The 144,179-nt window shown below is 37.6% G+C and overlaps 3 protein-coding genes and 1 long non-coding RNA gene across 9 annotated transcripts; 2 read left to right on the forward strand and 2 right to left on the reverse strand.

Annotated features, from left to right (window-relative positions):
• Positions 1-1,247: 1,247 nt before the first annotated feature.
• Positions 1,248-2,302, reverse strand: LOC127091174 (transcription factor TGAL1). The gene has a single exon (XM_051029731.1). The coding sequence runs from the start codon at positions 2,296-2,298 to the stop codon at positions 1,675-1,677; it is 624 nt and encodes a 207-aa protein (XP_050885688.1). The 5' UTR covers positions 2,299-2,302; the 3' UTR covers positions 1,248-1,674.
• A 14,782-nt stretch (positions 2,303-17,084) lies between these two features.
• LOC127091175 (uncharacterized) lies at positions 17,085-22,131 on the forward strand. The gene is made up of 5 exons (XM_051029732.1): positions 17,085-18,026; positions 18,758-18,810; positions 20,050-20,216; positions 20,426-20,577; positions 21,382-22,131. Exons 1-5 carry the CDS (start codon positions 17,252-17,254, stop codon positions 21,750-21,752), a joined length of 1,518 nt encoding a protein of 505 aa, XP_050885689.1. The 5' UTR covers positions 17,085-17,251; the 3' UTR covers positions 21,753-22,131.
• A 28,047-nt stretch (positions 22,132-50,178) lies between these two features.
• Positions 50,179-116,939, forward strand: LOC127091176 (uncharacterized). Of its 2 annotated transcripts, XM_051029733.1 has the most exons (12): positions 50,179-50,278; positions 50,353-50,417; positions 110,344-110,408; positions 110,561-110,715; positions 111,607-111,894; positions 112,533-112,662; positions 113,806-113,913; positions 114,025-114,127; positions 114,263-114,388; positions 115,865-116,052; positions 116,171-116,298; positions 116,550-116,939. In XM_051029733.1, exons 1-11 carry the CDS (start codon positions 50,236-50,238, stop codon positions 116,265-116,267), a joined length of 1,368 nt encoding a protein of 455 aa, XP_050885690.1. In that variant the 5' UTR covers positions 50,179-50,235; the 3' UTR covers positions 116,268-116,298; positions 116,550-116,939. The 2 variants fall into 2 exon arrangements, with proteins under 2 accessions (XP_050885690.1, XP_050885691.1); XM_051029734.1 differs by lacking the exons at positions 50,179-50,278; positions 50,353-50,417 and adding an exon at positions 109,125-109,284.
• Positions 103,094-108,873, reverse strand: LOC127091177 (uncharacterized). Of its 5 annotated transcripts, none has more exons than XR_007791885.1 (7): positions 108,498-108,873; positions 108,008-108,100; positions 107,564-107,729; positions 107,436-107,482; positions 107,294-107,347; positions 104,108-107,211; positions 103,094-103,354 (listed from the first exon to the last, which is right to left on the reverse strand). It is a non-coding gene; the product is annotated as an uncharacterized LOC127091177 (long non-coding RNA). The 5 variants fall into 5 exon arrangements; XR_007791884.1 differs by having other exon boundaries at positions 107,847-108,100; XR_007791881.1 differs by having other exon boundaries at positions 107,564-108,100.
• Positions 116,940-144,179: the final 27,240 nt, after the last annotated feature.

A 144,179-nucleotide genomic window follows, 5' to 3' on the forward strand; every position in this document is an offset into this window, starting at 1 on the left:
AGCAAACAAGAAATCTAGATAATGTGCTCAAAGCCGGTTTGTACATATTAACAACAATCGAAATGCCATATGTGATTAATCAAAACGCGGCGAAATACCATCAATGTATCGATAAAAATAATCATGGATAAACAACATGGGAATTGTTGAATCCATAAATTAAAATCGATGTTTAACAATTAAAATAAAATAAAAGGGGTAAACATTATGAGGGGATTAAAACAAAATGTGAAATAAAAATTAAAGTGTTGCAAAAATCAAATATGGCACACATGGGAATTGAACCCAAGACTAGGAGCTTACCAAACCATCCCTTTTACCAACTCCGTCGGATAGGCATCCTTGTCATATGGTCTCAAGCGCTAATACATAACATAAAAAAAATGCACCAAGCCTTTTAAATAAAATACAAAGTTGAAAACAGTAGCAGAACTTAAACGAATTCATCTTAACGCACAAAGATCCTTTTTCTTTCCATTTTGAACATCAAAAATTTAAAGCAAGACAAACAAACAAATGCAAGCTTCAAGGAAGCTAAAATGGAGAAATGAAAATAGAAACTCGAAAAGGAAACTAACCGGTTGCGGCGAGATTGACCGACGGATGCAGGTAAGGTTTCTTCTGAACCGGTCTTTGATCTTCTTGTTCGTTCTTCACCACCAAGAAAAACTATGGTTTTCTTTTCTCCTTGTCGTCGACCACTTTTTTTGTTGGTGAACAGTAGCGGCTCCTCTCTGAAATTAGGGTTCTTTGGCTGCTCCTTATATATCACTCATCTCATCTCTGTTGTGTTGCTGTGTTTCCTCAAAGTAGTGGAAAATGTCTGTACGGAAGACGTTTTGAATTTTGTCCATATTCAACTTGTGGTCCCCTTCTCAATTCTCTTCATTTCCAAAACTTCATTGCTGGTAAGAAACAATTCACCATTGTAACTCACTTGAATATGTGTTTTCTTTTTTTTTGGGAATTGGACTGATTTTTGTGTGTTTGTGTCGCAGTAGCTTCGATGTGGATTTGGTTTGATCTTTGCAGGGCTACGGTTGTTTTGCTGCAATGACAGTCGTGTGATAGCACTTGCCGTTTGTGTTTCAAGACCACCATTCTGAGATCCAAACTGCCTTCGAACATCACAATATCTGGTAGCAATGGTAAACGGAATAGCATCAGGAGCTGCAAGGCAACAACACCACCCACCGGCATTGACGAAAATGCCGACAGCAGCAGCAACTCTGGCCTTCATAAATGCGGTCATGCTTTGAGACAACGCGTCTTCTGCTTGTTGGGAAGATTGTTGCAAGTTGGTAATACCCATCAACTACTGCTCTGTGAGAGGTCCCAATTGACTTACCAGAAGCTTGAGAAGTTCGGACGAACGAAAACCACCAAGCCATAAAAAACACCTCTCAGCAGGTGTTTTCCAGACAACAAATGGAAAACATCAACCTTAGCTGCAACACCTTTTAGTCTAAAAATCTCATCATAATGTGCCAATATACCATCAACAATCATGCGAAGTTCGGTATCACTTGCATGAGAATTTACAGCTGCTCTTAGCTCATTGATTTGTCGATTATGTTCTTCTAGCCACCTTGCATATTCTGCATCAAATTGCATTGCCCCATTTCCGCTTAGCGAATGTGTTTGTTCACCCGAGCTTGATATGAAGACTCCCTGTTATCTGGCTCGTTGAATCTCTTGCTCTAGTTGAGTCAGCTTCAAACGACTACTTTCCAACTGTTGGACATAGGCTTTCTTTCTCAATCGGTTTTTTCTTGCTGCCTCACGATTTTGAGTGAGCCTGCAGAGAGTCTTTTGATCTGACTTATCCTTTGATCTGTCACTGGAGTCGGAACCCACAACAGCAAGGGATTGATTTGTATCAAACCGTTGATTCTTGTCATCGGTGTCAACATCAGTAGAAATATCAGTCCTATGACTGGCATCGGCCATGGCAAACTCTTCCTGGTTTTCTATATGAACACTTAATATCGTACTGCTGCTAGGATTTGATGATTGAAGCTTTGTTAATTGCAACCTAGGTGGCTCCGTTTGATTCTCCAAGGGGCTTTTATCAAGTGAAGTTGGAAACTTTCCAAGAGTACTGAAGTGAACAGGGCCAGGAGAAATTGTTTTGCCACTTACTTTTAGTGAGTTAAAAACCGAGTTTGAATTTCCACTCAGAGCAACGACATCCTCTAGGCGATACGGCTGACCAAATGCTCCGAAGTCAGAAACATGAAAACCATCAATTGTGTTCCCTTCTGTATAGCATGCATCGTCGGAATTGAAGCTCGACATCCATGTTTCTCACCTTGTTGCTTAGCCCATTTTGACATCACATAAGCAAAGGAGTTATTATGTCCCTCGGCTGGAACTGAAATTAGCAGATCAATAAATTGTCCAACATTAGGAACACTCACGTGAACCAATCTGGCAAAAACAACTAGCAAGGAGCTTCTCAGGGAAGCAATTTGAGCAGATTGCATACGTCTGACAAGAGCAGCAACCAGGTCACGTATATGTACAGCCATTTGTGATGGTAAATGCAATATGAGTTGAAGAATATAACTCCCAACAAAAAGAGACCCAAAGCTTTCCAAATTTGGGTCTAGTAGTCTTGAAGCTACATCAAGTAAGCTTCTCATAGTAGATCCAGAATCAGGTCTCCAGAAAAGATAAGCTTGAGCAAAATGATTTGTAAAAATTAGCCACCGGAGAGGCTCGTAACTCTGTTGAACAATATTCCACACATGATGGCTTTGCTCGATGTTTGGATAAGAGAACAGATGTTGTAGATTATAGAAATATAAGTGTTAACATGGATGTCAATAAGACAATAAAAGAAATACAAAGTGTTATCCTTGTTGATTCTGTTAAGGCCACCAACCTTATGCAAACCATACATGTCGTTAATCCTCCAACATCAGCTGAACCGTAAAGGCAAGGCATCCAAAAAAACCGAGCAAAATAATACATTGTAACTCTAACTGTCCAAACCTTCCATAATAGAACCAAAACTGCATCACACCACCAACTCATGAAAGTAATAAAGTACTTTAAAGCAGCCTGCAACATTGTTTGAACCTTTCAACCACACCCCCCAAACATCATGACAGTTGAGCCATTTAGGGGCCCTCATTAGCAGATTTGGGGTAGGATATATAGTATGATAAGCTTGCCTCTTCTTTGTGGTATGCATCTCTACTAAGCACCTGAGGTCATGCAGAATCAGAAGCAAGTAAAAAACAATGCATAACAATGCTAGCAATTCGATAATCGAACCTCACTCCAGCTCCATTCCCGTCTCTCACTTCATACCTATGAAAAACCCAATTGTTCCAACTTATAGGACAGAATGCAAACCCCTGCATAAATTAATGGTGGTCGTGTAAGTTTTGTAGAAAGTTGAGGTGATTTTGGAAGGCCTCGTTTTCAAAATGAACCACGGGCGAGGCAGATAATTCTAAGATAGAGCAAGCTTTCTGCAACTTTTTCAGCACGACTGACTCTCTGTTCAATTGTCGAGTATGCAAAGTAATAGATGGATATAATTCAATAAGGACTTTGATGTTGTCTACTGATAAGGATTGCTGGTGTTTTCTGTATAGATCAGTTGTAACCTGAAAAATAAGTAGCTGTATAGCAATATGATTCTTTGTTCTTGGGACAACATATGTGGCCGTTTGCAGATTGTCGTCATCATACTCGTCATTTATCAAATCATGGTCAGGAGAGTGTGAAAATTTAAGTACTTCAACATTACTCATGGTTCTCAAAACCTTTAGGAATCCAGGCATTGTTGATATAGTTGCATAATCTCTTTCCATTCTTCTTCTGAAAGCCTGTTACCAAGGTCACCGGTGAGACATACTAGTCCAGCAACTCTAGTACTAGTTGGACCCTGAACATGACTTCTAATGAACCCTGTCAGTACGGACACAACACCCGGTAGCTGAGACCTCACCATATCAAAGAAGGTGACAAATAAAACTATTAAACATTCTGCTGCTACCGGAGAAGTCTCAGAATCCCATGTGCCTCCTTCAGTATGCACAGATACTGAAGATGAACAATGACCCTCTGGTATGTCTCGTTTTCCACATACTGAGTTATATACAGGGAAAAAAATAGAACAGAAAATTCTATTCCAAAATGTGCGTGAGAATAAGATGGCCATGATCCTTCAAAATGTTAAAAAGAACCTCCAACAAACTCTTTTTGATCGCTGATCTTGGATCAGAAGTTAATTTTGACAACCCTGATAACAAGGGAATCCAAAAGTACACGTGATCATCGTTATCGGTAAGATCTTATACATCAGAAACACCATTTGATAATACAATTGATGAGCCATCAGCACTGCTCTTCTTATTGCATACAAGTCCTCTATCAGCAAGTCTGACTGCACAGAAACGAAGAAATGCAATTGCATTAAGGCTAACATCACTATTGAACCAACTATTTGTAAATGTCAAAAGGCACCCAACACAATCAGTGAAGGTCGTTGTTTCTGCGGTTGATGTCTATCTTGAGAGAACCATTCCATCAGGTTCTTTCTCTTCATCAAATTCCTCTCTGTGTTTTATATTGATATTGCATTTCAATTCCTGTTGAAAAACCTCTACTATAAGCATTGTACCACCAGTTACAGGAGAAGGAAGCTCAACTAGGACCTTTTCAAGATTGGCATCATAAATTGCAACCATGTCGTCCTCAATATCACCAGCCTTATAGAGAAGGTTTGAAGCATTCATAATAAGTGGAAGGTTCATCCCAAGCTTAGCCTTGATGATCTTTTCAACAACGTCCTTCAACTTTGAGCGGTTTGTGTTTATTTCAAGCAATACAGGACTCTTAGAGCAAACATAACATGATTTGTTTGATTCAAATGGCTCCACTGGCATAAGCAGCAGGTTTTGTTTTTCCTTCTGCTGCTAATTTCTGCTGCTAATTTCTGCTATTGCTCTAAGAGTAATTTTAGTAACATGGTTGGATTTCCGGCTATATTTTTTAATAACTCAGGTAGGGAAGTTGCAGCGCTGCCACTTTGGATCATCCAGTGTCCCAACTATGGAGGTGTCAATTGCATCTTGACTCTCAAGTCTTGAAGCTCGAGTCGTCATCAAAACAACAGTTTCAGCATCCACTCCTTTTGCAAAAACCTCAACAAGCTTTTTGTCAACCGTTAAGTTTCAGTCTTATCATTGCAAATCATATCCATGTCTGCCATCTCTTCCATGATGTCCCCGACTGAGGTACTTTCTTCTTTGTATGGAAGTAAAAGGACTTCCGAATTTTAAACTTGTATAGGAGCCTCGTCTTAATTCCACCTTCTAATATCTTGTCAAGCTCTCTTGACACAGTGGTTATCTGAATAATAGATTCTCGCTGGGCATGGAGCTCACTAGCACTAGTAAAACCCATAAGCACCAGCTTAGAAGCTGCTTCAATGATCTTGTTAACCTTGGCTTCACTGATACCTTTGATTTGCAACAGACTCGACAGTGCAAATACCCGTATCTTTAAGCTTCTTAACATCAATTATAACTATACCAGATGTCTGAAGTTGTTCGACGGGTAAAGGACCATGTTGAATCTCTTCGGTTTCTTGGTCCTGTTGTTATTGTTGTGATGTTTCTCAAGATGCTGCTGCTCCGTTTTTGACATAACAACGAGACCTTGGTGGAGAAGAAAATAGTGGAAAAATTGGGGAATTGAGTGAGGAGAGGGAGCTTTACAATTTCAGCATTTGAGTTTAATTCAGTTTGTTGAGCTATAAATAGTATAAATGAATCAACCATTTGTTGGAGTGTCAAAAACCCACTGAAGTTGTATTGCATTGTTGGTATAGCACTAAACACTAAGTTCCAAGTCATTGAGAAAAAGGCCATTTGTATCCATTATTATTGTAACATTCGGAAAACCGGAGAAAGCCCATGTATGATTGAGGTGCATACTATAATCAAATGACTGAGGACCTTGTTCATAAAATACAATTGCCCCTTTAATTTTAGGATTTGAACAATTCCTTACGTTATTGCAAGTACTATAAGCATCTGACCGGATGTGCGTTTCCAGCTCAAACTCATCTTGGTACACCATACTAACAAGCTTAAAAAAATCGGAAATTTGATCAACAACAAATCTATCATCATCCTTGTTTCACTGGTGTCTGGTGTAAAAACTAAATATTCTATCTTATCCAACAAGGACTCCAAAATTTATGGATAATTAGGGGATATGCCTTTCCCCACTTCTATAAACATATCCATTTGAATGTGCGATTGAGCTGGATGAATCTGTGTATCCACTCTTGTTCTCACGGTTGTTAATAGTAACAACACAATCGCAGGGAGTAAAATCTCAATAGCATCAATCTCATCATCCGCCCTTCCATCAATGATCTGAACCCATGATATCTATATGTCTTGACATGATTGTTTATGAGAATCTTCTCAATATTTCCTCTTTGATGGTCCACTACTAAGTTTTCCTTTAGCAAGCCACCATTCCAATCGTTAACATCCTTTACAGATGGGTGAATTTTATTGTCTTCGTTTTGAACAAATGCAAAAACATGTTGACTCTCTGAAATTGACAGGGCATTGCTAAAAATGCCGCATTATCAATTTTGTCCACCAGCACCAACTCACCTTCATTTGTAATTTTAGTGAAAAGAAACATTGGAATTGATTTTAATGTGAACAGTGGAGTTGATTTTTAATTAAAAGAGCAATGAAATTGGTTTTTAATTAAAAGAACATTGGAATTGATTTTTAATGTGAACCATTTTGGAAGCCTTGATGGTAGTATTACTGTCTGTCCAAACCAATCTTTATCGAGGTCTGGAATTTGTTTATACCGCAAACTTATCACCTGAGACCGATAATGATTCCCCAAAAGTTCCAAAGGGAAGCGCTATGCGATTAATAACTCTCCATTCTTAACATTCAATTCATACATGTAAAATGTTGAAGAGCCAACAAGGCAGCTACAAAAATCACTTCAAGAGGCTGAACAATATGGTTAAATTCAATGCTGGCAAGATCTTTTCTCCAGAGAATTTCACCGTCTATGCTAGAAATATCACGGAGGTGCCCTTTACCATAAACAAAAATCAAATCATCTTTTCCAGCTTTCAAATTTTTTGGAATGTTTAATATTAACTTTGATTCCTTTGATCCCTGAAGGTTAAAGAACCCTAATCGTTGTGCCAATGGCGATTCAGCCGCATGGAAGGATTTGAAGAGTGAGTGAGTGATTGGGAAAAGCTTTTCAGGGCCAAAATCGGGGTATGACACATCCAAACAAGAGTCAGAATCAGTTAACGTCTACACACTTCTAGGATATTATCGTAATTATTCCCTAAAAAGAAACCAACAAATTCGTATTTTCTACCATGAACTACGAAACTCTAATTTTCTTATTGCACTATGAGAATATGTATGCACGAGGGTTCGAATCCTTAGCGAGCATATTAATTAATAAACTTATTTTTTCCCTTTTATCAATAGCAAGTAACCTTTAGATAATAACACCCGTTCGCACAAATAACAATCAAAATGGTTCCCATTGAGTACAACGTATGTGAGGGGTGTTAATACATTCCCTTTGCATAACCGACTTCCTTACCCTATTTCTCTTCCCCTTGGGGTTTTATCGATATTTTCCATTTCCTTTGGAATAAATAAAGTTCGGTGGCGACTCTGTTGTAACTTCGAGCATGCGATGCATTCAGGTATTTTTCACAGCGCGACACTAACCACTAACCAATAACAGTCATCAAGTAACATCAATTCAACCAAAATAGTTGACCTTTTTCATTACATATATCACATTTCAAACACAGTCAAGCTAACTCAATTAATTGCATAACTATCATGCTATTGTAACAGTTCGGTTCCAACAATTAACCACAAACTAACAGTTAATTCATTAACAGTTTAACACACATTGATTAACATTTTCTCTAACAGATAGAAACATTAACTTAACAACTAATTGCTTTCAACCGATAGTTCAAACAAATTCACTAATATGCTAACTATTTCCTAACTTTCCCTAACAATTAACCTAGCTTATAATAGTTTGAATTAACTAATTTCTAAATTCAATTAATTTTTCTAACCACTTTTCAACAAAATCCTTTATAATCACTAACATTTAATGCACTAACTGTTTTCCTAAATTTCTAACATAACAACCCAAATTTTCATTTAGCTCATAACTGAACCAATTAGCTAATAGCGTAAACCACTAACCATAATCTCCTAACTTCCAATTGATTAAAGCTAGCAATTGACTAACTCAATTAACAATCACAATTCAAATATTTTCACTAATAGTTCCAACCAATAACAATAGCTAACTGTTTTTCAAAACCTCTAACTGTCAAATTCAAATGCAAACTGACAATGTTAACTCCCTTTAACTAACTTTGCTCATTGAATCAATTAACCTCCATCCATTTTAATAAATGACCTAAACCTCTAACTTCTATTGCTCTAGCTGGCCCTGTTTAGTTAGTCTTCATCCTTCTATATAAACGACATTCTCTTATACAATCATCTTCAACCACAATTCACTCATTCATTCTGAATTCATTTAACATTCTGCAAATTCTCCCCAGCCACTCTCACAATCTAATTTCACTCAAAGCTTAAAACTCCATTGTTGAGCAAAACTTCACCTTGAAGTTTTATACAATAAGAGCTCACCGCATTGTACTCTCTTCATTCAACCACAACGTCAACAATACTCAATCAGAACCTACAAACTAAGCATAAAATAAGAAGAAGGAAGCAAGATTGCAAGAATTGAAGAATAGAAGTATACCCGATTGCGTCCTTTGGTTTTCTCAACATCATCTTCTTCAACCTGCAACAACTTCCAGGCCACCTCAATGCCTTGTAGGTAGGATTTTCTTTTGCTACCTTATTTCGCTTCAACTAATTTACCAGTATGTAGAAGAGGTTAAGGGTAATCAAAGCCCCAAGGTCTCTGGATTTGATTCCCCTTCTATGTGATTTAATTTCTGTTTAGGTGTTTTAGGGTTCTTTGAGTTTTCGTGGATAATGGAGTTCTTCAGTAGGTTTTATGTGAAAAGAGTGTGGGAAATAGAGAAAGGACAAAAATGTGAGTCTATTAGTGGTGGTTGTGGCTGGTTCTAGGTTGCTTATCCGCCTCCTGCGCAATAGATTAATTTTCGATGAGGTACGATTACAAGAGAGGGATAGAGGGTTTATAGGTTAAAGCTGAAGTGAATGGAATCTAACTCCCTTCCACTCTTTTCCCCTACATGCATTGGGCTTCCATTCCAAGCCCAAAAGCTTCTGCTGCCTGCACCCTCCAATGTTATTGATTCACCTCTCCTCACTCTGAATTCAACAAGGATATAGAGCTTGAGCTTAATAACCATGGGCCTAACGCCCTTTGCTGGTCTAAACACCTTTTCCATCTTCATACCCCCGTGAAGAGTGAATACATCATTTATTTAATTATTGTTCATTCTTTTTCTTTTAATTTTTTTCATAGACATGAAAATACATAAAAAACACATATTAAAAACATTTAATTCTTCCATTAGATTTTAATTAGGCTAGGTTAATTGATTTTGATTATAGATTTAAAATTCTAAATTCAATTAGAATTAGTTAGAGATCAGGGTTAACATGATTAATTTCAATTGATCACACCTTTCAACTTTCTTCATGTCTCCACGTGCTTACTGAATAATTCTTAGCATGATCATCTTCTTGGTTAATTAGTTTATCAAAGTCATTTTGATAAATTAATTACATGTTGTGAGTTAGACTTTTGTGTGACTTTTTATGAACATTTGTGTGCTACTCTTAGGATTCATATTCATTCAAGTGATCATAAGTTCCTTAATCACTTGATTGAATTAGATTTTGAGACTTGCACTACACTTGATCCATCAAGTCAATCTCAAGTCAAATTCCATTCAAGACCCTGGAGATAAGAGAGCATCAAGAGCTGATCATGTTGGGCTTCATCCCTTAAAGCACACCTTGCCTCATCCTTTTAAAAAAACTCTTTTCAACTTCAAACACTTGTTAATTATGATGCGAATTATGCGCCACGAGCCTTAAGAAACGGAGAAGAAGGAGAGGGATTATTCCTACCCTTGTTAAATATATTTGAACACGGGACGTAGGCCCAAGTTATTCAAAGTATTAATCTCCGTTCCTTGACTTTAGTGCAATTCAAATCAAACAACTTCTCAACTTTCATCCCCATACTTACACTTCAATAATCCCCATCAACAATGCCTTTCTTTTTGGACCAAACACAATAATTTTTGGATACTCATATAGTCTTGAGGTTAATCTCCTTCCCTCGGTTAATCACCTCCTTCTTGGGTTAATCACCTTCTCATGGTTAAACACCCATTTATGAACCATATAACTCTCTTTGGGTTAATCACCTTCTCATGGTTAAAACCTCATTCATGCATGTTTCCTTGTTAGTCTAATGCTTAGGCAAACCCTTTCATGCATGTTTTCCTTGTTAGTATAATGCTTAGGCAAACCCCTTCATGCATGTTTGCCTTGTTAGTCACTGCTTAGGCAAACCCCTAATTCTCATGCATATTTTCCTTGTTAGTCTCATGCTTAGGAAGATCCTCTTTTATTTTTATGTTTGCCTTGTGAGATCCGTTCTTAGGCAAACCCATTTTCATGCATGTCTATCTTGTTAGCCCCATGCTTAGAAATACCATTGCATGCATGCCTTGTTAGATCCATGCTTAGGTAAACCCTCATCTCTTGCATGTTTACCTTGTTAGACCCAGTGCTCGGGTAAACCACCTCTTGCATGTTTACCTTGTGAAACACCCTTTTATTGTAGGTCTTGATCCCCCAGATCTAGGGAAAACCCTACAACTCCGCATTGGCTAATCACCATTTATTGGTTAAAAGCCATAGTCCTTGGTTCAGATATACACTCTATGGGTTCAAACAACACACTCTTGGTCTAAACAATACTTTCACCATACTAAACAACACCTTCACCATTTCACGAATCTTTTCTATTGCACAAACTTTTTTTCAGTTCAATTCAATCATAAACTTTTTTCAAACAACAACTTTCTTTTCATAAAAGAAATGTTATAATTCGTTTCTTAGCAGTCAGACTAACAACTTAAAGCACCCAAATGAGGACCAGAATCAACTAACATCGAAACACTTCTAGGATATGATTATAACACTGTTCCCTAAAAACAACCAACAAATACGTAGTTTTATGCCACGAACTACAAAGCTTTTATTTTCTCATTGCACCATAAAATACGTAGGCATGCGAGTTTGAATCCTTGGCGAGCACATTAAATGATAACCTTTATTTTCCCCTTTATTAAAATCAATCGTAGGTAACATTTAGATAATAACACCCATCCACACAAAGAACAATCAAAATGGTTCTCGTTGAGTACAACGGGTGTGAGGGGTGGTAATACCTTCCCCTTTACATAACCGACTTCCTTACCCTGTTTCTCTTTGTCGTGCCGCGAAAAATACCTGAGCGCATCACACGCTTGAAGATACAACAGAGTCGCCACTGGATTTTATTTATTCCCGAAGAAAAGGGAAAATATCGACAAAACCCAGGGGAAGAGAAACGGGTAAGGAAGTCGGTTATGCAAGGTGAATATATTAGCACCCCTCACATCTATTATACTCAACGAGAACCATTATGATTGTTCTTTGCTCATGAGTGTTATTATCTAAACATTACTTGCAATTGGTAAGGGGATAAATAATTTTATTAATTAGTGTGCTCACCAAGGATTCAAACCCTTGTGCATACATATTCCTATAGTGCAGTGAGAAAATCAGAGATTCGTAGTTCATGTTAGAAAATACGAATTTGTTGGTTGATTTTAGGGAATAGTTATAATTATATCCTAAATGTGTGTAGATGTTAGTTGACTCTGATCCTTGTTCGGATGCTCTAAGCTTATAATCTGACTTCTAAGGAACGAATTATAATATTTATTTTATGAAAAGAAATAAAATTGTTTTGAAAAGAGTTTGTGTGATAAAAGGAAAAAGACAGTTCCTTGCATTGAATTAAAAAGAAAGAGTTACTTAAATTGAAAAAGAGTTTGTGTAGTGAGAAAAGTTTTGTTTGACTGTTGTGAAAATATTGTTTGAACTAAGATTGTATGTTGTTTGAACCCATACAATGGTGTGTCTAAACCAAAGAGGGTGGCTTTTAACCAAAAGATGGTGACTAGCCAATGCAAAGTTGTAGGGTTTTGCCTAGATCCAAAGATCAAGAACTACTAGAAAAAGGGGTTGCCCAAGCACAAGGCTTATAGGGAATGAATAATTTGCCTAAGTATGAAGCTTACAAGGCATGAATGAGTTGCATAAGCATGGAGCTTACAAGGCATGAATGCGAGTTGTTTGAGTATGGAACTCACATGGAAATGCATAAGAGTTTCTAGAGCACAGGGCTCTACAGGGCAACACACGAGGTTTCAAGAGCATAGGGCTCTATAGGATAATGCGTGAAAAAGGTTTTAACCGTGAGAGCTGATTAACCTAAAGAGAAGAGTTTGGTTCAGAGATGAGTGTTTAACCATGAGGTGATTCATCCATGAAGTGCATGAATGTTAAAGATAATTGTGTTTGATCTAGAGAGAAAAATGTTGTGGATGCTTAATTACTGAAATATTTAGGTGGGGAAGACAATTTGAAAGTTATTTGATTTGAATTGCACTAAAGTTTATGAACCGAGGCACATACGTTGAGTATCTAAGGCCTACGTCCAGTACTTAAAAGATACTCATAACAAGGATAGGAATAATTCCTCTCATTCTTATCCATTGCTTAAGGTTGTGGCGCAAAATTCGCATCATAACTGACAAGTGTCTGAAGAAATAGAAAAGTCTTTTTTTTATGAGACAAAGCGTGCTTGAAGTAAGGTGCTTAAATTATGAAGCTCAATATTGGTCAAGGTCTTGATGTCCACAGTCTTCAAAGTCTTCAGGTAGAGTCTTGAGCTTGAGTGATCCAGTGCAGTGCAATTACAAAGGTCTAACCCAATCAAGTGATCAAAGGACTTATGATCAAGTGACTGGATAAGGGAAGAAAGCAAGTTATCAAGACAATTCTAAGACAAGTGCAATCAATTAATCAAGAATGAACTTGATCAACTAATCAAGAGACAAAGATCATGCTAAGGATATTTGAGCTCAAGGATTCATACAAAGAAGAAACATGGCATGAAGATAAGAAGTTAATCAAAATTAATACTAATTATAACATGCTAAGAAAATGGAGTTAAAGTGGCAATTAGTACTTAAACGTAAAATAAAAGATTAATCATAATAAAATCCTAATCCAAAGACTATTTTATTCTTAGTATTTTCAAGTATTTTGAAGAGTTCACATGTGTATTTTTTCATGAATTAAAAACAATTAAAAAAAGAAAAAGAAAAAGAAAATAATACTAGCTAATTAAGAAGGGGGTGCGCCTGGCCCAAGGGTGTGTGGCTTGGAAAACCCAGGCGCCGAGCTCAATAGAAGGCCCATAGTACATTTTTGCTTGTAGCCTGGTTCCGGAGGGTGTGTGTTAGGCAAAAAAGGGGTGCATGGATGCAATTTCACGAGCCTACTATAGTGAAGCCCCAAACCGAAATGCAAGGGGAGCCATCAGTTATATTCAATCTCACTTTCACGTTGCTTCACATCTCTCTCATAAATGCCTTCCTCGCCGGACCTCTACTCCGTTGCGCCAGAGGCGGCGAAGTTGATCATAAATGCTTCAAAATACCCTCAACATCTCCCTCTCAAACTCATCTCTCAAATCATAAATGGTAAGGAGAGATTGTTGATGAATGTAGTTGCAGAAAGAGTTCAAAGAGTGGAATTGAGAGAGTGATTTGTGTATTATGCATAAATGATTGATGTTTTTGATTGAGGGAGAATAAGTTATATATAGTGAGTGATGTAACATAATCAAACAGACTTTTAGGGCAGTTAGTTGAGAGTTTGGGCACTATTAAAGTTAATCAGACTTGTGAAGGAATTAATTTAGAAGCTAACTCTGTTAGTGCTCTGTTATAAGTTATTAGAATGAATTAGTCAGTTATGCAGTTAGTGGTGATTGTGAGGTCTGTTAGAATTAGATAAAGAAATTGATTAGTAGGAAGTTATGTGAATTATTGTTAATAAAAAAGTTTGCATGATGTTGAACTGTTACCTGATGTTAGTTAATTAGGTTATGATAGTTAGAATTCAAATGTTAATGAATTTAAAAGAAAAAAGTTAGTGAATCCATTTAGTTAGTAAGTGTTACTAATTTTCAGTTTGATAAAACAATTAGTGTAGGTTGAATTAAAATAATGAATATGGTGGTAGGCTGTGTATGCTAACCGTTAAAAAGAAGATTGAGCTAATTATTGTTAATATGTTATGTTATGTTTTTAAATGGAATCAAATTGGTTGCATGTTGAACTCATTATGAAATATGCATAGAACTTGTTGAATTGTCTTTTTAAAATGTGCATGGAACTTGTTGAAAGGGCTTATAAGTTAATAGTTATGAATATAGGTTGATATTTGTTTATGCTTGACTTTGAATTGAACTAGTGTGACATCAAGTTTTTTTATTGATCCTAGTTGTTATATGATGCAATATGTGGAAAAATTGGAAAACACTTTATGAAAGTTAGTTGGTCGTGAAGAAAAGCAATGTTAGAACAATGATGTAAAGAGGTTAAATGTGATGACTTGTGTTATATATGTATGCATGTGTGAATGAATGTTAGTTGTATATGTATTTTAAGTTGATCGTGCGTATATGTATGATTTTGCAGGGCTGGTAGGTATTTGAACAAGACATGGTATTGATCAAAATGACATGTAACACAAGGTTCATGAAGAAGCTTGAAGACTTGGATGCACAAAGATGATATGGCTTGTAAATAAAGAAAAAATGGGGACTATGGTTTAGAATTAGGTAGTTTGACCAAAAAGATGCATTTTTGTATGAATTTGTTTTGGACTTCTTTTGTAATGAAAATGATGACTTTGAAATGAAAATGACCTTTGAAATGAAGTATGTATGTAACTTTTGTTTCAAGAATAAACTTCTTTCCCTCTAATTGTTTATTTATGAATTTGAATGATCTTGAATGTTGAAGTGATCTCTTGAATGAATCTTGAATCTTGACTCGAACTTTAGATACTCTTGACTAGAAATGCTATGTCATGAATCAAACAACAATCAATAATAATCACTAAGTAAAGCTTTATATGAAAATGATCACTTAAAGTTAAATTTAGAAATGACCTTCAAAATAAACTGTTCCATGATGCAATCCAATCATAATCAAAGATCATATAGAGGATTAGGGTTTCAAAGGGACTTGATCCATAAAGAATGAACCAACCACCATTGTTGTGCCAAAATATTCAAGACATAACATAATGATATTCACAAGCTTGATCCACATCTTTGTATCATAATTAGCAAAATCACTTAATCAATTAAGCTTATTTAAAAAATGCAATTGTAAATGAATGACATGAATGAATATGAGTGTGTAGACGAATGCAACAATAAGCCATATAAGAAGTGAAAAAGAAGTAGGAAATTTTTTGTGGTATGACACTCTTCCACTGGGTTTTATCGATATTTTTCCTTTCCTTTAGAATAAATAAAGTTCGGTGACGACTCTGTTGTATTTCGAGCGTGCGATGGGCTTAGGCATTTTTTGTAGCGGATCACAACAAAAGGAATATAAACACACATGAAACAACAACACAAACAATAAATAAAAAGACTTAACACCAAAACATATCTAAGAGCAGGCAACAATTAAAACAATATCATCTGGTGCAGACATCATATCCCTAACATCATTGTAATCTTTAACTGACACCAACATACACTGTATCTCATCATTGTCGTCCATATTAGAGATGTACGAAACAAGTATCTAAATACTTCTAACTCATTCGCTATCATTAATCTCTCAGTCTAACTAAACGATACGTTCCTCTCAAGTTGTTCGAAGCTCCAAATGTTCCAAAAACTCATCTGCACCGGAGGCTTGGTTCTCGAAAAAAAAACATGTCCATGTCTTTTACTACTCATGTAAGTGAAGAAAAATTTAAGAAGAAAATAAGAAGAGGTTTGAAAAAAATGATCGAAACACACATATCTATTTATACTAAATGATACATATTAAAATATAATATTTTACAAAAAAAATTGCAACATTTAGGCGCTAGACGAATTAGCGTCTCCCATGAACACCGATACATAACACCAATTGAATTGGTTTGACCTATATAAAATGCCAATTCAATTCACTTGAATTCTTTCAATTTGTCTAACACATACACCTATTCAATTGATTTGTACTATACGCTGCAATTTTTTTATTTGAAACATGGATATTCTGAAAAATAGTGTGTAAACATGGTTATTTGAACAATTTTATCGAAAACATAAGACATAATTAGTCACCAAGTCCCTTAATTTATTTTAAAGTTTCGCTTTACTCCTTTAACTAAAAAACATGACAAGTTAGTCCTTTAACTTCACTTATGTTATCCTATTTGATAATTTCGATCAATTTGTAACAAAAAAACATTAAGTTTGGTGACATGGCGTGACAACAGGACCATTGATATCAATTTGACTCAACATATCTAGTTAAAAATTGATTTATTATTTAAATGTAGAGGTTTTATTTTCGGGGAACCCCACAATTTAAATATTGTATCCATTTTGAACTACATATATTAATTCTGATTTGTACCAATGACCTTCCCGTCACGCCACGTCACCAAAATTTAATATTTAATTTTCTAAAAATTGATTTAAAAGATCAAATAAAATAATAGAAATGAAGTTAATAGACTAAATATATTAGTTAACGGACTAAAACGAAATATTCAATAGACTATTAAACAAAAACATAATTATTTTTAAAAAATATGGTTAGAAGATAAAAAGTGATATATGTGGTGTGCATTTAATAATTTCGTCCTCTTTAAATATTTTCTATAAAAGGAAGAAAAAAAAGCACCAAATTCAAAAAAGTTGGCCGTTATAAAAAGTGCATATTCCTTCCCTCTCGTTTCCTTGTACTTGCTCCATTCACAACCACTCCCAAAAACCTAGGGTTTCTCTCTCTCCTCTCTCTCTCACCGTACACTACTCAAATTTCCGGTGACTCTGCAACCGTTACAATTTCTCAGTTTCAGAAATGAACCAAAACCAGTTGAAACAACTTCCACCTCACTACCAACCAATGCTCAAAGAATCAATCAACCGTTTCCTAACTGAATACCGAAAAGGTGCTACCAATTTCACCGACTTCACTTCAATCTTTTCCCGCACGCTTCACACTACACCAAACCCTCCTATTCCACTCGTGTGGTTTTATACAGCTCTCGAATTTCACGCTTATAGGTTGGGAGTGGGAAAAGAATGTTCTAGAACTTCAATAGCTTCGGTGGACGCGGTTAAGGATTTGTTTCAGCTGCTGGTTTCGTGTTCTGATGGATGTGTGTCTATGAAGAGGATTGGTGTTCTCGCACCTTTGGTTTTTGAGCTTTGGCGTTTGGGGGTTTATGAGAAAGAAGTGAAGAGTGAAATTGAGGTTTTGGTGGAAGGGGTTGTTAGTTATTGTAGCATTTATTGTTTGAAGAGCGAGGTTGAGGTTCGAGGAGGTGACGGGGTAGTGGTTTTGGAAGAGGGTTTTGTGGATTTGATACCGGTTTGGATGATTGGTTGTGATGGTGAGTTTGGGGTTGGTGGTGGTTTGAAAGAGTTTTTCCCTTTTGTTAGTGATCAGATTCGAAAGGGAATTGAGATGGGTTGTGAGGTTGGTTATTTGGCCGGGGTTGTCATGTTTGAAGCTCTTTTGTTGAAAATGTGTTTGATTTTTGATGCGGGCATCACAAGAGGGGAGAAGGAGAAGAAGTTGCAGGCTTCCGCAGCTCAGATCATGACTGGGTTTCGTAATTTTTACTTTTTGGGTAAGAACTCTTTACTTTTCTTATTTTCGTTGATAATAATTACAAGCAAGGTTTTATATGGTAGTCGTAGTCTTTGATATTTCAGCAAATCACAGCCAACTATCTATAATGTTAGTCTCAATTGCAGTTACCTTGTTGCTTCTTACTGCAAATACAATATTCATCGAATAACACAATCAAAACCCTGATTACAACTACTTAGACGTTTTTCAAGCAGTTTCATTTATGTATATGATTGACTAAGGGTGTTTAGATAAATGCAACAAAAAAAAATTCATATAGACTCTGTCCATTATCAAACTATTATACATTCTCTTTCTTTTCCTTAGCAACCTTAATAACAATTCCGGTGTAATGAATAGCATTTTCTGTTTTTAGCAAATGTTTCAATCTAGTTAAGTACTTTCATTATGGAGTTTGGAGTAATGTAGGTTCTACAACATTTTAGGAAGCTGGATCTTGATGAAATTTATTTTTCATTGTTTATTTATATTTGTGTGGACTCAGGTTGGTTTTGATTTTAATGCATGAACCATCCATTCAGAGTTGTCTCCTGTCTTTTTGTATGGGTCAATCTGATCATACATAGTTGTAAATTTTCTTAGTTCAAATTTTACCTTGATTTTTTATTATTTGTCAGCTTGACATTGGTCGAAACCTTGTGCTTTTTGGGGTGACTTCATTACAGTTTTCGTGTATGTACTTCCTGACTGCTTATTGGTGCATACCAGATACCCTTTTCAGGATGATGTTGGAGCCAGTTTTACCAGTGATCTCCTTACTGGTCAGTACAATTATACCATCTCTTTTCTTTAGCATTACTTGATTATAATTTGGAAGGTATTGTAAACTTGTAGACAAAACACCTATTTTTTTTTCTTTCAGGAAACTATGTTTTGTTAAGACTAATTTCAAACAGAATGAATGAGTTAGATCAACCTGTTTTGTCCCTTTTTCCCACCCTTTTAGATAGAACAAAAAATATCACTTATCTACCAAACACTATATTAGGATGATTTTTGTTGGCACGTAAAATCTATTTTACAGAATAGAGTACAACAGGTGAGATATGTTGGCTCATTAGTCACATAATTCGTGGTTCACCAAAATTTATGCCTAATTTGCGAAGAATTAAGAAAAACCGGTTTGAGTAAGAGCATGGAAACCCCCCACAAAAACCAGTCATAAACTGTTTGAACAAAAATAAAGGGATCGAAGCTTATCAACACCTGTTGTTTTAAAGCAGCAGATTATTGGATCCCACGTTTGTGTTGTTCATAGTCATTGAATGTTATTTTATAGGTAATTCTCCTCTCGGTTGGTTTTGATACATCTGATGTGGGACTATTGAAATGTTAAACTACAGGGTGGTCCTAATGTTAAATGTGGGACTGTTCTTTTCTTATTATCCTATTATTACTATTATCATTATTATCATTACTATGTACTTTATTGTTTTTAAGCGGACTATAAAAAATCAATTATAGCATACCAGTTAAAATATTATAATGTACCATGAACCCTAACAACATATCAACTATGTACACCCCCAAGTACCTAATACTTCAAAAGTTGCGTACCGTGTACTCAAACCTGTACCACGTACCACAGCGAATTGGGAATCAGCCCCAGGTGACTATAGTTTGGTACTTGAGGTAAGACCAGAAGTTTAAATGTTGATTCTGTTTAGCGATGTTGGAATCTATGATTTAGATTTTGGAATTTTAAAACTTATCTGAATCTTTCCAGAGAAATTGTTCATTTCATCAATTATTCATGTATAGTTCCCATAAATTGTCTTTGGAAAGGGCTAGTACTTGGTTTAGCTGCATTGATTATTCATTGCCATAATCTTCTCAACAATGACTCCAATATTGAGCAACCTTCTTCCGTTGGTAATCTTAGCTCTTTAGTTTATGAAATGACCTATTTCATTTCTCTTCAAGAAGTGTATGATGCATTTTATTGCTCATTTCTAATTTTGTTATATTCAGCAATTTACTGGTTGTTTTTTGCTCTATAGGGTTCTGAAAATGAAGTTCTTTTAAAAGAAGTCCTGTACAATTCTGTCGTGATGATGGATTATTCATTCATAAATCGTCAACCCGGAGTTTCGCTGTATGCCAACGGCCTGAAAGATTTTGCAATTAATTGGTTGTTTGTTGCTGAGTTAGCTATACAGTCTGCTAGGTATGAGAAAACTCTATTGTAGCTATAGTCTGCTAGGTATGAGAAAACTCTATTGTAGCTATACAGTCTGCTACATATCAGAAAACTCTATTGTAGCTATAAAGTCTGCTAGGTATGAGCAAACTCTATTGTAGCTGTGAAGGATGAGTTATGAACGGGTTTCTTGAATGTCTCAGCTAATAAGTCTCATAATCTGCTTGGTCACACAGGGAAAATGGTGATCATGGGAAAACTACTTCTTATATCCTTGCCTTCTGTAGATCCTGCATTCCCATTCAATTGATCAACTGGGTTATTAGTCAAAGTGGAATAGACAGAAAGATCGGCAGACCAAGTGTTTCCACTCCCATAGATCTTATAAGTGAGTTCCTCCAATTACCCCTCCCCTTTAATTTTTTGTTATATTTTTACTTCTCTTTGATCGGGACGGGGCATTTATATTTTCAAAAAGTTCAGCAAGCTGTATAGTTTTTTTTAAGAGATAGTGCAAAATGCATCAATGTTCAAAAGCAGTGATCACAACTAGGTTGGCACCAAAGGCAGAACCATTCACTTGCAGTACCCCCGAAAATTTATTAAAAAAGGAAGAAAGAAAATACAGAAAAAACTTGAAGGGACCAAATTGGTAAAAAAAAAGTCTCATTAGTACAAATTGGTAAAAATTCCCAAATAACCTATCATCACAAACATTTCCTTCCTTAAGCATATGAGAAACTCTAAAGCTCGTAAGCTTGGTAAGATAGACAAAAATTTTCTATTGATTGAGAAATTTTGGAGGAACAATAGCTAAGTTAGAAAATGCTTGAAACTCAAGCTGAGAATCACATTCAAGCCAAAGGTTGAACCACCTATTCTTGAAAGCTATCTCAATAGAATGCTGTATAGTTGAATGTGTCTGCACACAATTTCAAGTGGTATTAGTGTTTTAGTGAATAGATTCCGACTATGGTTAAGTGAGAAGAGCTGCCCATTTTGCGTAGTCTCTTTCCTTTTAGTTGAATGTGCCTGCACCCAATTTGAAGTGGTATCAATGTTGTTTGGTGAATGGATTTTCCCTATGGTTAACTGAAAAGAGCTGACCATTTTCCGTAGTCTCTTTCCTTTTGTCTGGCAGTTTTGTTTTGTTTTGTTTAGCTAATGATTAGTGATTTCATTTGATATTCAGAATGGCTTCTAGTTGTTGAGGAACAAGGATCGGCGATATTTGGTTGTGGAATTGCTAAGCATCGTGCAAAGGCTTTCCTATTCACTTCAAGAGCCGAGCGTATACATCCAGTGGTCAAACATCCCTTTTTAAATTTGATACATGGAGGGTCAGTGATAGATAGAGTTGGTGGTGGTGATGTAGAGATGCATGATACTGTGGACGCCATGAGTTTGTCTGGGGATGATAAAATGAACACAACCACCATTGATGGAACTAGAAAACGCAAAGAAGGAATTGAGGATGATACAAAAGCACAGCTAAAGTATATGAGATGTCAGTTTCATGAGAATTCTGGGAAAGAAAACTCCTTTATATTCAGGCAACAATGATAGTTTGAGTATAAAGTGGGAGTGTGGCGAGGTATTTTGGTTTCTCAAAGCTTAGGACTTAATGACTCAATATTGTTGATGAAAACTTATGATAGGAGGCAGAGGTAGCAACTTTTTATGACTATCATTTTGGTTACTTCTGCTGCAAGTTAATATAGCAAACGTTAGCACAGTATCTTATGGCATAGGGTGCATATTTGGAAATTCATTCAACCTGGGTTTTCATTTTTATTTTAGTTGGCATAATGCCATATGACAGTTGACATGATGTACTTTGAAGCTTTATATTGCCAAACTGTGCTCATTAGGCACCTATCTTGTTTACGAAGCAAAATTTAGTATTATATGTAAGAAAAATATAATTACATGCAATTGCAAATTGTGTGATGGTTTAGTGGTAACTTTAGCATCAATAATGCCTATATGCGCTACCGTGTGGGCTAAAGTTTCGATCTTGAATAGCTAGCTTATTAAAGTGGCTTTTGCAAAACCTTTTAATGATTTTTTTGTTTGTTTTTGGTTTTGGTAAAAATGATTTTTCGGATTTAACCGTTTTAAAAACACATTCTGATTATAGAATAAGAACAATCCACATCATTATAAAATAGGATTTTAATATATTAAAAGTTGTAATTATAATGTTGAAATAATCTTTCTTAAATATAGAGAAGAATAAACTTAATAGACTTTGTTTAAGGTTTCTCTAACTAATATTACAAATAACTATTAATATTTAATATTTGTAAACTGTTGAATGAATATCGATAATTTCAAATTTGAAGATAAATTGGTTCAGTCACATTATATTGGTAAATGTAAATCTTTGTTAACACACATGGAAGCTAAATACTTAATACCCAGAAGAAATGTAGGTTATAATTATCAACTCACTATTTAATTTTTCTCTGATGAAATGTCGGTCAATCTCAATGTATTTGTCATGTCATGTTTAACATGATTATGTGCAATATTGATGGTTAATTTATTATCGATTTTTTTCATATGACCTTCACACAGTATCTTCAAATCTTCTGACATTTAATGTTGGTGTAAGCCCTAGAAGCCAATACTTTTGGTGCTTGTATCGAATTATTTATTAATAATAAAAGGTTTTTTCTTTATTATGTTTGTTTAATAAAGTCCCTATAATAGCTAGTCCGTTTAATGTATCAAGTATGACTTAATCATGAGATCACATTAAACATAAGGACACTAAAGTATCCGTAGTCGAGCTTTATTGTGAAGTGGGATAACATTAAAGCATTAAGACTATTATGTATATAGACTGATGATCACATCTCATGGATCATGGATAAGGAGTTATCAAGTCTTAAACATAGATATGAATATTAAGAGTAATATTTATACTAGATTGACCCGCTATGAGAATACTATATAGAATGTTATGCTAAGCGTCATAAGTTATTCTCATGGTGATAATGGTGTATACCACCCTTCGACCTGAAACCACTATGGACCCTAGATGTAGAGTCGAGTGCCTTGTTGCTGATCAAACGTTGTCCGTAACTGGATGACCATAAAGACAGTTGATGGGTACTCCACGAAGCATGCTAAGGGACATGAGTGACCTAGATGGAATTTGCTCATCCTGCGTAACAGGATAAATGTCTATGGGCCCAATATTGAACTGGACAAGGATGACACGGTCTATGCCTTGTGTTCAATATAGACATAAGGGCAAAAGGGTAATTGTACACATTAGTTTTATCACAAAAGGATTTGTCAGATCACATGACATTTTCGTGTCTTTGGTAGCAGTGATGTGTTGCTAGATACCGCTCACTATTTATTATGTTAAATACGTGATTTAATATAATTGTCAATGTCGCGAAAACCTATAGGGTCACACACAAAGGACGGATTGATGAGAGATAGAGTAACTAAGGAACACCGTAAGGTACGGTGCAGTTAAGTGAATTGTAGAACATCATAAGGTACGGTGTACTTAAGTAGAATACGAAATATGGTAAGGTACCACACGCTTAAGTGAATTTTGGCATATTATAAAATATGGGCCACATACACTTAAGTTGGTTTTTTTGCTTGAAGCCCACACAAGTGGTTCTATAAATAGAACCCTTGTGCAGAAGCATTAATTCCAGTTGCATTTTTTCGTTTCTCTCTCTCTCTCTCTCTCTCTCTCTCTCTCTCACACACACACACACACACACACACACACTCAAAGCCTTCATTCGTAGCAGCTAGCACTGAGATTGAAGGAATCCGTTCGTGTGGACTGAGTAGAGGCGTTGTCATCGTTCAACGTTCGTGATCGTTCCGTAGATCTGCATCAAAGGTTTCAAACGTCACAAGAGGTAACTATTCTATCACTGATCATTCTCATTCGTAAGGATCACTAAAGGAGAAATTTTAAATTCCGTTGCATTTTGGATCACCCTTCTCCTTCACTTAATTCATCCATAATATTTCATAAATTTCTTGTCTCTAGTTCTAAATTTTGCTTTAATATTTTATCGAGCAACTACACATTATTTTTCACTCCTATAATATCATAAAGCAGGTCTTCTATCTGTCATGAATTTGCATAATCAACATTAATGTAAACTTCAATAGTTAGACTTTCACCTCTTTAAAACAAGAGCCTTCTCCCTATAGTGACTTTAAGATATCGTAGAATACGTTCTATAACTTGCAAGTTTCTCTTCCTTAGATCATGCATAATTGACTAACCACATCGACTGCATATGCCAAATCAGGCCTAGTATGTGCCAAGTAAATAGACTTTTTCATTAACCTTTGATACTGAACTTGTAAACTTTGACATTTTTCTCCTTAAAGACTTACTTATCTTATGATTTTGCTCAGCAGGAGCATTTGCTAGTTTGGATTCAAGTTTTTCTGTTTTTGATAAAAGATCAAACACGTATTCCCTTTAAGAGATAAAAATGTATTGTTTTGAGTAGGTTACATCAATTTTCAAGAAAACTTAAGTTATCCAAGGTCTTTCATCTCAAACTTTACTAATAGTTTTTCTTTTAGTAGTTGTCTCTCAATTAAATCATCACATGTAACACTTGTTAGTTTGCCTCCAAGTTCTATCTTATCTTGCAAAAGATCAAGCACATATATTCTCAAAGAGATAAATGTGCTTGTTTTGAATAAACTACCTTCATTTCCAAGAAATCTTGAGTTATCCAAGATCATTCATCTAAAACTCTACTAATAATTTTTTTTCTTAAGTAGTCGTCTCTCAATCAAACTATTAACATAAAAAATAAGTACAATTAGTTTTACTTATGAATGTTTGAAGAACAAAGTGTGGTCTCATTAACTTTTCTTATAACTCAACCGCACTATGGCCTTTGTGAATCTTTCATATCAGACCCAAGATAATTGATTTAATTCATATAAGGTCTCTTCATTAGACAAATCTTGTTGGTTCCACCAGTGAGGACAAAGGCAATTGAAATCTCTGTATACACCCCTTTATGTTTTTATGTCCGAAAGGATTTTTGATATCATATTGATACAATTCATAATCAGTGTGAGTAACAAAAAAAATATATTTGAATAATATTCATTTTTGTCACTAGAGCAAATATCTCCTCATATATTTCAGGACTATATTCTTTTACCACAAATCTGACCTTAAAACGGATGCCACGTGACTTGTATTTCATGATATATATATATATATATATATATATATATATATATATATATATATATATATATATATATATATATATATATATATATATATATATATATATATATATATATATATATATATATATATATATATATATATATATATATATATATATATATCCAATTGCATCCAAGTGATTTCTTACATCTTTATATCTTCACAATCTCCCAAGTCCCATATTTTTAAGTACTTGCATTTTCTCATCCATAACTTTTTATTTTTCAATTTCGCTTGAACGAATGATGAGATTCTCACGTAGTCAACAATTACAATAAAATTCTTGATACATTCTTGATACAGTAGAAAAAGGTGTTTAAAAGGGACAAATTTATAAATAATATATTTATATATGGAGGATCATGATAATTTCTGCTTCTCAAAGCAACAAATAAATCATATAAGTCAGTTCCACAAGTATGTAAATTATTTGGGTCAGTATCACAAGTATAAAAAAATATGTGAATCACTAGTAAAAAGTATTTTGTAGTACTTTGATTCATACGATTGACTCAACATAGGTAACAACTCAAGTTTAGAAGTGGGAACAATGATAGGTGCTCTATGGAGACTAAGGGTTAGAAACTCGGAGTCTGACTCCAGATCATTTATGTTCTCCCCATGATACCAAGCACAAGTGAAATATGACACGTTTTCATGAAAGGTGACATATTTGGAGACAAAAAAAAAATCTGACTAGAATGATGATAACACGTGTACCCTCTTTTATTAGGTGCATAACCTGAAAAAATACACTTTACTGCATGAGGATCCAACTTGTTGTGATATTGTTTATGAACACGACCAAAAACAAAACAACCAAACACACGAGACTCTAAATTTTGTAAGATGGGAGCAAGGAAAACATGAGAGCATAGATTCAACAAGATCAACGTTACATAAGGCTCAAGATGAGACTTGATTAATCATATATGCAACAGTAAGAACTACCTCTCTCTAATAAGAGTTGAGAACAAATATTTAAAATATGAGAGATTGAGCAACTTCATATAAATGAGATTTTTTATTTATTTATTTCTGCAACATCATTTGTTGATGGGTGTCGAAACATGTAAATTTATTTATAATTCCATTTTTAGTAGTGAAGTTGGAACATGCATAATTGATATATTTTTATACCATTTTTTAAAACAAAATTACCTTTCCCAAATTGTGTATGTATTATATTATAAAATTTTAGAAATAATTGTGGTACTTTTGATTTAGTATTTATTTGAATAAAATCATCAATAAATGAAACAAACCATTTTACCAAATATATTAGAGGTAGTGGTGTGTCCTCAAACATCAAAATGAATAATATAAAATGGTTCAACATTTTTGTGAAAATTAGAAGGAAAAAAAATATGATTGTGATTTTGCTTACTGACCAACATCACACGTAAAAGACTCAACAAAATGTGGTAAGAATAAAGAAAAAACATATAATTAATTATATAAAATGAAGGATGTCTAAGATGTTTGTGCTGAAGTCAAATTTGTGAAACATAAGAGAAAGACTCACAATAAAGACGGGAGAATAATACCTTTGAATCATATGACTTCTGAGAGAGGTATTATAACTCTTCTTTTTCTCTTAAAATTCCAATTGTCCCCCCTTTGGCAAGGTCATGAAAAATACACCGAGAAGCAACACAATTTACTTTACAATTTCGTACACAAGTAAGCTCATAGATTAAAATTAAATTGTTATAAAGTGTATGAACATGGAGTACAACATATTGCAACTTGAATGAAGGTTCTAAGTCAATATTTACAATGCCAACAACGTGAGCATGAGAGTCCTCGACAATAGGGATATAAGGAATACAATAATGTAAAATATAAAATGATAGTAACATGGAATCAAATGTCACGTGATTAGTAGCATTCGAGCTAAAAATCCAAAAATTGTAGGAATGTTATCACAAATAGTAAAATATTAAGAATGCAATTTCTGACCAGTAATTGTTGAAGGTGTACTAGTAATTGTTGAAGGTGCACTATAGTTAATAACCTCTTCCATTAAAGAGATAACATCATAGAATGTGTGAACAAATAACCGTATCTAAATCATCCATGACAAAAAATAACTAAAAATGAAGTATGTTGGAATTTAATTTAGACCACACATATATGGAAAGAAGAGGGATATAGGAGTCAGTTGACGTCTGGATCATAAATAACGAAGTTCGAGTGATGAAACTTATATCACATGTACGAGTGGATGAGGCACTTTTGAGACACACGCATCGTGATGAATCTGGCGTGTGAGAGCATATACGGTGAACCTTAGTGGTGTCCTATTGGGGTTTAGCCTATGTAAGGGCGGCCGCCACAACGGTGTTATTTTTGGTGGAAAAAGGCCTCTAAGTGGGTCAAGTTGAGATGAAAAGTGATAAAAGTTAAGCAGTGACTACGAACTAAAGGAATAATGTCAAATAATGACTATTCAAACAAGTAACACAAATTTATTGTAAAAAATAATAATAATCCACAATAAAAGGCAAAACAAATATTTAGAGTTATGGCTGGAGTTTATGTGGATGTGCGTCTCAAAAACTATGAGCTCTAATACCATGTTGTAAAATAAGATGTTGATTAATATTAATATTACAAATAAGATTAAGATTAAGATTAATATTATAAATTATTATTTACATTTAATATTCACAACACTTATAAAATATAAGCTTTTTATCTTCGTTTTCTTCTTCTTAAGTTATCCATTTTTCAATTCAACAATCTGATCCAAATACAACTCTTACAACACACAAAACATTCTTCTTCTCCTTTACATTTTCTCACTCATTTTCCTTATAAGTTAACAATAAGAATAATCAAACAACTATGTTAAAATAAGATTAAACCTTAAGCATTATTACTCTTCAAAACTTTCTCTGCACAAGTCTTATTCTCATAAAACTTTGAATCATTCTTTAATGATTGAAACTTATTTATATCATAAAATTATCATTGTCTCTCGCTTCTCTCTCACTCATTCTTCTAGAAACACTTGAGCTTTCACCACTACCACTACTCTTTACCTCTTTCATCTTTGATAGCTCTTTAAACCTTATAGTCTATTGGACCTCCATCAAGGGTGATAATGGATTCTTTACCACAAATAAATATATCATTGAAATGCTTAAACAATATGGGTAATGAGATAAATAAGAGCAGAATATTGTCCTCGTCATCAAATTTCACCTAAATATTTTGCAAGTTACGAATGATCTTGTTGAATTCTTCCAATTTTCCTATAATGAATTTATTCTCTATCATTTGAAATGACTAAAATTATTGTTTCCAATATAAACTCTGATCCAAGGACTTAATCATATATAATTATTTGAGCTTGACCCACATTTTCCCGATTATCTTCTCCTTTGCGACCCTTATGAATTTATCTTTGAGGCATAAGATAATGAAACTCTTGATCTTATCCATAATTTTGGTATTATCAGTTTGTTTTATGTTTGTAGACATCAACTTCTCATATTTTAGTACTTCTACACACCTTTGTGGAGTTAATGCTGCTTGTATTTTATCTTTCCACAATCCAAAACCGTTGTCTAAAAAAAAACTTCTTGAAGCCCCATTTAGATTCCATGGTGAACACTTGTAAATTTAACCCTTTTCCCCAATGATGTGCACCACTTGTTATGAAAATTGATAATATGAATCACACCAAGATTGTTGGTGTATGAGACAAAGAACAATGACAATCAAAATAAATGACCTCAAACAAAATTAGTCAATCTACCACATAATATTAACAAATCCACACAAGCAAGAATAAAGTAAAAGACGAGAATATAAAAAAATTGTGTTATTGAATAAGATTTAACCGATCTATTATGACAAAGAGAACATCTCTATAATCCACTATACTTTAAGAGTTTTTACAAGATATTAGAAGAAAAGTTAAAGTAAAATACCCTTCAAAGTTCATAAGAACATCTCATATTTTCTAGTCAAGTGTTTCTTAATCTTCCATTCTCTTAATATATGAATCACACAAACTAAAGGTGTTTAGAAGTGTCTTAGAACAATAAATCCTAAGAACCTCTTTATTTTTCTCTCTAAGCTTCTCTCACTAAGATTTCAGCACCTCTTTTATCATCTCACAGAAGTGATAGAGAACTACATTTATAAAGGCTTAAAATCATGATTGATCAGATATCAATACCTAACCCACCGACTTAAGTCGCAGCCGATCCATCCTCAACTCACATTCGTCAATCTCCTCCACCCGGCCAACCAATGTTAGACCGCAGCCACTGCAGCTCTGCTGCTTCTGACAATCGATAGTGCTGAAAATTAAAATGTATAAAATAACTTGTTTTTATAATAGCCCTAATCAAATAAAGTATAACATACATACTAATTTTATCTTTAAAATTGCATAAAACGTTTATTAGTAATTGATACAATAACATGAAAAAAGTTAAACTAGTGAAAAAATTGTATAGCCATATAAATATTATATTAAACTAGACTTTTATTTTTTCTAAAATAGAAAATGATTAATAGTTAAATCAATTGGCACACTTCTCACCTTATATTAGATTATGTTAAGCCAAATTAATCAAATATCATTTAAGTTTAACAATTTAATCTATTATTTATTTAAACATAATGACTTAACTAAAACTAATAAGTTTATTAATTTTTAATATGTTATTGTAAAATTAAATTTAAAGACTATATTTCATTAAAAAAATCAAAGTCGTACGCATATTGTAGGCCTTAAAGAGTTCCTATTTGTGAATACAAGAAAATAAAACAGAAACATAAAATGTATTGCCTTTGTTTTAAACTGACGACTTTGTCTTAAAATAAAATTCAGTAATCCATTGCATTTTTAGATTGTTAAGATATCTCACTAAACTGAGTTATACTATCTTAAATATATATAGTTTTATTTTGAGCCTACTACAAATTTTAGGCCATGTATTATGTGCATGGTTCCACAAGCACATGGACGACTTTGAAAATGAATATTTTTGCTATTTAATCACTTGGAAAATTTAAGACATACTTCTATCTTAATATTGAATTTTGCTATCTCATTAAATTCATATTGCCAATTTGAGATATCTATTTTTTTCAATCGGACACATGCTCTTAAAATTGAGATTATTTATATGTTTTTAAGATAGTTTCAGGACCGTCTTTTAGAATATATAAGATGAACTACCATGATTCTTTGTGTTGTACAGATAACTATGAAATTGAATATGATTTTGATGAAGACAAAATAATAAAGCAAGACAATCACGAGCATCAACAAGGAAGAAAAATAATTTTAAAAAATTGAAGTTATAATGTTCCGATATTTGGTGCAAAAAAAAGTCAAATACAAAGATCAACATCAAAGAAACTAAAGTTTTTAAAAGTTCACATAATCGTTTGCTTTAACTTGTTTTTATATGTTTAGAATAAAAAATGTGTAATAAAAGTGAGCAATTCTCAAAATACTAACGTAATACAGTGACACACACACTTAAAATGATTTTACAAACTTCATATATTTCAAAATTATCTTAAAAATTCTTTTGACCTTATATTAATCGATTAGGAAGCATATCTAACCAATTAGAAAGCAAATATTTGCTCTCTAATCGATTATAACTTATTCCTAATTGATTATGGTGCGAGCTTGGTTACTTTCTTTTCAAAATAATTAGGTCTAATCGATTAGCGCCACAAGCTAATCGGTTAGAGAGCGACTTCAACCCATGGTTCTTTCGGTTTTTCACTAAATTTTTTCTCTTATATAAAGGAGACATTGTGTTCACCTCTAAGCACAAGAAAATTGATTTCTACTATTCTTTTTTTATTCACTATTTTCTTTTTTATACACTTTTTTATTATTTTAGTGTTGAGAGAGCTAAAGGCTTAAATAAGAGTTATGTAATAGTTGTTTGAATTAGATGGTATTGTAATGATAAAATTTAGAGTCTCATTCTCTCTCGTAATATTGTAATTACTGTAAAGATTGCAAATTGGACATGAATTACATCTCGGTATAAGAAGATTATTGGTTGATTATGTGATGAAATTTCAAGTTGACGGTGGAACTCTAAGAGAAAATTTGTATTACCGGGAATAAGCTACATTATTTAAGGTCAAAATAATATAAATTTTAGTGTGAATTTTTCCAACTCTTTTCTTTTACTTTCTTGCAATTTATCTTTCACACTTAAATTCTGCTTCACCTATACACTTAAAATTGATCAAGTTAAAATTATTATTTTTTTGAAAAAATTTCAAAAATCATATAACATAATTTACCCTCTCTTTTATATTATATTTGAAGACTCAAAAGTTATAATGTTAAACAATAAATAAATAAATTTGTCATCGTAATTAAATAGAACTCTTATTTATTCGTAAAATATCCAAATACTTGTTATCACTATCATTTTCCATTTGGCATTTTTTTATTATATGAAGCTATGCGTCTAGGTTGCAGATTTGCAATACTAAGATTTGGAGCTAATGAAATTTATGTTCAAAATTCATACAAGACAGTGTTTCCATACTCTTTTATTAAAGCTTTTGTGGGTCAACTTTGAAGATGCATTTGAAACTCATTCTCTTCACTATGGTAATTATTGAAGGGACCCTCCTCCTCAAACTCTAGGATTCCCAAATAGTTTCGTATCTAAAGCTCACCACCGACATCTTTATAGTGTGAACAACGTGAAATTGGCCTTGTATTTAATGGCCCATAATGTCATTGTTACTTACTTTATAGTGTGAATTAAAGAATTTTTATTAAATTTTAATCTTAATAACGAGGGTGTTGTTGGACAAACATTTTGAAGATTTCTTAATGCGCTCATCCTGATTCCATCAAGTTGTCCAACACGTTTTCTATTGTGCTCATCATTGATTCAACGTATAAGACCAACAAGTACAAACTTCCACTATTGGAAATTGTTGGCGTTACCTCTACTGAGAAGATTTATTCTATCGGATTTGCATTTCTAGAGAGTGAAAAAGAGGAGAATGTTACTTAGGCTTTAGAGGTGTGTCGTGCAATGTTGAAGGACCAAGAAGACATGCCGAAAGTAATTGTTACTGACCGCGATACCACTTTTATGCATTCGATTACAAAGATATTTCCTACTTCTTATGCATTACTTTATAGGTACCATATAACAAAGAAGGAGAGAAGTCGAGTTAAAACCGCGGTAGAGATGAAACAAATAATATCCAAAGATGGGAAAATGGTCAAGGCGGACATGATAGTGAAAAAAATAACTGATGCATGGAATGTTATAATAAATTCTTCTATAAAAGAGTTATATGTTGATGTTGTTATACATTTCAGGAAGGTGTGTGAGAAATATCCAGATTTGTTGAAATATGTTGAAAGCACAATTTTGGATTAGGTGAATGAGAAGATTGTATGTGCATGAACCGATCAGGTTAGACACTTCGGAAATACAACAAAAAACTGAGTTGATTTTGTCCACGCTACACTGAAGAATTGATTGCAAAGTAGTAAGAGAGATTTGGACTCTATGAACCACATGATCCAAAGTTAGCATAATAAGATACATACATAATTTAGTCGTAGTATCACAGTGTTGGAACACAGATTCAAAGACAACAATCTTTATTCTCAGTTGGTCGGCAACATATCTCGAGCAGGTATGAAATATATTTTTCACGAAGGCAAACGAGTTGATAATATAAGCTCCAATAGCTCAAAGTGTGGTTGCACAATTGTGAAAACCTATGTTTTCCATGTGCTTGTCTTATATCTAAGAAGGTGAAACTTTATAGCCCGTTGTGAATGGATGAAGTTTGCACTCACTGGAAAAGGCTTAGGTTTGATGATGATGGTGTCATGAAAGATAGTAAATCTAATATCTTTATCTTGATCAAATGAGAAGTGATACAAGAGAGATTTTTGAAAGCTTATGACAATATGAAACTCCACACCAAAGAGCAAGTGAGGAAGAATGCTTATATGGAAACCACTGACTTGAAACCACCCTCTCAATCGGTAAAAATGAAAGGTGCTCAAAAGAAGGTCAACCTTACACAAAGTGACAGTTCAACGGTGAAATCTCCTTCGTTTTTGAACATGTTAACAAACTTTTTCCGGACTCACCAACTCCAAAATCTCAAAAAAGTGTTTTCAAAGGAGCACACATTAGCAAACTACCTCTTTCACCGCCTCCACAGAAAGTTCCATTCATTAAAGATATACCGTTTTTTATGCACAAATACATCGAATGGATTATCAATGTTAAGGGTGACGGTGAGTGTGATTTTCGAGTTGTTTCTGTTTTGCTCGGTAAAGGAGAACATGATCACACATTTGTCTGCCATCAACTTATCCAAGAGTTGAGGACCCATAAAGAATCATACACACGACTATACGGGAAAAAAGAAATTTTTGATGAAATTTATGAATCTCTTGATGCAATTTAAGAATCATGCACCGGATAAATGAATGTGCTTCCCTAAAATGGGCCATCTCATAACAAGTGTGTATGATAGGGTTTGTATTGATCTTACAAGATACGGTTTTTAAGAAATATTTTTTCACTGCGCACCGCCCTAACTCAAAGTCCAAATGAACATATTATGTGTATTGGGTAGCTTTCAAAATCATGACACTTTGTTCAAGTTCATTTGAAATCGGGATACCATATACAACTTACATAAGTGGAGTGGACAACTCATTCAACAAAAAAAGTTGTGACTTGGCCGAACCATTTTGTGAAAAGGATGAAAGAGTTCACCAAATTTAATGACATTGAAAGAGAATCAAATCAACAAAAGTCAAAGGGGGAACCACTCATACATATAGACTTAGTCGGCGACAAATATTTCAATTCGTTTTAGTTTTTCGTCATTAAATAATCATATGTAATCATGTATTCATATTAATGAAGTGTATATAAATTTTCAAATATTTAAATATAGTTTGTTGTTTGCCAAAAAATATCTCCATTTAACACAAGTTATGTTTCTGTCTAAACCAAAATTTGATTTTGTCCTAAGAGATTTCAAAGATACATCTCCGGATTCAGAGAATATGGTGGTACCAGAGATGAATCTCCTAGTACAAGATAAAATTTATGAGGTCTATATTTATCTAAAACTACTATAAATATAGGCTCTTGTCTCACGTTTCATGCAAAAACACATTACACCAGAATGAACATCAACTTGCATGTCGCAAATGTCTATTTAACAGTGCGACACCCGAGCGAGAATTTAAGATCGATGAGTACACCCCTTTTTCAGATATGCAATACGTAATGTAAAATCTCCTACGTTATGGAGACAATCAAAAAATTGTGAAGCTTGAGCACCGTTCATCGCCAATTGACAACAAATGCAAGATTGAGTTCAACATCTATGAGTTGAAGACAAATGCAAATGTAAGGGCTACGTGGAATACTTTTTTCTATTTCGAATCAAAAGTTCCAATCAAGGTGGATGTGAAGATTTCGAGATCGGTCCAAGATATTATGAAGATGTTGAAACGTCCACTTGGATATTGAAATGTAATGTTTGATTTTATGTTAACATCACATATGTAATGCTGCTTTTATGTTAGCAATGGTAATTTTATTTTTTTAACATACAACATTTTCATTTTCTAATTTTCTCTTTCTGTTTTAGTACACTACGAAATACATCTACTGACTAGTTACGAAGATGCATCTCTGTATGCAAAAAAAGCACAGTCCTACGGCATGACTCAAAATCAGCTTTAGTTGGATGTGTTTGAGGTACGTCCGGAGATGCATCTTCAAAATCTGAAAGTATTATTGTTTTTTCACGAGATGCCCTAGTAAATTATAGGATGCACTAAAATATCCCCTTCCAAATAACCATTCAAATATCTTCAAGATACTCTTGTAACATGTATTTTTCTTATTATTTATTTGCATATGACAAATGTTCCATAGTTGCTACTAATTATTAATATTAAAAAATAGAAACTATTAATAAAAATAAATAATTTCCTACTAGCCACGTTAAGTTCTCCCTTTCCTCTTAACAATACTCTTCCCCTTAAGAGAATCACTTTGTTCTCAAGGTGAAGTGAAGGAAATCGTTTTTGAATAACTTATATTGACCTATGTGTTATTTCAAATTTTGGATGATCTTTCCATTGAATGAGGATTTAAGAAGAACCATAGGAATTATTACAAATAACTTTGACTTCAGTACGGACAATTTGGAGCTCTGAATTTTCATATAACATAAGAATTCTACTTGTAAGGGTAACTCTAATTCAAAAGCAACTGAACCAATTTGTTTTTTGATTTGATATGGATTATAAAACCTTGGCCTCAACTTCTCATATCTCTTCTTAGTAAAAGATCTCTGCCATATAATATGCCTTGAATGGAGTCAATTTCAAGGAGTTATTATAATTAGTATGGAACCAAAATTTTGCCTAGCCTAAACCATTTAGTCCACTACTTGGGTTTAGTCTCTATTAAGCATCTCAAATATGTTTCCAAACATCTATTAACCACTTTTGTTTGACCATTAGTCTGGTGTGAGAGGTTGAATTGAACTTCAATTTTGTTCCTATCATTTTAAAAAATTTAGACCATAGATGACTTAAGGAAATCTTTTCCCTGTCAGACATAATGGTTGGCGATGTTGAATTGTAATTCATGGTGTCGAAGCATGTTGTTGTCGAACACCTAGTTGTCGAAGTGTCGAGGAGTTATCCCCGACATGGATTTTTTACTAAGGCCCAATTTTGTAGTGTTAGCGGAATTAGGTATTTTGGTCTTTACTTGAGGAGTAAGCAAATCCAAAATCTATAAATAGGGAGTAACCCTTATTGATTGTAAGATAACACAACAGAAGTGCAATTGTACAAGATGAATAAATCTCAGTTTGAGAGCAGAGAGTTACTCTGCAGAAACTCTTCTTCTTCTTCCCTTACTTTGATAAAACTCTAATTCCCTTTCTTCCGCAATATTCCATATTTTATTTCTTTCTTCAATTATCAATTGTGCAACAGAATTCTCCATAGATTTTGGTGAATTTCCAACATCTGGTATCTAGAGCATTGGCTGAGCGATTCTTGGAAGCATAACATGATGAATGATCCGAACGGAAATTTTTCGACAAGTCTCCTAATTCTGAAGAACCAAAATTACGAGAATTGGTGCAAGGAGATAAATGTTGTATTTTGCTATCAAGATCTTTGGGATCTTGTGAAGGAGAGAGTGACACCGCTTGCATAAATGCGACAGATGAAGAAAAAGTTGCACACAAAGAATTAAAGAAGAAAGGTTATAAAGATCTCTTTATAATCCATCAATGTGTTGATTCTGATAATTTTGAAAAGGTTAGTGATGTTGAATCAGCGAAAGAAGCATGAGAAATTCTTGAAAAATCGTTTTGAGGAGGAGAGATGGTGAAAGAGGTCGGGTTACAAACTCACAAAAGAATGTATGAATTGCTTCAGATGGAAGACAATGGAAGCATAACTGATTTTTTCACCAGGGTTACAAAACTGGTGAATCAAATCAAGGTATGTGGAGAAGTGTTGACATCAAGATCAGTTGTTTCAAAGATCTTGAGGTCATTGGCTCCAAAGTTCGACCACGTGGTAGTAGCCATAGAAGAGTCGAAATATTTGTCAGCATTGACAAAGGAAGAGCTTCAACGGACGTTTGAATATCATGAACAAAGAATGGTTGAAAGAGATACAAGCAAGTCGAAAAGTGATGTGGCTTTACAAGCGCAATCGACAAGAAAAAAGAAAGGCAAATGGGAGTGGCTTGACAACAAATGTAGAAGAGGCTACAACAATTCGATTGATCAAAATTAGGAATAAGGAGGTTGGTCGAATCAGAGAAGACCCTCATACCAAAGTAACCGAAGAAGTGGTCATGCAGATAGAGGAAGAGGTGGTGGTCGAAAACCTGACAAAAGTCACATTCAGTGTTTCAATTGTCAGAAGTATGATCATTACGCAAGTGATTATCCTAAAAAATAGAAGAATCAGGAAATTGATGCAAAATTTGCAAAACATGAAGAAGAAGAGACGTTATAGATGGTCACAACAAGAGATGAAGAAATATTCCAGGACCAATGATACTTGGACTCAGGATGCTCATCACACATGACAGGTAGGAAATATTGGTTTATCAACTTGAAACCCTCAATGAAGAACATGGTAAAAATTGCAAATGATAATACTCTAGAAGTTGAAGGTACTGATGATGTTCTGATTATGAGGAAAGATGGAAAAAGGTCAGTAATTTCCAACGTACTGTACATACCAGGCATGAAAAGCAATTTTCTCAGCACAGGGCAATTGGTCGAAAAAAACTACAAAGTGTCGATCAAAGACAAGATGATGAGAGTTCTCGACTCAAATGGAAGGTTAATCTTGAAGGCACCTATGTATTAGAAAGAACCTTCAGGATTGAACTTAATGTGATGGAGCACAAGTGCCTTGCAACTGCGACTAGCAGGGATGAATGGATATGGCACTATAGACTTGGCCATCTCAATTTCAAAGACATCAGAGATATGAAGAGGAGGAATATGGTTTTAGGGTTACCATAAATCGACATTCCAAATGAAGTGTGTGAAGAATGTGTGCAGGCGAAGCAGCACAAGAACAACTTCAGCAAGGACGCAGGAAGCAAGTTGATGGCAATTCTTGAAATTATGTACTATGATCTGTGTGGTCATATCCAGGTGGATTCGATTGGAGGTAACATATTGTCATACGGTGAACTGACTTGGGGTGTTTTGCTTTTTATCGCAATGTCGCGGATAGCAAGAGTCGCCACCGACTTTTCTTTTATCCAATAAGGAAAGGTGGAAAAGAACAGGAAAGACCTCAATAGATTTTGGGTTCGGGAGGTACATTATACAAAGGGAAGGTGTTAGCACCCTTTGTATCCATGGTTATCCATGGGCTCTTAATTGCTGGATCACTTATATTTTTGTCTAAAAAGTGTTCGTGAATTGTTTAAAAAATGTTTCGAAAAGAGAGTTTAGCTTTGTAATGATTCTCGTATGAATGTATACAAAGTATTTATCTCGTTTGATTTTGAAAACGGTTTAGAAAAATGTAACTTGGTAATGATTCTAGTATGAATGTATACCAAGTGGTGATTTTCTAGGATTTGCAAAGTGTGAGGGGTGGGAAATGTTTTAGGTTATGATCCAGCAATTGAGAGTTATACCTTCCTAAGGTCGTTATGAACGTTTCCTATCCTTATGAGGGTAAAACTGTCCTTACTATTGAGAAGTAAGTAATTTTACCCTTTGGATGTTTAAGGGTCATCGTAGGGTCATCGATAGGTCATTGAAGGCAACAGTTGTAAGGATACCTTAGCATTCGAAGGGACGATCATCATTTAACCGTAGGCTACACCGAAGGGTCATCGAGGGACGAAATCATATATTCGAAGGCAAAATCCGAGGGACTATGATTTATTTTATGATGATTTAATCGAAGGGCCATTGCTAAGTGTATCCCCACATTCGCGGGACATGACCGTGGTACCGTAATATCGTAAGGCAAGAGAGAGGTTCAAGATCACATATTTAGAGGCCGTATTTTACAATCGATTAGGTAATTAGGATGAATCTCCACATTAAAATTAATACATTAAAATTAATACATTAAAATTAATTAGGTAATTTAGGGTGAAACTCCACAAGGGTATCCCACAAATAAAGTGGAAGACCTAGACAGCAATCTTTTCCTGGGAAAGGTGGACCTTTACAAAATTCAGCAAACGGGTTAGAGTACCAAGTCAGGATGCAATCAAGGATTGCACCGCAAAAGAAACCAGAACAGCAGCAGGGTCAGATAAACAATGCATGGCTATGATAAAAACATGACTGGTTAGCAAAGGACAGAACAGAAAAATCAGCGACTGTCCCGGTCGCCGCTGCCTCGCCTAGCGAAGGCTTAGCGAATACTCGATGCATGCTCGCTTAGCGATGTGCTAGCGAGCGGCTGCGGATTCTGGTTTTGATAACAGCATAATGTCAGCAAGCTTCACACCTGTTTGTAATCGAATTGTAACCTTGAATTGGCCGATCGGATCAAATTGAACGGAAGTAACCTTGCTGCCGCCGGCTTTTCCTTCAGGGTTTTCCGTCTGTGAGCGCTAGGGTTTGCTTGCTAGGGTTCTCCTTTCGTCCTTTTTCGTCCCCCTTTTCATTACTGAAGTGCTGGTATTTATAATGCTCTTTTTTGTGACCTAATGGGCTCAGAGTGAAGCCCAAAATTTTCTATTATCTGTCAGCTTCGCTAGGCGAGCTTGTAGCGAACGTTCGCTAGGCGAGCGTGTAGCGAACGTTCGCTAGGCGAAGGATTTGCTCGCCTAGAGAGCAGGCCAGTTTGGGCCATTTTCTGGATTGGGCCACTCGTGAGCTGGGCCTTTGTTCCTTTAAGATCAGTGTCATAAAAATGAGTCGGAGTGCCCTGAAAAATGTCTTAAAATATTAATGGGCAAATTTTGGGGTATGACAGCTGCCCCTGTTCAATATTCTTGAACCGAGAGAGTCAGAATGGTATGTACGCCATTCGTGGTCTGGAGGTGGAAGATTATTGAACACTTAGGATGCCCCAAAAATTTGCACTTGTCAATTAGTTAGTCTTGATGGAGATGGGTTTAAAGATGCCATCTAGGAAGTTTGATGATGAGAGCTTTAGAGTACGTCGTACGTTAGAAGATATCTGAAGTCATGGGTGTCACTGGGTCATACGCTAGACCGTATAGTGAGTCATTCATTAGGCCGTCGACTTCACTGGGGAGTTAGAATGGGTCATACGCCGCTGGGGATAACAGATCAGAATGGATCATACGCTAGATCGTATCTGAGTTGCAGAATGGGCCGTCTGTTAGGCTGTATCTGACGAAAAGTAGTCGTACGCTAGACTACACCTCGGGATGTACCGTACGCTAGGTAGTATCTGAGGAATGAAGATCCGAATGGGTCGTACGCTGTTAGATGCCCAAAAGTGCTTATTTGAGCTATCATATGTGGGCATCTTTCACTCTTTTGCCTTGCTAAAATTGCCAAAACCACATTCATTTTTACATGGAATGCATTACATTGATAAACAAGCTTGGTGCCTTTGATGTGTGTGTTATTGTGCAGGAAAGGCATGAATTAATTGATAATGAAGACACAACAAAATTGGCAAAGGAACCAAAGCAAACAAGCATTTTATCTGCCAGCTCGCTAGGCGAGGATGTGGCGAAGCAAAACCTTCGCTAGGCGAGCTCCTGGCGAAAGGCTCCAGTAAATTGGTTAATTAATTCGCTAGGCGAACTGAAGGCGAAGTGGCAGCGAATTCAGTCTGTTTTGGTGAAATGAGCAGCCAGCACTAGCTCGCTAGGCGAGGCTCTAGCGAGTCCCCAGCGAGCATTCCAGTAGCAAAACCTCTCAACCTCGCTGGGGCGAAGGTTGAAGCGAGTTCTTCGCTAGGCGAAGGTCTGTTCGCTAGGCGAACATGACAGTTCCACAGGCCCAGTTTTCTCTGGGCGCAGGGGCATTTTGTGCCCATTTTTGGCCTTCGCTAGGCGAGCCATTCTGTTCGCTAGCGAACGTGACAGTTCTGCACTTGTCTATAAGTAGCAGGTGCCACAATACCACTTTTGACCAACTTTTCCATTTTTTGTACTTTCTCTTAGATATTTTACAGCATTGCTTTGTGGGGGATTTTATGCCCTAATTTCATTTCTCTTCATCTAGCAACCATCTTCCACAAAAAGAAGGTGGATTCCCATCCAACTTCGATCATTCGACTTGGATGTTGATCAACCCTCTTTTCTTACTTGCCGACCAAGCTACCATGAAAATGAGTAGCTAAGTCTCCATTTGTCAAGGTTAGATGTAGGTGATTTCCAAGCTTTGTGTGTAAATGTAAGGATCCTCATATGTAAACTCTTTAACGGTAAATATATGATGAAAACTTTGTTTCTATTTAAAACTCTTTGTGTTGGTATTTGATCGAGAGATGTTTACCGATTCTTGACCTAGGTTTTCATCCAAACTTGTTTGTTAGCTAGAGATAGTAACGAATGATTTTGTTCACCATAAGGTTGAACCAAAACGTTGTCTTTTTGATAGATTGTGTTCGAGAGAAACAATGGATCAAAATGACAAAACTCACAATGGGTGTTCGAGAGAAACGCATTGAGAGGACTTTGTGAAATTATTTATCATCCAAAGGAGTTTATAATATTGTTGACCGTGCAAAAACATGCAAAGCAAATGTAATCATTGAAACCTAACTTTGACAATATTTCTCATATTAATCAAAACGTAACTTTTACCGCAATTAATTACTTTGTATGCAATATAACTTGATTAAAACCCAAAACCCTAGTGTTACTTCAAGTTAAGATTAATTCAACCATTGAACGGCAGTGATATCTTACAATCTCTGTGGATACGATAACAAAAACCCGACACCTAAAAACTGTCCTTTTTCAACATACGCTAGACCGTATTGTTGGAGGAGTAATATGTTGTGCCGAATCAAAATGAGATAAGAATCCGAATGAGTCATACACTACTGGGGATAAAGGATCAGAATGGATCGTACGCTAGATCGTATCTGAGTTGCGGAACGAGCCGTCCGTTAGGCTGTATCGTTACTGGGGGTGAAGGATCAGAATGGATCGTAAGCTAGATCGTATCTGAGTTGTAGACTGAGCCGTCCGTTAGGCTGTGCCTGATGATGAAGGGGGTAGTCGTACGCCAGACTACACTTCAGAATGTACCGTACACTAGGTAGCATCTGAGGAGATGAAGGTCTAAATGGGTCGTATGCTAGACCGTATTGGAGTTGTTGAAGGTCGGAATGGATCGTACGTTAGATTGCATCTGAGCTGAAAGAGTCATATGTTGAGCTGAATCAGAATGAACCGTATGCTAGGCTATATCTGATAGTATTTGTATATGTTGTATTTGCAATAAATGTCTGGGATGGGCTTATAGATGCCATCGTTAGGAGAATGTCAGAGTTTGTCACATGGATTATATCCGAGAGCTGTATTCGAATCTTGAATGTGATCAGGAGGATAATTAACCTGAAAGATCAAGTTAGTTTCATGCAGTGTCATGGTGCATGAGATGCTTTATGCCTGCGAACATGGTATGCATGTGCATGCTATGAAACGGTGTAATGTATATGATGCGGAATGAAATAAATGTGAACATTGTATGCAGGTATGTGACGTGAAATGATGTAATGAATGCACTATGCGTCTGAAACGTTCTTCCAGGGGACTCTACTGAGGAAATAAATCTCAGTCTTTTGGTTGGAGATATTTGTATTGATGACCCTGTCTCAGCTGGGGTATGTGATTTCTGTCTGATGGTAGAAACATTCGACAGAGCCTGGCTGGGGGTGGAAGAGACGACCAATTTGTCTAGTAATGCCAATTGCTTTTGGGGAATAACTGGCTTTTGTTGGGGAATAGAACTAGCAACGGGATTCATCGGAAAGCATGGTTAGACCTTATCCTCGATCCTGAAGCCTAGTAGTAATCGCTATTTCTATTTTATGCACGCATTTTTTGGTAAACATCGATCATATCCAAATGCATATATTAATTCGAATTAAATCAATGGACGTTTATGCAAACAAAACAGAGGAAGTAAAACAAGAGCATTTTTTTTTTTTGAAACTAAAATTATATTAATTTCGAAAGAGGGCCTATAAACAGGCAATTTATGTACAAGGAGACAAAAATCCTAGTAAGAGGAAATTGTCAAGAAAACAAAGAGAAAGCTATGCCGAAAACGTCCTATTGACTTTAATTCCACTACTGCCATTATGTCTTCAAGCCTCTCATCTCCTGCTGTCGGATAGAAGTGATTAGCTTGTTCAGTCCTTTGAACTTGGATGAAGCTGTCTGAGAACGGGACATAGTCATACGCTTTGATCCCTAATTTTTGCCTGGACCGCCTTTTCAGGTTTTCAATCCACCAGGATACCCCTTTTTGCCCAAGCCGCCTTTTCAGGTTTTCGACTTGCCGGGTGCACATTTTTTTATGTTTATCCCTAATTTTTGCCCGAACCTTTTTGGTTTGCCGGGATGCCCTTACTTTTGCCTAGGTACGTCGACCTAGCAGGTCTCTTTTATGCGTAGTATTTTTTGACTATGTCTGCGTTCACGGGATGCGGGAAGTCTTCGCCGTCCATTGTAGCTAGTATCATGGCTCCACCGGAGAATACCTTCTTAACTACAAACGGCCCTTCGTACGTGGGAATCCATTTGCCTCTGGGATCACCCTGTGGTAGAATGATACGCTTTATTACCAAATCGCCAATTCGATATACCTGTCTCTTGACTCTTTTGTTAAATGCCTGGGTCATGCGCTTCTGATATATCTGTCCATGACAAACAGCCGCAAGTCTCTTTTCATCAATCAGATTTATCTGATCGAGTCGAGTTTGAATCCATTCATCCTCATCTAAGCCTGCATCTTTCACAATTCTTAGAGAGGGAATCTGGACTTCCACTGGTAAAACGGCTTCCATTCCATAGACTAAAGAGAAAGGGGTTGCCCCTGTCGAAGTGCGGTAACCATGAAGAGCAAAAGGTAACATCTCATGCCAGTCTTTGTATGTTACTGTTATATTCTTGATATTGTTAGCAGCCTCCACGGCGCCGTTCGTCTTTGGCCGGTACGGAGAAGAGTTATGGTGTTTTATTTTGAACTGCATGCAGAGTTCAGTTTAGTACCATTATCAGTGATAACTCTTTCAGGAGGCAGCAGGTTTCTCGAATGTATATTTGATAAGATCCATCTTAGAAATCAATAAAGTGGTATGATTCAACATATACTGTCTTAGTCGGCGAGCAGCCCAAGCCAAAGCGCAGCAAGCTTTCTCGAGTTGTGAGTATCTTGTTTCACAGTCGGTACCTTTTGCTAAGGCAGTGTATGACATGCTCTTTTCGACCAGACTCGTCATGTTGCCCCAGCACACCCTATTGAATTTTCTAACACGGTCAAATACATGATTAGAGGTCTTCCTTCAACTGGTGGCATCAGAATTGGAGGTTCTTGGAGATACTTCTTTATTTTGTCAAAAGCTTCTTGACATTCATCATTCCATAATATCTCTTGATTTTTCCTCAGTAATGTTCTTGTCTACTTCAGTACCTAGATTCAGTTGATTCCTCATACGGCTGTATAGTCTTTTCTTCTTGCAGTACCAGTCTGGCAAGTTCTCCAGGGACTTCACAATCTTCCTCACTCCCATCGTCGGTTTGGTAGATCGGATTTTCAAAGTCATAATGAACAGTAGCAGAGTTATTACCAACAGGATCCAGAGTGGATATGGATCGGCAAATTGTTACGTGAGTGTGTGCAAGAAAACATAACTTGTTTGAAAAAAATGACAGGAAAGATAAAGAGCGCAATATTTGAATGCAAAAAGTCCATTGATTTATTGAATATGAATATGCTTATGAAAATGACAAGACATTTAACCAAATTTGATACACTAAATAAGCAATAACAATTATTCCTGACTAAAGGAAATCGGGATAGTGTCTTCAGCCTTCCAATTATTGAGTCCGTCACCAATTGTTGGGAAAATCCGGCTATCCCAGTCACAATTGTTATCAGCATCTTCCACAGCATTGACAGTCTTGTCATGATTAGGCAGAGGAGTAGAGATGACATTAGGAGTCTCCGGAGGATCAGAGGTAGCCGCCTGTATTTTTCCACTTCGAATGCCGCGTTCAACATGCTCACCTGTTAATATAAGTTCAGTGAAACCCGATGAGGAACTTCTCAATAGATGGCTGTAGAATGGGCCAGTCAGTGTGCTCATGAACATGTCCACTAATTCTCGATCAGTCATAGGGGGTTTGACTCTGCTAGCCAAATCTCTCCATTTTTGAGCATATTCTTTGAAGCTTTCTTTAGATCCCATAGTCATATTCTGCAACTGTAACCGAGTAGGTGCTAATTCAGAATTATACTGGTAATGCTTGTAGAAAGTCGTCGCTAAGTCAGTCCAGGTGCGGATGTCAGAGCTCTCGAGCTGATAATACCATTCCAACTGTGTGCCAGACAGACTCTCTTGGAAGAAATGGATCCATAGCTTCCTATCAGTGGTATGCGGCTGAATCTTTCTCACATAAGCTCTCAGATGCATTTGAGGACAAGATGCCCCATCATACTTAGTGAAAGTGGGGACTTTGAATTTGCGGGGAATGACCACATCAGAGACCAGACCCAAGCTTTCGAAATCCAGACTGGGCGCCTTCTGACCCTCCATAGCTAGCATACGTTCTTCCAGCGACTTATACTTATCACCTTTTGGAGAGTACTGCTCATTCTCATAATCTTCATCGTCGTCCTCCTGGCTGAAGAGATCAGCATTCTTCTCTTCTTGATCCTTCGGCGTTCTGATCTTGACTCCTGTGGCCTGTCCTCTAAGCCTTCTTCCCAGGTTAATGTAACTCACAGGTTTCTTATCTTTCTTCTTTTCGAGCAAGAGAGCCTTCAGTTCCTCCTGCCCCCTGGATAAGTTCAAGATCATCTTCTGGAGTTGAGCATTCTGAGCCTGGAGATCTTTGACAATTTGTTCGAGGTCCATTTTTCTGTTTGGAGGAAAACCGTGAGAACATTGATCCCTTTAGAGTACCTGTTATGCAATGTTATGTTATGCTATGCAATGTATGAAATGTTTTCAAGGACTTTTGGAATTTAACTTTGCATAAACTACTAAAAAAGGAAACTTTTTTTTTTTTTTTTTTTTTTTTTTTACAAAATAGAGCAAGGTTAAATCCCTAAGTCCTCGAAATGGTTAGTTCAATGCCATGATGTTATGATGATGTTATGATGTTATGATGTTATGATGTTAAGTAAATAACAAGCACAAGCAAGTCACACAACCATCATTCCTAGGTTTTAAGGCTTGCATGAATTCCATAGGTAAGTACCCTCCCCACTGAAGTTTGGTTGGTTCAACCTGTCCTAGAATAGTAACCGGGTTCTAGAAGGATCTCAGATCATCGACCTTTCTTTAAGTCCACTTCAGTGCAACACCAAGTGGTTGACCGAAGCTTCCCTAAAGTCCAATCTCAAAGAGTGTAGTATCGAGTCTCAACCAACCCTAGTCGGAACCGAAGTCAGTTATCTCACTACTTTCTAATGGCCAGGATGAGTCAATTGGGGTTCTAAAGGTCTGGTTAATGCTTTGATGACACCACGCGGAAGCCAAATTTTTCCTCAAGTAAACATGAGGAACATCAGGACATCCAAAGCGTCACATTAACCGTAGCCATCATTTTGACCATTTCGGTATACGCCGGATAGTCGCGATGATCTATTGCTACTTACCTAAGGTACACTAGACCCGGGTGTAGGATCTTTCACTCAAGAATACCCAAGCAATCCCTTAAAAGTAAATCAGACAATTTGAATAAGTGATCTTGTTTTTAAGGTAACCTCTCTTTAATATTTATGTCCCCAGCAGAGTCGCCAGTTCTGTCATACGGTGAACTGACTTGGGGTGTTTTGCTTTTTATCGCAATGTCGCGGATAGCAAGAGTCGCCACCGACTTTTCTTTTATCCAATAAGGAAAGGTGGAAAAGAACAGGAAAGACCTCAATAGATTTTGGGTTCGGGAGGTACATTATACAAAGGGAAGGTGTTAGCACCCTTTGTATCCATGGTTATCCATGGGCTCTTAATTGCTGGATCACTTATATTTTTGTCTAAAAAGTGTTCGTGAATTGTTTAAAAAATGTTTCGAAAAGAGAGTTTAGCTTTGTAATGATTCTCGTATGAATGTATACAAAGTATTTATCTCGTTTGATTTTGAAAACGGTTTAGAAAAATGTAACTTGGTAATGATTCTAGTATGAATGTATACCAAGTGGTGATTTTCTAGGATTTGCAAAGTGTGAGGGGTGGGAAATGTTTTAGGTTATGATCCAGTAATTGAGAGTTATACCTTCCTAAGGTCGTTATGAACGTTTCCTATCCTTATGAGGGTAAAACTGTCCTTACTATTGAGAAGTAAGTAATTTTACCCTTTGGATGTTTAAGGGTCATCGTAGGGTCATCGATAGGTCATTGAAGGCAACAGTTGTAAGGATACCTTAGCATTCGAAGGGACGATCATCATTTAACCGTAGGCTACACCGAAGGGTCATCGAGGGACGAAATCATATATTCGAAGGCAAAATCCGAGGGACTATGATTTATTTTATGATGATTTAATCGAAGGGCCACTGCTAAGTGTATCCCCACATTCGCGGGACATGACCGTGGTACCGTAATATCGTAAGGCAAGAGAGAGGTTCAAGATCACATATTTAGAGGCCGTATTTTACAATCGATTAGGTAATTAGGATGAATCTCCACATTAAAATTAATACATTAAAATTAATACATTAAAATTAATTAGGTAATTTAGGGTGAAACTCCACAAGGGTATCCCACAAATAAAGTGGAAGACCTAGACAGCAATCTTTTCCTGGGAAAGGTGGACCTTTACAAAATTCAGCAAACGGGTTAGAGTACCAAGTCAGGATGCAATCAAGGATTGCACCGCAAAAGAAACCAGAACAGCAGCAGGGTCAGATAAACAATGCATGGCTATGATAAAAACATGACTGGTTAGCAAAGGACAGAACAGAAAAATCAGCGACTGTCCCGGTCGCCGCTGCCTCGCCTAGCGAAGGCTTAGCGAATACTCGCTGCATGCTCGCTTAGCGATGTGCTAGCGAGCGGCTGCGGATTCTGGTTTTGATAACAGCATAATGTCAGCAAGCTTCACACCTGTTTGTAATCGAATTGTAACCTTGAATTGGCCGATCGGATCAAATTGAACGGAAGTAACCTTGCTGCCGCCGGCTTTTCCTTCAGGGTTTTCCGTCTGTGAGCGCTAGGGTTTGCTTGCTAGGGTTCTCCTTTCGTCCTTTTTCGTCCCCCTTTTCATTACTGAAGTGCTGGTATTTATAATGCTCTTTTTTGTGACCTAATGGGCTCAGAGTGAAGCCCAGAATTTTCTGTTATCTGTCAGCTTCGCTAGGCGAGCGTGTAGCGAACGTTCGCTAGGCGAGCGTGTAGCGAACGTTCGCTAGCGAGCAGGCCAGTTTGGGCCATTTTCTGGATTGGGCCACTCGTGAGCTGGGCCTTTGTTCCTTTAAGATCAGTGTCATAAAAATGAGTCGGAGTGCCCTGAAAAATGTCTTAAAATATTAATGGGCAAATTTTGGGGTATGACACATATATTTTGTCATATTCATAGATGATTTCAATCAAAAACCATGGATTTACATGATCAAGAAGAAAAGTGAAGTGATTGAGGTATTTACCAAGTTTAAATCTACGGTCAAAAGATAAAATGGTCGAAAGCTCAAGAGTTTGAGGACTGATGGCGGTGGAGAATATATGTCGAAATACTTCAATGTATTATATGAGAAAGAATGGATTATGCATGAGGTGATGCCACCCTACACTCCACAGTAGAATGGAATGACAAAAAGGAAGAATAAACCCATCATGAACATGGTGAGAAGTATGTTGAAAGGCAAGCATCTACACAAAAAATTATGGGGAGAAGTTGTGTCGACTGTAACACACATATTGAACAGATGTCCGATGGAGAAGCTAGAAGGAGTTACGACAGAAGAATGTTGGTCTAGTGTCAAGCCTAACTTGAGTCATCTGAAGGTGTTTGGATCTATAGCACATAGACATGTTGTCATACCCCAATTTTGTCCAGGCCATTTTAAAAATTCTATTAATACGATTTTATTTTCAATTTGCATCATCTTTATAGCATAACATGCATTTCATCATAAATAATACTTAAAATATCAACCAGAATAAATTTTCGAACATACAGACAAATTGGTTTAATCATTTCTCAAATACATGTAAAATCAACTGGTAAAAAGTTTCGAAATTGAGCTCGTAGACGCCAGTATTATTAATCTATGATTCACGTAGTTTAACCTAGTGTGCTCGTAATATTTTTCGACTACTTTTTCAATTGCATTTTGATCCGTCCGAACCTTTTAACTGGTCAAAATTTATTTTAAAATCCGATCAAAAACTGTATTTTTCTGAGAGGTTTATTTTACGCTGATGGTTTTAACGCATTCAATTTAATTTTTCGAGCATACTTACCTCCGACTTTTATTTATCTTTGGTTCGTTTATTTTTATTTTTTAATCAAGATAATCATTTAAATAAATTAGAATTAATTAAATAATCAGTTTGAATTTATTTTAATTAATTGATTTTACTTTCAATGTAATTACTAACTCTTTATAGTTTCCAAAATTAAAAAAATAAATAACAGAAATGCTCACACCGGATTCTCTTCGCAATTGTACTACTTACCATATTACTCACAATTCTCCACTCACCATTGCCAGCATGCATAATCCACTTACCATATTACTCACAATTCTCCACTCACTATTGCCTCAAAATGACTCCATACATCCAATGAGCAGGCGACACGTAGCCCACCAAAGTTGAAAAGCGGTTTGATTTGGCTCATTGTCCACCAGGCAAAGGGGTGGGATACTAAAAATTGATCCTTCCTGATACATAGGCCACGCGGCCTTTCATTATTGGGTATCTCTCCCCCCCACTTAACAAGGCCCACGCGTCCCACATGGGGGAAATCTCTCATTTTTCTCTCTCTCTCTTTTCATAAACGGACAAAAGGCCACATTACTGATTTTTTTTAAAAAGGAGGAAAAAAGAGAAGTCTTCTTCTTTGCTGGGAGGAGCCTCCTCTTCTTATGCTTCACTCCCCACCCACCGAAAATCCTTTAATATTGTCTTCAAACAACCTCCATTATTATCCACATCCACTCAAACTCAACTCTCCCTCTTCTCCGATCTACTTCCACTAACTCCACCGCCGAAAACCCATTATCGGCGACCCCAACAACAAAATCGTCTCCTCCGCCTCAACTCAACCGTATGCACCACTCCTCAACCTCCATAACCATGTGACGCCACCAAATCACCGGTCAAACATGAAAACTTGTCATAACGAAAATCTCAAATCTCACTCCAAGCTCCAACTCGATTTCAACAAAAAAATCAACTCATTGGGAAGATCTGAAGGTTAAAGAAGAAATACTGAGACGTTTAACAAAATCGAACTCCGGTGATGTTGCCATAAACGATGACGAAACCATCAACAAACCCTCACGAATCATTACTCCCAGATTTCTGTTTCGGTTCACACTAAGACCTCACAATGTCGATGCCGCAGCAACCAACATAACAACAACTTCATTTATTTATGGGTATCATTTTTATTATGGGATTGTGTTGTTTATCTGCTTTTGTGTTGCAGTGAAATTTGGTTTCCACATATTAGTTCAGGTTGCAATACATATAACAAATAAATAGTGATTGAATCTATTTTTGTGTGTGCCCTTTACTACATAGTGTTAGTTATTATCTTGGATTTATACATTAAAATTTTGTGACTTTTATGTAAAACGTTTGATATTATGACTTGTGTATGTGATGTAGGTAAGTATTTTCTTTTGATCCAAAATTATTTTAAGTTTATGAGTCAAAATTATTTAATAGGATAGTTTACTCTACAAATCACTTCATTAAAAATTTTAACCCTAAAATCCCCCATGTTATCTCATTAATTGCATTGGCTTTGGGATCACACATGTCATCCTCCTTATCCCTCCTTCCTTGGGTTTGAATTGGGAGAGATCACCAAGTACATTTGATTGTATCATACTTTATTTTATTTTGTTTACTACAAAAATACCAAAAATATGTCTAGTGTAGCTTTGTTTCTTTTGTAGGGAGTGTGTGTGTCCACCCGTGCCTCATCAAGCCCACAACTAGGGTTTAAGCTCACAACTAGGGTTTGAGACCCTCAATGCAAGGAATCAATCAAGGAAAGTTTCACAATGGTTCTAAGTATCCTATATAGATCCTAGTGTTCTTTATTTGTCATTTTGATTAAGAATCCATCAAGAGTTTGAAGCTTGTTTGCCTTGGAAACCCTAATTCATCTAAGTATCTTGTGTGACTTTCTCAGCAAATTTCTTCAACAATTGGTCAAAATATCAAGGGATACTCCATTTAAAATCATCTCAAGCATATATGATCCTCCATGAGCCCCAAAGATCAAGAGAACTTCAAGTTTGCAAGTTGGTTCAAAGAGGTTGATCAGAGAAAGTTAACTGGTCAAAACTGGGGTTCCCTAGACCCTATCTCCTAAATATTTTGTCATATGAAAATGATTCCAAAAGAAAAGTTACTTTTTATGACATTCCAAACAACTTTCATGTTGACATAAAGAGCTAGTTTTGCTTTTAAAGTCATTTTTTATGGTGAAATAGTATAGGTTATTTTGTCTGTGCCCTTGTTAGGAGGTTAACTTCCATGAACCATAACTTGCTAAATACTTATTATATCCAATCCATTCAAGTTTCATGATCAATTTCAAGATGTCTTCTACAACTTTTATTCTTTGATAAATGTGAAATTCAAATTGAAAGGGCGTGTGCCAAGAGGAAACATTATAGGTCATTTTGGGCCATTACCATTGAACAAGCAATTTTCCTCAACTTCTAAAATCCATAAATTCCTCATGCCAAATCCAAATGATGTAAAATTTATAACCAAATTGAATAGGAATGAAAGATATACAACTTTGGTGAAGACACCATTTTCATTTGGAGCTCATAGCAAAAGTTATTCAAGGTGGAAGAAGTGGTTATTTGACTTTGTACTTAGAAAATTTTCAACCATGTTTGATTTCTCCAACTTCCATCTCAAAATTCATCATGATCCAAGCCCCAAATGGAAACGTCTTCAACATCAAAGTTGTCCCCCTTGATTTCACCTTTCAAAGAGTCTAAGATCATGGGATTTGGAGCATTTTACAAGGACTTGCACATGGTTATATTTCATGGTTCCATTTGGATAAATCACATGACCAATTCTCAAGTACAATTGCATGGCCTTATGTTAAGATTTCAACATCATTCCTACATAATTTTGGACCTTTTTCCAACCATGCACTAACATTTCTATCTTTGACATTTTTTGGATTGGTGTAGAAATTAATCATGAAGCCTATATATACATGCTCTCTTGCTCAGAAGAAGGGGACCCTTGACCAAGCTTTGAAATGCAAACACCCTCACCTCCATTAAAGGATAAACTTGAAGGTTTTCAATTGAAAATCGAGTTTCAATTTGACTTTTATTTTGAAGTTGAAACTACAAGAATCCAAGCCATTTGAGCTTCCATTTCACCTTCTGCAAACAAGTAGAAGCAAGCCCAAGCCAATTGAGATCGAGATCAAGCATCTTCACTACAAACAAAAGGTGAATTTTGTGAAACTTTCTCTCTTCGATTCTATCTCAATTCTCCATTATTTCAAGTCATTTTTGGTTGACTGAAGTCCTACCAACGTAAGCAACAAGATTAAGTTGCTTTGAGGTCAAATCGAAGCAACTCAAATCATGCACCTCAAACTTCAAGTCCACATATCTTTCAATATACTTGGAATTGGGTGAAATTGAGGCCAGATTCGAGCTCCTGAGCATTTTTTCTTTAAAATAGTGTATGCACTTTTTATTTTGGTGGTGGTTAGCGGTGGACCAGTCCGGTGAGGTCCACCGGAGAAGACAATCGGAGTTAGGGCTCTAGTGATGTGTTGGTACGCTTCCTGGCCATCTGATCTCCTTGAAATGTTCTAATATTAGCCTTCCATTTTGAATACCATCCTTGCGCATTTGTTGACTAAGGCACATGGTGGATGATACGTGTTTGGTCATCAAATCTGCCACCTCAATTAATGAGGGAGATCTCATGGTCCTTATTTTTTCTAATTTCTTTTTAATTTATGATTTTACTTTTAATCCTTTTATTTTATTTTATTCATAGAAATTTCATTTTTAATCCAAAAAATATGAGGCTTTCACAAAAAATCTTCAAATATTTTCCTCTTCCATATTTTGACTTAAAATTATTTTTTGGATTAATTTTGATATTTTTCATGAATTAAATAATTTTTGACTTGTTTTTTTTATAATATTTTAAAATACTTCTGACTTTTCAAAAATTATGATATTTTTTGTCTAAGGTCCTTTGACCTTGTTTGACCTAGGATAAATCCCTTGGCCATTTATTTGGTGTTTTGAAGGGATTTGAGGTTTTGTCCATTTTAAAATGCATTTTAATTCATTTTTAATTTGATTTTTAATTGAATAATTGTTTGAAAATTATGTTGAGCCATTTTTATGGTCTTGTGATGTTTGAATATCTATTTGGCCTTGATCATGCTTGATATTACTTTCATTTGACAAATACTATTGAATTTAGGGGATTTGTAAAATGTAAATTTCATCTCCCAAAATGAATGAATAGTATTGATCAGATGAAATTCCTCATATGATCATTTTGGGTTTCTATTTCCCCTTCCCTCTTCATCTTCATCTTTATTCTTCCCCAATCCATCATTGACCAATGATTTCTCTAATGTCTAAACACTAGTTGATTCATCAATGACATTGTGTCAGATGAATCAACATGAGTCTGACTGAGATAGGTCTTCCCTTTTTTTAGTGTGTGGTATGTTTTAGGAGTTTGGTTCCTTGTACAAAATCTCTAACATGCATTAACACCTATATTTTTATTGTCCAGCCTCAGATAGTTATCTTCTACATAAGTCCAATTACGATTGCTTAATATAGAGCTAAATTTGTCCTGCAAGGCATATCATTCTAGTAAGTGAGATTGTGAAGGAGAATTGCGATCCAAAACGCAGCGGAAATTAAAATTTTCTCCTTTAGAGATCCTTACGAATGGTCATGATCAGTGATAGAATATTTACCTCTTGTGACGATTGAAACCTTTGGTGCAGATCTCTTGTGACGATCAGAACCTTTGATGCAGATCCACGTAGCGATCACGAACGTTGAACGATGACAACGTCTCTACTCAGTCCACACGAACGGATTCCTTCAATCTCAGTGCTAGCTGGTACGAATGAAGGCTTTGAGTGAGAGAGAGAGAGAGAGAGAGAGAGAGAGAGAGAGAGAGAGAGAGAGAGAGAAACGAAAATAATGCAACTGCAATCAATGTTTATGCACAAGGGTTCTATTTATAGAACCACTTGTGTGGGCTTCAAGCTAAAAAGTCCACTTAAGTGTATTTTGGCCCATATCTTATAATATGCCCAAAATCACTTAAGCTCATGGTACCTTACCATATTTCGTATTCTACTTAAGTACACCGTACCTTTACGATGTTCTACAATTCACTTAAGGGCATCGTACCTTACGGTGTTCCTTAGTTACTCTATCTCTCATCAATCCGTCATTTGTGTGTGACCCTGTAGGTTTTCGCGACATTGACAATTATATTAAATCATGTATTTAACATAATAAACAGTGAGCGGTATCTAGCAACACATCACTGCTACCCAAGACACGAAAATGTCATGTGATCTGACAATTCCTTCTGTGATAATACTTATGTGTATAATTACTCTTTTGCCCTTATGTCTATATTGAACACAAGGCATAGACCGTGTCATCCTTGTCCAGTTCAATATTGGGCCCATAAACATTTATCCTGTTATGCAGGATGGGCAAATTCCATCTAGGTCACTCATGTCCCTCAGCATGCTTCGTGGAGTACCCATCAACTGTCTTTATGGTTATCCAGTTACGGACAATGTTTGATCAGCAATAAAGCACTCGACTCTATATCTAGGGTCCATAGTGGTTTCAGGTCGAAGAGTGGTATACACCATTATCACAATGAGAATAACTTATGACACTTTGCATAACTTTCTATATAGTATTCTCATAGCGGGTCAATTCGGTATAAATATTACTCTTAATATTCATACCTATGTTTAAGACTTGATAACTCCTTATCCATGATTCATGAGATGTGATCATCAGTCTATATACATAATAGTCTTAATGCTTTAATGTCATCCCACTTCACAATAAAGCTCGACTACGGATACTTTAAGAATATTGTTCTTATGTTTAATGTGATCTCATGATTAAGTCATACTTGATACATTAAACAGACTAGCTATTCTAGGGAATTTATTAAACAAACGTAATAAAGAAAAAGCCTTTTATTATTAATAAATAATTTGATACAAGTACCAAAAGTATTGGCCTCTAGGGCTTACACCAACAGATTGTAAGTCTCCCATTATTCATGGCATTGTGTGGAAACTTGACAATTTTTCCATTCATGAGAGTTAATGGCATACTTGTTGATTTATCAAAGTTAGAGCCCTTCTCATGGATGATGTCTTAGTTCATGGATTCATACTTGTGAATGAATGGTTGAGTGTTCTCCAAAGAATGACGTAATCAATTAAAACTCTTCACTAACATTTGACTAACCATTGACTAACTTTTATTAATGTTGCTTTATCTTCAAGTCATTTACTTAATGCAATTTAGATTTTAGTATATTTATCATTCATTGCCATTTACATTTCATGCAAGATGTTTATGTCTTAAGCCCTTTTCACTTTGCTCATTTGAGCCATATCTTGTGATTGTATATATTGTTTGCTTGTTTGATTTTGTTTGTGGTCTTAGGACCTTTAAAACACATTATAACAAAAACCCTAAAAAACATCATTATGGACTGCTGGATTTGATATGAACTTTTGGACTTAGAAGTAGGCAACATTCCCTATGCTAAAGGACTTGGCCAATGCCACTATTGGAGACTAAGCTATCTTTGACAATGTTTTTCATATAATGTATGTAACAACCCAATTTTTAGTATTTATTTCTTATATTATTATTATATTTTATTTTATTTATTTGGAGTGTTAATTAATTAATTGGTTGTTAGGTAGTGTAATAATTGATTACATTAATTAACTTGAGGTGTTAATAAATTATTTAGTTGATATGAGATATAATAAATAATTGAATTAATTGACTTGGTGTGTATATGGTGTTGGTTTAATTTATTTGAACTAAATAGAGATATTATAATACTAGGTCTTATTTGGCCTAATAATTAAATTAGAGGTATCATTCTTTAAGCCTAAATATAATACTATAATAGTAAGAGGTGAGGAGAGTGAGAAGTAGGATTCATTTGGTCATTTGACGGCAACAGAGAAAGAAAAGAGGAAAAGTAAGGAGAAGAGGGGAAGAACAAGAGAGAAGCTAAGGTTTCCAGAAAATTGAAGAGGTAAGGGGGAGAATCCTTATTATTATGGGTTAGTATAATTGGGTCAATGGGTAGAAATATGTTTAGGTTGAAATCCCTAATTTTTATGATTTTTGAAATTATTAGGTTTTGATGAGTAATCTTTGAATTGTGATGATTAATTGTGTTTTGGGATTTGATATATGGGGGAAATTGAGGGATAGATTGAGAATCCAATTTGATATTTTATACTGTAGCGTCAATAATTCTCCATGCCACTTAGTTTATTGAACCTTATTGCAGTAATTGTGACGTTCAGGAAAATTCAAAGTTTACACTGAGTAACCGGTTACCCCAATTGTGTTAACCGGTTACATGCTGAAAAATCTCCCCAGAAACTGTATTTTGTTTTCGTGTTAACCGGTTACCCTAAAAGCGTTAACCGGTTACTTGCTAAAAATCTGCCCAATATTGAATTTTGTAAACAGAGTAACGGGTTACTCTAAAAGCGTTAACCGGTTACCATGTTGAAAATCTGCCCAATATTGAATTCTGTAAACAGAGTAACGGGTTACTCTAAAAGCGTTAACGGGTTACTTAGTTAAAAATCTGCCCAATATTGAATTCTGTAAACAGAGTAACTGGTTACTCTAAAAGCGTTAACGGGTTACTTAGTTAAAAATCTGCCCAATATTGAATTCTCTAAACAGAGTAACGAGTTACTCTAAAAGCGTTAACGGGTTACTTAGTTAAAAATCTGCCCAATATTGAATTCTGTAAACAAAGTAACGGGTTACTCTAAAAGCGTTAACGGGTTATTTACTTAAAAATCTGTCCAGAATTATATTATGTTTTCAGGATAACTGGTTACCCCAAATACGTTAACGGGTTACTTAGTTAAAAATCTGCCTAGGAATTGAATTCTGTTAAACTGAGTAACGGGTTATCCAAAATACGTTAACCGGTTACTTGCTGTTGAAAAAGGGAAAATTGAGGATTTTAAATGCTGTAATCACTCTGAAATGAAATCTAAGTGTGCGTAATTGATAATTAGCTTATATATGTGAATAGTATATTTGTTATGAATGTGTATATGTACCATTGATGGATAATTCATAGAGTTGAATTGTGGTGGTATGTGGAATGTTAAGATGGTAGAGATGATCTTAATTGCATATGTTGTTGGTATTTGTACATTCATTCATGGCATGGTCGGCTTCATGGTGGAAGCGGTGAAACTGTGGGTTCACATGGTAATAGACGTTGATTCTTAATTGGAAATAGGCGTAACAGACGTTGATCCTTAATTGGAAATAGACGTAGTGGCTTGGATTCTAGATATTAAATCGGAAAGCGGTGAAACTGTGGGTTCACATAGACGTTGATCCTTAACTGGAAATAGGCGTAGCAGACGTTGATCCTTAATTGGAAATAGACGTAGTGGCTTGGATTCTAGATATTGAATCGGAAAGCGGTGAAACTGTGGGTTCACATAGACGTTGATCCTTAATTGGAAATAGGCGTAGCAGACGTTGATCCTTAATTGGAAATAGACGTAGTGGCTTTGATCTTGTCCGGATCGGAAGCGTGACTTGGATTCTAGATATTGAATCAGAAAGCGGTGAAACGTTGGATTCACATTGCGGTACCACATGCATAGAGTCACATGTCTTGCATTGAGTCACATTAGAGTTATGTGATAATTGAATGTATGCATTGATGTGATTGTGATGTGTGTAGGAGATATGGTAATTGAATTTGGTGATGTTTGGATACATAACTTGGCAAAATATGTGATTATGTGATAGTTGTAGTTATGTGTATATTTGGGAATATAGTATTGGATTTGAATATTATACTCCTTGGGTTTGGATGGATGTTTGAAACATGTGAAATAAATGTTGGTTAGTATTATTTACATGGTTATACAAGGTGTGATGAATTCCGTTAATTGTTGATTTAATCATTGTGCCTTATTATACTTCTTTATAATGATTTGAATTCTCACCCTTCTGTTTGAATGTTGCCTTTACATGGGCGTCGTGCAGATACTCAAGAGTAGTATTGCTGAAGTAAGTGGAAGGTAGCTCATTCGAGATTTAGCCGGAGAGCTTCCGTATTTTAGTTTGGAGACTAGGTAGTGAGTCAATGCTCTGGTCATGTAACACGGGGTAGATTAGTAGTATTGAACTCATATCTTATTTGAATATGTATTATATTATTACTTGTGAACATGTTTGATTGCAATTGCTGTTTGAGATGCCATAGTGCCAAATAGTCTGGATATGGTTTTATTTTATCTTGAGGAGATTATTGAGAGATGATCATGGTATGGGACATGAATCATTTTATGAAATGTATGAATATTCATTATTTTCCGCTGCGAACGCATATTCTTGGATATTCATGATATTTGAAATGCGTTATTTGAAATGACCAGGTGTATTATATATTGATGATGAATGATGTTGGTTTTTGAAAATTTTTAGTTTTTGAAAACGTCGATGTGACTCCCTTTCGTTTATATGCGTGTTTATCCACTCTGATTATATGTTAAGTATTTTGGGATAGAAAAAGGGGTGTTATATAAGTGGTATCAGAGCAGGTCGGTCCGTCCGGCCAGGTTGTTTAATTATGTTTGTTCCCTAGTATGCGACATGTGTGTGAGAACACTGTCGATGCTTGTTTTATTTTCCATTGTCAGGTTGGGAATGAAATAAGTGGGGGAGAAGCGTCTGCTTATCTTGAATGTTCCAATTGTATCGAGCTTGGACATTATGTTGTTGCATGCGAGAGTGCAGTGTTGGCTAGTTAACCTGGTTTGAGAAGACGGTTATTTTTTTTCCTGAGGTTGATGCTAAGGAAGATTGGTTTGTGTCTGCTAAGCAAGTTGATGAATCGGTGCAAGGTGGTGCCGAGTTGTTTATGTTGTTGGCAACTTTGGATATTCGTGAGAGGAGGACGATTGGAGAATTGCCAATAGTTTGTGAGTTTGTGGAGGTATTTCCTAAAGATATAAGTGATCTACCGCCGGAACGTGAGGTTGAGTTTTCGATTGATTTAGTTCCTGGAACTAGTCCTGTATCGATGGCTCCCTATAGAATGTCTGCTTCTGAGTTGAAAGAGTTGAAGAGTCAACTTGAAGACTTACTTGAGAAGAGGTTTATTCGTCCTAGTGTGTCGCCGTGGGGTGCACCTATTCTGTTGGTCAAGAAGAAAGAAGGTTCTATGAGATTATGTGTTCATTATAGACAACTGAATAAAGTGACGATTAAGAACAAGTATCCACTTCCGAGGATTGACGATCTGATGGATCAGCTGGTTGGAGCTTGTGTGTTTATCAAGATTGATTTGAGGTCTAGGTATCATCAAATTCATGTAAAGGTTGAGGATATCCAAAAGACTGCTTTTCGGACAAGGTATGGTCACTACGAGTACTCCGTGATGCCTTTTGGTGTGACTAATGCACCTGGTGTATTTATGGAGTATATGAATAGGATTTTTCATGATTATCTGGATAAGTTTGTTGTTGTGTTCATCGATGATATATTGATTTATTCTAAGAGTGAAGAGGATCATGCCGAGCATTTGAAGGTTGTGTTATCGGTGTTGAAAGAGAAGAAGTTGTTTGCTAAATTCTCTAAATGTGAGTTTTGGTTGAGTGAAGTAAGTTTTCTTAGGAATGTGATTTCGAGTGGTGGTATTTCTGTAGATCCTATGAAGATTGAAGTTGTATCTCAATGGGAAGCTCCTAAGTCTGTTGCTGAGATTAGAAGTTTCCTTAGTTTGGCTGGTTATTATAGGAAGTTCATCGAAGGATTTTCTAAGTTGTCGTTACCGTTGACGCAATTGACTAGGAAAGGTCAAGCTTTCATTTGGACTTCGCAGTGTGAAGCGAATTTTTAAGAGCTTAAGAGAAGATTGACTACGACTCCTATTTTGATTTTACCGGATCCGTTAGAACTTTTCGTTGTGTATTGTGATGCTTCTTTGTTGGGTTTGAGAGGTGTCATTATCATCGACTTTGGTGATCCAATCGAATTCTCTAGGCATTACAGATACTACTCCAACCAAAATGTCTAAGGAATCCTCCGAACCAGAGTCAAAGTTGTCAGTTAATAACTCATCTTCAGCAACCATCTAATTTTCTCCGGCCATCTTGTTTGAAATCTTGGGATCTCTTTTGGTAAAGTTAGGGCCATCCTTTTTCTTCACCATCATGTTGGTACTTGATTCAGCCTGGTCCATTTCGCCATATTCTCTTTTGGCCTTTCGCCTTCTTTGTTCTCTTCTCCACTGGCACCTCGTCATGGGATTCTTTCCTTTATAGTTTTCGGACACATGTGTGGTCCTTTTGTCGGACCGAAATTCCTGGCGGTAGGCCAGCGATGAACCCCTTTCAACCTCAAAGTTCTGCCACTTGTCATGGCCATGTTTCCTACCCTCAGCCTGCTTGACCCACTTCCCATCTGGTCCTTCGATGCTTGGCTTAAAGGTCATGGGTTGGAAGTTTCGTCCAACTTGCTTGGTTTCACTTAACTTCACCATGGGGCGCCTAGGATCAGGATATCTCCTGGGATCAAAGACCCTTTCTGGCTTACCAGCTTGAGTATTATGGATGGCTTTATGGTCATTTTGGTGATTCACTCTCCTAACCCCCTCCAGATTCTGAGTTGCCCTTTTGTCGAAGACATCACTGCACCTGGGTGTCGCATCGCGCGAAAAACCGGCGGGAAAAGAAGAAACAACAGAGCCGCCACCGTGCGTTATTTATCCCAAAAGAGGGAAAGGAAACGCTCGAAGTAAACCTGGAAAAGAACATGGTCTCGCGACCAAAGAGTATGGGTTCGGGAGTCGGTTATGCGAAGGGAAGGTATTAGCACCCCTACGCATCCGTAGTACTCTACGGGATCCACGCACAAAAGGAAGGATAAATTGGTTGCTAAACACTGCTCATACTCACACACACACTGGCTGAAAGAGACAAAAGAAACTGACTGAAACTGACTCGGCAGGATATCGCATCCTGGGCCTACTTAGTCTATCAAGCATAGACATCAGAGTCGAAGTAGTTCGGACTGGGGAGACGACACATGCTCGCTAGGATATCGTATCCTATGCATACGTATCTTCTCGGACGAGAGAAGAATCAGAGCATTCGTAGCTCGGCTGACACGCACACAAACAAACAAAAATAGGCAAACGTGGAGCCCGAATGCCAATCACTGGACTTACATCAGCATCCGAACCAAAACACACACAAGAAGGCAAACATGGAGCCTGAATGCCAATTGCTGGACTTACATCAGCATCCGGACCAAAACGCACGCACACTGGAACCCAAATGCCACTCGATGGACTTACATCAGCTTCCAAGCACACAACAACAAAACAAGTTAGTAGGGAGTCGGGGACTCGAGCCTATAACTGTCAAGCACACACTCAAACAGACAGACAACAAATTGCTAAGGAGTCAGGCACTCGAGCCTAGCAACTGTCAAACAACACACACAAAAGAAAAAAAGGGCGCCCGGAGAGATCAGCTCAATCTCCTGCCTACATACTTCATCTGGTATGAAGATCAGGGCGATGTAGTTCCCCTACAGAGGGATAAAGGACTAGCCTAACCAGACAACAGAGGGAGACACAACTAGGGAGACTACGACTCGAGCCTAGATGTTATCATGCAAATCATCCCTAAGTTAAGGTTTCTAGCTAAATGGCCCAAGGGCCAACCTATCCTAAGCATGGCTCACACAGGAAGCAAGCCACACACACTTAACTTGCACAGGAAGCAAGCCAAGCAAAACCTAACTTGCACAGGAAGCAAGTCTAAACTAATCCTAACTTGCACAGGAAGCAAGTCAAACAATCCTAACTTGCACAGGAAGCAAGTCAAACAATCCTAACTTGCACAGGAAGCAAGTCAAACAATCCTACAAGCACAGATAGCACACACTATACACAAGCAAGTGGCTCAAACAAGGGTTAGGTTTTAGTCGAGGGGTCATATCAACCTCAACAAACAAACCTCTGGAACTGGGTGAATGTGCTCTTAACCTTGCCATTGAGGGGCTAAGGTGAAGCAGATGAAAGGTGATGAGGGGTGTGCCTCATTGCTTCTATCCCTGGCCTGGGAGAGCATTTGACAAGAATGTGTGGGTTCAGAAAGTGGGAACCCTTCTACACATTGGATACTGACTCAACTGTGCAATTGCACAAGATCTTGGGTTAAGATCTCAGTGCTACAACCATGTAATGGGAGCACTGAGGAGACCCACTGAATAGTAGGGGATAGATTGCTTATCCCTTTGATCTACCAATTGCCTCTTCACTTAGGAGGTCTTTGACTCTGTACAAGGACAAATTAAACATACACAAGCATTGCCTCTTAAGGAGGACTTCAGACAATTTGCCCGGCCAAATAACAGGCCGGGTCTCCAGACTACATGAAGTAACAGAGATTATACCTCAAGCAAGTTGCTAAAAAGCAAAGCAAATCAAGTTCAGAGAACTTAAGCAACTAAAGTACCTGAAAAAGTCAAACCAATCAGTATGCAATTCAACAGTTAAAAGCAAAAGGAATGGGATTCACAAACAAAACAGATGATCAACTGTGCAAAGCAAGACTCAAACACATGAGTCACACCTACAAAACAAAGGTTAGCACATGGTAAACAATCAAGTTCAAATAAGTTTGAATGATCTTTGAGGCATTGGTGCTTAACCTGAAACATTAACTCAATTGTAAGTCCAAAAGACCCCTAGGACAAGCCTGGGGTCAAAAACAAATGAAAAAAGTCAAAACAGCAAAGAAAAGTCAACCAAAGTTAAATTCAAACATTTAAGAATCAATCTCAATTGGTCTCACATTCAAATCATGCATTATTATCATTTCATGAACATTTGAAGTCAAAGTATAGCATTTAGAAGCTCACAGAAGTCAACAGAATGACTTGCATCAAAAGTCAACCCAAATATTTTCAAAAATCATCAGATAATTAACACTCAATCCTAACATCTAGCATAGTAAGCATGTCAAATTTCATGGCATTTGGATGAGAGGAAGGCAGTCAATGAAAATCATGAAGTCAAACAAGTTTCAAGTAAGCACAAAGAAGGTCAACAATCATAGGTCAACTTCAAAAAATCATAACAAAATGAAAACAGATGAGAAATGGATGGGATTAACACCAATGCAAAGCTCAATATGTCTAGTTATCACATATGAAATTTCATGATCATACAATATGGTATGAGAATTTCCCAAAGGATTTGGCAACATGTATCATATAAAGTCAACCATTGACTAGGCAGGGAAGAAAATTCACAATCAAATGGAAAATTGCACAATTAAATCCAGGAAAAATCACACATGAACTAGACATGTAAGGGAGGGATCATGCAAAATTTGGGGTCATTTGGATGTAAGGAAACATGTCAACCAAAATTGGGAAAATGCACATTCATGGTGTGGCACCAAATGTAACACCTAACTTCAAAAAATCAAAGCTCACACACCACATATGATAAATGCACAAACTTTATATCAAAACAAAGGTGAATGTGTCTAGTTTCTCCACAAAAAATTTCAGAACCAATGGATGCAACATGAGTATTTCACAATTGTTTTGGCAACATGTATCATTTATGGTCACATAACAAAAACCCTAGAGCCAATTAAAATCCAATGATCAGAAAAATTATTAAAAATCATGGTAAAATACTAGACATCCAACAGGTCACAATGCAAAAAATCCCATAATTTTTGGAGTTGAAATGAATTAAAAATGGATTTTGTAAGTTGAATGAACAAATGGAAGCAAACATGAACACATAACATGATTTAAGTGAGTCAAAGGAAGTCAGCGTGGCATTTTTGTAATTATGGGCATCATTAATCAAAACGATGCGTTTTGCAAAGGGCCACGAAATGTTGTGATTGGCTGTTGCCCAATGAAACAGTGCAGAGGGCCAATGGATGTTCAAGCTTTCTGGGTTCAAAAACCCTAGGGTTTTAGCAGCAACATTCATCCAATTCATGCTCAAAATCATCAAACGAAAATCAAACCAAGCCAATCACACAACAGCATGGCATTAATACTCATGTAGCATCATAACACAAACAAACAGAACACAATTCATGTGGATTTCTGGGCAGGTTTTAGGGTTTGGCATGAACAGCAGGGCATACTCATCTTCATGGTTCATCATTAACAGCAATCAAACATGGTTTCACCAGCATCATGGCACATAACAATCATGCAACAATCAAGCAGACACAACTAAACACAACAAACACCATTCATGTGGATTTCTGGGCAGGCTAAGGTTTATGCAACAGCAGCAACAACTTCATCACCTTCATGAGCTCGAATTTTCAAAAGGCCCAGAATAACAAATCAAGCACATCAATAGAATCATTATGCAACATACAACATGAATGTGCTATCCATTTTCATTAAATCAACCTAAACAAACCAAATCGAGGGAAAACATATTTGTTCATGAAAATGAAAGTTCAGATTTCTTGCAACATGGTTAACCAAATCAAATGATATAAAGCTCACAACATTCAGCAAGGCAAGGACTATCAAAAACATAGCATGGTTTGATGAAAAGAGAGGGTCGGGCACTTACCTATTTTTGAAGCAGAATGAGAAACAGTTGTTGTTTGGTCCTTTTAGCCTGAAACAGATGCTCTTTAGGTCTTCAAGTGATGAGTGTTTGAAGTACTTTGCTCATTGATGCTTGAAATGGAGGGACACGAGTGCTGTTATGGAAATTGCTTTGAGGAAAACCAGTTGCTCCAAAGCTGCTTGCAGGTATGAAAATGCAATGGTAATCAGTTCAAAATGATGCTTGGACTGTGTTTTAGGCAAGGCAGGGTTTGGTCTTTGACAGAAATTTGGAATGGCCAAAAGTGAGGTTTTTACATGTGAGAGAATACATCAGTTCTGTTTGCAATCTTGGCTAGGCTTGTATGGCTGCTCTTAGTTCCTCATGACAGGGAATGAGGAAAGGACCATGCTATTTGGTATTGTGCAATGCCTTGGTTCTTTGGAGTTTTTTGGAACAGGTTTTGAAAAGTGCAAGAATGTGATTTTTGAGCATGAGAGCATCAAGGCCTTTTGCTGTGGTTAGATGGTGGCTACTTGTTCATTTTTAGACAGGAAATGACATTAAGGTCTGCTGTTGAGAAGTTGCCTATTGGACAGGTTTTAGAAAAATGGCCAAAGTGAGGCTTGAGAGAAAATGAGAGGACCAAGGCTTTTTGCTGGTTTGGCTGCTACTTGTTCATTTTTGACAGAAAAATGAAGTGAAGTTTGCTGCTAGGTTGCTTCTATTTTTGATAGAATTTTGCCATCTTGCCAAATGAGAGAGAATCAGGATTTTAGCATGAGTGAGTTAACCAAGGTCTCTTGCTGTATGATGTGTTTGATGCTGCTGCTGGTTTCATTTTTTGACAGAAAAATGAAGTTATCATTTTCTGTTTTGATGTTGTTTCTGTTTGTGAACAGAATTTGCCATTTGGGTGAAGAAATCCAATGAGAGAGTGAGGATTTTAGCATGAGTGAGTTGGTTTGTGATCTGTTGGTTAGGTTGGCTGCTGTTGGTTTAAACATGATGAAGAGATGTGGAAACAACAAAATGCCATGCTTCAGTTCTTTTGGTTTTGGGACAGACTTTAGACAAATGCCAAGATGAGATGATGTTTAGAAAATGAATGAAGTTTTGATGGTCTGCTATGTTATGTTTTGACAGAAAATGAGGTTTGATTCTTGTCACAAGCAAGGCCAGGTTAGGTTGCTTTTGTGTTTGGACTGAGAGTTGGAAATGGCCAAGCCAAGTCAATTCTTGAGGAAGTGAGTGAAGGTGGCTTTTGCTGGTTTGGAGGGTTGCTAGCAAGGTTTGAAATCACAGTGCCAGGTTCAGGTTTGGTTCATGGTGAATTTTGGAAAATGCAAGTGAGAGGGGTTTTGGTTGGTCTGCTGCTGCTCTTTCATGACAGCAAGTGAGGTTTGAGGTTCTCAAGCTAGGCCATGCTGTTGGACATTTCTATGTGGTGAGGTAGGGTTTGGTCCCTTTGTGCTTTTGACAGAAAAATTTGGAATGCAAAACAGCAAGGTGAGGTTTGAGAGAGTGCTGTGTGCAGTTGGTTATGTTGGCTAGCTCTTCCAAAATGATGAAAAAAATGTCTGTGTTAAGCCAACCCAAACTCAATTCATTATGAGTTTTTTTTTTACAGCCCCCTGAAATGTAACAGCAAGGTCAGATTTTTAGAGAGTGAGCCATGCTTTCTTCTGCTGTCAAATGTGGTTTTTCTTCTGCTACTAGGGATTAGCCATGACAGAAAATCATGCTCAAAGTTTGCTGGACAGTACCAGGCATGGTTGTGGGATGTGGTGGTTGGAAAATGGTACTTTCTTCCAATTTTCAAGCAAGCTAGCATGGGATGTATGTACTTCATGGGAATGGGCTCCCAACAAGTTTTAAATAACATTTCTGAACATATTCCAATGGCCAAATGGTTAAAAGATGATTAAATCAAAAAGTCAACTCTTGGTCAAACTTGAATTTAAATGAGACAAGTCAAAAAATGCCATTTTGATTGGCAAGGTTTTGGCTCATGAAATTTATATTTTTGGAAATAGGAGATCAAATGTGACTTGTAGGAAAAAACCCCACCCAAATTGGCCAAACGGTTTGAGAGATATGGCCTTTTGAAGTTCAAGAATTTCTAAAATCGATTCGATCATAACTTGCCAACCACACATGGGAATTGAGAGTTCTTGGACTTTTTGGAAATGGGAGAACAAGATCTTCAACTTTCATGTTGGGCAAAAATTCATTTGAAGCTTGTATCATGATGTAAGTTTGAGGATCAAGACTTTCCATTTTTGGTAAGTTTCAATTACAGGCCCAGTTTCCATTTTTGGAAATTTTTGCTCTGGCTTCAAATTCTTCCATGATGGTGTTTGACATGATATATGAGGACTATTTGGCCATGAATGAGCTCTCACAAACCAATTCCAGTCATCAAATCACTGATTAAATGGACAGTTGACCAACAGTTGACTTTTAGGGTTTCTGGCTGACTGCGCATTGACTGATGACTTCCAAACCCTAATTCCTTGAGAACTTGACTTCAAATGATGTCCCAAGTTGTATGAACTCTTGATTATTGATCATGGTGCCCAAATCCCACAAGAATGGCCACCATCCACTGCTTTGACTGACTGTTGACTGTCTAGGGTTTTTGACTGTCTGTGTGTGAACTGATGACCTCTGAGCCTTCAACCCTTGACTTGAACACTTCAAATGGACCCCCAAGTCATGTGATCTTGTTGGACAAACCCTAGGGCCTTGGCTCCTTGAGAAATGCACTTGCTTGCTTGGTTGACTGATCTCCTGATCAGTTTGACCTAATTCCTTGATTGGCTTGCACTTGAGGCAAATGAGGCAATGCAATGCTATGCAATGGACCATGATATGCTAGGACCTAATATGAAAATGTATGTACAATGATAGGTGCAAATTTGAGGTGCTACAGCTGCCCCTATTCAATCAGCTGGAAACCCGAATGGATGAGAGCAACGGCTGTCAGACTTTCAGGGTAAACAGGGATTGAATACCAAGAACCGCAGAATTTGCACAATACAGGGATCCACCAATGGAAACGTCCACTGGGATTTGATATTTATTACTGGGTATATATTTTTTTGGTTTTGTTTTCAAAGGGTACGGCCACATCCAGACATCGCAACGACGATGAATGGGAAAAGAAAATCACAACTAGATGCCAACGGACAACTAGGAAAAACTCAACGTTTACCAAGACCAACGGAGAGGTAACCAGACATTAATGAATGACTGGAAAGGATACAACCATTCGTCGACGGACGAAATGGGAAAAACTCAACGTTTACCAAGACCAACGGAGAGGTAACCAAACATTAATGAATGACTGGGAGGACTACAACCATACGTCAACGGACGAAATGGGAAAAACTCGACGTTTATCGAAACCAACGGAGAGGTAGCCAGACATTAATGAATGACTGGGAGGACTCGGCCAGACATCGACGGATGAATGGGAGAAAACTCGACGTTTACAGACATCGGAAGATGATGTTTACAGACACCAAAAAGATCGACCAGACATTTACTGATGGATGGGGAGACTCGACGTTTACAGACATCGAAAGATGATGTTTACAGACACCAAAAAGATCGACCAGACATTTACTGATGAATGGGAATACTCGACGTTTACAGACATCGAAAGATGATGTTTACAGACACCAAAAAGATCGACCAGACATTTACAGATGAATGGGAATAAGAGAAACACAACCAGACGTCAACGGACGAATGGGAAAAACTCGTCGTTTATCGAAACCAACGGAGAGGTAAGTCCACATGGGGAGGGTACAACTAGACATCACCGGATGACTAGGAAAAAACTCGACGTTTATCGACACCAACGGAGAGGAGTAACCTTCACTAGGGAAGGGATAACGATGTTACGAACATCGAAAGATGATGCTTACAGACATCAAAAGAAAACCAGACACTTACGCACGACTGGGAATCACCGAAAGATGGTGTTTACCGACACCAAGGAAACAACACACACGGGTGCTGACAGGGTATACTAACATTCTCAAGATGACCGGGCAAGGCTGAACACTTGCAGGGGGTCTCACTGGGGAGAAACAGGATTTCCTTTCACCGACGGATGAGGAAATAAACCTCTATGGGGATTACCAACACCAATTGTTGTTTGGAGCAACTGTAACAAATGCGTTGCACAGGTTGAACAAAAATCCGTCTCTGCAGGGAATACGGTCTAATGGGGTTTCGAACATATGAATGCATATGTTTGATTTTTCCTATGGCGTAATGCTCCATTTATGAATGGAAATGCTACGCGATTTTTGAGAATGCAATGATTACTACATGCAAAATGCAAATGAACCCTGGCTAGTGAGCCGAAATGATCAGATACTCTGACTCTGTGGGGAGATTCCTCTTGGGGAAATACTCTGCGGGGAACTCTGCTTGGGGAATGGTAAAACGACTTCACACTCATGTTGGAAAATAGCACTGCTGCTGGGGAAAGGTAAACTCCGCTGGGAATATCCTTCAGTCCACAGATAGGATAAATGCTGGAGATAAAATTCAATGAAACTGCCTCACTCGGGGAGGAAATCGGCAAATACAGGTCTGTTGGGGATAGGCAATCCTCAGATCTGCTGGGGAATAGAAGGCACTATCCACAGACGTCTTCGCAGGGAAACATAGCTCTGATAGCTTCCGAACTTGCTTGGGGAAAAATATCTGTTGAGGAAACGTCCTCACAGATGCCAATCTGAAAAACATCACAACAAAATGCCCCCAGGGGATACATGGACAAGATACGCTCAAGTGTCCTCAACATTCAAAATGATTTTCAAATGTTTTGTCGTCCTGCACGTTATTGTGTAGCCTCCATGTTCTTATATGCAATGCTTATCAAAAATTCGGACATTTTGCAAACAAAACAGTAAAAATAAAAAACAGAAGAGCCATTTATCTGAATAACGACTTTTATTGATTGAAAATGTGCCTGAGAAGGCAAATACATTGGGAGGCAATTCCTAGAAAGAGGTAATTGCGCACAAAAGGAAAAAATCTATCCTAATGGCAATGTGAACACGGCATCCACTATTTCCTAATTCTGTTATAACTCACAGATTATCAGTTTTCCTCCCAACTCCTTGCTTTCTGAGAAGAATGACTGGACGGATCACATCTTTCGAGATGGCAGACGACAAAGCTCGACGAAGTACAGACAACTCAGACTGTAGTCTTCGCTTTAATCCCTAACTTTTGCCTGGATCGCCCTTTCGGGTTTTCAATCCACCGGGATACCCATTTTTGCCTAAGCCGCCCTTGCGGGTTTTCGACTTACCGGGTGTACAATTTTTTCATTTTATCCCTAATTTTGCCCGAACCTTTTCTTTCTGTTTTTTTGGTTCGCCGGGATGCCCATTTTTTGCCTGGACTCTTTTCTTTTTGTCCAGCGGGTCAATTTATGCGAAGTATTTTTTGACTACATCTGAGTTAACAGGAGACGGAAAATCTTCACCATCCATAGTTGTAAGCATCAAGGCTCCACCGGAGAAGACCTTTTTCACAACATATGGACCTTCATAATTAGGAGTCCACTTGCCCCTGTTATCTGCACCGGGAGGGAGGATCCTCTTCAAAACTAGATCACCGATCTGATAGCTTCGAGGACGCACTTTCTGATCAAAGGCTCTCTTCATCCTTCGCTGATACAACTGTCCATGACATACAGCTGCTAGTCGTCTCTCCTCGATAAGGCTCAACTCGTTAAACCTTGTTCGAATCCACTCGGCTTCGTCCAGCTTGACATCCAATAAAACTCTCAGAGAAGGAATCTCCACTTCAACAGGTAGGACCGCCTCCATACCATACACAAGGGAGTAAGGGGTTGCCCCGGTCGACGTACGTACTGAGGTACGGTACCCATGCAAAGCGAAAGGCAACATCTCATGCCAATCTTTGTACGTAACGACCATCTTCTGCACAATCTTCTTGATATTCTTGTTCGCCGCTTCTACAGCACCATTCATCTTCGGTCTGTAAGGAGAAGAATTGTGATGTTCAATCTTGAAATCTTTACAAAGCTCTTTCATCATCCTGTTGTTGAGATTCGAACCATTGTCAGTGATGATTCTCTCAGGAACTCCATAACGACAGATGATTTCTTTCTTGATGAACCGGGTAACCACTTGTTTGGTAACGTTAGCATAGGAAGCTGCTTCTACCCATTTGGTGAAATAGTCAATCGCAACCAAGATGAAGCGATGTCCATTCGAAGCAGTAGGCTCAATCTTCCCAATCATATCAATGCCCCACATGGCAAACGGCCAAGGCGAATTCATGATATTCAGAGGACTTGGTGGTACATGCACCTTATCAGCGTAGATTTGACACTTATGGCACTTCCGAGCATACTTGAAACAATCGGATTCCATGGTCATCCAGTAATAACCCGCTCTCAACAATTTCTTAGCCATTGCATGTCCGCCGGCATGAGTACCGAAGGAACCTTCATGAACTTCCTGCATTAACATGTCTGCCTCGGGTCTGTCCACGCACCTGAGCAAGACCATGTCAAAGTTTCTCTTATATAGCACATCATCCTGATTCAAATAGAAGCTTCCAGCTAGCCTCCTCAGGGTTTTCTTGTCATTCTTCGACGCACCTTCAGGATACTCCTGAGTTTTGAGGAAATTCTTGATGTCATAATACCACGGCTTCTCATCAATCACAACAGACTCGGCTGCAAACACATACGCAGGCCTCTCGAGTCGATTCACCGCAACATGTGGCACATGATTCCACCAATGAACTTTGATCATAGATGACAAAGTAGCCAAGGCATCAGCCATTTGATTCTCATCCCGGGGGACGTGATACAACTTCACCTTCTTGAAGAACGTCAGTATCCTTCTGGTGTAATCTCTATACGGAATCAAATGCGGCTGATTCGTATTCCAATCTCCATTGACTTGATTGACCACTAGAGCTGAATCTCCAAATATATCAAGAGTTTTGATCCTCAGATCAATGACTTCTTCTATCCCCATGATACAAGCCTCATACTCAGCTTCATTGTTGGTGACGTCAAACATCAATCTGGCAGAAAAAGGTATATGAGCACCTTTAGGATTGATCAATACTGCACCCACACCGTTACCGTTCATATTCACAGCCCCATCAAACATCAGTGTCCATTTGTCATCAGGATCCGGTCCTTCCTCGACGAGAGGCTCTTCACAATCTTTCATCTTAAGATACATGATGTCTTCATCAGGGAATTCAAACATCATAGGCTGATAATCTTCAATCGGTTGCTCGGCGAGGTAGTCTGACAGAATACTACCTTTGATGGCCTTCTGGGACGTGTACTGAATGTCATACTCTGTTAGAATCATCTGCCAACGGGCAACACGTCCGGTGAGAGCTGGTTTCTCAAAGATGTACTTTACTGGATCCATCTTAGAAATCAACAGAGTAGTATGGTTCAACATATACTGTCTCAGTCGGCGAGCAGCCCAGGCCAAAGCACAGCAAGTTTTCTCGAGCAGTGAATATCGTGTTTCACAGTCGGTAAACTTTTTGCTGAGGTAGTATATGGCATGCTCTTTTCGACCAGACTCGTCATGCTGTCCCAATACACACCCCATCGAATTCTCAGTCACTGACAGGTACATTATCAGAGGTCTCCCTGGAACTGGAGGTATAAGGATTGGAGGTTCCTGTAAATACTCTTTAATCTTGTCGAAAGCTTTCTGACAATCATCATTCCACTTGACCGCCTGATTCTTTCTGAGCAGTTTGAAAATTGGTTCGCACGTGGCCGTTAGATGAGATATGAACCTTGCAATGTAATTCAATCTCCCTAAAAACCCACGGACTTGTTTCTCCGTTTTCGGTTCAGGCATCTCTTGAATAGCTTTGACTTTCGCTGGATCAACCTCAATCCCTTTCTCACTGACAATGAAGCCTAAAAGCTTCCCTGATCTCACCCCAAACGTACACTTGTTCGGATTCAACCTCAGCTTGAACTTTCTCAACCGGTCAAACAGCTTCTGCAAATTAACCAGGTGCTCCTCTTCTGTCTGCGACTTCGCAATCATATCATCTACGTATACTTCAATTTCTTTGTGCATCATGTCATGAAAGAGAGTCGTCATTGCCCTCTGATAGGTAGCACCAGCATTCTTTAGCCCAAATGGCATCACCTTATAGCAGAACGTGCCCCAAGGTGTAATGAATGTCGTCTTTTCCATATCCTCTGGTGCCATCTTGATCTGATTATATCCGGAGAAACCATCCATGAAAGAGAATACCGAGGATTGAGCCGTATTATCAACCAATACATCAATGTGAGGTAATGGGAAATCATCCTTCGGACTCGCTCTATTCAAATCCCGGTAATCGACACACATTCTGACTTTGCCATCCTTCTTCGGCACAGGAACGATGTTGGCCACCCATGGGGGATAACTTGTAACAGCCAAAAAACCTGCATCCCACTGCTTCTGGACCTCTTCCTTGATCTTAGTTGCCATGTCAGGACTCGTTCTACGAAGCTTCTGCTTGACCGAAGGACATCCTTCTCTAAGAGGTAACCGGTGCACCACAATGTCTGTATCCAAACCAGGCATATCTTGATATGACCAGGCGAATATCTCCACATATTCTCTCAGCATCTCAATCAGCCTCCTCTTGACAGAGTCCTCTAAAGCAGCCCCAATCTTGATTTCTCTTTTGGCGTCCTCAGTACCCAAATTAACAACCTCCAACTCCTCCTGATGAGGTTGGATGACCCTTTCCTCCTGCTTCAGTAATCTGACCAATTCTGCAGGGAGTTCACAGTCTTCCTCACTCTCCTCTTCAGCTTGGTAGATGGGATTGTCGAAATCATACTGAGCCATAACAGAACTGTTCATAGTGAATGCCATAAGATCGCTTCTGCATGTTTAATGCTTTGTTTTAGAAAAAGAGTTCAAAAAAAGTCACAAAAAACAAAAACATTGCCATTTTTATTGTTTTTTTGAAAAAGATGAAAACAAAAAATTGAAAGACAGGGATCACAAAGTTTGATTTCAAAAAATGTCCTTCATTAATGATAATCATTAAAACATGATGAGGCCCTACAATGAATCACTACGCCTTGGGCAGAACGTAGGATTTTCATGCAAAATGACAAAACAACAGAAAATTACTCTGTCAGAAGAGTAACTTGAACCACTTCTTCAGCTGTCCAGTTGTTGATAGACCCCCCTGGTGCACACGGGCGAACCCAGTTGTCCAGATCACAATCACTGTCACAGTCTTCACTATCGGTTGCAGAGACATCGCCATGATTCATCAGCCCAGCGCTGGTAAAGGTACTCGGACCCGCTTGACCATTCTGCTCTGCTCGGAGAGGCTCATAACCAACACCAAATTTGTCTTCTTTAACCGGCAAATCCACCATCTTGCCCCAGCCTTCAGCTTTGCCAGAATCAACAACCTCCTTAGCCTGCTTGTAAGAAGTGATTGAAGCACCTGGCTTCCTCTGCTCAGCGTACGCCACTTTCTCAAGAGCCACAGTCTCAAACGCCTGGCATAAGGTTTCGTGGATTTCGCCATCCACCTCAACATATTTGAACGAGGATAGATGACTCACCAGAATCTCTTCTTCACCGCACACAGTCACAATCCGACCGTTCCAGACATACTTGAGTTTTTGATGGAGAGTCGACGAGACTGCCCCTGCTGCATGAATCCACGGACGCCCCAATAAACAACTATAGGCGGGCTGGATGTCCATAACATAGAAGATGATATCAAATACCTCAGGACCTATCTTCACAGGCAAGGTAACTTCCCCACATACAGAACGTTTGGATCCGTCGAAAGCACGAACGATCAGGTCACTGGGATTAAGCACAAACCCTTCCGCATCAATCTTCCTCAGAATCTGCTTAGGCAACACATTCAGCGACGACCCGGTGTCTACCAATACGTGAGACAACACTGCCCCCTTGCACTCCATGGTGATGTGCAAGGCTTTGTTATGGTTACGCCCTTCAGGCGGTAGGTCCAGGTTAGTGAAACCTACACCATGCCTGGTGCTCACATTGGCCATCACACCCTCCAGTTGATTGACAGAAATCTCCTGAGGTACGTAAGCCAGGTTCAACATCTTCAGCAAGGCATTACGGTGTGCCTCAGAGCACAACAACAGTGAAAGTATAGAAATCTTGGACGGAGTTTGATTCAACTGGTCTACAATCTTGTAGTCACTCTTCTTGATTATCTTCATAAACTCCTCCACATCCTTCTCAAATGACCCCTCGGGCGCTTCCTTCTGGACAGGTTCTTCCTCAACCACAGCTTGCTTACCCTTTGCTTTGGCGAGAGCCTCAGCATTATTGTCCCTCAAAGGCTGCGGTGCGAACAGACGACCACTTCTGGTAAAACCTCCTGGACCCCCTACATTATCCACAGCCGGACCAACAGTTGCAGGAACTCTATTCGGTAAACCAATTGTCACTGGAGTTTGATTCACTGGTCTCGTCTGACTTTCAGCCCTTCTGTTACTGCGGTAAGCATTATCATACTTCCATGGCACGGCTCTACTATTCTCAACAGCCCTTCTTCCAGACGCAACGATAGTGGTTGGAACACTGATGGTTACAGGCACGGGGATGGTAACTGGGGTACCATTTGCTGCAGGTGCGCTAACAACCCTTTGTCCGCGTTCTTCAGACGGTTTAAAGTAAATGGTGATAGTTGACACTGTTCCACGATCTTTTACAGCCCTACTGAATTGCAAACAACCTTCATCCATCATACCCTGGATACCGGCCCTTAACTGGTCGCAACCATTCTCAGATTCTGCACAGCCCAAACAATCCTCATCACAGCCCGAGTAGATACCCCCATTCAGTAGACGGCCCTTCACAACTAGCAGAGAAGTCTGAACATCATCAACATTAACAACCAGATCTTCAGCTTCTTTCCCCTCAATATTGTTCACTCTATGCCCACCATGCTGAGGCATAGGGTTGTTTACGACGTTAGGCACTGGAGCGAAGTTGATCGCCTTGGCATCGACCAAATCTTGTACCTTGTGCTGGAGAGCCCGACACTTCTCAGTATGATGCCCTGGTGCCCCAGAGTGAAAGTCACATCTAACATTAGCATCATAGCCAGGAGGCAGCACTGTTGGAGTGGCCATCGTACGCAACTCTACAAACCCTAACCGGAGTAGTTCGGGTAGTAGCTTTGCGTAAGACATAGGCAGAGGATCAAATCTTCTATCAGCCTGTAACTTCTGCCTAGGCTGGAAAGGACGCTGCTGTTGTTGTTGTTGTGGTTGTTGAACTCTTTGTTGTTGTTGCTGACGAGGTTGAGGTGCCGGAATGGTTACTGCAGCAGCTTGACGGTATTCACTTCTATTCTGATCTCTGCGGTGTTGAACAGCATTAGTTTCACCCTCTCTTCGACGAGGTGCCCCAACAAACGGCTTCCTAGAAGAAGAGGAACCAGTATCTTGAATCTTCCCAGTTTTAATCAAACTCTCAGTCCTCTCTCCACAAATGACAACATCAGAAAAACTACCGAATGGGCAGCTCCCCATCCGGTCCATAAACACACCTTGAAGAGTACCAATAAACATATCTGTCAACTCCCTCTCCAGCATAGGGGGTTGAACTCTAGCAGCCAGTTCACGCCACCTCTGAGCGTACTCCTTGAAGCTCTCATTGGATTTCTGACAAAGACTCTGCAGCTGAGTCCGGCTCGGTGCCATGTCCATGTTGTGTTTGTATTGCCTCAAAAAGGCCTCACCCAGATCCCTCCAACAGCGGATAGAATCTCTCTTCAATTCCATGTACCAGTCCAAAGAAGCCCCAGATAGACTGTCTTGGAAAAAATACATCCACATCTTTTCATCATCGGTATACGCAGAGATCTTTCGATAATAAGCCTGCACATGGGTGCGAGGGCAAGAAGTACCGTTGTATTTATCGAAGGACGGTGCTTTGAACTTGTGAGGGATTCTCAAACCTTCAACCAACCCCATATTAGTAACATCAAAACCGAGAGAATTCTGACTTTCCATAGCACGGATCTTCTCAGCAAGAGCTTCAACTTTACGGTCTCTCTCGTTAACCCTTCCCAGAACGTCTTCGTCTTCACTGAGCAGAGAGAACATATCCTCTTGTCTGTCAACAATCGGAACAGGATTACGGGCCGGAGCACGGACTACTCTGGCATTAGCGGCATCTGGAACAATAGGTTGACCGTTGATTCGAATACCCCCCAACTCATCACCTACAGCATAGTTGTTGATGGGTACAGCAGCAGCAACATTGTTATCATTGACCGGGCCTCCCTCTGGCGGAGCATGGTTGACCGGTGGATTTGCAGCCTCTTGTCTTTGAACCATAGCTCGAAGTTCTTCTTGACCTTGTGCAACCCCTTGCATCATATTCATAAACTGGGCCATGCTAGCCTTCATCTCAGCCAATTCTGCTTGAAATTGATCCATACTTCTCTGTTGATTCAGTCTTGTTGAGTAGCGGTGTGGACGTTGATCAGCTATCCTGCCTAAAACAGGAACCAGAGTGAGAAGCCACGACCAAGAACACCTGTTATGCAAAATGATATGAGTATGATGCTAATGATGCGTATGATGCGCATGATATGCTCATTTCTCAGGCATTCAAAGAGCCTGACCCATCCTGAAAAGATGGCAACCTGCAGCAACAAGAGGACAAACAGATACAAGGAAAATGAGAACAACAAGGAAATACTGACAACCTTATCCATACATAAGGGTAAAAAGGTCAATACCACCGAGTCAACAGAAAATTCGCATAAACAGAGTACAAAGAAATGAATCCCATCCAACAAGCCTGGAGGTGATTCTCAACAATGAAGATCCAAAGACGGAGTACAAAGAAATGAATCCCATCCAACAAGCCTGGAGGTGATTCTCAACAAAACACAAACGAAGATACAAACTAAGACAGACGGTCTTCTGGAATGAGGGTCTTCAGGTAATGGCACTGGTCTATCAACAGTGTGCATTCTGAACATTCTGGTAGAGGGGTGATCTTCTCCTTCAACTGTCTTCTGAGCTCCAAGACTTCTCCTCCAAGATAGTCCTCTGATTTCTGTCTCAACTCCATCTCCTTCTTCAACTGAGCGTCTTTGTCTCTGAGTTGCTTCTCTAGGTCTCTGATCTTCTTCTGATAGTTGGCTTCTGCTCTCTGCAGTCTCAAGCGCTCCCTATGCTCCTCATCCAACATAGACTCTATCTCCTCATATGATCTCTTCTTGCTCCTTGCTCTGCTAGCATCTTCTCCTTGCACTTCCCTGAGTTGATGGGCCATGTGCAACCTATCAGCTTTAGCTTTGTATAACTCCATATGGGTGTCTTGCTCCTTCTCCCTCAACCGACGACTCTCCATCAGAGCTTGCTTATAGTGCTCAGCAGGCACACTATCAGCAAGAATCAAGGGTGGTTGCTCTTGCAACGGTTCCATCCTATCGTAGGGTAGCAACAAAGTTTCCACTCTCTTCTTTACCCAATCAGTGTAATCAGGCATGGCTATGGCAAACTTCTTCCCTAAGACGGATCCATCTCTGACACCAATGGACTTCCAAGCTCTCCCAATCTGCTCCAACCTAACAGGGTCATCCTTCTTCTCAAAGTACACACTCTCAGCTATCTCAGCTTCAAGTGGTCTTCTACTCATAACAAAACCTAACTGGCGAAGAGAAAGAACTGGATTATAATTTATACAACCCTTGGTCCCCACGAGTGGCACATTCCGGAATTCTCCACAGCTCATAATAACATTCTTCACATTCATCCGGTAAGATTGCCATCTGATGTCATAAGAGGTGAGCGACATGACCCTCTGAGTCCACTTGAGAGTGCTCTGAGTGTCCACAAAGGGTCCACTACCAGGCAGGAGTGACATGAACCATCTAAACAGGAGAGGTAGACAGCACCTGATGGCTCCACCCTTACCATGCCTACTGTGGATGGCATAGTAAGTATCAGCTAACAAGGTGGGGACTGAATTTCCTCTGATGAAAATGCTGATGGCAGCATGGTCAACAAAATTTGGCATACTGGGAAATAGGATGATTCCATATATCAAGGCGGCAAGCTGTGCGTGAAAAGCTTCCCAATTTCCCTTCTCTGCTTCATCTCTGGCTATTCTCAGAAGAAACTTCAATGGCAGACCCACAACTCCCCCACTGGGCTTCCAATTATCACAAACTTCCTTAACACTCAACCGGAGAGCTCTGGCAACAACCTTAAAGTCAACCTCCTTTGGTACGTCCAAGAAAGGAACCTGATGCTGAATCGGGATGCTCAACAGTATAGAATACTCCTCGAGAGTAGGTGCTAACTGGTAATCTTGGAATGTGAAACATCTAAGCTCCGGGTCATAGAACTGAAGAAGTGTCTGCAACGGCACCGGGTCAACTACTGTCTTCAACACTGTCAGGATATCCCCATACTGATTCACGAACCCCCACAGACGATCACTGGTCACAAGACTGCCCAACTCAATCAGAGGCGTCAAAGGCTCCCGGTGAAAAACATAGATACAAGTCTTCCGCTTCAACTCTGGGACTGTTGCCATCTCTATTAATGAACAAGCTCTGGAATGTACCTGAGAAATGATATGCATGCAGGGATTAGTTTTTTTTCTTTCTCTTTTTTTTCTTTTTTTTCTTTTTTTTTTTTTTTTTTTTTTGCGTATCTTTTTGAAAATAAATATGCTATGATGCACATGATGCAGACACAACTGGCTGGCGGTGCATCTCTGATCACAAAGTCGAAGCTTCGGTCTAAACTCAGAACCCAAATCCAACTTGAAAATCCAAGGTCAACTGAATATACTGTTGTCTGAACCCAAAGTCACCAACAAAACCATAAGTCACCAACAGTACCTGTAATGATGAACCCTTCCCCACTCACGGGTGTAGTCTAGGCCAGGGTAAGGTCAAGAGAAACGCAGGATAAACAACCCTTTCAAGAATATCATCCTGTGCACACCCGATGTATGCACCGATAATACCCCATCAGAGTCTGAACTGCTCGTGATATCAATGTTCCGCTAAGTGGCGTACACCACCCGCTTCCCATGAATCACTCTATTCCTAAGTATCCTAGATTTCACTCATGGCCTGGGTATTGGGCCTTTTACCTCATGTAACTCCCACCCCAACAGAGAGAAACAGACAACCAGCCAGGTGAACAGATGAATATGAATGCAAACATAATTACAAACATAAATGCAAACAATAGACAATGAATGCAAACAGTAAATAGTGAATGCAAAAAATAAACACAGCACAAAGCAACCAAACCCTAACCTAGAGAGCGCTAGGAGAGACTCGCCCAGGGAAGATGGACCAGCACAGGTCAACTTCTCTAGGTCCCCAGCAGAGTCGCCAGCTGTCGCATCGCGCGAAAAACCGGCGGGAAAAGAAGAAACAACAGAGCCGCCACCGTGCGTTATTTATCCCAAAAGAGGGAAAGGAAACGCTCGAAGTAAACCTGGAAAAGAACATGGTCTCGCGACCAAAGAGTATGGGTTCGGGAGTCGGTTATGCGAAGGGAAGGTATTAGCACCCCTACGCATCCGTAGTACTCTACGGGATCCACGCACAAAAGGAAGGATAAATTGGTTGCTAAACACTGCTCATACTCACACACACACTGGCTGAAAGAGACAAAAGAAACTGACTGAAACTGACTCGGCAGGATATCGCATCCTGGGCCTACTTAGTCTATCAAGCATAGACATCAGAGTCGAAGTAGTTCGGACTGGGGAGACGACACATGCTCGCTAGGATATCGTATCCTATGCATACGTATCTTCTCGGACGAGAGAAGAATCAGAGCATTCGTAGCTCGGCTGACACGCACACAAACAAACAAAAATAGGCAAACGTGGAGCCCGAATGCCAATCACTGGACTTACATCAGCATCCGAACCAAAACACACACAAGAAGGCAAACATGGAGCCTGAATGCCAATTGCTGGACTTACATCAGCATCCGGACCAAAACGCACGCACACTGGAACCCAAATGCCACTCGATGGACTTACATTAGCTTCCAAGCACACAACAACAAAACAAGTTAGTAGGGAGTCGGGGACTCGAGCCTATAACTGTCAAGCACACACTCAAACAGACAGACAACAAATTGCTAAGGAGTCAGGCACTCGAGCCTAGCAACTGTCAAACAACACACACAAAAGAAAAAAAGGGCGCCCGGAGAGATCAGCTCAATCTCCTGCCTACATACTTCATCTGGTATGAAGATCAGGGCGATGTAGTTCCCCTACAGAGGGATAAAGGACTAGCCTAACCAGACAACAGAGGGAGACACAACTAGGGAGACTACGACTCGAGCCTAGATGTTATCATGCAAATCATCCCTAAGTTAAGGTTTCTAGCTAAATGGCCCAAGGGCCAACCTATCCTAAGCATGGCTCACACAGGAAGCAAGCCACACACACTTAACTTGCACAGGAAGCAAGCCAAGCAAAACCTAACTTGCACAGGAAGCAAGTCTAAACTAATCCTAACTTGCACAGGAAGCAAGTCAAACAATCCTAACTTGCACAGGAAGCAAGTCAAACAATCCTAACTTGCACAGGAAGCAAGTCAAACAATCCTACAAGCACAGATAGCACACACTATACACAAGCAAGTGGCTCAAACAAGGGTTAGGTTTTAGTCGATGGGTCATATCAACCTCAACAAACAAACCTCTGGAACTGGGTGAATGTGCTCTTAACCTTGCCATTGAGGGGCTAAGGTGAAGCAGATGAAAGGTGATGAGGGGTGTGCCTCATTGCTTCTATCCCTGGCCTGGGAGAGCATTTGACAAGAATGTGTGGGTTCAGAAAGTGGGAACCCTTCTACACATTGGATACTGACTCAACTGTGCAATTGCACAAGATCTTGGGTTAAGATCTCAGTGCTACAACCATGTAATGGGAGCACTGAGGAGACCCACTGAATAGTAGGGGATAGATTGCTTATCCCTTTGATCTACCAATTGCCTCTTCACTTAGGAGGTCTTTGACTCTGTACAAGGACAAATTAAACATACACAAGCATTGCCTCTTAAGGAGGACTTCAGACAATTTGCCCGGCCAAATAACAGGCCGGGTCTCCAGACTACATGAAGTAACAGAGATTATACCTCAAGCAAGTTGCTAAAAAGCAAAGCAAATCAAGTTCAGAGAACTTAAGCAACTAAAGTACCTGAAAAAGTCAAACCAATCAGTATGCAATTCAACAGTTAAAAGCAAAAGGAATGGGATTCACAAACAAAACAGATGATCAACTGTGCAAAGCAAGACTCAAACACATGAGTCACACCTACAAAACAAAGGTTAGCACATGGTAAACAATCAAGTTCAAATAAGTTTGAATGATCTTTGAGGCATTGGTGCTTAACCTGAAACATTAACTCAATTGTAAGTCCAAAAGACCCCTAGGACAAGCCTGGGGTCAAAAACAAATGAAAAAAGTCAAAACAGCAAAGAAAAGTCAACCAAAGTTAAATTCAAACATTTAAGAATCAATCTCAATTGGTCTCACATTCAAATCATGCATTATTATCATTTCATGAACATTTGAAGTCAAAGTATAGCATTTAGAAGCTCACAGAAGTCAACAGAATGACTTGCATCAAAAGTCAACCCAAATATTTTCAAAAATCATCAGATAATTCACACTCAATCCTAACATCTAGCATAGTAAGCATGTCAAATTTCATGGCATTTGGATGAGAGGAAGGCAGTCAATGAAAATCATGAAGTCAAACAAGTTTCAAGTAAGCATAAAGAAGGTCAACAATCATGGGTCAACTTCAAAAAATCATAACAAAATGAAAACAGATGAGAAATGGATGGGATTAACACCAATGCAAAGCTCAATATGTCTAGTTATCACATATGAAATTTCATGATCATACAATATGGTATGAGAATTTCCCAAAGGATTTGGCAACATGTATCATATAAAGTCAACCATTGACTAGGCAGGGAAGAAAATTCACAATCAAATGGAAAATTGCACAATTAAATCCAGGAAAAATCACACATGAACTAGACATGTAAGGGAGGGATCATGCAAAATTTGGGGTCATTTGGATGTAAGGAAACATGTCAACCAAAATTGGGAAAATGCACATTCATGGTGTGGCACCAAATGTAACACCTAACTTCAAAAACTCAAAGCTCACACACCACATATGATAAATGCACAAACTTTATATCAAAACAAAGGTGAATGTGTCTAGTTTCTCCACAAAAAATTTCAGAACCAATGGATGCAACATGAGTATTTCACAATTGTTTTGGCAACATGTATCATTTATGGTCACATAACAAAAACCCTAGAGCCAATTAAAATCCAATGATCAGAAAAATTATTAAAAATCATGGTAAAATACTAGACATCCAACAGGTCACAATGCAAAAAATCCCATAATTTTTGGAGTTGAAATGAATTAAAAATGGATTTTGTAAGTTGAATGAACAAATGGAAGCAAACATGAACACATAACATGATTTAAGTGAGTCAAAGGAAGTCAGCGTGGCATTTTTGTAATTATGGGCATCATTAATCAAAACGATGCGTTTTGCAAAGGGCCACGAAATGTTGTGATTGGCTGTTGCCCAATGAAACAGTGCAGAGGGCCAATGGATGTTCAAGCTTTCTGGGTTCAAAAACCCTAGGGTTTTAGCAGCAACATTCATCCAATTCATGCTCAAAATCATCAAACGAAAATCAAACCAAGCCAATCACACAACAGCATGGCATTAATACTCATGTAGCATCATAACACAAACAAACAGAACACAATTCATGTGGATTTCTGGGCAGGTTTTAGGGTTTGGCATGAACAGCAGGGCATACTCATCTTCATGGTTCATCATTAACAGCAATCAAACATGGTTTCACCAGCATCATGGCACATAACAATCATGCAACAATCAAGCAGACACAACTAAACACAACAAACACCATTCATGTGGATTTCTGGGCAGGCTAAGGTTTATGCAACAGCAGCAACAACTTCATCACCTTCATGAGCTCGAATTTTCAAAAGGCCCAGAATAACAAATCAAGCACATCAATAGAATCATTATGCAACATACAACATGAATGTGCTATCCATTTTCATTAAATCAACCTAAACAAACCAAATCGAGGGAAAACATATTTGTTCATGAAAATGAAAGTTCAGATTTCTTGCAACATGGTTAACCAAATCAAATGATATAAAGCTCACAACATTCAGCAAGGCAAGGACTATCAAAAACATAGCATGGTTTGATGAAAAGAGAGGGTCGGGCACTTACCTATTTTTGAAGCAGAATGAGAAACAGTTGTTGTTTGGTCCTTTTAGCCTGAAACAGATGCTCTTTAGGTCTTCAAGTGATGAGTGTTTGAAGTACTTTGCTCATTGATGCTTGAAATGGAGGGACACGAGTGCTGTTATGGAAATTGCTTTGAGGAAAACCAGTTGCTCCAAAGCTGCTTGCAGGTATGAAAATGCAATGGTAATCAGTTCAAAATGATGCTTGGACTGTGTTTTAGGCAAGGCAGGGTTTGGTCTTTGACAGAAATTTGGAATGGCCAAAAGTGAGGTTTTTACATGTGAGAGAATACATCAATTCTGTTTGCAATCTTGGCTAGGCTTGTATGGCTGCTCTTAGTTCCTCATGACAGGGAATGAGGAAAGGACCATGCTATTTGGTATTGTGCAATGCCTTGGTTCTTTGGAGTTTTTTGGAACAGGTTTTGAAAAGTGCAAGAATGTGATTTTTGAGCATGAGAGCATCAAGGCCTTTTGCTGTGGTTAGATGGTGGCTACTTGTTCATTTTTAGACAGGAAATGACATTAAGGTCTGCTGTTGAGAAGTTGCCTATTGGACAGGTTTTAGAAAAATGGCCAAAGTGAGGCTTGAGAGAAAATGAGAGGACCAAGGCTTTTTGCTGGTTTGGCTGCTACTTGTTCATTTTTGACAGAAAAATGAAGTGAAGTTTGCTGCTAGGTTGCTTCTATTTTTGATAGAATTTTGCCATCTTGCCAAATGAGAGAGAATCAGGATTTTAGCATGAGTGAGTTAACCAAGGTCTCTTGCTGTATGATGTGTTTGATGCTGCTGCTGGTTTCATTTTTTGACAGAAAAATGAAGTTATCATTTTCTGTTTTGATGTTGTTTCTGTTTGTGAACAGAATTTGCCATTTGGGTGAAGAAATCCAATGAGAGAGTGAGGATTTTAGCATGAGTGAGTTGGTTTGTGATCTGTTGGTTAGGTTGGCTGCTGTTGGTTTAAACATGATGAAGAGATGTGGAAACAACAAAATGCCATGCTTCAGTTCTTTTGGTTTTGGGACAGACTTTAGACAAATGCCAAGATGAGATGATGTTTAGAAAATGAATGAAGTTTTGATGGTCTGCTATGTTATGTTTTGACAGAAAATGAGGTTTGATTCTTGTCACAAGCAAGGCCAGGTTAGGTTGCTTTTGTGTTTGGACTGAGAGTTGGAAATGGCCAAGCCAAGTCAATTCTTGAGGAAGTGAGTGAAGGTGGCTTTTGCTGGTTTGGAGGGTTGCTAGCAAGGTTTGAAATCACAGTGCCAGGTTCAGGTTTGGTTCATGGTGAATTTTGGAAAATGCAAGTGAGAGGGGTTTTGGTTGGTCTGCTGCTGCTCTTTCATGACAGCAAGTGAGGTTTGAGGTTCTCAAGCTAGGCCATGCTGTTGGACATTTCTATGTGGTGAGGTAGGGTTTGGTCCCTTTGTGCTTTTGACAGAAAAATTTGGAATGCAAAACAGCAAGGTGAGGTTTGAGAGAGTGCTGTGTGCAGTTGGTTATGTTGGCTAGCTCTTCCAAAATGATGAAAAAAATGTCTGTGTTAAGCCAACCCAAACTCAATTCATTATGAGTTTTTTTTTGACAGCCCCCTGAAATGTAACAGCAAGGTCAGATTTTTAGAGAGTGAGCCATGCTTTCTTCTGCTGTCAAATGTGGTTTTTCTTCTGCTACTAGGGATTAGCCATGACAGAAAATCATGCTCAAAGTTTGCTGGACAGTACCAGGCATGGTTGTGGGATGTGGTGGTTGGAAAATGGTACTTTCTTCCAATTTTCAAGCAAGCTAGCATGGGCTGTATGTACTTCATGGGAATGGGCTCCCAACAAGTTTTAAATAACATTTCTGAACATATTCCAATGGCCAAATGGTTAAAAGATGATTAAATCAAAAAGTCAACTCTTGGTCAAACTTGAATTTAAATGAGACAAGTCAAAAAATGCCATTTTGATTGGCAAGGTTTTGGCTCATGAAATTTATATTTTTGGAAAGAGGAGATCAAATGTGACTTGTAGGAAAAAACCCCACCCAAATTGGCCAAACGGTTTGAGAGATATGGCCTTTTGAAGTTCAAGAATTTCTGAAATCGATTCGATCATAACTTGCCAACCACACATGGGAATTGAGAGTTCTTGGACTTTTTGGAAATGGGAGAACAAGATCTTCAACTTTCATGTTGGGAAAAAATTCATTTGAAGCTTGTATCATGATGTAAGTTTGAGGATCAAGACTTTCCATTTTTGGTAAGTTTCAATTACAGGCCTAGTTTCCATTTTTGGAAATTTTTGCTCTGGCTTCAAATTCTTCCATGATGGTGTTTGACATGATATATGAGGACTATTTGGCCATGAATGAGCTCTCACAAACCAATTCCAGTCATCAAATCACTGATTAAATGGACAGTTGACCAACAGTTGACTTTTAGGGTTTCTGGCTGACTGCGCATTGACTGATGACTTCCAAACCCTAATTCCTTGAGAACTTGACTTCAAATGATGTCCCAAGTTGTATGAACTCTTGATTATTGATCATGGTGCCCAAATCCCACAAGAATGGCCACCATCCACTGCTTTGACTGACTGTTGACTGTCTAGGGTTTTTGACTGTCTGTGTGTGAACTGATGACCTCTGAGCCTTCAACCCTTGACTTGAACACTTCAAATGGACCCCCAAGTCATGTGATCTTGTTGGACAAACCCTAGGGCCTTGGCTCCTTGAGAAATGCACTTGCTTGCTTGGTTGACTGATCTCCTGATCAGTTTGACCTAATTCCTTGATTGGCTTGCACTTGAGGCAAATGAGGCAATGCAATGCTATGCAATGGACCATGATATGCTAGGACCTAATATGAAAATGTATGTACAATGATAGGTGCAAATTTGAGGTGCTACACTGGGGCATAACATAACTTCCGATTTCTTCTTTTGGCACCTTCGGAGGAATTCCGATAGTGTTTCTTCCTCTTGAGGGAAGGCGACCTTGTTGTATTCCTCTTGTTTACCTTCATCATCGACTTCTATTGAGACTTCTCGAGATACCTCCACCATATTAACTTCCATGTGGATATCCTCAGTAATAGCCAACTTTTGGAATTGTTTTTGAAGGCCATCAGTGGCCTTGTCCAACCGAATGAAATTATCAACGATTTCTTTAGTGATCATCATTAACTTTGAATTTCCAACATCCTTGACATCTGAGGCTTCAACATTTTCTTTCTTGATGTCCTCTGTACCCCTTAGGGCCAAACCGTCAAGAGGTGCCTGCTCGGAGTACTCATGTACTTTAACCATGACAGGCCTATGGACGAAGTCTTCAGTAACTTCGGTCATACATAAATCATCAACAACTTCAATGAAATTCACCTCCTCTGGCTCAGTATAATGAGCTTCAGCAATTTGTAGAGGATCGGAGTCGATTTTCATCTAGCTTCGTGGCTTATCACTGAACTAAAGTCTTCCCTCCTGGATTGCATTCTGCACTAGATCCCTGAAAAGAAAACATTGAGACGTTTTATAATCTAAAAACTATGGTATTTATAAAACCCATGTTTCTTTCTTTGTTCTAAAGGGGGTACTTTAGCACCCGGGGGTACTATCATTTGACCATCTTTAACCAATAAGTCAAAAAATTTGTCACATTTTATAACATCGAAGGTATATGTTTTCTTAGGAAACCTGTCATTCTTTTCAGGTTCGACAGAGTTTTTTTTTCCGTTCAAATGGGCTAAAACTTTGCACGCATATGGTGACCCCTGTGTCAATCCAGCAAGATCGATCTTAGTAGCGTCGAAGTCTGGAACTTCATGACCTGAGTCTTTGTGATCTTTCCTAAAATCGACATAGGCTACCCTTTTACCTTTGTTTGTCCTAGCCTTTTCTTCTTTTAAACGTTCTACCTGTCGAACTCTGTCAGCCAACTGGGCCATATCCCTTAGGCATTGAGTATCCAATTTCTTTCTAATCGAATAATCAAGGCCCCCAACGGCCATTTTGACCAACTCATGCTTTGGTACTTGCGTGAAACACCTGGCTTTGAGTAGTCGAAATCTATTCAGGTAGTCGTCAATTGGCTCAGTGAATTTTCGTCTGGCACAAGCCAACTCTTTCAAACTTATCTTCGTTTGCCCCATGTAGAACTGTTCATGGAACATTCTTTCTATCTGGTTCCACGAATGGATCGAATTTTGGGGCAAAGTTGTGAACCATGTGAAAGCATTCTTTGTAAGAGAACTTGGAAAAAATTTCATCTGAAGACTCTCGTTATTTGACATATCTCTAGCTTCGATTAGATATCTCGCCACGTGTTCGATAGTAGACTCAGTAGTATCCCCAACATACTTGGTGAATTTGGGGATTTTGGTCCTCAGAGACGCATTTGTCTGTAAGGCATATTCTGCTAAAGGGGACGTATAATTTGGTCTTCTAAGGCCAAAATTTACCCCATTTCGAACCATAATTCTCTCGAATATAGCTGCTAGGTTATTATCTACTACCACATCATTATGTCGAACTTGCCATATGATATCGTCGGCATTTTGATTCCTATTTAATGTTAACATCCTTGGTTCCCTAGGTACATGTGGTTCGATCCTAGGAGGTACTACTCTTCCCCCTTGATTTTGTGGGATCTGGTTAATGGTGAGGTCCTTCTCAAACGTGAGCTCTTGATTCTCTCTTACCCAATCCCTAAGCAGGGGATGCTAGTGCTGAGGTATACCAAGAAACTCAGACATTCAAGCCACTTGTGCCGTCATCTGTTGATTCGACTGAGTTGTATTCTGAATCAGAGGATTTAGCATAGTGGCCAAAGTTTGGGTTAACATCTGGACCATTTCATGATTACTTTCGTCCATCTGTTGCCTCCATGCCACCATATAATTATTGGTAAGAGTGGGTAATTGTACTGGGTGTCTTAGACCTAACGCTTGATTGGTTCGACCCGCGTTTATCCATGACCCTTGTACTGGTGAATTTATGTTAGCCGCCGGTTCCGAAAAAGTAGAACCCATGTTCTGTAGATTAGCCATCATTGAAGTTGGTATTCCATACGACTGTTCTCGACCGCTAAATGGTATTGAAAAACCAGGGGGTACCAACGTCCTATTTGGGATGTCCCTAATTGGTGAAGGAGTGTGGGGAGGTCCCCTAGGTCCAACGTAAGTCAAAATTGGTTCAGAATGGGAGATCAAATGTGTAGGCATTGAACTCACCATAGACGAAACTATTTCGGACGCATGTGTTATGCCCGTGTTTGTCCCTACCGAAGAAGAAGGAGGCACTATGTTGCTAGTTGACGGATTTTAAGAATTCTGAGTTTCTGGAGGATTCTTATTCGCCATCACCGTCTGTGATTCTCTTCCTATTCGTTGTTCGTCGTTTATGGCTCTTTTATCACTTCTTAAAAGTATACAACGACTCTTTTCTCAAACAGAACTTAGCAATAAAAAATGCTACACAATACGTGACGTTAGCAGTGGCCCCACTGGGCGTGCCAATTTGTTTACCTTGAAAAATGGTAAACAAATGATGATCTTCCAAATTTCTAAATGTGGTTACTCACAGGATCAATCAGATTGATCCTAGGACATGTGATAAGTGTCTCGTAAACGTAATAGTAATAAATGATCAAACTAAACGTCAGATCAGAGTATTAAAGAAAATTAAGGACAAAAGAGTGACTTAAACGAAAATAAAAAGTCTTAAATAAGCGTTTAGAAAGAAAAATGAAGTAAACAGCGGGAATTGTAAAAGGGTTGAAAGTAATAAAAAAGGTTTGTAAGCACTGGAATCTTTAAGACTGTAAGGTAAAAGTTTAAGGCAAAGAAAGGAACTAAGGATCTTTAAACTTGCAAATGACAAAGTAAAAACAAAGTGTTTGAAAGGAAAGAACAAGGAAGAATGTTTCTGAAGAGAAAGTAAAGACAAATTTATAATGCTTTGAAATGATTAAACAATGGTGTAGACAACGTACATTCTGCGTTTTACAGTTCTTCTTCACACGAATACTTAGTAAATTTACAGATTTTGTACACAATTTGATACACACTTTTCTAACACTAAGACCCTATATTTATACTGGATCGAAATAACCGCTTTGACGGTCCTTCAATAACGTCGATACACGTGGCGCCCTGCATGCGTGTGTTCGCTCACTCTGCTCCACGCGTGTCCTCGCGGTTTCTAACGAAGGTAATCTTCCCTCCTTTATTTAAATTTCAAATCTTTGATCGAAACCGCTTTCTAATCGCTCCTCAAGGAACTGCTCCGAAATTTCAGCTACAAGCTTGATCTTTATCCAATCAGCTAAGTCGGTCTACCCCCAGCTGGTCGAATCACTTCTTGGTCAAAACCAGCTGTGCATATTTTCCAATTTTGGTAATTTGTGGTGGGCGTCGAAAATTTGAGCTAACAAGTAGGAATTCCTTCCAATTGTATCTAATACAACTCTCGAACATTTTAGTTGGGTGAATAACTCCTTATTCCAATCCATCACATAGATCATTTCCAACTTTTGCTTCTAAACATATATAATCTTATTATAATTATTTAGTTAAGTTTGACCCATTGTTTTAGAAATTGGATATTACAATTATCCCATCGCACCTTACTAATATAGAATATGCACCTCACGTAGGGGAAACCTACATTATTCGATACTAGTCTTGATGAGTGCTAAAACTTAGAAAGCATAAACTTAATATTTAATTTGAGGAAATTTGCAATTATTCTGATCTCACCGGCTTATTTATCATATAAATCGTCTCTAACATGCATCAATATACATTCACATGCATCAACATACATAATGAATCAGTTATAGCCCCTAGCGCAATTGTTCTCCCAAGCCAATGAGAGAACCTAAGCTAACCTAATAACGATCTAAGATTCTCCAAGCAAGATCTTCAAGGTTGTCCTCCTTTGATATTGTATTCTTCTCTTTCTTCATAACATAACATTACATAAAAGAAACTCGTTTTACATACGAGTGAGTGAGATGAGAAAAGAAGTTACATTAAGAGATTAAAAGAGAAGCACGACACACAAGTCGCATTTTAAAATCTCAAAACAAAATAAAGGAAAATTAAGGCCATAACTGATCACCATAAGACAATAATAATAAACACATTATTATTATTAATTTAAATTCTGTCAATTAATTAAAACCAAATGCAATTTCGGCGACCGATCACATTACGCAGAGTTAGCCGGTGGTTTCGCTGACCGTTCAGCGGACGGGGGTTAAGGGGGAAGCGCCCCCTTGCAGGGTTGTTAGGGGCAGCGCCCCGACGCAAAATTTTAATGAACAATTCATTTGAAATCGACGTCATTTTTTGCATCAACACTTGATACTTTAAAGCATAACTCTTGCGCAGTCACAACCCTAATCGCATAACTCTTTGGCAATACAACCCTTGTGCCGTCATGAACCCTAATGCACCAATTTCAGACCGTCAAACACACCTCGATTGTTAATTCAGTATGATTGATCAACACATCATTGCTTCACCATACTAATGTCGGATCAAAAAGCAAATGACCATTGATCGCTCAAAGGAAAACAACTATTAAGTGTTTGAATAAACGAAACAGAAACAGTATATCATATATACTGTATTTTACATCAGGATTACTTATATCATATATATAACTTGATCGATCTTAATTGTGTAACCTATGGACGATCGATGTATCGCTGCTTCACCATACTAACGTCGGATTCTGAAGCATAGTCAACATCAATCATCCAAATCGTACACACATGATGCCAAATTTAATTACTCGTTTATTCTTTGATTCATTCTATCTTTTAATCGTATTCATACAAAAAATACAGAAAATAAACAGCTATCAGATGCATGGTTTCGTAAGTGGCTCTGATACCACTGAAGGAGAAGAGCGATCCAAAACTCAGCGTAATTTAAAAAAATTCTCCTTTAGTGATCCTTACGAATGTGCATAATCAGTGATAGAATCGTTACCTCTTGTGGAGATTGAAACCTTTGACGCAGATCTACGGAGCGATCACGAACATTAATGGTGACAACGCCTCTACTCAGTCCACACGAACGGATTCCTTCAATCTCAATGCTAGTTGCTACGAATGAAGGCTTTGAGTGTGTGAGAGAGAGAGAAACGAAATTACAACTGCACAAGTGCTTCTGCACAAGGGTTCTATTTATAGAACCACTTATGTGGGCTGCAAGCTAAAAAGCCCACTTAAGTGTATGTCACCCATATCTTATAATATGTCAAAATCACTTAAGCACGTGGTACCTTACCATATTTCGTATTCTACTTAAGTACACCATACCTTACGATGTTATACAATTCACTTAAGTGCACCGTATCTTACAGTGTTCCTTAGTTACTCTATCTCTCATCAATCTGTCCCTTTGTGTGTGATGTAACACCCCGATAAAAATAAGATAATTATTTAATTTAAGTTAATATTATATTTATTAATTTAATTAAATAGTTGGAATTTTTGGATTATTATTATTATTATTGGAATAATAATTATTGGAAATATATATAAGTTGGAAATAAGAAAAAGAGTCCATTTGGTAAATAAAAGGTTTTCACGTGAGAACAGAGAAGCGGCTCAAAAAAGAGGAAAAGGGCAAAGAGGCAGAGCAAGAGGAAGAAGGTTGGAGAAGAGAAGAGCTTGAGGCTAAAGGATTGCCGGATTAACTCAGGTATGGGGGGTTTATCGTCGTTTAATGGGTATTATGGGTTAACATGTGATGGGTAGTGATAAGCCATTGATTTGACCCTAATTGGGATGTTGAATGCTGAAAAATTGTGTTGGATAAGTTGTGTTAAAGCTGTAATTGACTCTGTAATTGGATGAGTCTTGATTTCCCGAAAGTGTAGCTTTTTACGGAATTGAAATCGGAGGTCCGGAAGTCCTCCAACGGCGGAAAAATGCGGAGAATTCTGCATTCTGCTTCGTGTTAGCGCAGAAACAGCTTTCTGTCTTGCGTTAACCGGTTAACCCAGGGTGTTAACCGGTTAACACTGTTATGAACTGTGAAAATATTGCTGTTTTGCTTGCGTTAACCGGTTAACCCAGGGCGTTAACCGGTTAACACTGTTGTGATTTCTGAGAAATTGTTGTTCTGTCTGCGTTAACCGGTTAACCCAGGGCGTTAACCGGTTAACACTGTTAAATTTGGCCAGGAAGCGTGTTTTGGTCTGCGTTAACCGGTTAACCCAGGGCGTTAACCGGTTAACACTGTTGAAAAGTGGGAAAATTGGTATTTTAAATGTTGTGTTCATATTTGATGGTTGGCCTATAGCGGTATGTGATATAGTATGGATTATTTCCCGTTATTTTGAGTAGTATAGGTATTAGTAGAGTGTGCTAATACTGTGATTGATTTATTGGCATGACATGATATGATTATGTGATAAATATGCTGATGATGTGTGAAAATATGCATAATGTTGTGAATGTATATATTATGCATGTGTTGGTGAATGGACTGTTGATTGGCTTAGAGTGTGAGCATATGTCCATTGTGGATTGTTGTTAATGATGTTGCATTGCTAGGTGAATTAGCATGCATATTGTGGCCTTTATGGTGGTAGCTAATTCCCATGGTGAGGAATTAGTGAGTAAATCATTGTAGATCGTTGTTGATGTTTGCATGCTAGGTGATTAGCGTGCATAGCATAACCCTTGGGGTGGTAGCTAATTCCCATGGTGAGGAATTAGTGAGTGAGTCACTAGGTCTCAAATGAGTGGGACTAGTGGGCTTGGTAGCCGTACCTGGATTTGGTCGGTGAGGTTGAACTATATGTTCACGAATAGTCGGTACCGCATGCATGGAGTCTCATTGCATAATGTATGTATGGCGTATGATATGAATGGATGTATTCCAGTATTATACGTGTGTTGTGTGTTGTGTGTTGTGTTGATGTTGAGTATGATTGAGTTGATATTGTCGTTGCTGAATGGGTAATCTGATTTGGGTGATGAAATGTGTTAAATTACTTAACATTGCATGATATTTTATAATGCTTATTATATCGATTGAGGAACTCACCCTTACAACTGTTTTTCAGGTAACGAGCAGTGATTGAGTAGGAGCTAGTGCTTGGAGTCTAGTGTAGTTCCTTAGTGGGTCATGCTCTGGTAGATGTAACATCGGGATGGGATGTTTTAAATGTTTCTTGTTGGTTGTGAACCAGTTACATGTAATATGCTACATGTTTTGAATGATCGATTTGATCTCTATCCGCTGCGTATTATGCAATGCTTTATGTTTTGAATTAAATAATGAGCATGACTAAATATTATGGTGAATGGTGTGAAGTATTTGTGTGACACCCTTAATTGCACCTTTACTCTGATGATATATGTTGTTATTTTAATTAAATAATTGGGGTATTTTAGAAGGGTGTTACATTAGTGGTATCAGAGCATAGTCGGTCGAGTCGAGTCGTAATTATTCTGTTTCCCCTGTACGGGATAGGTGTTGTATGACCCTATCAGTACTTATTGTTTAGCTTGTTGGGTTTTCAGAATAGAGATGGCTGGAAGAGGTAGAGATGATGCTGCGATTGCTGAGGCTCTGGGTATGCTAGCTGGAGTACTTGGAGGGAATCCGAATGTTGTGGGAATGGGAGCTGCTCGTCAATTGAGTGAGTTCCAGAAGAACAATCCTCCAATGTTCAAGGGAGCATACGATCCAGATGGTGCTCAGAAGTGGTTGAAGGAGATCGAGAGGATCTTCCGAGTGACTGAGTGTGCCGATAACCAGAAGGTCAGGTTCGGTACGCATATGCTGTCAGAGGAAGCAGATGATTGGTGGGTTGCTGCCCGCACTGAGTTGGAAGTTGCTGGGAGTGCTGAGATCACTTGGGCTGTGTTCAGAGAGAGATTCCTGAGGAAGTACTTTCCAGAGGATGTCAGAGGAAAGAAAGAGATAGAGTTCTTGGAATTGAAGCAGGGCAATCGGTCTGTTACTGAGTATGCTGCCAAGTTCACAGAGCTGTCGAAGTATTACACTCCCTATGATGAGGCTACTGGGGAATTTTCGAAATGTGTGAAGTTTGAGAACGGGTTACGTCCCGAGATCAAGCAGGCTATTGGGTATCAACGGATTAGAGTGTTTTCTGATTTGGTTGACTGTTGCAGGATTTTTGAACAGGATACCAAAGCCAGAGCGGAGAGCTATCAGCAGAGGGTTGATAGGAAAGGCAAGAATCAGAATGATCGTGGGAAACCGTATGCAGCTGGCAAAGGTTTCCAGAGACAGAGTGGGATGAAGAGACCTAGTGGGGGATACTCCAGTGCCCCTGCTAAGTGTTATAGATGTGGTCAGGCTGGACATCATTTCCATGAGTGTACCAGTGCTGAGAAGAAGTGTTTCAAGTGTGGAAAAGGTGGTCACTTGGCTGCAGAGTGCCGGTTGAAGACTGTGACTTGTTTCAACTGTGGAGAGGTGGGTCATATTAGTCCACAGTGTCCTAAGCCGAAGAAAGAGAACCAGTCGGGAGGCAAGGTCTTTGCTTTATCGGGTTCTGAGACTTCTGCAGATGATCGTTTGATCCGAGGTACGTGTTATATTAATGGCTTTCCTCTTGTAGCTATTATTGACACAGGTGCGACTCATTCCTTTATATCTTTGGATTGTGCTGTGAAACTTAAGTTAGAGATATCTGAGATGCATGGAAGTATGGTGATTGATACTCCTGCGAAGGGTTCAGTGACTACTACTTCAGTTTGTTTAAATTGTCCTTTGAGTATTTTTGGTAGAGACTTTGGGATGGACCTAGTGTGTCTTCCACTAGTGCAGATTGATGTTATTCTGGGTATGAACTGGTTGGTGTTTAACCGAGTCTATATCAATTGTTTTGATAAGACTGTGATTTTTCCTGAGATTGAGGAAGGAAAGAGTTTGTTTCTATCAGCAAGGCAGGTGAATGAGACAGTAGCAGATGGGGCAGAGTTGTTTATGCTGTTAGCGACTTTGGAGGCTAAAGATAAACTGGTGATTTGCGATCTAGCTGTGGTGTGTGATTTTCCTGATGTGTTTCCGGAAGAAGTGAATGAATTACCGCTAGAGCGTGAAGTTGAGTTCTCGATTGATTTGGTACCTGGTACTAGGCCGGTGTCGATGGCTCCGTACCGTATGTCTGCTGTTGAGTTAGCTGAATTGAAGAGTCAGCTGGAAGATCTGTTGGATAAGAAATTTATTCGTCCGAGTGTGTCACCGTGGGGTGCACCAGTGTTATTGGTTAAGAAGAAAGAAGGTACTATGAGGTTGTGTGTGGACTACAGGCAACTGAATAAAGTGACGATCAAGAATCGGTATCCTTTGCCGAGGATTGATGATTTGATGGATCAGTTGGTTGGTGCGAGTGTGTTCAGCAAAATAGATTTGAGATCGGGTTATCATCAGATACGTGTGAAAACTGAGGATATTCAGAAGACTGCTTTCAGAACAAGGTATGGACATTATGAGTATTTTGTAATGCCTTTTGGTGTGACTAATGCGCCTGGAGTATTTATGGAGTATATGAATAGGATTTTCCATCCGTATCTAGACAAGTTTGTTGTGGTGTTTATTGACGATATTTTGGTGTATTCGAAATCGGAAGAAGAGCATGCTGAACATTTGAGAGTGGTTTTAGAAGTTCTACGAGAAAAGAAGTTATTTGCTAAACTGTCAAAGTGTGAATTTTGGTTAGAAGAGGTTAGTTTTCTTGGTCATGTGATTTCAAGAGATGGTGTTGCTGTTGATCCTTCTAAGATAGAAGCGGTATCTAAGTGGGAAGCTCCGAAGTCAGTTTCTGAGATAAGGAGTTTTCTTGGACTTGCAGGTTATTATAGGAAATTCATTGAGGGATTTTCTAAGTTGGCGTTACCGTTGACGATGTTGACTAGGAAGGGGCAAGCGTTTGTTTGGGACTCAAAATGTGAAGAAGGTTTCCAAGAGTTAAAGAGAAGGTTGACTACTGCTCCTATTCTGATATTACCGAGTTCGTCGGAATCATTTGAGGTTTACTGTGATGCTTCATTGTTGGGTTTGGGTGGTGTGTTGATGCAGAACAAGCAGGTTATAGCTTATGCTTCGAGACAACTGAGGGTTCATGAGAGGAACTATCCGACACACGATTTAGAGTTGGCAGCCGTGGTATTTGTTCTGAAGTTATGGAGGCATTACTTGTACGGGTCAAGATTTGAGGTTTTCAGTGACCATAAAAGTTTAAAGTATTTGTTTGATCAGAAAGAGCTGAATATGAGACAGAGGAGATGGTTAGAGTTTCTGAAGGATTATGACTTTGGTTTGAATTACCATCCGGGTAAAGCAACCGTAGTGGCTGATGCATTGAGTCGGAAATCATTGCATATGTCTATGTTAATGGTTAAGGAATTGGATTTAATTGAGCAGTTTAGAGACTTGAGTTTGGTGTGTGAGAGTACTCACAATAGTGTTAAATTGGGAATGTTGAAGTTAACGAGTGGTATTCTGGATGAGATCAGAGAGGGTCAGAAATCCGATGTGCTTTTGGTTGATAAGTTGACTCTAGTGAATCAAGGTCAAGGTGGTGAATTCAGAGTTGATGAGAATGGTGTTTTGAAATTTGGTAATCGGGTGTGTATTCCGGATGTTACCGAGCTTAAGAAGAGTATTCTTGAGGAAGGACATCGTAGTGGCCTGAGTATTCATCCTGGAGCTACGAAGATGTACCATGATTTGAAAAAGTTATTTTGGTGGCCGGGAATGAAAAGAGAAATTGCGAGTTTTGTTTATTCTTGTTTGACTTGTCAGAAGTCAAAGATTGAGCATCAGAAGCCGTCTGGGCTAATGCAACCGTTGGCTATTCCAGAGTGGAAGTGGGATAGTATCAGTATGGATTTTGTTTCTGGTTTACCGAGGACAATTAAGAATTTTGAAGCTATTTGGGTGATTGTTGATAGATTGACGAAATCGGCTCATTTCATTCCGATCAGAATGGATTATCCGTTAGAGAGATTAGCTGAGTTGTATATTGAGAAGATTGTAAGTTTGCATGGCATTCCGTCGAGTATTGTTTCGGACAGAGATCCTAGATTTACATCGAAGTTCTGGGAAGGTTTGCAGAGGGCTTTGGGAACTAAGCTGAGATTGAGTTCTGCATATCATCCGCAGACTGATGGTCAGACTGAGAGGACGATTCAGTCACTGGAGGATCTTTTGAGGGCTTGTGTTTTGGAAAAGGGAGGTGCTTGGGATTGTTATTTACCTTTGATTGAGTTTACCTACAACAATAGTTTTCATTCGAGCATTGGTATGGCACCGTTTGAAGCTTTGTATGGTAGGAGATGTCGGACACCTTTATGTTGGTATGAGTCCGGTGAGAGTGCTGTAGTTGGACCGGAGATTGTTCAACAAACTACGGAAAAGATTAAGATGATTCAGGAGAAGATGAGAATTGCTCAGAGTCGTCAGAAGAGTTATCACGACAAGAGGAGGAAGGCACTTGAGTTTCAAGAGGGAGATCATGTGTTTCTTCGTGTTACTCCGATAACTGGTGTTGGTCGAGCTTTGAAGTCAAAGAAATTGACACCTCGATTTATTGGTCCTTATCAGATTTTGGAGAGGATAGGGGAGGTAGCCTATCGTATCGCTTTACCGCCGTCGCTTGCGAATTTGCATGAGGTTTTTCATGTGTCTCAGTTGAGGAGGTACATTCCTGATCCGTCGCATGTGGTCCAAGTAGATGATGTACAGGTGAGAGATAACCTGACTGTTGAAACATCACCTATGAGGATAGAGGACTGAGAGTTGAAGCAGTTGCGGGGTAAAGAGATTGCTTTGGTAAAGGTAGCTTGGGGAGGACCAGCAGGTGGCAATGTGACTTGGGAACTTGAGAGTCAGATGAAGGAGTCTTATCCTGAGTTATTCGCTTGAGGTATGTTTTCGAGGACGAAAACTCTTTTAGTGGGGGAGAGTTGTAACACCCCGATAAAAATAAGATAATTATTTAATTTAAGTTAATATTATATTTATTAATTTAATTAAATAGTTGGAATTTTTGGATTATTATTATTATTATTGGAATAATAATTATTGGAAATATATATAAGTTGGAAATAAGAAAAAGAGTCCATTTGGTAAATAAAAGGTTTTCACGTGAGAACAGAGAAGCGGCTCAAAAAAGAGGAAAAGGGCAAAGAGGCAGAGCAAGAGGAAGAAGGTTGGAGAAGAGAAGAGCTTGAGGCTAAAGGATTGCCGGATTAACTCAGGTAAGGGGGGTTTATCGTCGTTTAATGGGTATTATGGGTTAACATGTGATGGGTAGTGATAAGCCATTGATTTGACCCTAATTGGGATGTTGAATGCTGAAAAATTGTGTTGGATAAGTTGTGTTAAAGCTGTAATTGACTCTGTAATTGGATGAGTCTTGATTTCCCGAAAGTGTAGCTTTTTATGGAATTGAAATCGGAGGTCCGGAAGTCCTCCAACGGCGGAAAAATGCGGAGAATTCTGCATTCTGCTTCGTGTTAGCGCAGGAACAGCTTTCTGTCTTGCGTTAACCGGTTAACCCAGGGTGTTAACCGGTTAACACTGTTATGAACTGTGAAAATATTGTTGTTTTGCTTGCGTTAACCGGTTAACCCAGGGCGTTAACCGGTTAACACTGTTGTGATTTCTGAGAAATTGCTGTTCTGTCTGCGTTAACCGGTTAACCCAGGGCGTTAACCGGTTAACACTGTTAAATTTGGCCAGGAAGCGTGTTTTGGTCTGCGTTAACCGGTTAACCCAGGGCGTTAACCGGTTAACACTGTTGAAAAGTGGGAAAATTGGTATTTTAAATGTTGTGTTCATATTTGATGGTTGGCCTATAGCGGTATGTGATATAGTATGGATTATTTCCTGTTGTTTTGAGTAGTATAGGTATTAGTAGAGTGTGCTAATACTGTGATTGATTTATTGGCATGACATGATATGATTATGTGATAAATATGCTGATGATGTGTGAAAATATGCATAATGTTGTGAATGTATATATTATGCATGTGTTGGTGAATGGACTGTTGATTGGCTTAGAGTGCGAGCATATATCCATTGTGGATTGTTGTTAATGATGTTGCATTGCTAGGTGAATTAGCATGCATATTGTGGCCTTTATGGTGGTAGCTAATTCCCATGGTGAGGAATTAGTGAGTAAATCATTGTAGATCGTTGTTGATGTTTGCATGCTAGGTGATTAGCGTGCATAGCATAGCCCTTGGGGTGGTAGCTAATTCCCATGGTGAGGAATTAGTGAGTGAGTCACTAGGTCTCAAATGAGTGGGACTAGTGGGCTTGGTAGCCGTACCTGGATTTGGTCGGTGAGGTTGAACTATATGTTCACGAATAGTCGGTACCGCATGCATGGAGTCTCATTGCATAATGTATGTATGGCGTATGATATGAATGGATGTATTCCAGTATTATACGTGTGTTGTGTGTTGTGTGTTGTGTTGATGTTGAGTATGATTGAGTTGATATTGTCGTTGCTGAATGGGTAATCTGATTTGGGTGATGAAATGTGTTAAATTACTTAACATTGCATGATATTTTATAATGCTTATTATATCGATTGAGGAACTCACCCTTACAACTGTTTTTCAGGTAACGAGCAGTGATTGAGTAGGAGCTAGTGCTTGGAGTCTAGTGTAGTTCCTTAGTGGGTCATGCTCTGGTAGATGTAACATCGGGATGGGATGTTTTAAATGTTTCTTGTTGGTTGTGAACCAGTTACATGTAATATGCTACATGTTTTGAATGATCGATTTGATCTCTATCCGCTGCGTATTGTGCAATGCTTTATGTTTTGAATTAAATAATGAGCATGACTAAATATTATGGTGAATGGTGTGAAGTATTTGTGTGACACCCTTAATTGCACCTTTACTCTGATGATATATGTTGTTATTTTAATTAAATAATTGGGGTATTTTAGAAGGGTGTTACATGTGACCCTGTAGGTTTTCGCGACATTGGCAATAATATTAAATCACGTATTTAACATAATAAATAGTGAGAGGTATCTAGCAACACATCACTGCTACCCAAGACACGAAAATGTCATGTGATCTGACAAATCCTTTTGTGATAATACTTATATGTACAATTACCCTTTTGCCCTTATGTCTATATTGAATGCAAGGCATAAACCGTGTCATCCTTGTCCAATTCAATATTGGGCTCATAGACATTTATCTTGTTACGCAGGATGGGAAAATCCCATTTAGGTCACTCATGTCCCTCAGCATGCTTTGTGGAGTACCCATCAACTGTCTTTATGGTCATCCAGTTACGAACAACGTTTGATCAGCAATAAGGCACTCGACTCTACATCTAGGGTCCATAGTGGTTTCAGGTCGAAGGGTGGTATACACCATTATCACCATGAGAATAACTTATGACACTTTGCGTAACATTATATATAATATTCTCATAGAGGGTCAATCCAGTATAAATATTACTCTTAATATTCATACCTATGTTTAAGACTTGTTAACTCCTTATCCATGATCCATGAGATGTGATCATCAGTCTACATACATAATAGTCTTAATGCTTTAATGTTATCCCACTTCACAATAAGGCTCGACTACGGATACTTTAAGAATAATGTCCTTATGTTTAATGGACTCTCATGATTAAGTCACACTTAATACATTAAACGGACTAGTTATTCTAGGGACTTTATTAAACAAACATAATAAAGAAAAAGCCTTTTATTATTAATAAATAATTCGATACAAGTACCAAAAGTATTGGTCTCTAGGGCTTACACCAACACATATATGCATAAGATAATGTAGAGTGAAGTATCCCTTGAAATATTTGATCAATTGTTGAAGAAACTTGTTGAAAAAGTCACACAAGATACCCAGATGAATTAGGGTTTCCAAGGCAAACAAACTCCAAACTCTTGATGATTTCTTGATCAAGATAACATGTGAAGATCATGGGGGTCCATATATGATACTTAGAGTCAATGTGAATCACTTCTTGATTGCACTCCTTGCATTGAGGGTCTTAAACCTTAGATATGAGCTTGATAAAGCATGGGTGAGCATACACATTACCTACAAAAGCAACAAACTATACATTGACATATTTTTGGTATTTGGGTTAGTAAACAAAGAAAAATGAAGTATGATACAATCAAATGTGATTGATGATCTCTCCCAATGCAAACCCAATGGATGAGGGGTAAGGAGGATGCCAAGGTGTGATCCCAATGTCAATGCATATGATGAGATAGTCATGAGGGATCTTAGGGTCAAATTTAGGGTCTTACACTTTTGAATTTGATATTTCAAGTTAGATATTAATTTTCCTTTTATTCTACAAGGTAATTTAATTATTATTGTACAAAGCATTACCAAGTTTCTAAACAATGTACAAAGTGAACCAAGTTGCTATGAAGCATCATGAAACATAAGACATAAGTTATCCAAAACATTTTTTATTTCATTTTAAGTAGTACAAAGGACTAAGTCACACTACAAGTTTTTACTACCATTTAAATTCAAATCGTACAAGTTCTTAAAAACTACAAAGTGCCAAACTAAATTACAAGAAGTTTTTCACACTTGGACCCAAATTATACAAGCTTCCACAACCCCAAAATTTTGCCATTCGGTTGCACCCCCGCTCCATTTCTTCAAGGCCAAGCTATGCACAATCCATCCCAAAACATGTGACCAAGCCCTATAAAAAAGCATCAACAAAGAGAGAATCAAATTGAGCATAAAAATAGAATACAAAGCTTACAACATTCGATCACCACACAGTTTTCATTCATGGGCTCATCCAAACTGAATCAAATAATGCACAACCTACAAGAAAATTCTATTGAAATTGGAAAGAAAAGCAAGATATCATTGAATTTCAATTTCAATTATAGCAGTAAAAGTTTGTTACAATGGTAAGAATGTAAAATTTTCTGCACATGGCCTCACAAAATTGCACTCGATTCACACTCCTTCCGCGCCACAAAATTATGGAATTAAAACCTCTATAACAAAATTGTAACTCACCACTTGATATTATCTCAATCCCTTCCTCACTCACATGCATCGCACCAATAAATTCAAAATATCTCCAAAGAATCACACGTATCTCAGCAATGAAATCCCCTCATCTCACACACTCAAAATTCTCACACGCTCACTAATTTCTAACCTAGAATCAGCCTATAAATAACTACATCATTTGCTCATAAAGGACACACATCAAGGGCTAGCACTGAAATTCTGCCAAAATTTCACTCAACTCATTCACCATATGCTTAAATACCTAAACTATCCAGAGTTTCATATTGAAACTCTGACATAGTAAGCTTGACCCCTTTACTACCACCTAACAAACAACAAAGAACCAGCAAACCACATAGTTGAAGAATAAAAGAAGTAGAGGAAGGGAACAAATCAAAAGCAGACAAAGGCAGGGAAAAGAGCTTACTTATGGAGCCTTCACTCTAGTAACTTCTGGACACTAACATTATTCTTTCTATTAGTAGTATGAAATCCTTTTGTTGTTGATGCTTATATTGTTGTGTTTGGAATTAAACTAGGCTTGGTGTAAAACCTATGTTGATTGCTTGATTTGAACTATGTTTGACTTGTTTTCATGTTGATATGTTATTTTTCTCGTGATTTCATGTTGTGGATGTTGTTTATTTGAGGGTTTATGGGTTAATTTGGTCTGATTTTTGGAGATTGAGGGGTTGGGTTTTTTGAAACTGTAGGTTTTGATCTCAGTGATTGAAGGGTTTTTTGAGGAAGAAATGGGTTTAAAAGAAAGATTGAGGTAGGATTTATGTTGGAAGGGAATGGATTTGAAGGTGTTTGGTTGGAAACTGGGCAGAGGTGGTGGTCCGGTTGATGGCTCCGATTGTGCTTCAACCGGAATTTGGGATTCTCGATGGACTCCATGGCGGAGCAAGGTGCTTTGTGAAGAACACCACCAATGTTCATGTGAGAAGAAGAGGAAGCATTGAAGCTCTCTGAGTGAGAAAAGAGAGAGAGAGAGAATAGTTTCTAAATGAACTCTTTCCCCCCGTGCACACATTTCAACTCCCTCTCTTTGGTCTTTTGCATGCAGGCTAAGTGGCGCATCAAGCCACCTCACATTTGCGTTAACCTTAGGTCAACCATGGGATCCCATATGGATCCCCTCACCATAGCTCTTATGCACGCATTTCCATTCCTCTACGATCTCATGACTATTTGATCCAAGGGTCTGGATTGAGTAAATGAACATTGACTCTCCTCCCTTGGGTTGACTGTTGACCCAATACTAGTGGGATTATGTATTAGGCTTGTTATTCACACCTTTTTTTTTCAGCACTTTTTATATAGTCTTTCTTCATTGTGGAATTATTGGGCATTGGGCCTATGTTATCTGCGGTCTTGGTTTTCTGTTTTTGCACCCCTTTATTTTTTATTATTATTATTATTATAGAATTTTATTTTTAATAATTGATTTAAATAGTAATAATAATAATATTAAATGGTAATTTAGTAAAATATTTTTCCCACATCAATAACTTTTTTTATTCATTTATTTGTTATTAGTTTCATTTGTTTATTTATTTAATTACGGAAATTAAATAAATAAATAAATAAATAAGTCATTAAATAATTTTTAGTAGACGTTTTCAAAATCTTGATCCAACGCCAAGTGACTTTTTCAAACTCGATTAACTTTGCATTGACGTGATTCAAGTCTTTTCTTGAATAAGTGTAACGTTGAAAATATTTTCTTATTAAAATTGAAAGACAAAGGACCGAGAGATGCACATCTCTTTAAACCCCTTAATAGTCGAGCGCTCGGAGCACACCTGTTTCAAAATGATTATTAGTCTTTAAATCTAAAACACTTTAATCAACTTGGAGTAAAGGGACAATTGGGTGCACATCCATGTGAATCCCGAATAAACGCACGTTTGGTGCACACATATGCTCAAATGTTTACTCATATTCCGCAAAGATTAAATCTTTATAAAAATGGATGATAAATAGATGCACATCTCTTTAAAAGCCTTGGGTGAACGAACGCTCGGGGCACACCTTGCTCAAACGATTATCCTAGTCCATATAAAATCTTTCAACCTAAACCAAACTCTTTTTTTCGCCCTTGTGTGGCTCAAAAAACCTTTTTCAGAAATGAGTATGCTCTATCCATTTTGATGTGAAATAAACAAAGGCTTCAACTGCCAAGAGTGAGTAGCAAGCAAAGGTTTAACTGCTCAAAATATCTAAAACGTCACTCTTTAGAATCAATCAACCAACACATAGTTATCTACAAAGAACTACGTAGCCTTAAGTTCTCCATCGCACCTGGAGATATGTAGAAGCTGGATTTTGAAATCTTTTCAGGCACAATAATAATAAAAAACCTTTCTTTCTTTCTTTCTTTCTCACTTAATAGATAGAAGATCGCAAACTAACATCACGCTAACACTCATTTGCATAACTAACTAAATGGGTCACGTCGAGTATAATGGATGTGATGGATGCTAATACCTTCCCCTTGCATATATGACTCCCGAATCTGCTCTTGGTTGCGAAGACCATTTATTTTTTTGTGGGTTTTATCGATATTTTCCATTTCCTTTAGAATAAATATAATTCAGTGGCGCCTCTATTGTATTTCAAGTGTGCGATGCACTCAGGTATTTTTCGCGCCATAACACCTATGTTAGAGACATAATTCTCCAAATTCCATTAGATGATCAAAACAAAGAGGACTCAATTATGTGGATACAAAACAAAAAAGGCATTTATATGGTCAGAATCGACTACCATTACTTCCATAATATGGTCTATTCTTCTAACCCAAACTGCTCAAACTTTATAGATGAGGAGCATACATAGAACAAAACGTGGAGTATTAATACTCTTCCTAAGATTAAAACTATGTGTTGGTTTATTCTTAACAAGGAAATACCGGTCAAGATGGAGATAAGCAAAAGAGGTATGAATTATCCTCTATTATGTCCTATGTGTATGACTGAAGGGAATACTATGGATCATATTTTCAAAAATTGTGACTGGGCTAGGAAAGTTTTGTTTGGTTCTCATCTTAACATCAATTTCAATAATTACGAGTACCATATTAAATAGTGGATATGGGACTTGATAAAGAACAAAGATAAAAATACTATTAGGGATGTTATGGTCATCCCATATAACATATGGTGGACGAGAAACAAATTCTTTTGAAGACAAGGAGATGGCTACCGAGGACGTTATAAACTACGTTGAATACAACATAAATATCTCTATCAAAATCAACCTTAACACCCAAACTCAAGACAACAATCGAACATGGCAAAACAAAGTTCAAAAGCACAACTAGAACAAGATTAAATCACAATCATAGCAACACTCAACATGATACTATACACAAGCAACAAATTAACAAATGTCAAGATAATAATATGAAAAGGTATCACTTGAAAGCGGACAATAGTAGGAACAATGGTACCAATCATAACACTAGACAGAATCAAGTCCAAGACAATATTTCCAAGCTGGATAACACTGTTTACCGGCAAAATTCTACTAAGAAGAATAAAGGCATTAATTAGAATAATAAGAATAACAAGGAGGAAAACTTAATCAAAAAGCCCAAAGAGATTACCTTCAACGAGGGTAGGAACAAAATGGCGAGTACTGATAAAATCTGGTAGAATTCCTACAATCAACACCATTATATCAACTATGGAGGCGATAATGTGAACAACAAATATAGAAAAGTCGATAAAGGGAGAAGGAAGGCGTACCATTGGAAAACAGGGGGGGGGGGGTTTAGCCAATATAACATACATGCCTATAATCAAATACAATTTATGGTAAACACCTTTATAAATAATCATCTTCGCAACATTAAAGAAGAAGATCAAAGAATTACCTTAGTGGATGGTTGAGAAGGGAAATGTGGCAGTGGTAGTGGCTATGTCAATAGCCGAGGGAATTATGATAGCAACATCTCCCATAAGTTGAACATTTGGGATTACAATAAAAATTCTCCTCATTACAATGTGCCTCTAGTTATTAGGGAAACTAACCCTGACAATCTGGATAATAGGAAAGCAAACCAGCAGGTGAATACTCAGTGTCTGAATAAGGAGATAAAAATTAATAGGGCCAAAGACGTAAGAAAGAAGTTTAACATGGAAGACAAGGGGAGGTACTTGAGTAAAGATAGTGAGAGAAACTCATATGTCACCCAAGAGCATGATACATCTTCTAGAAAAGTTGACAGGGATGAAGGTAGCAACGAGGATTCAAACAAACTTTGGGAGAAGATACAACAACAAAAAACCAAGCATAAAAGACATACTAAGAGCATGACCTGGAATCAGAAGAATAATAAGCAGGAGGCGAGGATCTCTCAAGGAAGTATCCAAGGGAGAAAGGTAAATCATGGGTGAAGCTCGGTAACAACCTGTAACATACCACTAGTCAGGATGTGAAGATGACGAATGAAAGCAACAAAAAGATAAATACTATAAAAATCAACCTACGAATCTAGTAACAAGCAGAAGGAAAAGATTCATCAAACTATCCAGTATCCTAAAAGTAGCAAGCAGAAGGAAAAAAATTCATCAAACTACCCAGCATCCTGAGCACAACCAAGGTAGCAGCTTGAATATGAACTTGAAGCATGAGGGTAATGAAGAAAGTAGAGATAATGATAATTATGACACATGGAGAAATAACAAAACTCAACGCAAGAATCACGATCAACTAGACAATAGAGAGTAAAACAATATGAATTTCAATAAGCTGGACAAATTGAAGGAGAAGATGACAAACTCTTGATATGAAGAGAGCACGTTTACCTTTAATACTGATGCTAATACAACCATTGAAGGGGAATGAAACTTAGGTGCAATCCTTTACAATCAAGAGAAGGAGATTATTATGAAAATCACTCGAAATCAATATGGTTTTAACAATCCTCTTGCAATTGAAAATCAAGCAATCATCAACGCGTTGCAATTTGCTCAGATTATGGGGTTGAAGAATGTCCAGGTAAAAATTGACTGCAAAACGATGGTTGATCGACTTTAGATGGCGGTGGCTAAAAGGGCAGAGGAGGTGGATTAGACACACATTGGTTACCAAATAAATCTCATCAAGGAAACCTTATAGGCGTTTGAAAAGGGGGAATAAAATTCATCACGTGTGAAATGAATGATGGTCCATCCATAAAATTGTCTGAAAACCATAAAGATGAAAATAAAATTAGGTTATTCAAACTAATCAAAGTGTAACTAACTTTTTTTTACTATTATTTTAATAAATACTATTTTTGACTTTATAAAAAAAGAAATTTACACTCTCTGTAATTTTATTATTAACAATAATTATTATAAATAAATAAAAATAAAGAAGGAATCCATTTTTTTTTAATAAGAAAGCTTTATTTACTTTCATATTATTTATATAATTTTAAGTTAAATTTTTTGAGGAATAATTTTAATTTTATATAATCCTAAAATAACAAAACGCAGTTTTGCCCCTTTTATCAAAAACACAAATTAGAGTCGCACGCAACTCAGCTTCGCCGGAAAACGCAGGCGGAGTTGGTCGTCGGCCGCCACAAACAGTGAGAAATTCTTTCAGGTTTTCCTTCTTCCCTACTTTTAATTTTAATATTTTCTCCCCCTCTCCTCTAGCGTGCGCGATTATGCTATTCCAGTGCGTTTTGCTTCCACTGCAAAAGACATCGCACATGTGATTGAATTGCATCGGAGTATACCTCCACTTTGCACCGCTATTCTGTGCCGAATCAGTGCGATTGAGAATAAGGATAGTTTACTCATTTTCTGAAATCACGTGTGAAATTTGTGTTTCAGTTTGAATTAGGCTTTCAGTTTTTCACTGGTTTTGTATAATGTACCTAGACATGATAGCGTGTGAAATATCTTCAAAGTGAGGCTTCTGAATGATAGTATTGTTTTAGGTCTGTTTCTAATTCAATATTTATGCCTACCAATTCAAAAAATGATATCAAATTATGTATTGTTATGTTGGTTCTATATGCTTTTGGATGTCAAACGATTGCACTATTTTTCTTTTCTGATGTTGTTATTGGCGATGTTGTGTGGTTATTTATAAGGAGAAATTAGCGTGAACATGTTTATTCTTAGTGACCAGGTTAATTGAGTTTTTAAAAAGAACTCTAATAGTATTACACTGGTTTGTTTGAGAGTTTTTGAGTAAGAACTCTAATAAAATGTTAAAGGAAGTCAAAAGATTAGTTGAGTGATCAGGTTCGTGATCATAACATGGCATGTGGTCATTGAATTTTAGTCAACCTGGTCGGGTCTTAGTTGAACTCAGCCTGCGTCGAACCTGTTAATCATTGGGTTTCATAAGGGTCGGATTCGGGTTCCAAAGTTGGACCGGTCAAAATTTAGGAAATGATAAAGGACTCACATAACCTGCCCCAATCTGTCCTACAAACATCTCTACTTTATTCCCAATTTCCCCCTCGGTATTTCCTTGGCAATAATTTCTTCTCCTTTTATTTTGTTTTTGGGAAAACTTGAAAACATGTAACAGCCAGAAGTAAATAAAAGTTATTTTAACTCACAAATCAAAGACACTTGGTTTTGTAATTCTATTTTTGGTTACCCTTTAACATTTATTTACATGAAATATTTTTTGCCCCCTTTTCAGGTTGGAACCAAAATGCCGGATGTTCATATCCTTGTTAATGATTTTGTGAATCAGCTTAAAAAACGGTAAGTTGTTTCTTCATCGGCACTGTTTCAGTTCAGTGAATTGTGTATTAGGAACTTTTGAGGTTTGGGAACTCATATTTTGTTGTTGTGCTTTTCTCTCTCTGTGTTTGTTGTTTTTGTTATTTATTTATTTATTTATTTATTGATGCTAGTAAAATTGAAGGTTCTCAGGCCTCGGCAAAGCAGACAGCAGAGTTGCTTCGGTCTGTGATTTCACAACAGAGGTTGCCTCAGACAAATCAGGCCACAGCTCTGATTAATGCAGTAAGGGCTGTCGGGGAGAAGCTTATCGCTGCTAATCCTGTTGGTATGCTGAGATGGCGATTTTACTTATTTTTAAACTACAAATATGCATTATGTTTGTGTTGTGTTCAGTCTTTATGGAAGTCAAGTAGTATGTATTTTTGGGTTACTGCTGCATGATTGCCCAAGTTTGAATTACTTTCTAGATTGTAGAAGCTTTTCAAATTAAGTATATTTATTATGGTTTCCTTACTTATGTTAAAGTTTTGACAAGCTTATAATTGTTTATGGAACAGTTAAATGATATGAGACTTTTGTTGTAAATGTATATGTGAAAAGGAAGAGGGAGAATGAGGAGAAACTAATTAAATTTAAGCTGTAACTACGAACTGTTGTAACAGAATATACTAAATAGACAGAAGGGAGGGGGTTGGAGTAATTTTTAGACAGATAGCCAGAACGAAAAGAGGTCATGCACTCTCAAATAAGCCCTAAAAGTTTTACTCATTCATTGCTCAAGATCATATTGATCTGAGGGATTAACAAGAAATTTCTGACTTCCTATTGTTTTGTTACTCTTCTCCGTTAAATATCAGTTGATTCTATCTTTAAATAAGAGAATTTTTGAAAAAGTAAGATGCCAAAGCTAGTTTCAAATTATACAAGTAGATTTCTTTAAAATGCTCATATTTATTGCAAGATTTTCTCAATATTTTTTTTTCCATAAATTTTCATGGAGAAGTTTATCCAAACTTTCTCTATTCTTAGTTTTACTTTTGTGGAATGATGTTTTATGTTTACATTGTCATGCTGCTGCAACAACAACAACAACAACAACAACAACAAAGCCTTATCCCACTAAGTGGGATCATGCATAATGGTTTATTATGCTTTGTGGGTAATGGAAAATGTTTTTTTGTTTTCCTATCATAAAATGTTATGCATGCGTTTGCAGAGCTTGCTGTGGGAAATATTGCGAGGCGAGTTTTGCACATTATAAGGGAGGAGGATCTTTCCCTTGCCACAGCTGCTATAGCTGGTTTGGAGCTATCAGCTGTAAGCGACGATGAAGATGATGTGGATCGAGATGATTATCCTGTTTTATCTGCTGCTGCTGTTGCAGCTGCTGCAAGAAGCACCTTGCGTCCACCATCATTGCAAACTCTTCTAGAGGATACACCTATTACAGCTGCCATTCCACACACATCTTCTTCAGGGGGTGATTCTGAAGGGAAAAGTAGATGTGAGTATGGCACCAGGCTATTAAGATTAAGAGTGTTATAAAATAACTTTTTATAATATTGTTGACCATGTTATATTTTTCTTTTCTTTTTTGCCTTCTAATTTGACCTTAAGGGAATGCTTGTGTTTTTACTTGATATCCAGTGAAGAACCTATTTTTTTCTTCTTCTTATTTAGGCTTTTACTTGTGAAAATTCTCACTAAGGCAAATATTTGTTTTTAATATAGATAACTTTATTGGATAAAATTAATGCTTAGATGTATTAAGTTTCCTCACTTTTTCTAAAGTCATCAGAATGCCTCATTATCATTGCTGTATACTTTAAACTTTAATTGTTGGTCACAGTGATTATTGTTTTTTATCCATTCCTTCCTGCTTGTGACGAGCCTTTGCACAACAAACATTCCTTCCTTGCAACTTGGAGGCCGCGAGTTCAAATCTTGGACACATCCTCTCTGTTTGCGGGGGAAATATTACATACATCTACACTCCCCAAACTTCACTTGGTGGGAGCATCGTACACTGGGCTGCCCTTTATTTATTTTTTTCCTTCTAGTGGCATTTGGTAATGAAATTTCTGTTCTGATATTCAATTGCTTGTGTCATATTGAGTTTGAGTTTTTTTCCCTTTGTTTCAGCTATTGATAAGAGTTCAAGAGGTCGGAAGTTGAAGCACGATGTCATTGAAGCAGTTAATGAACTTATTCAAGACATATCTACTTGCTATGAACAAATAGCTGAACAAGCAGTAGAACACATTCATCAAAAGTTGGTTTCACCTTAATCTACTCTAGGACGCGTGTGTTTATATTTTGCATGTTTTAAAGTGCTTGTTTGTTTGAAAACATTTTATACCAGCTCACCATAGGCAAGATTGATCAGTGACTCTGATGGGCTTATATGGATATTTGTTCATATTTGCACGCCAATTTTTTGAGCTCACTATGCATTAAGAGTCATACTTTTTTTGTGTGGCCAATGCTAAGATTTCTAACTCTTGTCTGAGTAGACAAGAATTATCCACATGGTTAATTGAAAGCTTTTGTTTCTTGAGTGGTGTATTCTATACTATGCCATATGGTGAACATACAACTATTCTAGATGTGTTAAATTCCTAATCATAAACTAAACTGTTATTGTTCTTTATAACAATTAGATAAGAGACAGTACCTATGTTAAATTTCAGTGCTTTGTTTTTAGTGTTTTCTACATTATTTTAGTAGTGGTAAGGATTGGACTGAAATTACGAAGACTACTGCAACTATAAGAACCCAAGTAATTTTATTTGAATATTTATACGGTTAAATTTATCAAGCCACACTTTAGTTAAAGCTTTTCATGGAGGCTGTTTGTCCTTTTTACTCTAGTTTCCTGTGGAGACTGCATTACCTCATGTAAAGGCATGGTTGAATATAAAACAAATAAGTAATGATTAATTATGTGATTAATATGCGACAGTGTATAGCCGAGGACACCTATTATTGGCTGATATAATTGGTCAGAGTAATTTTCAAGTACATCACATAATATTAACTTAAAACATCATACATATGTTCAATAGATGCCATTTAATGTACACATCAAACAGCCAAGTTGTCAATATTTAATCTTGAGAATAATTTTGATGTGGTATATTATTTTTGTTTATTTGGAAAATGAGCTATTTTGTCCATCTATGTTTCATGTTGCTGAGGGTTGCTTATCTACATGACTAGTATTTGGCTCTTTATATGATATTAATATATCATGTTTCCCTCATCTTAATTATAACCAACACAAATGTTCGGTTGATTTATGGGATTATGTCTTGATAGATAGGAATAGAAGATGATCTTTTTCTTTATATAATTTTTTAGAAGAATTTATAATTCTTTTTCTTATTTGTTTTCATTTTATTTCCATGATTTTCAGTGAGGTAATATTAACGCTAGGAAGTTCAAAGACAGTGTTGGAATTTCTTTGTGCTGCAAAGGAGAAAAAGAGATCATTTAAGGTCTTTGTTGCCGAAGGTGCCCCAAGGTTGGTAGTAGAGGCCGTCTCACATTTCCAGTGGATGGTGATGTTCAATTAGAAATGGATTTCTTTATACTATTCATATGACCATTTAATGTTGACATTGCATGCAATCAGATATCAGGGACATCTCCTTGCAAAAGAGTTGGCTGCTAGAGGCTTACAGACCACAGTGATTACTGATTCTGCAGTTTTTGCCATGATTTCCCGAGTGAACATGGTATGCTAAAATGCCATTCTTTCTGGAATCAAGACTCTTATGCAAATTTTAATCTGATTTCAACTTATCAACTGACATGGTAAATGGGGGAGTTATTCCTGAGTGATCATATGTGACAGTCCTGCCATTATATAGGTTATAGTTGGAGCTCATGCTGTCATGGCTAATGGTGGAGTCATTGCCCCAGTTGGATTAAATATGGTTGCACTTGCAGCTCAAAGGCATGCTGTTCCTTTTGTTGTACTTGCTGGAAGTCACAAGGTGAAATGCTAACTTATAATCCAAATCTACCTCAGTTTATAGTTAGCCAGCCAAATCTTCTCATGATTACTTTTGTTATGTTAAATACTTAAATCTGTGGGAATCAAAAAATTCAACATTTTTTTTCCTCATAAATTAAAATTTTGGAAACTGAAATATCCGAACAAATATTTAATCAAGGTGTTGCTTTTTAATTTGTTTATATGAATATCTGACTGTTAGGTACCCAAGGAATTGAATTCAAAAGAAAGAACCATTTTATTTAAAAATTAAGAATGAACAAAAGATAGATAGAGAATAGAAGAGAAATCTCTCCTCCAAGGGTTTCCCCTTTCTACAATAGTCACTGCTCTTTTTTTTTTTCCTTTCAATACTTAATGATAATCCCCTCTATTACTGTATTCTCCTATTTATACAAATACTCTTCTCTAACTAAACCGATAAACTAACTAACTTTCCTAACTAAAATCCTTATTCTATATCCTAACAACGACACCAAGTTAGCTTTTTAAACTTTCTATTTAGTGGAAGTGAAGAATAATCCGTAGGATAGCTAGCTAATTATGTACACTCAAACTAAAATAAATGTTCATTAACATTTTGGTACTTGTTTTATGGTTTTACCTAATTAAACAACTTATTGTGCATTAAAATTTAAAAGGGTTATCAGGACATTGTAGTTTTAAAAGAAATGTCTTGTAAAAATGTTACTATTTAAAATATCGCACAATAGCTTGATATTATCTTTGGCAATCACTTAAGATTAGTTTTCATATTTGTTAATTACCATCATGATTTCTTTCCTTTTTAATTAGAATTTGAATTCTTGCATTGATATAAAAAAGTGAGTGTTTTCGTCTTCTTGTATCATCAATTTAGATTATCAATCATATCTATAATCATATTTTGAAGTCCTTATTCATTCCTTTTCATTTGCAATGTGGTGATGTTGAAACATGTTATTTCTACTTAATATTTCCTTATGGACCTTAGTTATTCTAGTTCTACAAGTTTTGGAGAAATCTGAGTACAATGTCTCTTTTCAATATTGATAGGTAGGTACTGGGTGCTAAGAATTTTTTGAAATATAGTTAATGATATTTCAGTTGGCTGCACGTAGTAGACATCTGATCTCTAAAACAATTTTGTTCAAAGTTCAGATATCTCAAGCTGTTGCAACTGATGCATATATTCTTGATCTAATGATAGGATTTGAAGAATGGAAAATTGGAATTGAACAGTATTTGCATTTTATATGACGATAATGAAATAGCCACTTCTTAGTTATTGGTTCACTTAAGAGGTGTCCATATTATGATAATATTACCAATACACAAAGCTCCAGGCTTTCTGTCAATTGCTAGCAAGGAAACTTTGGTGCCATAACCCTGTTTTGGAATTAAATTTTGATCTGATTCCTCGCAACAGTTTCCAAATGTTAGGCTTTTGTTGAATGTTGCTTTATCTTATTGACAGTTGTGCCCTTTGTATCCACACAATCCTGAAGTCCTATTAAACGAGCTGAGATCCCCGTCTGAGCTACTTGACTTTGGGGAGTTCTCGGATTGCATGGATTCTGCAAGTGGTGGAGGTTCTCTCCATGTCGTAAACCCTACGTTCGATTATGTGCCACCAAAACTTGTTAGTCTCTTTATTACTGACACGTAAGTTGAACTGTAACTGATAGAAAACTAGCTTTTCTCGCGGTCATTGACATTTGAAAATGTGTACTAATTGGTTTCTTTCTCTGCTTTCGCTGGTTTGGAAATTACTTCTTCTCAGTGGAGGGCATAACCCATCATACATGTACCGGCTCATTGCTGATTACTATTCGGCTGATGATTTGGTTGTGAAACGAAGACCTGCTACTGGAGTTTGAGTTCAGCAGCCCCAGTTTTTGTCCTACAATGGTAAATGAATGAATGTCTATTTACTTCTATTTGTCATTGTGTGTATTGTATTATTATTTGAGGGTTAGAGGGCTTGCAAGCTTCACACTTTAGACGTCCATATGGATGGAAGAGTGTGTGTGCAGATCTCAAATAAACTACATCTTATTAGTTGGTTTTGTGGAGTTGAATTAGACTATCGAAATTCTGAGCAATGTTATTTGCAATGGTTTTTTTGTTTGAGTAATGACATTTTAATGCTCAATTTTCAGGGTGTCTGTTGTCCTCTGATGAGCCATGCTCTAGAGAGATGTTTAATGCGGAAGAAAATGAACCTTGTGTAGTGCTGAGAATTGGGATGGAGCAATTGTATGCGGGAAATAATCTGTGAAAATACCCTGTTAAACAAGGAAAGTTCCATTTTTGTGATTGCTTACCACTGGGGCATAACCCTTGTTTTAAGTTTTGTCCCCCCACCCCCACCCTCAAACTTTTTTTGACGTGTATATCTTTTTCTACTCAGAAATCACACTAGTATACAGCAACTTTAGTTGTTTGAAAGCTGTTTCATAAAATGACTGCTACAGTAGATTTTTAACAACATGAAGTCCAAGTGGGTTGTTTCTTTCGAAATGTCTAGTAATCTATTTACTTTGCCGCAACATTTGTTTGCTTGAGTGAATGTTTAAGTAGAATGTTTACTTGTGTAAATCTATCTATATTATTTTTAAAACATGACATCTATGTGGATTATTTGTTTGATTTATATACTTTGTATTCATATGTAGAGATTCCATTTTTAAAATAATAATTACTCCGTGCTGTTAAGAGTCCCACATCGGACAATATATGGCATGAACATGTGTTTATAAGTGGGGGCAATCCTCACTCTACCAACCGGTTTTGTAGGGTTGAGTTAAGCCCAATCACACATTCTTAACATGGTATCAGAGTCTCGTTTAAGATCCGATGGACCACCTACTATGGTTTCTGCTATCGGGCCACCCACTATTTATTTCCACGCTCCAGATGTCTAGTCCTGGGTGTGAGGGGGTGTTGGGCGTGAGGGGGTGTTAAGAGTCTCACATCGGACAATATATGGCCTGAACATGTGTTTATAAGTGGGGGCAGTCATCACTCTACCAACCGGTTTTGTAGGGTTGAGTTAGGCCCAATCGCACATTCTTAATACGTGCAAGTGACATTAGCAGGATAGAAACTGGTTTCAAGAATATATGTAATGAATAAGAATAGAAATTTATTGAATATTTTATGGAAAAAGATTTCAGCAGCCTTATGCGTTGGAAAAACACTTTTATGATTTTAGAGATATATTTTCGTATGTATAATTTGAATTACTGTAAAATGTATCAAATGAGTGTTATCTTATACTAAAATAAAATTTTAATTCGGAGATGCATCGTTAGGTATTTTCATTCATTATTAATCAATTCGGTGGAGTTTTCGGAGATGTATCTCTGTAGTTTTAGATTAGAAATTTGAAAATCTATCACCTTTGCACGTCAGATATTTTTGAAGATACATTTTTGGGATTATCAAGCGTGATTTTGGTAAAACACGTACCTGAACGATCAAATCCATATCCCATTTTTACTCCAAACCCTTTCCAAAAATTCTTCCATTATCAATCAATATTTTTACTTCAAATCTTCATTCTTGTGTTTCATCACATCAAAATGAGCAAAAAAAAGCTGAAATTATAGGTAAAGATCATTTATTTCAAACCTCATTCCTCACATTAAGCTTGTTTTGTATCTGAAAAAATGCATGTTTAATCCGGAGATGCATCTTCGAATCCTCTATGAATTCATCCAAAGATGCATATTTGTAGGCTGTTTATTTTCATATTTCAGCTCTTTGTTTTTAGTTTTAGCAGTTTTTGAGTTTTTTATGTTATTGTTTTCATTAGATATGGTGCACTCTGATGTTTTCCTCAAACATATTGTGTCTCCGGATGCCAAAGGTGTTGTTGTGAAGGGGGTAGATGTTGACAACTAATTTAAAAATGAGCAAGAATTTGAATTTCGTGATCACATGCTTCAATGAATTTGTACGGAGCCATCCAAGCTGGGGTTTGGTGTTGTAATAAGAAGGCTCGATAATGATTCATATAGAAGATGTCCATTTGTGACAATGACAAGCGAAAGAAGTGAGAATTCATATACGTAATTTTAAACGAGATGACACCGATTCACGAAAATGTGAGTGTCCATTTAAGTTGCGTGGTTATATGCAAATAACAAATGGAGATTTAATGTGATATTTGGTTTACATAACCATGACTAGTGTGAAAAGTTAGCCGGTCATTCAATTGCACGTCGCCTCATGCCGGAAGAGAAGAAATGTTTCAGACCTGACATTGAATTTGGTGCAACTGAAAAACATATTTGCAACTTTGGAACGTAAAAGATCCGAAAATATCTCAAATATCAAGCAAGTGTACAATACTCGGTACAAAATCAACAAGGTGCTAAGGGGGAATAGAACTGAAATACAACAACTATTGAAACTTTTGGATGATAGCAGTTATTTTTCTAGGTATCGAACGTAATATTTTGCACTTTTATTATTTTCCTATAAAACTCATAGCCTTATAAGTTTAAGGTTCTTAATTTTCGTCACTTTTCATTCTTGGTTTTTATTCTATTTTTATTTGTAACTCAAGTCTCCAAGGGAGCAATTTATGGAACAATGTTTATACATATTTCAAATTTTATAATTCATTCTCTTTATATTATTCATCTCTTGTGTTTGATTGTTATAAGTTTGATGATGAATACATTTGCGATTGTGTTTGCTCTCACCATGAGTGAGTAGTTTCCTAGGGACTAAGGGTTATGGGGATTGTTTCATGACCTGTCGCATGATCCTTTACTATCGATTGTGAGAATTTTAATTAAATTTATTTTATAATCTGAGTTCATGCATTCCAACTTCGTTACGAAAGTAAGTGGTTCTCGGGTATCGATCATAGTTTGAAAGGATATGGTCCGATACTGAAGCACAATTTTTTAAATAACCTAATCCGGACGATGCAAAAGTCGACAGACAAATTTGAGAAAACATATAGCTAAGCAAAAGTAATGACTCGCCTAATAATAACCCGGACGATACGAAAGCCGACATATTATTCATCAATGATAGGGGCAATGCGTTAGCGAAAGCATGTAGTACCCAATTTTATTTATTTTCTACAATTTATGTAACGCAAATAGATGTGACAAGGATCGTAAGATTGTGTTAGAAACATGAACTTTAACCTCGGGTCCTATTTGCCCCGATTTGAGTTTTAAGTGATTTTTCCGTTAAGCTACTTTTCCATTTAATTGCTTTTTATTTTAAGTTGTTTACCAAAATTTAGTTTTAGATTTCTCCAAATAGACACCGATAGGACAAGAATTCAGTATTTAAACCATTGGTCTCTGTGGTTCGATATCTATTTTATTACTTCCTAACAGTCGTGCACTTGCGATTGCATCAAGTTTTGGGCGTCATTGTCGGGGTCCAATTGCATTTGATATTGAATTTATGTTTGATCATCGTATAGACTAGAACTTACTTTTCTGTTTGTTTTATTGTGTTTGTTTGTTGTGGTTCTCTCTGCTCTTGTATGCGTAGAACTCCTTATGTTGATAGCTTACTTGAGCCTGTTGACAAAATCGAGCGTTTCTTACTCGAGAGACGCTGAAATCTTAGATTACAAGCTATGGTTGATCCGATTTATACTAAGCCCCTTAAGGATTATGTTATTCCTATAAAAGAATAACCATATTGTAGTATTGTGGATCCGCCGATTGCGGATCATAATTTTGAACTAAAACCTTCCTTGATAGGTATGGTGCAACAAAACCAATTTATCGGTTTACCTTCGGAAACGATGGTACCGTTAAGACAAACGATGTTGATAAAAACGCCATCCGCCTTCATCTATCTCCCTTTTCTTTAAGAGTGTGCGCGTGGGCTTGACTCAAATCCTTGCCCGCCAATTCTATTACTTCATGGACCCACATGGACCCAATTGAAAGTGGGATTTATAGTGCGGTACTTTCTGCAAAGTAAAACATACCAAGTTAGGAATGAGATCAACAACTTCAAGAAAGAAGAAGGATAGTCCTTGATTTACGCGTGGGGGCGTTATAAAGATTTGTTAAGACTATGCCATTTCCACGGGCTTGAAATGGATGATCCATACCTTTTGCAATGGTCTCATTTACTCCATAAGGATGGACTTAGATGCGGCTTCTAGTGGAGCCCTAATAAATAGTCCTCAAGATGTAGTCTATAATTTAATAAAATTGATTACCAAAAACCACCACGCACGGGGGAGTGTGAGACAAGTCGCTAATAAGTCTACTCATAAGATCAGTGGTATGTGTGAGGTTAATGTGTTTGATCACATGAATGCTAAGGTGGATGCCCTTTATCAAAAGATAGATAGCCTAAGCATCGCACCTTTCACACCTACTATTCCAACCCTTATTGTTTCGATTTCCCCCATCATACTCTACTGTGAGATATAAGAAGTTAATGGGCATACCGATAAAGATTGTCAAATGATCCTCACGGGAGAATCCACGTAATAGAATGCTAACTTTGTGAAAAATAACCAAAGGAATAACCCTTATTCCAACACCTACAATCTAGGGTGGGGTGATCACCCTAACTTATATTATAAGAGCAACAACCCCAACAAGCCATGAGACCTTCTGGTTTACAGAAAGCTACACAACCTGAGCCTAAGAAGTCTAACCTTGAACTTTTGATGGAAATTTTTGTTTTGACACAAACCCGTCAAAATGATGAGTTTAGAAATCAAAACCTCCTCACCAATGAGGATCTTAGGTAATTGAACACCAATGTTGATAATGTTGTCACTCATATTAAAATGTTGGAGACTCAAATCTCCCATGTGGCATAACAAAAAATTGCTTATTCCATCCCTCCCGAATCATTTCTTGGGAAGCCCGAACAAAATCCTAAGGGACATTTGAATGTCGTGATAACCCATAGTGATAAGGAAGTGGGTAGTTCTAGTGTGTGTGTGTGTTTGTATGTGTGTGTGTGTGAGTGAGTGAGTGAGTGAGTGAGAGAGATAGAGTGAGAGAGAGAGAGAGAGAGAGAGAGAGAGAGGTCGAAGTGAGTGTGCAAACACCCCAAAAAAAGAGGTTATTTAGAGGTTGAGAAGGAGGAAACCTATGTTGCTCCTCCTCCCTATAAACCTATTATTCATTTCCCATAAAGGCTTGTGAAAAAAGCCAAAGTAGAGGCCCAATTCAAAAAGTTTGTGGAACTTCTCAAGAGAACCCATCTCAATGTGCCTTTCCCAAGGTGTTAACCCAAATTCCATCCAATGAAAAGTTCTTAAAAGAGATCCTTTCCAATAAAGCAAATCCAGAGGACCATGAAACTGTGGACATGATCCTTGATAGTATTGTTGTGATTTAAAACATGGTAATCCCCAAGATCAAAGATCTTGTAAGCTTCTCTATCTATTATCATATAGGTACCATGGACTTTGAGAGAGCCCTATGTGATTTATGAGCTAGTGTTAAAGGTGAGAAAAACATAAGAAGTGGACTTGAGTTATGTTGGCTTCTCTCAAAATTTTTATTCTTTCACTTCTGATTGATCTTAATCAAACTCTGAACACTCAGTTTAGAGTCTAAATCAGAGTCACTCGGATTCTGAACTCTGAATATCTCTATTAGATTTTGAAACATAATCTAACTCAGATGTAAAGAAATGATAGCAGTGGAATATAATTCAGAAGCAGGTATAGTAAAGCAAGAGACACAGGCAGTTATCTTGGTTCCTCTCATAACTTGAGAGTAGTCCAATCCACTTGTACTTCTAAGGGATTTCCACTGTAACCAAATATGATTACAAATCCTTAAGCACACAAGCAATTGACTTATTTACTTACACACACAAGTATAAGACTTCCTTGTTCAAACACACAAGTTTGATACTTCCTTGATCAAACACACAAGCTCAAGATTTCCTTGCTCAAACACACAAGTTTGTAACTTCCTTGTTCTAGCATACAAGCTAAAGACTTCAAATACTCAAGCACAAAAGCAAGATACTTCTGACTTTATAACAAACTGTTAAGATATTTAGGTAAATAATATACTTGATACACAATCAGAAGTGTATACAAAATACAACTTAGAAAAACTCTAAGACTTAAGAACTTCTAAAGTATAAAAGTGTTAAGATGTTCTAAGTCTAGTAAATTTGACAGAGTGACTTCTCTTTGATTGTTAAGGTACAGAGTCTGTAGCAGTGTGTTGTATTGTAGTTTGGTAGTCTTCTTCTTCAGGTTTGCAACTATTTATATAGTGAGGGAGAAAAGAGACGTTTAGGACTTTCACCAAAAGGTTGGATAACCTTTGTACTTGATTAAACACATCAAACAAACACCTTTCTGCAACAAGAATTATCCGTTAAGGCTCAGACAACCAAGAGAGAAATTTTATCTTAGGTTTTCATGTGATCAAAAGGTCTCCGAGTCTGTCAGAATTGCCTCAGATGGAGAGCTTATACTTCAGTGGTTCACTTCTTCCAGACTTCACTCTTTAGAGGCTGATCACATCAGAGTCCACTTCTTGGCTTCTGAAGCTTCAGAGTTTGGGTCACGATAGGATGACTTTCTTTAGAGTTTACTTCTTCAGAGTCTGGATCACCGTCAGAGGTAGAGTCTTCATAAGTACTCTTCATACCTAGATTCTAAACTTTAGATGCAGAATCCTCAAGCATCTCTTCATCTGTTCTTAGATATATAATCCTACAAACTTGAACAGATGTTAGACTACCCATTTTTTCTTTAAATACTTTGTTATCAACAAAAACTAAGGGATATGGTATCAACTAATTTTGTTCCAACAAGTGTTAGCTCAATGCCTTTGTTCGTGTGTAAGAATTTGGATATATGGGACATGAAACCCACCAATGTGTCTTTGTAAATTTCCGATAGATTGGTCAAGTATCCTATAGGTGTGTTAGAGGATATCCCGGTGAGAGTGAGAGAGTATTATGTGTCAATGGACTTTGTGATAATGGACATCGATGAAGATTTTCAAATCCCGATAATTGTAGGAAGGCCTTTCTTAGCTACGAAGGGGGTCACTATAGATGTCAAGAGAGGGAAGTTAACCTTTGAAGTAAGTGATGAGAAAATTGAATTCATTTTACTAAAGATATTGAAAACCCCTTCTTTAAGGGACTCTTGTTTGTTTGGTTTACTTGTTAAGAGGTTATGTTCAAGAACGCACTAGAACCTCCTCCAACCACTAAGTTTGAAGAGAGTTTACTTGATGGTACTAAGGCTGAGAAGGTTGACACCGAGGTTAATGGTTATGAAGAATCCTTTGGGATAAAATTCTCCCCTCTAACCAAGGTCTTGGTGTGTCTTTTAAGAAAGTAAGTGATTCCTATAACAATAATGCTCATTTAGGGAAAATTAAGATTGAATTTAAGGATAAAAAGAAAGCGAAAGAGAAAGTCCATGAAAAACTTGACCAAATATATGAACCTCCTCATAGGAGGAAGAGAAAAGAAGAAGGTTACATGGCTTGGATGTCTAGAGTTAATTGGGTCCCTTCAATGGCTAAGGGACATGTTAATGATTCCAATTTTAAGGAGACACCCTCTTGAGTTAAGGGTACAGATTGTCGAGCTAAACGGCCTTAAACAGAGCGTTTCATGGGAGGCAACCCACGTTTTTTTGCACTAATTTGTTTCTTTTTGTTTGTTTCTTTTTCATTTAATAAAGAGGTCGCAAGAATGAAGCCAAACAAGTTCCAAATTACTAGAAAAAGATGATAAAAACTAATTGTGGAATCATGCCCGGAAGAAAACCCCAAAACCCTAAGAAAATAAAATTCTCTATGGAAAAAACAGAGGCCTACTACATGGCACATGTAGCCCTTCTTACAGTCCATAGCAAGCCCAATACTCAAACCCTAGTTTCCAACCAACAAAACCATGGGAAACAACGCCCTGCTACGAGCGACCGGATCACGTGCTACGGACCGTAGCAGGGCATGCAGAGAGAGAATTGGATTTTTTTAATATTTTCAATTTAAAATCTTTTCTTGGGGTCCCACACACCTCCAATCACACAAATCATCACCCATAAGTTATATTTAAATGCACCGGATTAGAATTTTAACCCATCATTATCGTTACTCTTTCTATTTCCAAATCTCTTATCTTCTCCAAATCCTCTAAACCTTTCTCCAAACCTTCATAAAAACCTCATTATTCTCCACCACAAATCTCCCGACTTTAACCTCTTACTACCCCCAACCATAAAACCATATTCACAAAAACTTCCCTATCCACCATCCCAAGCCTACTTTTGGGCATAAATTTTCAAAATTCTTCACTTCAAAATTTCTCAAAAAGCTTCATTCATCAATGGCACCAAAGAGAGACGACAAGGGAAAGCAAGTTGTGGAGTCATAAAGACCTTGTAAGATGGGAAGCTCCCGTTTATCAAATCTTCATAACATTGTATTTGAAGATGACTCACAAGACAAGTGATACTCAACACTCGGCAAGCAGAGGATCACCCCGTCAAGGTATATTTGTTAAAAAAACCTTACTACTGTTGGCTTAAAATAGGAAATAGATATGATGTTCCATTTGATCGGTTTGCTAAAGTTGATGCAAAAGGAAGCGCATACCTTTAAGCGCATTACTCTTGAGTTTCTTAGATTTTAAGTTGCGAAAGAAGTATATCGATGGAACGAGGAACTATTGCGGTACTCTCAAATTCTGATTGTTTAACAAAAACCATGAGCTAAGTGTAAAGGAATTGGGACATATCCTCAAATTTCCCATCCATGGGCTGGGTGATGTCTTGAAGGAGTTTGATGCCACAAGTTCCTGGTGTTCTATTTCCTGTGATCCCTATTATACCGCCGTGGGGGCCAAGGCCTCCCTAATTCAAAACCCATGCATCTGGTACGCGCAAAAAGCATTTGCCTACACCTTGTTCAGACGAAGTGATAGTACCCCAGTGGCTTTCCCAAAGGGGGCTATTTTTCTTGCATTGCATGGTTAATAATGGAATTGTTAATGTTGTCGCCTTTGCGGCTAATTATTTGAGCAAGGTTTCTTGAGCGGCTACCCGAGACATTTTGGTAGGGGATATGTTTACCCAAATCGCCGAATTCCTTAGTTTTGAATTCAATTTATCTGAGGACCATGTTGTTGAAGGAAAGTGTAAGATTGATATGGAAGCCCTTGTTCACCAAGGGATGATTTATATGGACGAAACAAGTATGTTCTTAACTTGCCAAATCCAAGAAAGGTAAGGTTGATTTTTCGAATAATTGGATTTATCAAGTTGGTGTCTCCTCTCGGGATAGCGCACATACGAGGATGAGGGTAAATCCAATAATTCTAACCATCATGTAGGTACCGCCATGGAGGACGGCGTTGTTCCTCCACCCACACGTCTCACCCGATACAGAGTGGACGCTTCGAATGCATACCATAATAGGTGAGAGTGAGTCCAATTGGAGATCTAAGGGATGAGGATGGAAAAAAATAGGTAAGGAGTGGTCTTGGATGGTGTCTAAGCTATGATGCAATAACTTATGTTGCGGTTCCCACCTCTGGAATCAGCTTCTTGTGAGTTTTACTCTCTATTTCTTGCGCTTAAACATTAAGGACAATGTTTAGTTCAAGTTTGGGGGGTATTTATTTATTTTCTTGCATTTTTCTTTATTCCTATTTCTTGAACTATTATCTTTTTGTTTCTTCCTTGTTTTACTTATTTTCTAGTTTGATTGATGCATTAAGACCACGTTTTCGTAGTTTTTCCCAAAACTAAGACCGTGCAATTTTTTTATGACAAACTTTGATTGTGGAGAAGATGAAAAAGTATATAGAGTTTGAGGGAAGAAAGCCTAGGACTAGGGACATTCGGAAAGTTGAAAAATCAGGTATTACCCGAACACCGTAGGTCCCCCAGAGTAAGGAAGCGAGTCCAACATCTAGATTTGTGCCATAATACTCAACTCAGAGAAGTATTTCTTGATTAGTTTATATTGACGGTCTGACATAATTTAGACTTACATGTATGTATGATTGATTGATAACAAATCATTTGGGCATAAAAATGATGAAAATGTTATAAAAAAAGTTATACCTTCTAAGTTGGGTAACCCTCACTCGGTTATTTAGCCTAACGGAAGTTGATTCTCAGATGTCCTTCCAAAGTGGACCAATAAACGCCAAATGCGTAAATTCATCGAAAAATAATAAAAAATAAAAAAAAGGTGCCTAGAAAAAAAAATCGATCGATCTTGTTCATGTGATGACATCAAAAATTTCAAATGCCTTAATATGATTGTCCGAATGATAGGGGAGGGAAATCAAAAAAGAGACTTAAGCCCAAAGCATAATTGGGGAGGTGTCTAAAAGGGAGACTTATGTCTGAGGTTTTACCACGATTAGTGTTCTTGTGAATATCTTCATTGACAGATGATTATCAAGAGAACTAGGCCTAGCCGATCAGAACAAAGACTCACACATGAGTACCATTGACAATGTTTTCGTATTCTTTATCATGATATAATCGCTTCATCTGAAAACTCATGAATGTAAGATTTATTGCTTGAGCACAAACAACTGTCTAAGTTTGAGGGAGTTTGATAAGTGGCATTTGCATCATTCTTTTTAGTAATTTCCTTTAGTATTTACTGCATTTAGTTTGATTTCCTTTCATTTATCATGTTTTATACTTTGGTTTGTGTTTTCTTGTGAATTCCGAGCTATAATGAGAATCCAAGACAAAGAGAGATCAAAGGCAAGCGAAATAGAGAAAAATGAAAGTTCGAAAATTTCTCCCAATAAATACCAGGGGGCTGCTACGACCATCCATAGCAACTCTACAGCTATTTGTAGCAGCTTCTACGGGACGTAGTAGCATGATAACCTAACCCCCCGTTTGAATCCCTTTTGGTACAAGAAGTAGAGACCTATTGCGGCCACCCGTAGCAGGGAGTCGAGAAAAAAGTCAAGACTTGTTTTTGCTTCCATAAATAGAATGATTCACTCTTAATGGTGGCTCTTAGGCATGATTAGATATGTATCAAATATGAATATTTTGCATTAAACCAATGATATTTTGCACTTTTATTATTTCCCTATAAAACTCATAACAAGCCTGTTATGAGTTTAGGGTTCGCAACTTTTGTCAATTTTCATACCTAGTTTTTATTCTATTTTTCATAATAACTTAAGTCTATAAGGGAGAAATTTGTGGAACAAGGTTTATACATATTTCAGGTTTTATAATCCATTCTCTCTATATTGTCCATCTCTTATGTTTGATTGTTATGAGTTTGGTGATGAATACCTCTGCGATTGTGTTTGGCCTCACCGTGAGTGAGTAGTTTCCTAGGTACTATGGGTTATGAGGATTATTTCATGACCTATCTTATGACTCGTTACTATCAATTGCAGTAATTTTAATTAAACTTATTTTATAATCTGAGTTCATGCATTCCAACTTCGTTACGAAAGTAAGTGGTTCTCAGGTATCGACCGTAGTCTGAAAAAATATGTGTCGATACCGGAGCACACATTTTTATCCAACCTAATCCGGACAATGTGAGAGTCGACAAACGGATTTGAGAAAACATATAGCTAGGAAAAAGTAATGACTCATCGAATAATAATCGGGTCAATATGAAAGCCAATGAATTATTCGTCGATGATATAGACAACGCACTAGAAAAAGTAGGTATTGTCCAATTTTATCTATTTTCTATACTTTATGCAAAAGACTCACAATAGATGTGACAAGGATCATAAGATTATGTTATAAATATGAACTGTAACCCTAGGTCTTGTTTGCCCCGATTTGAGATTTATGTGATTTCTCTGTTAAACTATTTTCCATTTAGTTGCTTTTTATTTTAAGTTCTTTACCAAAAATTAGCTTTTTGATTTCTCTAAATATACATCGATAAGATAAGAATTTGGTACTTAAACCATTGGTCTCTGTGGTTTGATATCTATTTTATTACTTCGTGACATTCGTGCATTTGCGGCTACATCAGTTTCTCCAACACCCACTACAAGTAAACTCTCCTTGTGTGCCTATAGTGATTTTGACTGGGCAAGTGATCACCATGATTTGCATTCTACATTAGGATCCTATATTTTTTTGTGGCTCAAATCTTATCACTCAGAGTTCAGAGAAACAATCATTTATTGCACGCTCAACCATTGAGGCAAAATATTGTACCTTAGCTCACACTACTTCAGAACTTTTATGGCTTGAATCCTTGCTCAAAGAACTTAAGGTAACTTTCTTTCCTCCCACACTTCGATGTGAAAATCTTAGTGCAATCCTTCTCTCACATAGTCCTACTCTTCATGCTCACACAAAACACATTGAACTTAACACCATTTTATGCATGAAAGAGTCAGTGTGAAACATATAAAGTGTTGGTGTAAGCCCTAGAGGCCAATACTTTTGGTACTTGTATCGAATTATTTATTAATAATAAAAGGCTTTTTCTTTATTATGTTTGTTTAATAAAGTCCCTAGAATAGCTAGTCCATTTAATGTATCAAGTATGACTTAATCATGAGATCACATTAAACATAAGGACACTATTCTTAAAGTATCCGTAGTCGAGCTTTATTGTGAAGTGGGATAACATTAAAGCATGAAGACTATTATGTTTATAGACTGATGATCACATCTCATGGATCATGGATAAGGAGTTATCAAGTCTCAAACATAGGTATGAATATTAAGAGTAATATTTATACTGGAATGACCCGCTATGAGAATACTATATAGAATGTTATGAAAAGTGTCATAAGTTATTCTCATGGTGATAATGGTGTATACCACCCTTCGACCTGAAACCACTATGGACCCTAGATGTAGAGTCGAGTGCTTTATTGCTGATCAAACGTTGTCCGTAACTGGATGACCATAAAGACAGTTGATGGGTACTCCACGACGCATGCTAAGGGACATGAGTGACCTAGATGGAATTTTCCCATCCTGCGTAACAGGATAAATGTCTATGGGCCCAATATTGAACTGGACAAGGATGACACGGTCTATGCCTTGTGTTCAATATAGACATAAGGGCAAAAGGGTAATTATACACATAATTATTATCAGAGAAGGATTTGTCAGATCACAAGACATTTTCGTGCCTTGGGTAGCAGTGATGTGTTGCTAGATACCGCTCACTGTTTATTATGTTAAATACGTGATTTAATATAATTACCAATGCCGCGAAAACCTATAGGGTCACACACAAAGGAAGGATTGATGAGAGATAGAGTAATTAAGGAATACCGTAATGTACGGTGCCCTTAAGTGAATTATAGAACATCGTAAGGTACAGTGTACTTAAGTAGAATACGAAATATGGTAAGGTGCCACGAGCTTAAGTGATTTTGGCATATTATAAGATATGGGCCATATACATTTGAGTGGGCTTTTTAGCTTACAGTCCACACAAGTGGTTCTATAAATAGAACCCTTGGGTAGAAGCATTGTCACTCTTGCAATTTCGTTTCTCTCTCTCTCTCTCTCTCTCTCTCTCTCTCTCTCTCTCACTCAAAGCCTTCATTCATAGCAGCTAGCACTGAGATTGAAGGAATCCGTTCGTGTGGACTGAGTAGAGGCGTTGTCATCGTTCAACGTTCGTGATCGCCACAAGAGGTAATTATTCTATCACTGATCATGCCCATTCGTAAGGATCATTAAAGGAGAAATTTTAAATTCCGTTGTGTTTTGGATCGCCATTCTCCTTCAGTGGTATCAGAGCCACTTACGAAACCATGAATCAGATAATTGTTTATTTTCTGTATTAATACAATTAAAGACAAAATGAATCAAAGAATAAACGAGTAATTAAATCGAGATCGATCAATTTACATATATGATATAAGTAATCCTGATGCAAAATATGGTATATATGATATACTGTTTCTGTTTCATTCATTCAAACACTTAATGGTTGTTTTCCTTTGAGCGATCAATGGTCGTTTGCTTCTTGATCCGACATTAGTATGGTGAAGCAATGACGTGTTGATCAATCATACTGAATCAACAATCGAGATGTGTTTGACGGTCTGAAATTGGTGCATTAGGGTTAGTGACGGCACAAGGGTTGTGTTGTCAAAGAGTTATGCGATTGGGGTTGTGACTGCACAAGAGTTGTGCTTTCTAATAGATTTTCAAACAGTGTTAACCGGTTAACGTATTTGGTTAACCGGTTAAGTCAAGACGGAATACTACTTTCTAACAGATTTTCAAACAGTGTTAACCGGTTAACGTATTTGGTTAACCGGTTAACGCAAGACGGAATACTACTTTCTAACAGATTTTCAACAGTGTTAACCGGTTATCGCATTTGGTTAACAGGTTAACGCAAGACAGAATACACCCGTTCGGCTAACTCTGCGTAGTGTGATCGGTCGTCAAAATTTAATTTGGTTTTAATTAATTAAAAGAATTAAAATTAATAATAATAATAATGTGTTTATTATTATTGTCTTGTGGTGATCGGTTATGGCCTTAGTTTTCCTTTATTTTGTTTTGGATTTTAAAATACGACCTGCGTGTCGTGCCTCTCTTTTAATCTCTCAATGTAACTTCTTTTCTCATCTCACTCCCTCGTATGTAAAACGAGTTTCTTTATGTAATGTAATGTTATGAAGAAAGCAAAGAAGTCAGTGCCAAAGGAGAATAACCTTGAAGATCTTGCTTGGAGAAGCTTAGATCGTTATTAGGTTAGCTTAGGTTCTCTCATTGGCTTGGGAGAACAATTGCGCTAGGGGCCATAACTGTTTCATTATATATGTATGTTGATGCATGTGAATGTATGTTGATGCATGTGAGAGACGATTTATATGATAAATAAGCCGCTGAGATCAGAATAATTGCAAATTCCCTCAAATTAAATATTAAGTTTATGCTTTCCAAGTTTTAACACTCATCAAGACTAGTATCAGATAATGTAGGTTTCGCCTACGCGAGGTGCATGTTCTATATTAGTAAGGTGCGATGGGATAATTGTAATATCCAACTGTTAAAACAATGGGTCAAACTTAACTAAACAAATCATAATAAGATTATATATGTTTATAAGCAAAAGTTGGAAATGATCCATGTGATGGATTGGAATAAGGAGTTATTCACCCAACTAAAATATTTGAGAGTTGTATTAGATACAATTGGAAGGAGTTCCTACCTAAATAACCTAGTTTTGTGTAATCCGCCTACGCGGACTTAAAACGAAGTGAAATATGGATCTCGACCCACTAGAAAATCTTCCAACGGGATTTTCCGAATCAAATGGTGAGGGTCATTTATTTTGAGTAAAATAGTGGGAGCATATTTAATTAAAGGCCTAATTAAATATGTTATTGATACTTATATTTTCATTAATTCTTATGTAGATTACCATGACAACAAACACCTCTAACAACATCTTGCGATCAATCCTTGACAAAGAAAAATTGTCTGGGACAAATTTTCTGGATTGACACCGAAACCTGAGGATTGTCCTCAAACATGATAAAAAGTTGTATGTCTTGGAGAAACCTGTTCCTGAAGAGGAACATCCTAGTTCTGCACCTAAGGCAGAAAGAGATGCTTATAAGAAGCATGTCGATGATGCCAATGAAACTGCTTGTCTCATGCTAGCTACCATGAACTCAGAATTGCAAAAGCAACATGAGAACATGGCAGCGTTCGATATGATCGAACACCTGAAGATGCTCTATCAAGAGCAAGCAAGGCATGAAAGGTTTGAAGTTTCAAAAGCCCTTTTTCAAGGCAAGTTAGCTGAGGGAGCTCCTGTAGGTCCCCATGTTCTTAAGATGATTGGGTATGTGGAAAACCTTGAGAGATTGGGTTTTCCCCTCGAAAGGAACTTGCGACTGATTTGATCTTGCAATCGTTGCCAGATAGATTCAGTCAATTTGTCCTAAATTTCAATATGAATGATATGGACAAATCTCTTCCTGAACTGCTAGCCATGTTAAGAACTGCTGAGCAGAATCTGAAGTCAAAAGGGAAGTCCATTCTGATGATCGGAAATGGAAAGAGACAGAACAAAAGGCCCACAAAGCAGGGTGATAAAGGGAAAGGCAAGGAAGTTGCCAAACCCAAACCCACCGTTGCTGCTTTAAAGCCTAGTGGAGGCATAGAAAAAGAAGGCACCTGCTTCCATTGCGGTAAGACCGAACACTGGAAGAGAAACTGCCCAAAGTACCTGGAAGATAAGAAGAATGGAGTAGAGACTTCAACTTCAGGTATTTTTGTTATTGAAATTAATTTATCTACTTCTGCATCATGGGTATTAGATACTGGATGCGGTTCTCACATTTGTACCAATGTGCAGGGACTAAAAAGGAGTAGAGATTTGGCAAAAGGTGAAGTCGACCTACGAGTTGGCAATGGAACAAAGGTTGTTGCTTTATCCGTAGGAACTTATGTATTGACTTTACCTAGTGGTTTAATAATTCAGTTAGAGAACTGTTATTATGTACCTGCAATTAGCAGGAATATTATTTCCGTTTCTTGTTTGGACAAGTTTGGTTTTTCATTTATAATAAAGAACAATTGTTGTTCAATTTATTTGAATGATATATTCTATGCTACTGCACAAATGAACAATGGACTATATGTCCTTGATCTTGAAATTCTTATTTATAACATTAATACTAAAAGGATGAAACCTAATGAGTTAAATCCAACTTACCTTTGGCATTGTCGATTAGGCCACATAAATGAGAAACGCATTTCCAAACTCCATAAAGATGGACTCTTGGACTCTTTTGATTATGAATCATATAAGACATGCAGATCTTGTTTAATTGGAAAGATGACAAAGTCTTCATTCACAGGAAAAGGTGAAAGAGCTAATGATATTTTGGCCCTCATACATACTGATGTATGTGGACCACTGAACATACCAGCCAGAGGAGGTTTTCAGTACTTCATCACATTTACTGATGATTTTAGTAGATATGGTTATGTGTATTTAATGAAACACAAATCAGAGTCCTTTGAAAAGTTCAAGGAATTCAAGAATCAAGTACAAAACCAACTAGGTAAGAATATTAAAACTCTTCAATCAGATCGAGGCGGTGAGTATTTAAGCCTAGAGTTTGATGACCATCTGAAAGAGTGCGGGATCCTATCCCAACTCACTCCTCCTGGAACACCCCAATGGAATGGTGTATCTGAGAGAAGAAATCGAACCCTGTTAGACATGGTCCGATCCATGATGAGTCACGTCGATCTTCCAAACTCCTTTTGGGGACATGCACTATTGACAACAGCTTACACACTTAGTTGTATTCCATCCAAAAATGTTGAGAAGACACCATATGAGATATGGAGTGGTAAGAAACCACATATGTCTTACATGAAGATTTGAGGTTGCGAAGTTTATGTGAAACGACAAATTTCAACTAAGCTTGAGCCCAAATTTGACAAATGCTTATTTGTGGGGTATCCTAAAGAAACAAAAGGGTATCACTTCTACAATCCTTCTGAGGGCAAAGTATTTGTCGCTCGAACTGGAGTTTTCCTAGAAAAGGATTTTATTTCCAAAGGAATCAGTGGGAGGAAAGTAGAGCTCGAAGAAATTCAAGAATCACAAAGCATCGATACACCTATGGAGGAATTAGAGCAGGAAACACAAGTAGTTGTGGAAGAGCAACCTGCTCAAGTAGAACAAGACCAACGTAGGTCAAGAAGGATACGTCACCTACCTGAGAGATATGGATATCTCATAATAGATCAAGGTGATGTATTACTCATGGATCAAGATGAGCCTGTGACCTACCAAGAGGCCATAACTGGTCCCGAGTCTGAGAAGTGGCTAGAAGCCATGAAATCTGAAATGGATTCCATGTACACAAACCAAGTTTGGACCTTGGTAGAGCCTCATGTAGGAGTTAAACCTATAGGATGCAAGTGGGTCTTCAAAAAGAAGACTGACATTGGATGGTAATGTACATACCTATAAGGCAAGACTGGTTGCAAAAGGATATAAACAAATTCATGGGGTTGACTATGATGAAACCTTTTCACCAGTTGCAATGCTTAAATCTGTTCGGATTTTACTTGCTATCGCTGCATATCATGATTATGAAATATGGCAGATGGATGTCAAAACTGCTTTCCTTAATGGGAATCTTCTTGAGGATGTGTACATGACACAACCTGAAGGATTTGACATACCAGAAGAAGCCCAAAATATATGTAAGTTACAAAGGTCAATCTATGGATTGAACCAAGCTTCCAGAAGCTGGAATCTTTGTTTTGATGAAACAGTAAAACAATATGGATTCATCAAGAATGAAGATGAGCCTTGTGTCTACAAGAAGGTTAGTGGGAGCATGATCGTTTTCCTGGTATTATATGTAGATGACATATTACTCATTGGAAACGATATCCCTACCCTGCAACAAGTAAAGTCTTGGTTGGGGAAATTCTTTTCTATGAAGGACCTAGGTGAAGCAACCTATATATTAGGAATCAGAATCTATAGAGATAGATCACAAAAACTGCTTGGCCTAAGTCAGAGTACGTACATAGACAAAGTGCTGAGACGCTTTAATATGCATGATTCCAAGAAAGGATTCATACCTATGCAACATGGCCTGTGTCTATCAAAAACACAATCCCCTTCAACTAAGGAAGACAGGGATTGCATGAATAAGATTCCATATGCATCTGCAATAGGATCTATCATGTATGCCATGTTATGTACTCGACCAAATGTCTCGTATGCTTTAAGTGCAACGAGTAGGTACCAATTTGATCCTGGTGATGCCCATTGGATAGCTGTCAAGAATATCCTTAAGTATTTGAGAAGGACTAAGGACTCATTCTTGATATATGGAGGTCAGGAAGAGTTGGCTGTAATTGGATACACCGATGCCAGCTTCCAGACAGATAAGGATGACTTTAGACCGCAATCTGGTTATGTGTTTTGCTTGAACGGTGGCGCTGTGAGCTGGAAAAGTTCAAAGCAAGATAAGTTGTTGATTCTACAACCGAGGCCGAGTACATTGTTGCCTCAAGTGCAGCAAAGGAAGTTGTTTGGATCAAAAAGTTCATTAGTGAACTTGGCATAGTTCCTAGCATTGTGGATCCCATTGGTCTCTATTGTGATAACAATGGTGCTATCGCACAAGCTAAGGAGCCTAGATCTCACCAACGATCCAAACACATACTTAGGCGTTATCACCTCATTCGAGAGATAATAGATAGAGGAGATGCGAAAATATGCAGAGTACCCACACTTGACAATATTGCTGATCCACTGACAAAGCCTCTTGCGCAGCAAAAGCATGATGGCCATACTAGATCTATGGGCATTAGGGGTATACCTGATTGGCTCTAGTGCTAGTGGGAGATTGTTGGTGTAAGCCCTAGAGGCCAATACTTTTGATACTTGTATCGAATTATTTATTAATAATAAAAGGCTTTTTCTTTATTATGTTTGTTTAATAAAGTCCCTAGAATAGCTAGTCCGTTTAATGTATCAAGTATGACTTAATCATGAGATCACATTAAATATAAGGACACTATTCTTAAAGTATCCGTAGTCGAGCTTTATTGTGAAGTGGGATAACATTAAAGCATGAAGACTATTATGTTTATAGACTGATGATCACATCTCATGGATCATGGATAAGGAGTTATCAAGTCTCAAACATAGGTATGAATATTAAGAGTAATATTTATACTGGAATGACCCGCTATGAGAATACTATATAGAATGTTATGCAAAGTGTCATAAGTTATTCTCATGGTGATAATGGTGTATACCACCCTTCGACCTGAAACCACTATGGACCCTAGATGTAGAGTCGAGTGCTTTATTGTTGATCAAACATTGTCCGTAACTGGATGACCATAAAGACAGTTGATGGGTACTCCACGACGCATGCTAAGGGACATGAGTGACCTAGATGGAATTTGCCCATCCTGCGTAACAGGATAAATGTCTATGGGCCCAATATTGAACTGGACAAGGATGACACGGTCTATGCCTTGTGTTCAATATAGACATAGGGGCAAAGGGGTAATTATACACATAATTATTATCACAGAAGGATTTGTCAGATCACATGACATTTTCGTGCCTTGGGTAGCAGTAATGTGTTGCTAGATACCGCTCACTGTTTATTATGTTAAATATGTGATTTAATATAATTACCAATGCCGCGAAAACCTATAGGGTCACACACAAAGGACGGATTGATGAGAGATAGAGTAATTAAGGAATACCGTAATGTACGGTGCCCTTAAGTGAATTATAGAACATCGTAAGGTACGGTGTACTTAAGTAGAATACGAAATATGGTAAGGTACCACGAGCTTAAGTGATTTTGGCATATTATAAGATATGGGCCATATACATTTGAGTGGGCTTTTTAGCTTGCAGTCCACACAAGTGGTTCTATAAATAGAACCCTTGGGTAGAAGCATTGTCACTCTTGCAATTTCGTTTCTCTCTCTCTCTCTCTCTCTCTCTCACTCAAAGCCTTCATTCATTACAGCTAGCACTGAGATTGAAGGAATCCGTTCGTGTGGACTGAGTAGAGGCGTTGTCATCGTTCAACGTTCGTGATCGCCACAAGAGGTAATGATTCTATCACTGATCATGCCCATTCGTAAGGATCATTAAAGGAGAAATTTTAAATTCCGTTGCGTTTTGGATCGCCATTCTCCTTCATAAAGATCCAACATGTACCTAGTTTTTTTGCATATCACGGATATACTCACCAAACTGCTTGGTACATGTGTGTTTCAAGAATTGTGCATCAAGCTCAAAGTCGTCAACTTCAATCCTCTTTGAGCTTGTGGGTGAGTAATAGAGTGTAGTAAGTAACTCACCAAAAATCAATCATTGTAATCATGACAAAGGTTCTCATGCATGCAAGTCATGCATACGTAGATATGGTATCGTATGCATGAAGTGAGCTTAAGCATCCATGTGTAACTATATATAGGTATCTTAGCATTGTAATCAAACTAACTTCAATTAATCATATCGAAATGAAGTTCACAGTATAATTTTCCATTAGTTTATTTCTACATACTTTTTCCCTCTAATATTCTATTGATCTTTCACTTTTTTTATCTATAATCTAATATAAATATTATTAAAAGTTTTATAAACTATTTTTATTTTTATTTTCGAATATCACAACTCACCATTTTATGTTTGAAGTCCTTTTGTCAATAAATGGTACCAAATTCTTATTGGGGGAAAAACCAAATCATAAAAAAAAGAACACGATAATAACACATGAGACTAACGTGGAAACTCCAAAACCGGAGAAAAAACCACGACCGTTGTCAAATGACAATTAGAGAATAACACTATGTGAAAATTGTTATAACACATAAACTACTCGCAACCACTCTAAGCCTCCAATACACTTGTACTCTCCAAAGCAAATATTTAACTACCCCTCACAACACTCTTAATTAAGAGAAAAATCTAAAAAGTCAAATACAAGCTTAAAGTGATTTTGACTAGTACATCTTGCAACAAAGCCCTTTATATAGCCTTGTATTCTCACTTCCTTGACAAAACTAAGCGTTGTGTGACTTCTTCAACATGTATATTTCCAACCAACACCAACAAGTCTAACTCCTATTATAAGACTAATTGTCTCAAGAGGAAGGAGAGTTCATTTTGGCACCCTTTTATTTTGACCTGATACCCCCCCAATTTTTTAATACCAAAAATAGCCTTTTCATTTATATTATTAATAATCTCGCACAAAAATTTTGGTAGGTCAATTAAAAAATCAGTAGGCCATTCAAAAAGTTGGCATACATTTTTACGAACATTTTAAAAAATCTGATGCGTGACAGTTTTTTTTGATTATTTCCAAAAATCCGAAAATGAAAAAAAAAATAAACTACCAAATTTTTTAAAAATACAAAAATGGCCATGAATTTATCGATATTGTCGAAAAAATTGGTATTCTACATGCCTTTTCGAAATTGCTGGTATGCATGTATGCTTTTTTATCGACAATATAAAAAATATCGGTAAAAATGTAGGATACCGTATTTTTCGAAAACGCTGATAAAAATGCATGCAAAAAAATGGATTTTAACAGACATTTTGAAAATGCCGATAAAATTGCATGTATGAAATTGGATTTTATCGAACATTTCGAAAATGCCGGTAAAAAAACATAATTTTCATGAAAAATCATGTATAATTGCATAAATTTTATAGAAAAAATGCTTACTTTGTAAATATTTGGTAGAAGATTAAAAGATGCGGTAAAAATCCAAGGTATTTCAAAATCGCCGAAAATAATAAATTGAATACTGAAAGTAGTGCAAGGGTATTATGGTAAAAGCACTAATATTGGGGTGGGGGTGTCAAGTTTTATTTTAAGGGTATAAGGACAAATTCTCAAGAGGAATGATTGACTTCAAACTATTCACTAAGCAAACCTTCATCCTTAAATTGAGAAGGGTATGCTTTATGGAAAGAGAAGATAATAATCTTTATATAGGGGATATGTTATGGTATCTCGACTTCTATAAAAAAGTCATTTTGTTCTCACACATCAAGTTAATGATTTGATGGAGAAAAAAAGATAGAGAATTTTGGACCATGGAGGATAAGGAAAAAGTGTAACACAATTTGAAAGCAAAGATTATTATCACTACCATTGTTGGTATTGATGGATTTTTGTGTCTTTCTCACTGTGATACTACAAAAGAAATGTGGGACATCCTTCAAGATACCTACTCCCTCCATTTTTTTTAAAGAAAATTTTAATATCTTCGTTGAATAAATGATGTATTCGGTCTATATATAGTTTTGATACATCATTTATTGAGTGAATCTAAAAGTCAAATTTTGCTTATAAAAGATAATGAAGAGAGTATGAAGGAAGAAATGAGGTAAAACGGGATATGATGAACATATTGACCCATGAGTATGAGCTTTTCATAACAAAACCTAAAAGAAATATTCAGGATATGGAAAAACAATTTATTCATAGAATCATATGAGAATTGTGGGTAAAGTTTTTCAAAATGAGGATTTAGTTATAAAAGTTTTTAGATGATTAAACCACGGTTGGCAACCTATTTATCAACCTAAGTTTTGTCTTCTATGACTTTGCTACCTTGGTTTGAAAATTGCAAGAACATGAAATAAAACTTAAAAGGTTAGGGATAGAAAGCTTTGAGTAGTGGTTAGTGAGTTATTTCGTGAGGAATCGGCTATAACGGTTTTGTTGATTCATCGTAGGATTATAGTGATTAGATCATTCATATAGGGCATCAAACATCAACAATAGAGGAAGAAGGGATTCTAGAGCATAACCTAACCGCTTTCGTGACATTGTTTACTTGTTTATTTACTTTTGATGTTAAAACTCGACCCCCCCCCCTCACACACACCTTTTTAATAGTTTTTATACATTGCACACATTTTATCTTGCTCGGAGGTAGTCCCTGTTAATTCGATCTTTTTATTACTTCGACATTATCAACCCACTGTCGCATCACGCGAAAAACCGGCGGGAAAAAGAAAGAAACAACAGAGCCGCCACCGTGCGTTATTTATCCCAAAAGAGGGAAAGGAAACGCTCGAAGTAAACCTAGGAAAGAACATGGTCTCGCGACCAAAGAGGATGGGTTCGGGAGTCGGTTATGCGAAGGGAAGGTGTTAGGCACCCTACGCATCCGTAGTACTCTACGGGATCCACGCACAAAAGGAAGGAAATTGGTTGCTAAACACTGCTCAAACTCACACACACTGGCTGAAAAGAGACAAAAGAAACTGACTGAAACTGACTCGGCAGGATATCGTATCCTGGGCCTACTTAGTCTATCAGGCATAGACATCAGAGTCGAAGTAGTTCGGACTGGGGAAACGACACATGCTCGCTAGGATATCGCATCCTATGCATACGTATCTTCTCGGACGAGAGAAGAATCAGAGCATTCGTAGCTCGGCTGACACGCACACAAACACAAACAAGGCAAAGGCAAACATGGAGCCTGAATGCCAATCGATGGACTTACATCAGCATCCGAACCTAAACACACACTGGAACCCAAATGCCACTCGATGGACTTACATCAGCTTCCAAGCACACAACAACACAACAGGCTGATAGGGAGTCGGGGACTCGAGCCTACAACTGTCAAACAAACACAAAAAGAAAAGAAAAGGCGCCCGGAGAGATCAGCTCAATCTCCTGCCTACATACTTCATCTGGTGTGAAGATCAGGGCGATGTAGTTCCCCTACGCAGGGATAAAGGATCTAGCCTAACCAGATAACAGAGGGAGACACAACTCTAGGGAGACTACGACTCGAGCCTAGATGTTGTCATGCAAAGTCAACCCTAAGTTAAGGTTTCTAGCTAAATGGCACAAGGGCCAACCTATCCTAGACACGGCTTGCACAGGAAGCAAGGGTCTCGATTGCAACTAGGGAAAGAGAAAGGGGAGGTCTCAATCGCAACGCGGGCGAGAGAAAAGAATTAGTGTTAGTGGTTAGTCAAACTCGACAAGACATCGCATCTCGTGCCTACGTATCTCATCTGAACATGAGAATCAGAGTTGCCGTAGTTCGGCAAAACAGCTCTAAGCATGGCTCACACAGGAAGCAAGCCACACAGACTTGACTTGCACAGGAAGCAAGTCAAGCACAACCTACCTTGCACAAGGGCAAGTCCAAACTACACCTAAAGAGGCAAAGCAAACAGGCAATCACAGGAAGCACACTCTATATGCATACAAGAGGCTCACACAAGGGTTAGGCACTAGGGCCAACTGGAATAGGGTAAGTGTGCTCTTAACCTTGCCATTGAGAGGCTAAGGTGAAGCAGATGAAAAGATGAAGTGAGGATGAGACCTCACAGCTCTTATCCCTGGCCAGGGAGAGCTAATAGACAAATGAGCATGGGTCCAGAAAGTGGGAACCCTTCTATACTCGAAGACTCTGACACTGTACACTTTGTACAAGATCTTGGGTTTGTATCCCAATGCATCAACACACAGCAGTGTGAGCAGAGGGATGACACAACAAGAGTAGTGGGGGATAGATTGCATATCCCTACCTTCCACCAATTGCCTTACTTGAAGGACTTTTCCTGCTTGGGGACAAGATTTAAACATACACAAACATTGCCTCTTAAGGAGGACTTCAGACAGTTTGCCCGGCCAAATAACAAGCCGGGTCTCCAGACTACATGAAGTAAAAGAGATTATACCTCAAGCAAGTTGCTAAAAAGCAAAGCAAAGCAAGTTCAAAGAACTTAAGCAACTAAAGTACCTGAAAAAGTCAAAACAATCAGCAAACAGTTCAAAAGTTTAAATCAAAAGGAATTGGTAAACAGTCAACACAGATGGTCAACTGTGCAAGGCACAAGACTCAAACACATGAGTCAAACCTACAAAACAAAGGTTAGCATATGATAAAACAATCAAGTTCAAACAAGTTTGAATGATCCTTGAGGCATTGGTGCTTAACCTGAAACAGGAACTCAATTGTAAGCTCAAAAGACCACTAGGACTAGCCTAGGGTCAAGGATGAAAGAAAAAGTCAAAACAGCAAAGAAAAGTCAACCAAAGTCAAGGTCAAACATTTAAGAAGCTATCACAATTGGGCCCACATTCAAATCATGCATTATTATCATTTCATGACCATTTGAAGTCAAAGTAAGGCAAAGGAAAGCACACAAAAGTCAACAGAATGACTTGCATCAAAAGTCAACCCAAACATTTTCAAAAATCATCAAATAAATCACACTCAATCCTAACATCTAACATGGTAGACATGTAAAATTTCATGGCATTTGGATGAGAGGAAGGCAGTCAATTAAAATCATGAAGTCAAACCAAGTTCAGGCATGAACAATGAAAGTCAACAAACATGGGTCAACTTCAAAAAATCATATCAAATTGAAAACGGATGAGAAATGAATGAGATTAACACCAATGCAAAGCTCAAGATGTCTAGTTATCACATATGAAATTTCATGGTCATACAATATGGTATGAGGATTTCCCAAATGAAACGGCAATGTGTAGCACAAAAAGTCAAACATGGACTAGGCAGGGAAGAAAATTCACAATCAAATGGAAAACAGCACAATCAATTCCAAGAAAAATCACACATGAACTAGACATATAAAGGATGGCTCATGCAAAAAATTGGATCATTTGGATGCAAGGAAACATGTCAAACAAAATTGGGAAAATGCACATCATTCATGTAACACCAAATGTAACACTTAACTTCAAAAAATCAAAGCTCACACACCACATATGAGAAATGCACAAACTTTATATCAAAATGAAGGTGAATGTGTCTAGTTTTACCACAAAAAATTTCAAGACCAAAGGATGCAACATGAGTATTTCACAAAAGGAATGGCACAATGTATCAATTTGGCATACATGTTAGGAAACCAATTATCAATTAAAATCCAGCCAATGAAAAATTACTTAAAAATCACAATTAAATACTAGACACATTCATGAACATTATGGAAAAAATCTCATGATTTTTGGACTTAAATTGAATGAATTGTGAATTATGGAAGATTGGTGATCAATTGGTAGCAAACATGAGCAAATAGCATGATTTAATGGGTCAACATGAGTCAGCGTGGCAAAGTGGTAATTCCTGGTAACATTAAGTAAAACGCATCGTTTAAGGCCAGGCCAGGAAATGTCGTGATTGGCTAGTATGGGACTGCACAGTAAACAGGGCATCGTGCAAAGTGAAAACTGGGTTTATGGAAGAACATTAGGGTTTATCTCAACAGCAATGTTTCATCATCTTCATGTTCAAACACCAATCGAAACTCAAGTAATTCCACACAAACATCAAAGCAGTGAAACAATAGTGTTCGTGTACCAACAGACAAACCATAAATCCAACCATCATTCATGTAAATTTTCTGGAAATTTAACTAGGGTTTATCACAGCAGCATATATTCATCATCACCAAAACAAACTCGAGTTTTCCATCATGCCCAGAACAAAAAATCAACATACCAATGGCGTCATCAGACCAAGAATAAGCATAATCCAACACCCATTATCCTTAAAACAAACTAAATAAAGAGCAGCAAACCAAAACAAACATGAACATCAAATTTCAGATTGACATATCTTCACCAATATCTAACCATTTTCAACAATCTATAGCTTAAAACAATCAGCAGAGAAGGACCTTCATGATACATGGCATGGCTTAATGAATGATGAGATTCGAAATATTACCAAGTTTGAAGCACAATGATGATGCAGTGACTATTTTGATGTTGCAGGCAAGAACAGATGCAGGTTGTGGTCGATATTGATGTATACTTGAGGAAGTTGTGCTCAAACTCGCTTGGTTCGACTCCAGCTCCAAGCTGCCATGGGAGGATGCTTTGAAAACAGGGCACGATGAAGAGGTCACAGCAGTGATTTGATGGTGCAAACAGCTTCCAACTGGTGGCTAGATCATGGAACAAAGAAAAGAAAATCGTGGCCTTTGAAGTTTTGGAACAGAAATTGCCAAAATGCAAAAATGCAAGAGAGGAGAGGATGAAGTTTTTCTGTCGTGGCTGCTATCACTAGGGTTGTAGAATTGACAGCAAATGGCCTTTATATCATCTGTTTAACATTACTAATCCAAGTGCTAAGTTGATTTAGCTTAAAATGAAACATTTGCCATTTTGCTAACTTTTTCCACAAGTGAAAGTGGAGGGTGCAAGCTGTACGAGCTGGGCCTTGAAACCAGCTGCTAATGGCCTTTGCAAAATGCTGTTTTTGGTCTGCTCCTGAATTGCTACATTGCCTTGCTTAT

The sequence above is a fragment of the Lathyrus oleraceus genome, chromosome 6 (genome assembly GCF_024323335.1).
Source record: "Lathyrus oleraceus cultivar Zhongwan6 chromosome 6, CAAS_Psat_ZW6_1.0, whole genome shotgun sequence".
Lineage (NCBI taxonomy): Eukaryota > Viridiplantae > Streptophyta > Magnoliopsida > Fabales > Fabaceae > Lathyrus > Lathyrus oleraceus.

Excerpts from the sequence above, each read along its gene's own strand:
- LOC127091174 (XM_051029731.1), bottom strand. The coding sequence starts at position 2,298 with ATGTCGAGCTTCAATTCCGACGATGCATGCTATACAGAAGGGAACACA.
- LOC127091176 (XM_051029733.1), top strand. The coding sequence starts at position 50,236 with ATGCTTCACTCCCCACCCACCGAAAATCCTTTAATATTGTCTT. Across the intron at positions 50,279-50,352 it reads AAATCCTTTAATATTGTCTT|CACCGCCGAAAACCCATTAT; the intron begins CAAACAACCTCC and ends TTCCACTAACTC. Across the intron at positions 110,716-111,606 it reads TATCGCTGCTAATCCTGTTG|AGCTTGCTGTGGGAAATATT; the intron begins GTATGCTGAGAT and ends ATGCGTTTGCAG.
- LOC127091175 (XM_051029732.1), top strand. The coding sequence starts at position 17,252 with ATGAACCAAAACCAGTTGAAACAACTTCCACCTCACTACCAACCAATG. Across the intron at positions 18,027-18,757 it reads TCGTAATTTTTACTTTTTGG|ATACCCTTTTCAGGATGATG; the intron begins GTAAGAACTCTT and ends GGTGCATACCAG. Across the intron at positions 18,811-20,049 it reads TACCAGTGATCTCCTTACTG|GGTTCTGAAAATGAAGTTCT; the intron begins GTCAGTACAATT and ends TTTGCTCTATAG.